General features: G+C 43.0%; 1 protein-coding gene and 1 non-coding gene across 2 annotated transcripts; both read left to right on the top strand.

The window, feature by feature from the left end:
- Positions 1-29,899: 29,899 nt before the first annotated feature.
- Positions 29,900-30,005, top strand: LOC119799651. Its single transcript, XR_005282927.1, has one exon. It is a non-coding gene; the product is annotated as a U6 spliceosomal RNA (small nuclear RNA).
- A 14,910-nt stretch (positions 30,006-44,915) lies between these two features.
- Efcab2 (EF-hand calcium binding domain 2) lies at positions 44,916-133,963 on the top strand. Its single transcript, XM_038349826.1, has 7 exons — positions 44,916-45,139; positions 77,292-77,376; positions 102,252-102,324; positions 126,573-126,652; positions 127,384-127,426; positions 127,519-127,585; positions 133,648-133,963. Exons 1-7 carry the CDS (start codon positions 44,968-44,970, stop codon positions 133,761-133,763), a joined length of 636 nt encoding a protein of 211 aa, XP_038205754.1. The 5' UTR covers positions 44,916-44,967; the 3' UTR covers positions 133,764-133,963.
- Positions 133,964-144,179: the final 10,216 nt, after the last annotated feature.

Raw genomic sequence — 144,179 nt, 5'->3', positions numbered from 1 at the left:
TTGTAATTCTGGCACTTAGGAGGTGAAGGCAGGGGGATCAAGAGTTTGAGGCCATCTGGGTGGTGGCTCATATCTTTAATCCCAGAACTTGAGAAGCAGGGCTGGGTGGATCACTGAGTTTGAGGTCAACCTGGTCTAGTGAGTTCCTGTACAGCCAAGGCTATACAGAGAGACCTTGTCTCAAAACAAAACAAAACAAAACCCAAAAGAGTTTGAGGCCAGCCTAAGTCACAGGAGACCCTGTTTAAAAAAAAAAAACACTCCCTAAAACCAATCAAATATATAAACAAATAAGCAAGCAAACAAACAAAAGACACCCATACAAAAAACTATCATTGGGCTGAGGATGTGGCTCAGCCAGGACTACCTATCTAGATCCAGTCTCCAAAACGACAAAAAGATTCTCAACATCATTGGTCAGGGAAACACAAATCAAAAGCACCATGTGATACCCACTGCACACCCACTGGAATGGGTAGAAGTAAAGGGGATAAGGTAAAAATAAGGAGCATTGGCAAGGATGTGGGGTAATCAGAACCGTGTGCTTCTGGGAACGCAAAACAATGCAGCTGCTGTGGAAACAGCTTGGCAGCTCTTCAGAAGCTGAACCTTAAGTTGCCATAGGTTGCAGGCAGTCAACCGGAGGAGGTCTTGAGTCAAAAGCATATACAAAACTTCTGCACAAATGTTCATAGCCTCCATAGTAAAGGAAAGCTTTGTTGCTTTTCTTGCCATGGTTGACAAACTACCTGACCGAAACCACTTAAGGGAGGAGGGTTTTATTTTGGCTCACAGCTTCAACGTACTCCAGCAGGATAAGCATGGCATAGTTCATGGCAGTCAGAGCATTGTGGAATGTGCTCCTTACACCCTGTCGGATCAGGAACCAGAGAAGCCATCCAGCCTCAGAAGTGTAAATAATGTCCAAGGCCCAGCCTCAGTGACCCACCTCTGCCAGGTAGAGGTTCTGGTTTCACTTTGTTCTGTGACAGAATGCAATAGGGGGACAGTTACCACTCCAAGTTAAGGGCAGTCAAGAGCAAAGATGAATGCATGAATCCTTGCTTGTTTTATCTTTACACTCAGCTAGCCTTCTCATACAGTCCAGGGCCCTGAACCAGGGAATGGTGCCACCACAATGGGCAGTTACTACTTGCATCAACTAACGACCATGACAGTGTAGTCCGAAGTTTTTGCCCTGCAAGGTACTCCCAAATAACCACACAGAAGCTTAATATTAATTACAAATATTCAGCCAATAGCTCAGACTTATTACTAGCTCTTTCATTTAAATTAATCCATATTTCTTATCTATGCTTTGCCACGTGGCTTGGTATCTTTTCTCCTGCCCATCTTGCTTCTCTGTGTCTGCTCACAACTCCCCAGATGCTGCCCTTTCTCTTCCCAGCATTCTCAGTTTGGTTCTACCGCCTAACCTTATCCTGTTCAGCTATTGGTCAGTCAGCTTCTTTATTAAACCAATCACAGCGACATATATTCACACAGTGTAAAGGACTATTTCACATGACAACCTCCCACAGGTCAACCTGATCTAGATAATTCTTCTGCTGAGGCTTCCTTCTCAGATAATTTTTTTCAGATAATTTTTGACTATGGCAAGTTGATATTTAAAACTAACCAGCACAGTAGGCCACATGTCCCAAAGGCTTCACCTCCCAAAAAGCATCACAGCCGAGGACCAAGTGTTCAAACACATGAGCCAGCAGAAGACACTTCAGACAAAACCATAACACAGCCAGTCATCACAATACTAACTTTGTGCTTGAATCAGGAGCTGTCCATGGAGAATAAGATTGTTTACTCTTCCATCCTTCCAGGCACCCATCCATACGGGAAAACATGACTGAGCTGCAATGACATAGGATACATACACAGCATCTTTCTGAAACTCGGGGAAATGCCTAGGCTGGTGGTTGGTGTCTCAATTAGGATTTCTGTTGCTGCAATGAAAGACCATGATCAAAGAGCAAGTTGGGAGGAAAGGGTTTATTTGGCTTATACTTCCACATTGCTGTTCATCACTGAAGAAAGTCAGGACAGAAACTCAAACAGGGCAGGAACCTGGAGGCAGGAGTGGATGTAGAAGCCATGGAGAAGTGCTGTTTACTGGCTTTCTCCCCATGGTTTGTTGCTGTGGAATATTTGTTTAACTATGTAAAGATGTGCTGTATTTGCGTTAATTAAATAAAATTAACCTGGGCTAGAGAGGCAGGATTAGCAACTAGTTTGTGTTAAGTTGACACATAAAACCAGGCAGTATAGTTGGAATATATAGTATAGAAGAAGTATATAGTATAGAAATAGAGAAGAATCATGGCAGTAACATCTATGTGAAATCAAAACCAGGCCCAGGTAGGAAGACTTTCAAAGTCAACTGGGTGTGCTGTGGGTATGGCTCAGTGGTAGAGCTACCTGCCCAGTATGTGTTGGCCTGGGTTTCATATCTAGCACATAAAAGAGCAGAGGGAAAGGAAGGAGCTGAATATGGGAGAGAGGAAGAGGGGGAGGGGGAGGAGTTGGCACCAGCCTCATAGCCTATTGGGTTCGCAGCTTCTTCAGTGTGAAGATGAACATTGATAGATTATGTAAGGCTGTATCTGTGATCTTATGTGTTGTCCCCCTTTCATCTAGATTCATTCTATTGGTTCTCTTCATTAGAGAATCCTGACTAATATAGTAGGTGACCTCTGCCCACATAATGCAGATATATACATTTCAAACAGAGTACGATACCATGGGTAAGAAACACGTCCGAAGGAACTCCACAACTTGCGACTTGCTGCTTTGAGCATGCACAGCAGTAACACGCATGCCAAGAGAAAGGCTCATCCCTGCTCCATCACTTAGCAATTGCTCTATCCCAGTTGTTCTGGTGGGTTTGCTTGCTCGCATTGTAAGCAGGTTGCTTTTGTCTCCCCATTCCTGCATTTGTAGTGTGAGGATGCCACTAAGGACTGAGGACTGGAATTGCTGATGTTATCGAAGTCACTGTTCGCAGAATACTAGGAGAGCAGGGCTGGTGCATGGGGAACAGTTGACAAGCCTGTCTTCTGCTATTCTTATCATTAATGCACATGCCAACTGACAACTGGAGTCTTTCAAGAACATTCAGTGCTTTCAGTAACATACTGTTTTAATGCCCACATACTCTTCTGGTGGGGATTGAACCCAGGGCCCCGTGAGCACATACCAGGCAAACATCATACCACCGAGCCACATCCTACCTCCAGTTATTTTCAGAATTCTCATGTTATGATAGATCATTGTTCCTGATCACTGCCAAAGTCTTTGAGGGACGAAGAGTACTTTGGATATTCCAAGGAGTTAGATTTTTTACACTTAGAGGGTGAGGCAAGAGTATTGTTGCAAGTTCGAGGACAACCTGGGATACATAATGTCTTGTTTGTTTTTCTGTTGTTGTGTGGTAGCTTGAATGTAATTGGCTCCCATAATCCCATAATTTCATAGGGAGTGGTACTATAAGGAGGTGTGGCTTTGTTAGAGCAGCTATGGCCTTGTTGGAGGAAGTGTGTCACTATGAGGGTGGGTTTTGAGGTTTTATATACTCAGGATAGCACCAGTATGTCAATTAACTTCCTGTTGCCTGCAAGATGTACAACATTTGGCTATTTCTCTAGCATCAGGCCTGACTGCATGCCACCATGCTCCCTGCCAGATGGTAGAATTAATTAGTAATTAACAGAGGCTCTGCCTCCATAGAAGGAGGCCCAACGAATGAGGCCTGAGCGTCATGTTTGGGTACTCTGGGTCTCTGTTCCTTCCTTAGTAAATGGAGGGTATTGGAGTCACGGATTTCCTTGGGCTCCATCTCTAAAAACTGGCATTTTGCATAAGAAAGAACCTAACGTGGATGTGTGCAAGTGCAAAGGGCAGTATTGCAGGCTCACACTCGGAGTCATGAAAAATTGCTGGTTAATTATCAGCATAGAACAATGCTGTGGACTGGTATAAGTTCAGGTTAATTTCTTCTGAGACTGATTCAACATGAAAAGTACCTACATATGTGTAACTAAAAGTAAATAATAATAATAATAATAGTTACTATTTTTATTATTAGAGATGGTCAAAATATGTAGCCCTGGCAGTCCTGGGACTCACTCTCTAGACCAGGCTAGCTTCAAACTCGGGATCCACTTGGGTGCTGGGACTAAAGGCAGGCACCACCAACTTTCTTGATCCTCCTGCTGCAGTGTCCTTGGTGCTGGAATTATAGATGTAGACCTACATGCTAGGCAAAACCAAATTATATTAAGGGAAATAAAGCAAATTATTATAGATAGATTCTTTTTTTTCCTTCCTTTCTTTTTCCAGCGATTCCAGGCATGAAACCCATAACTTCAAACCTGCCAGGCAAGCACTCTACCACTGGGTTATGTTATGTCCCCAACCCTGGTTATGCTTTTTCTTCTGAGACAAGATCCAAAGTGTGTAGCCTGGCCTTGTAACTTGCCATCCTGTTGCTTCAATCTCCCAAGTAGTTAAGATTATAGGCCTGTGCCTGGGCTTTGCTTTTTTTTTTTTTTTTTTTTTTTTTGAGACAGGGTGTGAGTCTCTGAGGGTGACCTTGACCTTCTGATCCTCCTGCCTCCTCCACTTCCTCCAGCTAGGGCTTACAAACGCACCGGACTGTATTGGCTTTGTTTTGGAACTTGAGTACGAAAAATTAAGATAAATTAACTCCCTGCGCTGGGGAATACAGTTCATTGACAGAGTTTACCAACTGCACACGAGGCTCTGAGATCCACAAGGGTTTCAGGCTGGGATGGGAAAAAGGAAAAAAGATAAAAGGTAACTGACTCATTGTAAATAAGGATGGTACACAGGTCAAATGAAGCGATGTTTCCCCATCCTGGGCCTTAATTCTTGGTTGTTTTGTAGACAAAGTCTTGAGTCTTTAAGCTGACTTAAAATTCTCTATGCAGCTGAAGCTGTCTTGGAACCATTGCCCCTCCTGCCTCTTTGCCTCCCAAGTGCTGCGTTTACAGACTTATATCCCATGTCTGTCTTACGTTGCTTTCTAAGGGAAGCAGGGAAACTCTTCTACTTTCTACTAGGCCTCTCCTCCAACCTCCACAACACAGCTAGGATCTTAACGTTGTTTTCACGGTGTTGCTCTGTAATTTCTCACCTTGCTGTCTGCGTCTAACAAGAACGAACAAAGTTGACTCATAAACCTTTCTCTGTTCAGCAAATAATCCCTGAGCACTTCTTGTAACCGTACCATTGGCGTCAAAGAAGGAGAGGGTGGGTCTTGGTTTCCTCATTGCACCAGAGAAAGTGAAGTGGGATTGTATGCAGCACACTGTCACGATAGGGACAGTATTTAATGGACAATTTGGATGTTCATTTAAGATGTTTTATTTGTAGGAGGGTATGTGTGGGGTTGCGCTCATCTGTATTGTGCATGTAGAGGCTACGCGTCTTCCTCTGGCTTTCCATCTTTCTTTCTTTGAAATAGGTTCTCACTGTGTGGCAATGGCTAGTTTGGAACTCACTATGTAGGCCAGCCTGGTCTTGAACCCAGAGATCTACTGCCCCTGCCTTCTGAGTGCTGGGATTAAAAATGAACAAAGCCACAGCTGGTTCCATCTTATTTTTTGCAATGGGACTCTAGCTAAAGCCGGAGTGCACTGTTGGCAGGCTGGCTGGCCCCAAGGAGCCCACTCCCCGGTGTGGTTACAGACATGCTGGCTTTAACATGGGTGCTGGAGATCTGAACTCAATCCTCAAGCTTGAACAGCTTGCCATCTCTCCAACCCCAAAATTAAATGAAAATTTTTGTATGGGGGAAACATCTTAGCAACAGTTGTTTATAAACTAAAACTTGAAATTTCGAGAATCGTATTAGTTTGAAGCAGAGCCTGAGTAATACCCCACAGTGGTCGTCAAAACAAGCTTTTCTGTTTGTTTTTTTTGAGACAGGGTGTAACAGTCCTAGCTGTCGTGAAACTCACTCTGTAGACCAGGCTGGTCTTGAACTCACAGAGATCCAGCTGCCTCTGTCTCCCAAGTGGTGGGTTGCGTGTGCAACCACCATCTGCTGTCAAAACGGGTTTTGAAAAACAAGATAGTGGGCCTTTTGAAGTCATTAGTATCTTGGGCATAAGAACCACTTACAGAGCAGCACACGCAGGCTATCTTCTAAAAGAGAGCTCCAGGGGCACCACAGGGGCGCAGCGACATATAGAGAAATAATTTGCCGATGCAACGTAACAAAAGGAATTCTGGCTTTTCACTTCATCCTGTCTGTTCTTTGCTTAGAGACTGCAACATAGAAACCATTCCCAGGAGGTTAGATTCCACAGGGCTGGGTAAAGTAGTGTATGTAAGGACAATTGTTCACAGCTAGCCTCTTGTATTTGGATGTCCCACGCCCCCATGAGCTCATACTTACTGGATACACATGGTTCTCTTTGCTTTTCTGGTCCGGTAGTCTCTCTCCCCCCCCCCCACCTCCAGCACGCCTGTGTTCAAAAGATTTATTGAACGTAGGGATCATTTATTTACCCACACTTCCCAGCTTTGCCCCTCATTTGGGACTTAAAGTTAGACGCCGCTGTTTGTACTTTGTTGGGGAAGCTTTTGGTGGCAGTATCAGTGACCACTGGTTGGTATTAAATGTCAGGTGTCAAATAATTATTCTCCAGCGAGCTGAAGGTAAACCAGGAGACTGATCTGTCACCTTTCATCCGGCACAACCAAGTGCCCCTTTGGATTTATCTCATAAAGCTGAGAAATAGGAGACTGTCCCCAGTGTCTCCCACGCCACCTCCCTAAAAGAGAAAACAGAAAGGAGCCAATCCAGGGGACTCCAGAATTTTGTAGTCATCCCACCACTCAGAGGGAGCAGTGTTTTCCGTATTTCCATGAGAATGGCAAAGGCCAGAATACCGGGCGGATCCATCTTTTCCTAACAATTTGTCAGGTTGTGTTAGAAATCCGAAGAGCAGAAAACGATATGAATTCTATTCTTTGGGAACAAATAATGTTTTTCTCCCTAAAATTATGTTTAAAGCACTATCTGGTTACTCCTTTCATGCACTGAAAAACAAAACAAGAAAATGAAAGACCCCACCATACTTTGAAATCTTCCTCAGGGCTGGTAACTCAGATGGCAAAGATGCTTGTGACCAAGCCTGAGTTCAGTCCCTAGGAGATTGAAGAAGGAAAGAAGGGACTCAGAAGTTTTCTCTGACCTCCATACTGCTGCTATGGCTTGCACTCTTTTTTCTCTAATATGCTCCCGCGCGCGCGCGCGCGCGCGTATGTATGCGTGTGTGTGTGTGTGTGTGTGTGCGCGCGCGCGCGCTTGCACTAGTATTCTTAAGTAAAGCATCAATACTGAGCGACTCCAAAATGTTCAGTATGTTAGGTAGGCCCTGTGTACGGGGCGTGTAATCTCCGAGATGGGCATTTAGGAGTGCATGTAATTATCTGTTATAGTGCTATGAGGATCTGTGTGGCCTTTTATGGGGACACGGAGCTGTATCCTGGAGGGAAGACAGGAGCAAGCCTAGGAGGCCTAGGCGTTCAGGGATAAGACTATAAATATGCACGAGCCCCAGGGAATCTTGAGGCAGGCGGGTGCGCACCTTGCACTTCCTGGGAACCGCGAGCCTAGGGCGGCAGGCGGGGCCAGGCACCAGCCCACTTGACAACTGTGTTGGGCCCAGCGTGTGGCTGCTCCGGGCGCGAGTCCACACCGTGTCACGTGCGCGCGGGGGCCTGGCACAGTCACCTCCTCCCTGCTTGCCTCACGGGAGGGACTCGTGACGCCTGCTTCCGGGACAGATGCTTGCCGCCTTGGAAAGCCAGGTCATGCGCGGAAGACAGGTTCACCTTCCAGATGAGGACAGAAAAAGAGCTACACCCATCCGAGGCTGAGGGTATATAGCTAGCTACACCCATCCGAGGCTGAGGGTATATAGCTAGCTCAGGGATCCCCGGCAGGCGGATCTCTGTGAGTTCGAGGCCAGCCTGGTCTACAAGAGCTAGTTCCAGAACAGGCTCCAAAGCCACAGAGAAACCCTGTCTCGAAAACAAAAAACAAAAGAAAAAAAAAAAAAAAAAAACAGAGAAAGGGGGGGGGTACAGGGCTGGGGGTGTGAAGCTCAATGATAGAGAGCTTGCCTAAGCAGGCTATGCTATGCTGGCGCTCAGTGCCCTGCATCCTGACGGACAGGGTGGAAGGTCTGGAAGGGAGATAACCCTGGCTCGTCCCAAGATCCACAGCCCACTCTGCACTGCAGTTGCTGCTTCTTACACAGAGGACTTTTCATCCCTCCTCCTCGATTTAACAAAGTGAGGGTAAAAGCTTGGGTTTACTTAGTGGGATCTTGTGCCATACCCACCATTAAGAAGTGACTAGTTTGAGAAATGCCTGGTTTTCTTTCTTTCTTTTCTTTCTTTTTTTTCTTTTTCCTTTTTTGTTTTTTGTTTTTCAAGACAGGGTTCCAGGGTTTCTCTGTAGCTTTGGAGCCTGTCCTGGTACTCACTCTGTAGACCAGACTGGCCTCGAACTCATAGAGATCTGCCTGCCTCTGCCTCCCAAGAGCTGGGATTAAAGATGTGTGCCACCACTGCCCTATTGGTTTTTAATGGCTTTTTTTAAAAAAAAAAATTTCAATCATTTGAGAGAGCAGTGCAAACTACTTTGAAGCTGGTACTTCTACATGGAAGCTTAGATTCTGAGTTTAGGTTTAAAGCTTTTGTTCCGTTTTCTTATGGGGCGTGGGTGCACCCGTGGAAGTCAGCGGACAGCGTGCAGAAGTGTGCTCACTCTTCCCATCACTCGCGTCTCAGGAACTGAACTCAGATTGTCTTACTGGGTGGCGGGCACTTTTACCAGCTGAGCCATCCCCCGGCTCGGGATTCTGATTTACTAGTTCAGCCACTTCACAGGCTGCAGACTTCCTAAAGCAGCGAAGGAAGTGGCTGTATTACCTGCCCTCCTGTGGTACCAGGATGATCAGTGGCTCAGGTGCTGCCCACCTATATAGTTCTTTCTTTTAATTTGTGTTTTATTTATTTTACATTCCAACTGCAGTTCTCCCCCTCCCGCCACACCTGTATGGTTCTTTATGAGGTCATCTGTCAGCTTCGCAGTCATCGACAGTCACTGCTTAGGGATTTTATTTCACTAGGCGTTGAATGGCAAAACTGTAGGTTTATCCTTTCTTCTTTAATGAGCGGGATCTTTCCCTGTCAGTTTTTGGTGACCCTGAGCTACGGAGCATCCAGGACACATCGAAGAGGTGCTCCCCTCTTTATTTTTGGAATAAAGAGTTGCACCCCCAGCATTCTCCCAAGGTGGCCAAGGGACTTATTTCCAGAGGCTTATTAGCATCATCATGCTTGATGTGTCTCAGTAGGCTGCAGTTAGTATTTTGTTCATTCATTTGAGGCTCGGGATGCTCCCCCCACACATACACACACATGTGCACATGTATACACACATATACACTAAATAAATAAGTAAAGTGTAATAAAAAGCTAACGTGAAAAATCAAGGAAATTTGACAACCTTGTCAATGATATTAAACAACCACAATCTTATTCTATAGATGTTAATGTGATGTGATAATATTTTAAAAAATATTCCTGGAGCTGAGAGATGGCTCAGCTGTTTAGAGCACTGGCTGCTTTTCCAAAGAACCCAGTTCCAGCACCCACATGGCAGCTCACAACCATCTGTCACCCCAGTTCTAGGGGATCCAACACACTCCTCTGACTCCTGAGGGCCCCAGCCACAAATGTGGTACACATCATACCATCAGGACGATCACTTGCAAAATAAAGACATCAAAAAAATAAAGAAATAGCCAGACGGTGGTGGCGCACACCTTTAATCCCAGCACTCAGGAGGCAGAGGCCGGTGGATCTCTGTGAGTTTGAGGCCAGCCTGATCTACAGAGTGAGTCCCAGGTCAGGCTCCAAAGCTACACAGAGAAACCCAGTCTTTAAAAACAAAAACTAAAAATAAATAAATAAATAAAAAATAAAAACCTCAAGAGGTTAGGGTGTATAGCTCAGTAGTAGGGTCCTATCATGCTGTATTGGACCTCCAATAATACATATGCTTGCAAGCTTTTTTCTTTTGTGTTTTAAAGGACAGAATGCAGAATGTAGCCCAGGATATCCTTGAACTCCTAATTCTGGGATTACTGGCATGTTCCACTCTACCAGGCCTACACAGTTCTGATAAGTTAAAGATAAAAGCTGAAATATCATAGATGATGAAATTATATCTGAGTTCTTTTCAAAATAACCTAGTTAGGGTGGGAGCAAAAAACAGGTACCACATGGTGGAATTCCACCTGCTTCAAGCTGACAATTATTGAAGCCGAAAGACAAGCCCGGGGAAGGGAGGCACTCGGATCGCTTCTCTGATTTTATATTGCTTGGAAATTGCAAAAAGAGTATAACATTTATTTTAAAGTGCAGAACGCCTTAGAAGGAAGCCAGAGAGGAACTGACTGTGGCAGAACTACACCGGGTCCATAAATATCGTCTTGCCTAATTCAGAAGTGTGTTAGCCACCTGCCAGCTGCAGCAGCATCGTGAGAGGAAGAGCCCCGTGACTGAGCAAACGGCACAGTCTGATTTCATATTGTCGGGCTCAGCACAGCCTGTGCTGGGGGCTTTGCACCCAGTCAGCGCACTTTATCCTTTCAGGGGCCTGTGGAATTGGGGCTGTCGTTAGGACACCCGCTTTACAAACGGGAGACCTGAGGCCTCGTTTGATAAACAGCAGAATTATGGCTCTGGAGTCCATATGCTTTTTTTTCCTTGCTCAATTTGTGTGTGTGTGTGGTGTGCGCATGTGTGTGTGCATATATACGTGAGGGCTTGAGCACGCTTGCATGCACACACGTGTGCTCAAGTATACTGAGGCTCGAGCCCAGGGCCTCCCAGAAACTAGACAAGTGTTCTAATGTTGAGCTCCAGCCCCACCCACAGAATTTCTAATTATTATTATTATTATTATTATTATTATTATTATTGGTTTTTCAAGACAGGATTTCTCTGTGTAACAGCCCTAGCTGTCCTAGAACTAGCTCTGTAGACCATGTTGGCCTTGAACTCACAGATCTGCCTGAGTGCTGAGATTAAGGGCATGCACCACCATAACCTGGCATGAAATTTAACAATTCTATGTTAGTGTCTCTTATATCCTAGGCTGACCTTAAACTCAGTGTTACCTAATTCTGGAATAGTTTAATTGCAGTTAATTGATCATTGCTGTATGTATAATGTGTGTGTGCATCCACGCAATGGTTTGTGTGGAGGCTGGAGGACAATTTTGAGGCGTTACTTCTCTCCTTCCATCCTTGCATGCGTCACAGGGATTGAACTCAGGCCATCTGCTTGTGTACAGCTTCACTCCCTGAGCCACCTTGCTGGCCCTGAGTTTTAAAGGATTATTTCTCTCTCTCTCTCTCTCTCTCTCTCTCTCTCTCTCTCTCTCTCTCTCTGTGTGTGTGTGTGTGTGTGTGTGTGTGTGTATGTGTGTGTTTGCATACTCACGTATGTTTGCGTGCCAATATAAGTCAGAGGGCAACTTGTGGGAGCTTGTTCTCTCTTTCCACCATGGAGGGCTCTGAGCTCAAACTCAGGTTGTCAAGTATAGTGGTAGCCTCCTTGACCTACTCGGCCTTGCTGACCCTGGTTCCAGGATGCTTTAATCATCCCCAGACAAATTTGATACCCATGAGCTGTCAACTCTCATTCACCTCTCCCTCAAACCCTTAGCAGCTACTAGTCCACTTTCTGTCTCTACGGCTTTGCCTCTTGTACACATTTCGTAATAATGGATCATCTGCCATCTATGAACTCTTCCTGCCTGGCTTATCAAGCCTACAGCTCAGCAATGACCGCTTTCATCCCTTGTACTTCTTAACATGTCCTCAGAGGACAACCTTCACTAAGTGCTTTTTGTCATCATCCCGCAGTGGGCTTTTATTATGGAAGATGAAGGGAATAGTTCTTCACATTCTGTGTACCACACATCTGCAGTGCCCAAGGAGGCCAGAAGAAGGCATTGTATCCCCTGGGACTGAAGTTACAGACGGTGTGAGCCGTCACGTAGGTGCTAGGGATCAAACTCCAGTCCTCTGAAAAGGTAGCCAGCGCTCTTACCCACTGAGCTGCCTCTCCAGCCCAGAAATAGTTCTTAGCTGGGACCAAGAGTACAGATAGAAACAAATCAAAGATTAAATGGACAAGTTAGACATGTATTTTACTTTTGTAATCCCAGCACACAGGAGATTGTGAGTTTGCAGCCAGCCTGGAGTACGTATCAAGCACCAGACCAGGCAGAACTCCACAGCAAAGTTCTTGTCTAAAGAAAGAAAGAAGCCAGGCCATGGTGACGCAAGCCTTTAATCCCAGCACTCAGGAGGCAGAGGCAAGTAGCTATCTGTGAGTTTGAGACCAGCCTGGTCTACAAAGTAAATTCCAGGGCAGAATTGTTACACAGAGAAATCCTATGGAGAGAGGGGGGGGAGAGGGAAGGGAAGGGGAGAGGGAGAGGGAGAGGGAGGGAGAGGGGGAGGGGAAAGGGGAGAGGGAGAGGGAGAGGAAGAGGAAAAAAGAGAGCACAAATGTCACTCAGCATCTGTCAAGGCTTTGCCTGGCATATGCGCCAGTGCCCTAGGTTTATCTCCAGTGCTGCCACAGGAGGAACAAGGAATTTGATGGGAAGGGAGGAGAAAGGTTGTGGGGAAACTGTATGGTCACCCTGAAGAATTGTACTTGACACAGTTACTTGATACTGGAAAAGTCAAGAAGTTGTTTACATAAGTTATGTTAATATAAAATAGTTTTGGTTTATTTTAGTGTGTGTATGTCTCTGTGTGTGTGTGTGTGTGTGTGCACACGTATGCATGCATGCATCCACACATGCCTTGGCAAGGGTGTAGCGGTCAGAGGACCACTTTTGGTGGTTGACTCCCCCTCTGTGGGTGCTGGAGATTGAACTTGAGTTTTAGGCTTTTGAAGCAAGGGCCTTTACCCGCTGAACCCTCCTCCCATTGGCCCCAAGCTATGATAATTTTGAAATTTAAGTTTTATACAATGAAGATGCAAACTTTCCGAGCTGGCCATGAATTTGCAATCTAACTGCCTCAGCTTCTGGAATAGATAAATTACAGGTATAAACCACCAGGTTCAGTAAAAAGGAGCTTTTTAACTGGAAACAGATGGCAACCTCAGTGTGGGATATGGCTGTGCATCTGCCTCTTAGCCAGTCAGGAGGCTGAAGCAGGAGGATCTCTTGGTTTGAAGAGTTTAGGCTCATGCATTGGCAAAGTGGATCAGCAGACAAAGATGCTTTCCAAAAAGCCTTATAACCTGAGTTTGATTCCTGGGAACCACATGGAGAAGGTGAGAACTGACCTCTGACCTCCACAGGAAAGCACATATTGTTTTGTGCATGCTTGCGTACCATGCAGCACACACACATGCGTGCACACACACATGTAGTATTTAATAAAATTTAAGATTTCAGGTCCAGCCTGAACAATAAGACTCCATATTTTATAAACAGAAAAAAAATCAAAAACTTTCAACAACAGCACTCTATAACACTTTATGGTGTATTCTTCATGTATAAAATGTTTGAAATTTCCATTTATTTACTTATATTTATCGCGTGTGTACGTGTACTGTGGTGGCATGTGGAGGTCAGAAGACAGCGTGAGGGAGTCAGTTCCCTCTGTCCATCATGTGGGTCCTGAATATCAAGCTCTGGTCATCGGGCTTTCCCTCCTCGCCCAGCTCACCAGCTCTCTGTAGTATTTTCATGGCAGTTTTCTTCTTCTAAGACTGAGAAAATAAAAGATATAATGTTAGGGATATTGACCAGGGTGAAGCCTCAGCTAATTAAGTTGGCAAACCAGGAAGGAATGAGCAGGGACTTGTTGAAAGCAGATGAATTCTATTGTCTGCCCACTAGTTAATTCTAACTGTAAATTCAGCTCTCCCAAGACTTATTTGCTGCTCTGTTGTGTGAGGAGACACCATGACCAAGGCTTATATAGAAGACAGCATTTCACTGGGGGCTTGTTTTCAGTTTTAGACTGTACCCATCGTGTTGGGGAGTGGCAGTAGGCAGGAAGCCGTGGTGCTGTAGCAGTAACTGAGCGCTCACATCTTACCTGCAATTGGAGACAGAGGACAGAGAGCTAACTAGGTGCGGGCTTTTGGACTACAAAACCCTCTCCCAGTGACACACTTTCTCCAGTAAAGCCACATCTCCTAATCCTTTCCAAACAGTTCCACCAACTAGGGACCAAGCATTCAAACATATGAGCCTATGAGCCTATGGGGGCCATTCTCGTTCAAACCACCACAGCCTTGTATAAAACTTTTTTCCTTCATATTTCATTATCCACCCCAGGTACAAGGGAAACTGGGGAAACTGGAAATATATTCTTTTTTTTTTTTTTTTTTTTTTTTTTTTTTTTTTTTTTTTTTTTTTTGGTTTTTCGAGACAGGGTTTCTCTGTAGCAAATATATTCTTTTAACTGGGATCCTTGCTGGCCAGATTAGAAGACAAGTTACATTATAGGGAAAAGGGATTTAATGTGTATTGTGGATGGACGCTCATGAAATTTATTACCATTTTACAAATCAAACATTTTCATAATAAATCTGAATTTTCAGATACTTGGATAAAAAACAGAAGATGGAATTGGGATTTTGATTTGGGAAAAGTGAATGAATGCCCTTCTCAGCTGGCTGAAAGGGGGAGCTAGAGAAAGTGGAGGAACTCAAGGAGGTGGAGCTGAGGGAGAAGCCGAATGTGATGAGGTTCTAGGACTGGGGGAGTGACCTGGGAGTGTGCATTCTAGTTTGGCAAAGCTAGCATCTTGAGAAGAGAACCTGTGGTGGATGGCAGACCAAAGAAAGACACCTAGAACAAACAGGGAGCCATCACAGGCCTGGGGCATGAAGTGACAAGTATTCAGGACTGAGATGAACCACATGGGACCCTTCTGTTTGTCACTTTTCTTTTGGGTGTGTGTGTGGGGGGGCAATTCCAAGACAGTTTCTGTGTGTAGCTCTTGTTGTCCTGGAATTTGCTTTGTAGGCAAGGCTAGTCCCAAACTCACAGAGATCCTCCTGCCTTTGCCTCCAAGTGCTGGGATTAAAGGTATGTGCCACCACCATCTGACTTGGTTGAGTGTGTCACAATTAAAAAGGGAAAAGCCCACAGGGGGAACAAACATTAGGAATACTTAATTAGGGCTAGAGAAATGGTTCGGTTGCTCTAAACGAGGGAGCCATCTCTCTAGCCCAACTAAATGCATCTTAAGAATTCCACAGCCTCCATATTGGACAGCATATATCACACAGGCAATAGGAACAGAAGGATCCAGTTTAAGACATATGGCTTATCAAAGATGAACATTTCCAACAAGATCCATGCTATCTCCGTCTGACAAAAGTGTGACCTAACTGTTCCCACAGTGGGTCCCTTTCCAGCTCCTTTCCCTTCTCTTGGCACCTGGAAAGCTACAGTTTATCTAGAAGAGTCTCTGCTCAGATACTATCTCTGGGAAATCCAGCACAGAGCTCAGAGAAAAGTAGCCTTGCACTCATTTTGCTTCTGTTTCAAGTTTTCATAGATATGTAATTTGCTCGAGATCAAGGACTTTTAATTATGTCCGAGTCCCTGGCACGAGGCATGCTGTCTTCTAGGGTCTCAATGGAGGTAAACTGGAGAAGATGTCTTGTGTGGCCAGGACCCCACCTCTCTGCTGACACTTTAGTTGGCTGTACTTTATTTCATTTTATTTAATTGATGAATGTGTGTGTGTTGGGTATGTGCTGAGGTGCACAGATGTGTATGTGAGAGTATGTGTACCTGTGCGGCCTTTCTCCTTTGCTGTCACTTGGTGCTGGGGTGTCCCTGCAAGAATAACAGCCAGTGGGAAACAAACCGTGACAAGGCAAGAATGAAAACTCCATCAGACTGGATCAAAACTATGGGATCTGGGGCTGGAGAGATGGCTCAGCGGTTAAGAGCATTGCCTGTTCTTCCAGAGGTCCTGAGTTCAATTCCCAGCAACCACATGGTGGCTCACAACCATCTGTAATGAGGTCTGGTGCCCTCTTCTGGCCTGCAGGCATACATGAGCACAGAATATTATATATATATAATAAATGAATAAATATAAAAACTATGGGATCTGATCCTATGGTTTAGTTTTCTTACACATTTAAACACAGTAAAACTGTCATGTCTCTACGTGACAGTTTTCATAACAAAGCTTCAGGGATAGCTACAGCAAAATTCCCTTGCAAAATACCCACTATAGAAAGTACCTGAGACTTTTATCATGATAATGAGTTCTATTAACTGGTAAACAATGCTCAGGCCAATGACACAGAGAGGAATGATTGGTAATAAGCATAAGATTGATTCTTTCTGTTGATGGAGGATGCAAAGTACATGGGGCTTCTTTCATAAGGATGAAATTTTTGTTGTTGTTGTTTGTTTGTTTGTTTGTTTTTTGGTTGGTTTTTTTCAAGAAGGGGTTTCTCTGTGTAGCCCTGGCTGTCCTGGAACTCACTCTGTAGACCAGGCTGGCCTTGAACTCACAGAGATCTGCCTGCCTCTGCCTCCCTAGTGCTAGCATTAAAGGCGTTCGCCACCACCGCCAGGCACAAGGATGATTTTTACTCACTGAGAGACAAAGCCCAGTATTAGGGCCTAAACAGTTCTCAGGATTTTGGGGAAATTCAGGTGGAGGCTGGCTCCTGACAGAAGAGCGGAGGACCCGCAGGTAGTTTGACAGCCACTCCAGCATTCTGTGTGACCGGGTGTCATTCTTGCTTCCCTTGAAGAGAGCACATTTGCATGCGTGACAGTTCTGGTTTCTCCAGTGCTTACTCTAGGCTGTGCTTCCTACAACTGTGATATTTTTAAGTTGTTAAAATTTTTTTTTTTTATCAAAGTCTATTTTGTGTGTGTGGGTGTGTGCTTGTCGTGCGTGCGGTGTAGGCAGAGATCAGAGGGCAGCTTGCTGGAGTCAGTTCCCGCCTACGGGGTTCTGAATTCAGGGACCTTTGCCTGCGGAGCCATTTCGCTGTTCCCACACTGTCTTAGTTAGGGTTGCTCTTGTTGTGATGAAACACCATGACCTAAAACAACCTGGAGGGGAAAAGATTTCTTTCGCTTCCACTTCCGTGTCATCACTGAAGGCGATCAGAACAGGAACTGAAGTACGGCAGCAACCTGGAGGCAGGAGCTGGAGGTCATGGAAGGGTGCTGCTTACTGGCTTGTTCATCATGTCTGTCTGCTTTTTATAGAATCAGGGCCACCAGTGGGCTGGCCCCACCCACAGTGGGTTGGGCCCTTCCCCATCAATCACTAATTAAGCAAATGCCTTACCCACTTGTCTGCTTACAGCCCCATCTTCTGAAGGCATTTTCTCAATTGAGGGTCCCTCCTCTCAGATAACTATAGGTTGTGTCAAGTTGACATAAAAAATAGCCAGCACACCCACCTTGGTTTTTGAGGCAAAATTTCTCATTGAGATTTAGGGTCCACTAATTTGACTAGTGAGCAAGCCTGAAGGATTTTCCTGGCTCTACCTCCTGGCGCTGGGGTTATAAGCATATAGAGTAAGTACTTTATGAAGTGGGCTATCTCCCCATCCCTGCTACATTAATTAACTCACTCTGACAGGTTTCAAACCTGCCTTGAATTTACCATGTAGCCAAGGATGACCTTGAACTCCTGATTTTCCTGCCTCTATTCTTTAAACCCTGAGATTAGGATTGGGTAATGCCAGACCAATTGATCTGTTATGTCTTTAAAAGTTTTGCTCTTTGTCTGAATTCCATTTTCATTCCAAACTTAAAAGTCCCGCCCGCCAGACACAATCCCTCCTGGGAGCAGTTCAAGGGCAGTGTCTAACGATGGCTTCAGACATAAACTGTCTGATGCAAGCTTAGCTTTGATATCAGTGCTCAAAATTAATGTGTGTCTTTTACCGTTGCCTTTCAGGAGGACAGATAACAGCAGGTAACGATTCTTTTATTTTTTTTTTTAAGATTTATTTTATGTGTATTAGTGTTTTACCTGTGTGCATGTAAATTATCAGTGCCCTACATGTGTGTCTGATGCTGGAGGAGGCCAGAAGTGAGCGTCAGACCCCCTGGAACTGTAGTCATGGATGGCAGTGAGCCAACAGGTGGGTGCTGGGAACTGAACGCAGGTCCTCTACGAGAACGAGTACCCTTAACAAGTGAGCCCACTCTCCAGCCTCATATAGCCATTCTTGAATGACAACCAAGAGAACGTCCCTAATTATATGAGGGTGACTCACCTGAGCCAGCGTGTTTCAGCTCACTCTTCTCTGTCTGTTCACTAGCCACGAGGTAAGAGATCTTGTGTGTCCCATTCCCAACTACCCCGCAATGTGCTGCCAAGGCCCACAAGCAATGATGCCAACAGATCGTGGCTGTCATCTTCTAGACCTGTGGGCAATAATAACTCTTCCCCCACCCTATCTGAAAGAAAGAGTCTCTCTGCATAGCCCAGGCCAATTTGACCTGTGTCTCTGCTTTTACCTGCTGAGTGCTGGGATCACAGGTGTGCGCCATCATGCCTGGCAGCCTTTTGCCTTCAGGAGGGATAATATCAGTGGTTTATTATAGTAATTGAAAGCTAATTTAGCAGCTCTTCACCATTTACTCTGGGCTTTTCCTGTTGTGCGTGATTCTTACCCTAGACTACCTAATGGACCTATCTTTTATAGCTCTCTTCTCCTTCTTCATTTTTTTTGTTTTTTTGAGACAGGGTTTCTTTGTAGCTTTGGAGCCTGTCCTGGCACTCACTCTGTAGCCCAGGCTATCCTTGAACTCAAAGAGATTTGCCTGTCTCTGCCTTCTAAGAGCTGGGATTAAACGTATGAGCCACCACCACCGGGCTATAGCTCACTTCTAGGGCAAGCTGGTTTGTTCTACAGACACCCCTCTTCCCCGCATTTTCTCCATGCCTGTTTAAGATCAACACAGTAGATTCTAGAAGCAGTTTTTCCATATTATTTGAGGTTTTAAAATATTTATGTTTATTTTATTTATGTGTATGTATATATATGTGTTTTAATAGGAGCTGCGGGCTGCTTCCTGCCGGCTAGCTTTACCCAAAATAATTACACAGAGATCTGTATTAATTAAATTGCTGCCTGGCCCATTGTCTCCAGCCCCTTATTGGCTAGCTCTCACATATTGATCTAACCCATTTCTAATAATCTGTATTGCCACTTGACTGTGGTTTACTGGCATGAGTCTAACTAGCGTCCATCTAGGAGAGGAGCACCATGGTGTCTGCCTGACTCTGCTTCTTTCTCCCAGTATTCTGTTTGGTCTACTCTGCCTACCTAATTTTCTGCCCTATCAAAAAGCCAAAGCAGTTTCTTTATTTAACCAATGAAATCAACACGAAACAGAAGACCCTCCTACATCATATATGTCTGCTTGAGTGTATGCCATTTGTGTGTGGATGCCAGTGGAGGCCGGAGGAGGGCGTCAGGTCCCCCAGAGCTGGAGCTACAGCTTGTGAGCCTCATGATGTGAGTTCTAGGAACTGAGCTCTGGTCTTCTCTCTCTCTGTCTCTCTCTCTCTCTCCCCTCTCTCTCTCTCTGTCTCTCTCTCTGTCTCTCTCTCTCTCTCTCTCTCTCTCTGTGTGTGTGTGTGTGTGTGTGAGAGAGAGAGAGAGAGAGAGAGAGAGAGAGAGAGAGAGAGAGAGAGAGAGACATGGAGTGTCTTCTTGAGTTGTTCTTCTCTTTGTTTTTTGGAATCTCTCAGTGGATCTCTATCTCACTGATTAGGCAAGGCTGACTGACCGGTGAGTTCCTGGGATCTGCCTGTCCCCATTTTTCCAGTAGGAGCCCAGCTTTTTATGTGATTGCTGGGGCTCTCAAGTGCTCAGCAAGCACTTTACAGACTGAGCCATCTACCCAGGCCTAATGATGCCTCTTACAATCAATTAAATACACTGAAGATCAACGAAAGTCATGCAAGGATGAGGAAAGATGGTAGAGAGGGGCTTCCTCCCCCATCTTTTTAAAATGGCATTAAGGGTTGATGCTAGAGCCTAGTATATACTAAGCAAGGCTCTACCACCAAGCTATACCCCAACCTTGACATCTTATTTTGAAACAGCATCTCAGTAAATCACTCAGACTGAACTCACTCTGTAGCCTGGTCTGGCTTTGAATTTACATCTCCTTGCTTGGGCCTCTCAAGTAGCAAGGATAACAGGCCTGTGCACCCAGTCCAGCTGGGAGGAGGTGATTGACTTGAGTCCCTATGAAGAATATAAATAGCAGTTTGGCAGTGGAATAACAATGTCTTATGGTGGAAGGCATTCCCTCAAAACTTCAGAGTCAAGATCTGAGTTCTAACTTCAGACCCTCAGGGCTGTTTGTTGCTTACCGGTGGGCATGTCCCCAAAACAACAGCTGACAGAAATAAACTTCATGTGAAATAACACAAGGTGTGTGTCTGACAATAATCTAAAAGCTATAAATCTCAAAAATACAACCCTGGGAAATAAGTTGCTACCATTACCCTCATTTTAAAGATAAGGATCCTTTAGCAGAGGTTAAATTAATTGCCCATGGTGCCATAGCAAATTAGTGGCAAACCAGAACCCAGGAGCCTGGCTACAGGTTTTAACCGTGGCCAGAAAGCCATCCAAGTGCCTGTTTACAAGGAAGCCTTTCTCTCTGAATTGCTCTGCCTGCCACAAATGGCAGGGACAATCTGATACACAGAAGAGGGTGTGGGGCTGAGGGGACAGTCTGAGAAAAGCCAGGCAGTGTAAAAGCTTTCAGGATTTCCTCTTCGCTAGTCTTAGGAGAGGAAGGGCTGAGGCAGGACAGAAATGTCATTGGACAGGAAGCTGGAAAAGTTGTCTCTATACCAGGTTTTAAAAATGTATGAGTGGCCAGTGGGATGGCTCAGCAGATAAAGAGGCTTGCTGCCAAGCCTGATGACCTGAGTTCCATCCCTGGTCCCATGTGGTGGAAAGCGAGAAACGATTTGCTATGAATTCTGTTGTAAGTGTGTGTAGCCACCGGCTCATACCTCCTAAAATAAATACGTTTAAAAAAATAAAATCAAAGAAGAGACTGTGTGGGGCTGATTGATTCTGACATGTTTGGTTTTGTGCTTTTATTTGGGAATCATTATGTTAACCAGAGTCAGAGATATCCACCTCCTGAGTGCTGGGACTAAAGGCATGCACCACCATGCCTGGACCACCCTCTTACAGAGCAAATAAACGTGTTTGATCTGATGTCTTTATGAATCCCATTTGCTATTACAACATAAAATTTAATGGGTAAAAATATTCTTAAATCTTAAAAAACAAATATGCTAAAGGTAGATACTGTATATGCAACTAACTAATAATACCAGGGTGGGCAGTCCTGAAGAGGTGGCTCAAGAGCTAAGATTCAGTTCTTAGGTCTTGCGGAGGATCTGAGTTCAGTTCCCAGCACCCACATCTGGTGACTTACAACTGCCTAAAACTACAGTTACAGGAGATCTGACTCATTCTTCCAGCCTCTGAGGTCACCCGAACACACACACACACACACACACACAAAACAATAAAATAAAACAAATTTTAAGAAAAAAAACCACGCAAGGGAATATAAAATAATTAGTTGCCTATGAGAAAATAACAAAACAAAGAGTTGACAAAAATGCACAAATAAAGATGTTCTGTTTTTTTCTTTACTTCTTTTTATTTTATTTTAAAGTTTAATTTAACTTTTTGTTTTGTTTGATTTTGAGACAAGGTCTTACTGTATAGGCCTGGCTGGCTTTGAACTCAGAGATCCGCCTGCCTCTGCCTTCTGCGTGTTTCCCTGGAACTGTAAGTCAAAATCAACAAAACAAAACAAAACAAAAGCCAGCATTCTTTCTTTCATACGTCATGTTGGGTCATTGTGTTTTATCACAGCAACAGAAAAGTGACTTGATACACAAGATAGCCAAGCTTTTAGGCTCTAGGACAGTGATGGCGCACGCCTTTAATCCCAGCACTCAGGAGGCAGAGGCAGGCGGATCTGTGAGTTTGAGGCCAGCCTGGTCTACAGAATGAGTTCCAGGATAGCTAGAGTTATATAGAGAAACCCTGTGTTGAAAAAACAAAAAACTACTGTGTAATAATCCTTCTGTTCACTGTGTGAATATATGTCACTATGATTGGTTTAATAAATATGCTGACTGGCCAATAGCTGAACAGGATAAAGTTAGGCGGGAAAGCCAAACTGAGAATGATGGGATGAGGAAGGGCAGAGTCAGAGGAGTCATCAGCCAGACAGAGAATGAGTCAGACACACAAAATGGGATAGAAATAAAGGCTACGAGCCTCAGAGCAGCACATAGATTAATAGCAATAGGTTAATTTGTAAGAGCTAGTAGTAATAAGCCTGAACTATTGGCTGAAACATTTTTGTAATTTATATTAATTTTCTGAGTCAATTATTTGTTGAAGCACGATTCATAAAAACTCAGCAGAGACAGATATTGGGGTTCAACCTGAAGATCTGAAAAGCAAAACAGTCAGTCACTGGCTCTCACCTCTACCTCCATCTGAAATAGTGATCCTGCCTCTAAGAATCTCAAAACTGAGACTGTGACTGAGAGCTGTCTCCTCCCATTTTGTTTTGTTTTGTTTTTTTGAGACAAGGTTTCTCTGTGTGATAGCCCTAACTGTCCTGGAACTCACTTTGTAGATCAGGCTGGCCTCGAACTCACAGAGATCTGTCTGCCTCTGCCTCCTGAGTTCTGTCTGGGATTAAAGGTGTGCACCACCACCACCCGGCATCTCCTCCTGTTTTATAATCCTCTCTAGGCTGGGATTAAAGGCATGCACCAGCCAGTTTCTATGGCAACGAGTGTGGCTGCCGGGATTAAAGGTGTGTGTTACCACTGCCTGGTCTGTAAGGCTGACCAGTGGGGCTGTTTTACTCTCTGATCTTCAGGCAAACTTTATTTATTAAAATACAAATGAAATGCCACTACAGTTTGGGAAGTGGCTGCCTGGCATTTGGGAATAGGTGTTTGGGAATGGAAAACTCTGCCTACAAAAAACAAACACAGACAACAGCAACAAAAGTTCTTAGACTCTCACTGGAACTTACTATGTAGACCAGGCTAGCCTCCCACTCACTGAGATCTGACTGCCTCTGCCCCCAAGTGCTGGGATTAAAGGCATGTACCATCACCCAGCTCTTTCCTCCCTTCCTTCCTTCCTTCCTTCCTTCCTTCCTTCCTTCCCTCCCTCCCTCCCTCCCTCCCTCCCTCCCTCCCTCCTTCCTTCCTTCCCTTTCCTTTCCTTTTTCTTTCTTTTTTTGTTTTTGTTTTTTTTTTTGGTTTTAGGAAAAGGGTTTCTCTGTGGCTTTGGAGTCTGTCCTGGAACTCTCAATATAGACCAGGCTGGCCTTGAACTCACAGAGATCATCTTGCCTCTGCCTTCTGAGTGCTGGGATTAAAGTTGTGCACCACCACTCCCTGGCTTGAACATTTCTTAGATCACTTAGTTTATGCTGCAAATCAAAAGTTCTCCAGTTTGTAAAATTTCATGCAAATAGTTATTTGGGGGAGCAGTTCCAGTTTTGACATGCTAGACAACTTTGCTGTGATTGCTGTTGCCCCAGCAACCGCTCTGATGCATTCACTGAGACAGAGACTGTGTGAGGTGGTTTCTAAAATGCCAGAGGATGAAAGCCTAACCTGGGTTAGCTCAGTGCTAGAGCATTTGCTCGGCATGTAAGAGGACCTGATTCTGTCTCCTGCATCAGAAGTGAAAACCGAAAGCCCAAATCCTTGCTTTGAGGAGTGAATAAACACTGAACAATATAGTAACTGCTTGAGAAAGCCCATTGGCTTCTGAGAGCAACAGGGCCAGAAAGCTGAACACCGTTCTGCAAACATTCCTTGCTGAGTAAATCGTATTGTAAAGGCATGGACTACATCGGCACCTGATGGAAGCAGACTCATACATCTTTCAGGGTGTTTGGATAACCAAAAGAAAATTGCTTATTTAATTGTCATATAAAATTATTTGTTTTATGGTTTTTGTGTTGGGGTGGAGGTACAGGTACGTGCACCCTAGCAAATGCATGTAGATGCCAGAGGAGAATGTCAGATGTCTTCCTCCATCCCTCAATGCCTTCTTTCTTTCAAGACATGATCTCTTCTTGAAACTCGCCTGAGGCTAGGGGCTGTGTGGTCAGCAAGTTCTTGGGATCCACCTGACACCGCTCCAATTTCAGTGTTGCAGGCAAGTGCAGCCATGCCTGGCATTCAATTAGCTTTTAGACCACATGCATTATTTTCTGGGAAACAAACCCAGTAGGAGGGGAAAACACTTCTGGCTCTCCCTTGGGAAGTTTCTGAGATAAAGTAGTTCTCAGTGTGCGTAAGACTTTTTGCCTCCTTTCTCACCTTTTTCTACACTGTGAAGATGTGTCTTTGCCAAGGTGCCTTCTGATTGATTTAATAAAAGACTGACTGGCCAATAGCCAGGCAGGAAGAGGTTAGGCAGGAGACCCAAACCGAGAGGACACTGGGAAGAAGGGAGGAAGTAGAGGGTCATCAGGGAAACACAGAGGAAGCAGAAGATGAATATGTCATGTTGAACAAAGATACCATCAAGTGGGAGAGCATAGATAAGAAATATGGGTAGCCAGGAGGTGGTGGCTCACACCTTTAATCACAGCACTTGGGTAGAGGCAGGTGAATCTCTGTGAGTTCAAGGGCATCCTGGTCCACAGGGCAAGTTCCAGGACAGCCAGGGCTGTTACACAGAGAAACCATGTCTTAAAAAACAAAACAAAACAAAAAACCCACAAAAAACAACAAACAAATCAAATAAAGAAAACAAAACCAAAAAACAAAGAAAAGAAAGAAAATAAATTGAATTAATTTAAGATGTACGTGCTAGTTACTAACAAGCCTAAGCTATTGACCAATCATTTATAATTAATATTTATAATTAATAATAAGTCTCAGTGTGGTTATTTGGGAACCAGCTGGTGGGACAGAGCTGAATGGTGGGATGGTGGGACAGAAAAACTCTGTCTACAAACCTAAATCAACTTAACTTCTGCCTTGAAATGGAAAAAAAAAAACCCTACCAACATCCAATATAGATATCCAATAGCAAACAGGAGAAGTTTACAAGTAGGGGGATGATTGAGCACAAAGTCGACGGAATCTGTTTCCTCTGTGTGTATTCAAGGATAAACTTGGGGTCACCAGGAAAAGCTTCAGACTGCCCGGCAGAGCTCTGGGCTCTAGATGCATAAAGCAGCCAGCCAAGTCTCTCGGGGAGAGTAGCAGGCTGGGTGCTAGCCCTCATGGGTTAACCAGGCACAGACAGATGGAGCCAGGAGAGATTTCCTCACAGGTTGGCTCGGAGTTGCTGCTTTATAAACTGTGTCCAGGCCAGCAGGAGAAGCCACACCTGTTCTGTGAAATGACACTCTGGCAGCTGTCTCAGGTCCCTCTGGGGCAAACAGGACCCACTAGAAGCCCTGACAATTGTTCAAATGCCAGCCTGGGTTACTGGAGCAATCTCCTGCACGCAAATTGAAATTACCCAGGTTGGAGCTCAAGGAGCTACAAGTGATCCTTAATCTAGCATTTGGATTTTTTTTTCCAGGATGTAAAAAAAAAAATCATCAATAAAGCCTCAGCATTTTCTTCTCTCTCTTTGTTTAGAGACAGGGTCTGAACTTGTCTGGCACTTTATCTTCAGACCAGGCTGGTCTCAAACTCACAGAGGTGTGCCTGCTGCTGCCTCTGAAGGCTGAGATTAAAGGTATGCCCCACCACACCCTGTTGCCCCCACAGAGGCCGGAAGAGGGCATCAAAGCCTCTAGAACTGGAGTTACAGATGGTTGTGAGCCAGCACATGGGTGCTGGGAACTGAATCCAGGACCGCTACATGAGCGCCAAGTGCTTTTACCACTGAACCATCTTGCCAGCCCCATTAATTACTATATGTGTGTGTGAGTGTGTGTGTGTGTGTGTGTGTTACCTAAAATGGGCTCTGCCCCTCTCCTGGGCAGCAGAATAGAGCTGACCCTCTTGGTGCAGATGGGGTAAGCCAGCCCCCAGAGTGTGATAGTAGGGATAGCTAGCCACACCCTGCCTCATCTGCTGTGTGGTGGTGAGGGCAAGAGAAAGATGCCCTCCTCACTCCCTCCTGACACCTGTGGTGGGCAAGAGAGCTGACCCTCTCCCTTACCATCTGCAGCACTCTAGAAAACAGGTCCCGCACCTCACCCGGACAGCACAATAGAGCTGACCCCCATTGACAGGAGTACGGGTGAGGTAGACCTAGAACACGAGCACGGGAGATCTCGCCCCACCCCTCATCTGTTGTAGGGTGGAGTGGGCCTGGGAGAGATGCCCTCCCCAACCCTAGCTGCCTGTGGCGGGTGGGCGAGCTGGCCCTGAGGTCGTTTGAGCGGCAGAGCTGTCCTGCCCCTCACCAGCTCCAGCAGTCAGGAGAGTGGACCCTGTACCTCACCTGGGCAGCACAGCAAGAGTAGCCCTACTGGTGTGGGTGTGGGAAAACTGACCTGAGGGCATGAAAGCAGGAGAACCAGGCCCACCATGCTCATTGCTGCAAGGCGTGAAATACTTGGGGCAATGCTGGAGAGCTCGCCATGGGGGTGAGGACGGGAGAGCTGATGGACTGACCAGCCCTGCAACTACCCAGGTTCAGAACCAGGATTATGAACATCCTTCCCAAACATCCACCCCATCTATGATCCGCTGGAGCACATGAAGGTGCCCGTCCTGCAGACCCAAAGGTGAAGGTCTCCGTGACATAGGGCAACAACAGGATATCCAAGAGGAGGCCCAGTGAGGGCCCAGCCTCCATAGTGTAGCATAAACCAGAGGCCTCTAACCAGAGCAATGACTTTTTGCAATGAACAATTGCTAGTAGAGTCGAATGCACCAAAGGGTTTGCTGTGTGACTCACTGTCTCACACTACAGCTTCCATGCCAAGATTTTTTTTCCTTTTTTCTCTTAATTTTATTTTTTTGGTAGGGTGAGAGGTTGGGGCAGAGGGCAGAAACAAAGGGACGGGGAGATGAATGGGATTGAGACACATGATGTGAAAGACACAAAGAATAAATAAAAAGAAAGTTAAAATAATACCTGGGGTAAGACTTGGTGGAACACACCTTTAGTTCCTGCACTGAGGAGACCGAGGCAGGTAGAGTTTGAGGCCAGCCTATTCCACATAGTTAAGTTCTAAGCCAGAAGGAGGATGCATAATGGGGCTTTGTCTCAAAAACAAAAACAAAACATACATCCATTTATTTATTTATTTGCTCGATCATTCACTTATTTGTCTATTCATTTATTTGTTTGTTTGTTTGTTTATGGGGCACATATGTGGAGCTCAGAGGACTTTCAGCAGTCACTTCTTTCCATTCCCCTGTGGTTGCAGGGACTGGCCCTGAACTCAGGTCATCATGCTTGGCTCCTGAGCTTTTTTATCTGCTGAGTCATCTCCCATAGCAACTACTTTCATCTTGTGACTGCTTGCCCCAGACCCCGTAGAAGGGCTTGGCTTACTGTACACAGTGAATATCCCCGCCTACAAGAAGCACCGCCCACATTTTAAAGGCTGAAGAAGCTGAGTGAGACTTGGAGGACTTAGGTGGTTTGCCCAAGTTCACCTAGCCAACAAGTGGCAAGGATAGGATTCGAACTCAGGGCTGACTGCCATGCGTGCCCTCTGAGCTGTAATTTGTTATTTGCAGGGTTTTAGTGTGTATGTGAGGCAAGAAATCTATGCCAACACAGAATTATTTGTGAGGATTAGCTGAGAAAATATACACAAGTACATAGCCCAGCCACACAGCGGGGTTCAGCAAGTATTTTTTATTTTTGAGATGATCTCACTATGAAGTTCACTCTGGCCTGAAACTCAGGCTTGCCCACAGCTCATAGAATCTCACTTACCTCTGTCTCCTTACCGCTGGAGTTAAAGGCATGAACTACCGTGCCTGCCTAGTGCTTATTTTTTATAATTATTAGTTTATAATGTGTGTAGTAAATCCCTAGCTTAGAGCAGGGTGGAGGTGTGAGGGTCAGAAGAAGTTCAAGCTGTCTTTAGCTACAGAGTAAGTTCCAGGACAGCTGGGAGTACAAGAGACCCTATCTCAAAAACAAGCAAGCAAACAAACAAGCAGTTTACACTCTGGGCCGTGTGCAGGAGAGTTGGACACGCTTTCCTGATAGTGTGTTTCAGGGACAATTATTGTTTATTTAAAAATAGCAGCACTCACACGGCTCCCTGGTAAGTCAGTTGGCCAAGTTAAAAATAGATGCTAAACACAGCAAGAAGAGAAATTCAATCTTCGCTATCAAGCCATGGGGAGCAGTGACCGTGGCTGCCACTGAAAGAGAAGCCGAGTGAACTGGCTGTGCGTTTGCATGGAATTAACCCATCTCTGATTCAGTTTCATCTGTCCCATTCCCGCAGCAGAAAGAGCATGCATATGCATACATATGCAAATTAGCAGACTAAGATAATAAATTCTTATTATCTTCAATAGTATGTACCAATTTCTTAATGTTGAAGGTTGATACTGACATAGATATAGTACAGCAATATTCAGGTCCTTGGAAAATCTTTAAGTGGAGGAGAAAGGACTTATTTCCTTATGTAATTAGAAAAGAAAAAAGGGCTAAGTCTCACCATTTGGCCTGGAACTTGATATGTACACCAGGCTGACTTTAAGCGCACAGCAATGCTCCTGCCTCAGCCTTCCAAGTGCTAAGATTACAGATGTGTGCCGACACACTCAACAACAGGAATAATTAATGTTTCAAGTGCTTGAGGTACAGATGCCCACATGGCTAGTTGGTAAGTAGCTAAAAGAGGAGGGTGACTATTCCCTCTGTGCTCCGTCAGTTCGCAGTGCTGGATTAGAGAGCTGGGCTAATACTGTTGTTCTGTCATCTGAAACCCTGAGTTGAGAGTTGGCATGGCAGATAACTCTGTTCACTGTGCCAGGCACTCACTCCCCAGAACCTTGGCTGACTCTCAAAAACTGCTAGTGGTGCATGCCTTTAATCCCAGCTCTCAGGAGGCAGAGGCAGATGAATCTCTGTGAGTTCAAAGCCAGCCTGGTCTACATAGTGAGTTCCAGGACCTTGTCTCAAAAAAGAAAAAAAGAAAAAAAGAAAAAAAGAAAAAAAAAACACAAAGAGAAAAAAACAAAAACAGAAAGAAAGAAAGGAAGAAAAAAAAGAAAAGTTGTTTGAAGTGCTTGGTTCTTTTTTCTCAGTTTTTAGGGTACCTCAGCTGTGGACACAATTATTAAATGAGAATATCAAAATAAATAAATACCCTTAAACCACATTATCATATTCTATGGCCATCAAAATGACAATGGCAACATCCAATATGGTGGCACATGCCTATAATCCCGTCACTTGGAAAGTTGAGGGAGAATTGCTGTGCACCCAGGCCCAGCTTGGTCTACAGAGTGAGAGCCTATCCTAAAACAACCCCCCCCACACACACAAGAATATGACAGATGGGTGTGTATTATAACTTAAAGTAATAGCAATTAAGAAAAATTGCTCTGAGCCAAGCATGGTGGCAGGTGGATCTCTATGAATTGGAGGCCAGCCTGATCTACACAGTGAGTTCCAGGACAGCCAGGGCTGCACAGTGAGACCCTGTCTGAAAAAAAAGTTCTCCCATCAAAATACAGATAAAAGCAGGTACATTTAAAGAATAATTTGTTGGGTGCCATAAAAAGAATAAGAAAAAAGTGATAGAGTGCTCTCTTTGATAGCACATATTCTAAAATTAGAACAATACAGAGAAGATTAGCCTGTCCCTGTGCAAGGCTGACAAACAAATTCATGAAGTATTCCATATTTTAAAAGAAAAGAAAATCCTACAAAAGGACTAGGGCAGAATTGATTTACAAATTTATGACTGTTATTTTGTCCTAAAAAGGAATGTGGACGAGGCTTACACTTACAAAATGCTGCGGCAGTTAAGAAAACTAGGGACATAAACACAGGAGAGGGGAGTGGCTAGTAGCATCAAATCTGGAGTCAAGTTGCCTGCGTTTGGTCAATACAAACTGGTCTTTGGAGGAGCGACCTCACTTCTGGGCACAATTTTCTAGAATGGTGAGTGGTGGGGGGTAGGGGACTAACCAGAGTAGTTGTGAATTTTCCTATATGTTATATATGGACTGAGCACACAGGACCCTTAATATTAGATCTTATGACCTTCTGAAAGTAATAGAGACTGTAAGTATTATTGGATACTTGAGATAGAGAGAAGAGAGGAGGTGGCCAAGGGTGAATTTTCCTTCTCTGCCTCCTGGCCCACAGTGATGTGAACTGCTCTCTCTGCTCTACCATGTCGTCCCCATCTGAACCGACTGAACCCTCTGAAACCATGAACCCCAAATCTTTGGTCCTTAAGGTGTTTTTGTTGGATGTTCTGTTACAGAGACAAGGAAAGTAACTAATGTGGGGTATGGACTTGAAGGGGAGGATGGGTACAAAACAGGAAGCTCTCAGCTAGTCACGTGGGAGCGTTGGCAGTGTCTTGGATGTCAGCATCGAACGCCACAAAAACAGTGGCTTAACTGGGATGCCTTTGCTTCCCTCCCTGCGAGAGTTGAGTGGGTAGGACATTGGGTGTCTTGCTTTTCAGATATGTTTTTAAAATTTTTCTTTTATGTTTATGGGTGTTGTGCCTGCGTGTATGTCTGTATACTGTGTGTGTGTGTGTGTGTGTGTGTGTGTGTGTAGGGGGTGGTGGCAGAGGCCAGAGAGGGCGTCAGATCCCCTGGAGCTGGAGTTACAACCAGTTGTGAGCTGCCATTGTAGGTGTTGTGAATTGAACACAGGTCCTTTGGAAGAGCAGCCAGTGATCTTAAAGACAGAGCTCCATGGTTAGTTTTGTCAACTTGGCACAACCTAGGGGGAAGAGAGTCTCACTGTGGGTAAGTCTAGGCCTATAGGCATGTCTGTGGGGGGTTTACTTGATTGCTTAACGGAGCTGGAAGACCACCCACTGAGGGCAGCATCATTCCCTAGGTTTGGGTCCTGGGTAAGTAGATGTGGATCTGAGCAGGCATGCTCTTACTCTTTCTACTCTTGACTTTGGCTGTGATGGATTGCCTCTGGTTCCCTTCCCCTTGACTTGCCCTCAGTGTTTGTTAGACTGCATCCACTGTAAGTGGAGTAAACCTTTTCTTCCTTAGAATTCTGTGGGCTGGGTATTTTATCACAGCGACAGAAATGAGAGTAAAGCTTGCAGTGCATACTCGTGAATTCAAACTCAGGAGGCTGAGGCAGGCCAACCGCTGCAAGTTTGAGGCCACCCTCAGCTGTATAGCAAGTGCTGAGACAGTTAGAGGTACATGGCAAAGCTTTGACTCAGGGAAACAAAAGAGCTATTTTAAGAGGGTCTTAGCTGGGCAGTGGTGGCAGCAGGGAGGCAGTAGTGTACACCTTTAGTCCCAGCACCTGAGAGGGAGGCAAACCGATCTCATTGAGTTCAAGATCAGCCTGGCCTACAAAGTGAGTTCCAGGGCAGCCACGACTATTACACAGAGAAACCCTGTCTCAAAAAACAAACAAACAAACAAAAGTGTCTTGAACAGCATGATACAGATACATTCATACAGAGATCATTCATTTAAAATTAAGGAACACGGGCTGGAGAGATGGCTCAGTGGTTAAGAGCACTTGCTGTTCTTGCAGAGGACCCAGGTTTGGTCCCCAGCACCCACATGGCAACTAATAACCATCTGTAACTACAGTTCAAGGAGATATGAGCCTTCTTCTTGGTCTTTGTGGGCACTGTACACACATGGACATACAGATTAAACATTGCTATACATTACATTTTTTTTTTGGTTTGTTTTTTTGAGACAGGCTTTCTCTGTGACTTTTGAGACTGTCCTGGGAACTCTTTCTGTAGACCAGGCTGTTTTTAAACTCACAGAGATCCTCCTGTCTCTACCTCCTGAGTGCTGGGATTAAAGGCATGTACCACCACCACCCGACTTCTATACATTAAATTAAAATAATATTTCTTTACAAATAATGAGCACAAAGAAAGACAGGGTCATAATCTTTTTCAAATGGAAAAAAAATTTAAAAGAAGCTATTTATGCTGGGGGGTGGTGGCCATGTCTTTAACGCCAGCACTTGGGAGGCAGAGGCAGACAGATCTCTGTGAGCTGGAGGCCAGCCTGGTCTACGGAGTGGGTGCCAGGACAGGCTCCAAGCTACAAAGAGAAATTCTGTGTTTTTTTAAAGCTATTTATGATTATTCATTCTAAGTAGGCATTTGAAATCATGTAGGAAAGACTTTCTATTTACAGAGAAGTTAGCTTCTAAACCATGGGATGTTAGCCTCAACTGATTCCTATTTGCTAAGTGACCATGATGATAGGTTGGGCTTACACAGTCAGGGTAAAGTACAGTATTCAGTACTTTTTTGGCTCAAGTTTGAATCAAAAAATGATACCAGGTTATCTCTGTAACAAATAACTTTGTTGCATGTGAGAGAGTCTCAGTCTATAATCCAGGCTGCCCTCAAATGTATGATTCTGCCCAAGTGGGGTTATATGTTTTTAGTCCCAGAACCCTGAAGGCAGAGGTAGGTTGATCTCTGATTGGTCAACATACCAGGTTCCATGTCAGTCTGGGCTACATAGTAAGACAGTCTCAACAAACACAAACAATTTATGATCTTCCTGCCCTTTATACCCACCTTGCCACCTGCCCCTCACCCACCACCTGGGATTACAGGTAAGTGCCAAGATGTCTGGCAGAAATTCCCTTTTTAGCCAGGCGGTGGTGGCGCACGCCTTTAATCCCAGCACTCGGGAGGCAGAGGCAGGCGGATCTCTTAGTTCGAGGCCAGCCTGGTCTACAAGAGCTAGTTCCAGGACAGGCTCTAGAAACTACAGGGAAACCCTGTCTCGAAAAAAAAAAAAAAGAAATTCCCTTTTTAGTACCCGGCTGTTTATTATACATAACGAATAAACAATTCAGTGTATGTGGGATGGAATACTCCTGTAATCCCAGCACCTGAGATGTGGAGGCAGAAGGAGTTTTGGCTACATATCAAACTGACGGCCAGTCTGGGCTATAGGAAGCCCTGTGTCTAAACAACAGCAACAACAAAAATTCATATGCCTTTGGGTATGGGGTGAGGTAGACCTGGAGTTCATTACTCATGTATCTGTCTGTTACTACAGATGAATTACTTAATGACATGGACACAAATCCCTCCACGTGGTATCTTGATGCAATCAAGAAATCTGGTAAGGTGTGATGACTGAATTTTCATAGCATTGCGTGCAATGTGCCTTCTTCAGACCTTGTTATGACATTGCTGTATTGCTTTTTTGTGGTAAGATGACAGAGGAGGAGAGAGAGTAAACTCAAGAGGTATGCCACTTCTATTGCCAGAACCCCTATTAGTTACTTTTCTGTTGTGATAAACACCATTGTGGTTTGAAAGAAAAAGCCCCCAAAGAGAGAGGCACTATTAGGAGGTATGGCCTTCTTGAAGTAGGTGTGGCCTTGTTGGAGGAAATGTGTCATTGTGGGGGCAGGCTTTGGGGTCTCTTTTGCTTAAGCTTTGGTTAGTGTTACACTTAGTTCACTTTCTGTTGCCTGCAGGATGTAAAACTCTCCAGCACCATATCTGCCTGCATGCTGCCATATCCCACCATGATAATGGACTGAACCTCTGAAACAGTAAGCCACAACCTCAATTAAATGTTTTTCTTTATAAGAGTTGCCGTGATCATGGTGTCTCTTCACAGCAATAGAAACCCTAACCAAGGCAACTATGACCAAAAGCAACTTAAGGAAGGAGGGACAGAACACATGACAGGAGAGTCATGGCTTCAGACCAGGCTGGACAAGGCAGTGGCAGCTGGTAGCTGGTGGGTCCTGTTTTCATTCTCACACAGGAAGTAGAGATAAGAGGACATGGGACCAGGCTAAAAACTCCCAAAGCTGACACCTAGTGTCCTACTGTCTCCAGCAAGGCTCCACCTCCTGAAGGTTCCATAGCATCCCCAAACAGCACTACCACCTGGGAACCAAATGTTCAGATGCATGAGCCTGTGTGTTGCAAGGAACCGCTTGTTTGTCCAGGCTGCCCAGAACTGAAATAATCACAAAGAAACTGTATTAATTAAATCACTGCTTGGCCCATTAGCTCTAAGTTCTTATTGGCTAATTCTTACATCTTAATTTAACCCATTTCTGTTAACCTGTGTATCACCATGTGGTTGTGGCCTACCAGCAAAGTTTTGGCACATCTGTCTCCAGTGGTGGCAGCTTCATGGCGTCTCTCTGACTCTGCCCTTCTTCCTCCCAGCATTCAGTTCAGTCCTCTCTGCCTACCTAAGTTCTGCCCTATCAACAGGCCAAGGCAGTTTCTTTATTCATTAATGGTAATCACAGCACACAGAGGGGACTCCCACATCACCTGTGGAGGACATTTCTCATTCAGAGTACCATGTAACCTGTACTGTCTCACAGTAAACTTATTTATAAGTTGGAGTCCACTGTAAAATAACAGTAAATACACAAACGATGTTATCATCAAGTGTTAGGTCCTGTGCATAACTGTATCGCTACACCTTTGCCCTGCTGGCACACTATAGACTTGTTTACACCAGCATTACCATGTCCTCACACTCATGGTGTGTTGTATCATGATACAGGTCCCTGGGTGACAAGAGATTTCCAGCTCTGCATTAGGCAGACCTCTTACTGATGTGACCAAGCTTCCCACACATAAGCCTTTTGGGGAACACTTCATATCCAAATCATAACAAAGTCCACCATAATCTTATAGGATCACCATGACATAAGGACTTTTTCCTTATACAACACACACCTGTATTTTTTCATTATCCAAAGTATGTTCTCTTTGTCCTTCAAGAGTCTCATAACACTTCCATTATTTGTTTCACAAGCTTAGGGTAGAAAAATTAACCATAGCCCTGTCGAGCCTGAGACAGCAGAGTAAAGAACTATCGCCAGGATGCCTTCTTTATCATCAGAGTCGAGAACCTTATGAACCAGAGGCCATGCCTGGAAAGGTTTTCTGAGATTCTAGAACTTTTATAACATCTGCAAATCTTATCACAACAGCCCTTTCCCTGTATACCAGAAACACCTTCAAATATTAAAAACAAATATTTAGTTGCCATTAAGGGCAGCAAGGAGAGAGGAAGCTAGGAGGCTGGGATAACTAGACCCGTCAGATTGCCTCGCCTTATACTGTGGGGTGAACAATGGCTCCTCCTTCAGAGGGAGCAAGTTAAGTCCCCAGGCTTGAAACAGCGGTGGTGGTGGGGGTATATATTCCAGAGTAAGATTTTGAGCAGAATTTCAGGAGAGGCTATTGGGGGTGGTGCTGCTGAGTGGTAAATAGAGACGATTTTCCTCTTGAAGAAGTTACTTTGTGTTCTCTTGCGTGGTTTCCTCATCTTTAACTTAGGAGCCACTTTGGAATGCCTCATAAGCCCATGGAGAAGATGAAGCAAGGCCATCCATGTGAACCGCTGGCATGGTTCCTGGAGCACTGCAGATGCTCCTGATATTAGAATTACCGGCCCTGGAGTCATGTGAGGGTCATGTGGACATAGTCCAAAGACATTAAACCCAGCACTATGTCAAAGGAGAACTGTAGGTTGTATCCATATCTGAAACTGAAGTTATAGGCTACAAAAAGTTATACATCCAAATGTTTATAGCTGGGCTGGGGGCATAGCTTAGGGGTAAAACACTTGCTTAGCATTCTCCAGGCCCTAGGCTGGGTTCCCACCATCACTACAGAACAAATGAGTAAGCAAATAAAGCCAAAGCAAAGTGATGGAGCTAATAAGCAGTGTATTGGGATCCACTCCTGGATTTCTTTGCCCCACAAGATAAATCTCTTAGTTTTCCTTGGAGTGTTTGCTATCCCTTAATACAAATGTTAGCATAAATAAAATAATTTTAGAGATCTGTTTGAAGCTTGTCTTAGTTACTTGTTCTATTGCTGTGAGGTGACAGCATGACCAAGACTTACAGGAAAAAAAGCATTTAATGGGGGGCTTGTTTACAGTTTCAGAGGGTGAGTTCATGACCATCATGTTGGGGAGCATGACAGCAGTAGCTGAGAGCTTACATATGATCCATAAGTTGGAGGCAGAGAAAGAGAGATTGGGCCTGGCCTGGGCTTTTGAAACCTCAAAGTTCACCCCTAGTGACACACCTCCTCCAACAATGTCACACCTTCTAATGCTTCCTAAACAGTTCCACCAACTGGGGACCAGGCATTCAAATATATGAACCTATGGAGCCATTCTCATTCACACCACCATGGAGCTGCAATCAACAAAACAATCCCCAGTCAATTAGCAGTGTGTGTTAGGATTCAGGCTGGCCTGCACTCCCCCTCCCCAGTTACCTGGCAGGATGCACCAGGCAATACCCTGGCTAGCCCAGGACCCTATGACTGCTATGTCACTACATAGTCTGTGTGCCACAACCCCTTTAAGAGACAAGCTCCGTCCATTCCCACAGCTCCTCTGAAGAGGTCTTTATGCCCTCTCTCTTTCTCTCTCTCTGTGCCTGTCTGCCCCCCTTCTCTCTCTCTCTGTCTCTCTCTCTGTCTCTCTGTGTCTGTCTGCCTCTCTCTCTCTCTCTCTCTCTCTCTCTCTCTCTCTGTCTTGCCTCAAGGCTGCTCTGTGCTCCCCTTCTCTCCCTTTGCTCTCTTCCCCCCAATAAATCCCTCCACATGAGTGAGGTCTGTATGGCATGTCTGTCTTTCACCCATCGCCTGTCTCTCACCTGCTGTGGGACTCCTTGAACCCACCAAGATCCCTCTTGCACTGTATCATAACATTGGTAGTGTAACTCCTATCCCTTTAAAAGGCGAAACTCCTTCTACTTCTACCTCTTTTTCTCTACCTCTTTCTCTCTCTGCATTTCTCTTTGTCTCTCATCTCTCTTTCCCTCTCTTCTTCTCTCTCTCTCTTCTCTCTTCCCTTCTCCTTCTCCCTTCCCTTCCACCAATAAAACTCTCCATGTAAGTTCTGTCTGCATGTTGTGTCTGTCTCTCACCTGCCATGGACTCTTGTATATGGAATCATAACAGTGTGCTTTTACTGTCCTCCCACTTTTACACTAGAGGGGGATGCTATCGTGTAGGCAATCATAAACATTTGTTCAATCTTCAGGTCAGTCACCACTCTTCATTTTTAAAGTCTGCTAACTACTATACTTTTTAAGGTAAAAAAATGTAGTTTATGTATGTGGTTATGTGTCGTGTATGTGTGTGTGTGTGTGTGTGTGTGTGTGTGTGTGTGTATGTGTGTGTGCCATATGTGTATGGGTGACTACGGAAGCCAGAAGAGGGTATTTCATTACTTGGAGCTGGAGTTATAGGTGGTTGTAAGCTTCCTGCTGTGGCTGTCTGGGATCACACTCAGGTCCTCTGGAAGAGCCATAAGGGCACTTAACTGCTGAGTCATCTCTCCAGCCCAGAGGTCTTCTTATTCTTCCTCTTTTACTTTTTCTTTCTTCTTTTTATCCTTTTGCTCCCCCTCTTCTTCCTTTTATCCTTTTTTTTTCCATGCTGAGGATCAAACCCAAAACCTCACAACAATAGGCAAGCACTTTACTGCTGAGTCACACTCCCAGACTCATTGTTACTATTTAAAAGAGTTATATTTTTTATTGTGTGTGTGGGGTGATGTGTGTGCATGCGTCCATGGTTTACTCCTGAAATGTCAGAGAACAGCTTGCAGCCATCGTTTCTCTGCTTCCACTACCTGAGCTATAGGGAATGAATACAGTTCATCAGACTTGGGAGTGTGTGCCTCTGCCTTCGGACCCATCTTTCAGCCCCACTGTTACTGCTGTATAGTGTCTTGGTGTTTTTTTTTAAGATTTATTTATTTATTTATTGTGTATACACCATTCTGCCTCCGTATATGCCCACATGCTAGAAGAGGGCATCAGATCTCATTACAGATGGCTGTGAGCCACCATGTGGTTGCTGGGAATTGAACTCATGACCTCTGAAAGAGCAGCCAGTGCTCTTAACCACTGAGCCATCTCTCCAGCCCCGTGTCTTGGTGTTTTTATTGAAGGTAGTGGGAAGCCATGGTGACTTTGTGAAACATTACTCTAATTATTCTTTATCAATGAAAATGTAGGAGCCAAATATTGGGGTAAGAGCCTGAAGGATCAGAGAAACGGAGGAGCCACCAGTCCTTCCTATCTGCTCTGTTCCTTCCTCCATAAGGGCAGGACAGATCCCTCTCCCCCCCACTTACTACTTCCTCTCTTATCTGTCCTCTGTCTTCCAAAACCTCTGTGGTTAATTTTAGTCAGCTAGTGGCTAACTCCTCCCTCTAACTCTTAGATCAGAGGGTCGCATTGTCAGGGCATGAAGCACAGAGACTTAGCTCAGAGTCCTTGGAAGGGGTTGCTTAGGGACCAGAGCTATGCAAGCAATGGATTAAACAGTCATTTTCTATGTCATTCTGTGTTTTTAAGAGGAGCAGAAAGAGCCTTGCTTTGGGAGAAAGGCTAGGGGTGGTAGCTGCTCCTGTAGACTGAGGTTCCTTCAAGGCTTTCTTTGGAACTGCACACAGCCTGGCTTCCTGGGTCCAACGTCTCTGAACACTGAAACTACCTCTGGCTCTGAAAATGATCTTGTCCAAGGCTACAACTTTCAATCATGACAGAGGCCTGAAATCTCAGTCTGTAGCAATGTGGGAAGGAGAAACGAGCCAGCGTCTGGCCAGGCCTTTAGTTTAAATCATCGTCTGTCCAGGAAGGACAAGGAGCACACCCCGTCTGCTTCCTTTAGTGTCTCAGAGAGATTCTACCAGATGTTTTGCTTCATGTTTTGAAGCACATTTAAAAAAAAAAAAGAAAGAAAAAAAAAGAAGAAGAAAAGCCACAAGGAGAGGTGACTAATTCTGTGGAGAATTTTTGCCTTTAAGATTCTTCTCTAAGTGTTCTGGTCACTAAGTAGGATTTCCCCATGACACAATCATGAAAGAGAAATAGAGCCCAGATGCGCTGTAATCTATACTAGACACTTAACTACCTACAATATTGCAAAGCATATCATTTATATAAAGATATCTTTCACTTGTAAAACAGTAGTGTGAACAACCTCACAAAGATTAAAAGACATACTGTAACCAAAGTATTTCACATAGCTTAATTAAGAATCTTGACAGGAGCTGGGCGGTGGTGGTGCATACCCTTAATCCTAGCACTTGGGGGGCAGAGGCGGGTGAATCTCTGTGAATTTGAGGTCATTCTGGTCTACAGAACTAGTTCCAGAACAGCAAGGGCTGTTACACAGAGAAACCCTGTCTTGAAAGACAAGCAAACAAAAAACCCAAGAAACAAAAACATAAACAAAAAATGTTGACAGAGTCTCTTATAGCTGTGGCTGACCTTGAATTTCAAGGATGGTCTTGGACTCCTGCTCCCCACCCCCGCCTCTACGTTCCTAGTGCTCACACACTACCAACTCTGCTTTACAGGATGTTAGAGAGTGAATTCAGAGCTTTGCCCATGCTAGGTAGGCACTGTATCAATTTGGGTACATCTCCAGCCGGAAAAGAACTATTGTAACTTACAGCTCTGTCATGAATCCAATCCCTAATGTGTTGACTTGAGTACATGGTTCTGGGTGCACAGCCAGTGTTCCTGCATGTTCACCATTTGATACCCTTCTGAGTGATACTCCTAGCCTTCTAAGTCTTCTAAGTCTATACTTCCTAGTCTGATAAGACTTTTCTTTTGAGATTATGGGGTCAGACTACTGACCTATTGGTAGGGGTGACATGGGCATTCTTGATATTCGTCATCCAGGGAAGGTATGTGCCCACAATTCAGAAGCTGGAATCAGACCATAGTAGGAGGTGCTCCTATCTCAGTGTCCTGTGTTTGGAGCTCCAGCAATATGTGGAGGTCACATTTGCTCAGTAAGGCTTAGGTGGGAACCCAGAAGGGCCAGCTGAAAGACGGTCAACTGCATCAAATACAATAGGCTGCATGTCATACAGGCAGAAGGTTGTGGCAGTGGTGAGCACCATGGGGTCAGCCCATTCCTCATGTGCCTGTGAAACACTCGGAAAGCAGACTCTCCACGTAGAAGAAGCATCTCAGGGCAAGGATCGGGTTTATCTTCCCATGTTTCTTCTTATATGAAATCCATGCCTTTGTCCACGTTCTACTGTGAAGGGACACCATGACAACTCTTACAAAGGAAAACATTTAACTGGGGCTGACTTACAGTTTTGGGGGTTTAGTCCATTATGTTTGTGGCAGGAATCATGGTGACACACAGGCAGACATGGTGCTGGAGAAGCAGCTGAGAGTTCTACGTCTGGATTGGCAGGCAGTAAGAAGAGACACTGGGCTTGGCTTGAACGTTTGAAACCCCAAACCTACCCCCAGTGACATAGTTCCTTCAACAAGGCCACACCTACTCCCAAAAGGCCATAGGCCATAACTCCTCTTTTTTTTTTTTTGTTTTTTGTTTTTTGTTTCTCAAAACAGGGTTTCTCTGTATAGCTTTGGAGCCTGTCCTGGAGTTTGCTCTGTAGACCATGCTGGCCTCAAACTCACAGAGATCCACCTGCCTCTGCCTCCCAAGTCCTGGGATTAAAGGCATGCACCTCCATTGCCCAGCTACAGCTCCTATCTTAATCAGGGTTTCTACTGCTGTGAAGAGACACCATGACCACCACTACTCTTATAAAGGAAAACATTTAATTGGGGCTGGCTTATAGTTTCAGAGGATTAGTCCATTATCATCATGGCGGTATGCAGGCAGACATGTTGCTGAAGAGGTAGCTGAGAGTTCTCCATTTTGATCCACAGGCAACAGGAAGTGAATTGTCACTTTGAGCATATATGAGACCTCAAAGCTCACCCCACCGTGACATGCTTTCTCCAATAAGGCCACACCTACTTCAATAAGGCCATGCCTCCTAATATTGGCATTTCCTATGGGCCAAGCATTCAAACACATGAGTCTATGAGGGCCATTCCTGTTGTGGTTTTGGTCCCTGGTCCCTTTAAGAGACAAGCCGTGCCCACTCTCTCCCCTATCCGCTGAGGCAGGCTGAGCTTCAGCTTCCGGCCTGAGCTTGCTCTCTTTTCCATCTTCCTCTTGGAGAGGCAGCTTTGCTTCTGCCTCTCTTCCCACTTCTCCTCTTCCCCCCCTACTCTCTCCTCTTCTCCTCTCTGTCTCTCTCTCTCTCTCTCTCTCTCTCTCTTTCTCCCCCCTTCACCCTTCCCCTTTCATAGCCACCTGAATAAATCTTCAACCTCACTCTGCATTTCATGTCTATCCATGTCTCTGTCTCCTGCCCACCCGCCATGTGTCTCCCTGCCTGGGACCAGCCACCATTAAGGGACCGGCAGCCCAGCCATCTCTGCCTGGGACTGGCTGCTCCCAGGGCCTGCTGTCTGCCGCCACATGGCCTGCCCGCTACCACCATTTGGGACCTACAGCATTTCTGCTGCCTACTGCCGCTGGGGATCTTGCAGCATTTTTTTAAAAAATTATAAAAATTCCTATTCAAAATACCGTACCTCCTAATCCCTGTCTAGCGGCAGCATTCCCTGATGACTAAGCATCTAAGTGACCATTCTTATTCAAACCACGACAGTTCTCCAAGATCTATGACTTCACTAGCTCTGGGTAGTTGGCTAGGATTCCAGTACCAAGCATGATTTCCCTCTTGTTGAGCTGGTCTTAAGTCCAGTTAGAGAACAGTTGGTTACCGCCGAGGTACGCATGCCAATACTTTACTCTTAGGGTTATTGTGCCATGCCGGTCCTTGCTGTGGTTCATAGTCATCACAGTTGGATAGGCCAGTTGGCTGTTCCCCTCCTTAGGAAGCACGTACGGCCCCTTCTGGTACCATGAAAGCTGGTCCTCAGGGTATAAACCCATATTTTATTTGGAAAATAATCTTCACCTGCGGGAAGTTTTCCAGAATAATTTGACATTATGTCAAACCTTTAATTAGCCAGTTGGAAAATTGTATTAAGCACCTAAAATGTGCTCTAATGAGGCTAGCTACTGTGGTTATGGGTAAGATCTGTCTTTAAACTCAGAGGGGGAGTGTTAGCTAACATACTTTTTTTTTTTTTTTTTTTGGCTTTTTGATCTAGTGAAGCACACATAATAAAAACCCAGAGACAGATATTGGGGTTCAAGCTGAAGATCAGAAAAGCAAAGCAGCCAAGCCACTAGAGAGATCTGACCTCTACCAAGGCTCAGACAAACAAAGGGGTGATACTGCAAAGAACTCCACCAACCTCAGACTCCACACTCCACTGAGCTCCTGTCTCCTCCCCCTGTATATTCCTCTCTCCACACAGCCATATCACTCCTGTCTCCACCTCCCTAGTGCTAAGATTAAAGGTGTGGGATCTTAGTGCTGGGATCTGTTTCTCTTTTAGAGAAATTCAATCTTGTTTAGCCCAGGGTAGCCTTGAACTCAGAGATTCACGTGCCTCTGTCTCCTGAGTCCTGGGAGTAAAGGTGTGTGCCACTACTCCCTGGCCTGTATGGCTAACTAGTATGACTGCTTTGCCCTCTGATCTGTAAGCAAGCTTTATTTATTAAAATACAAATAATATACCACTATAATCTAGGGGCCCAGGTTGACCTTAAGTTTGCAGGAATCTTGTCCCAGCTTCCCTAGTGCTGTGACTATTGATGCCAATTGCCAAACCTAGCTCAATAGTTTATTAGTTAATTATTTAAGGGCTTTTGAGACAGGGTCTCATGCAGCCCATTCAATCCTTTTTGTTGTTGTTGTTGTGGTCTCTACTGGTGTTGGGCTTATGAATGTCAAGCATTCACCTTTTACTGCTGAGAAGCCTTTCCAGCCACATGCTGGCCTTGAACTCACTGCCAGAGGAGGAGGGAGAGGAGAAGGAGGAGAACCTTGAATTCCTGAGCCCTCTGCTTCTATCTCCTGAGACTACAAGTGCGGTCTTCCACAGCTGATCTGACGATGGTATTTTAAATATTTGAGGGGAATTCAAAAAAGTATAGATTGATATGATTTCGAATAACTGAGATAAAATACTTTATTGAATAGTGGACTGTACAAAATATTGGGAGGGGGGTTTTGGAGAAATCTGTTCAGCTTTTAAAAAATGTTAACTGGGTATGGGTACAAATGCTCATAGAAGGATCCCAGTTTATTTACCATGGACTGCTAATACTTTTCCTGACGCAAACATATGCAAAAGGAAAGTGCATCTTACAGGAAGTTGACTGACGCGACCCTCTAGGGAAAGTCTTGGAAAACAATAACTTGTCTTTATTTTTAAGACCTGTATTACTTCAAATTGGACGTGGGCATGTGCAGCTGGGGTGCCAAATTTATTCATCAAGGCTGAAACAGGAGGATCAGCGGAGCCCAGGAATTCAAGATTAGCCTGGGTTTAAGAGAGAATCTTTCCTCTTACGAAATACTAAAGATAACAAACTACACACATACACATTCTCCCCCCCACCCCCCACACACACAATTTCCGGACAGAATGTCCCAGTGTATAGTACAACTTTACTGGTTGGAAATTTCTGTGGCAGAAACAAGTAAGTAAAAGCACTATAAACCATTTGAGAAGCTCAGGGACTATGGGACCACTGAGGAAGAGATACTTAGGGAGCAGGAGACATTTAGGATCCTCTGCAGTCAGCAATGGTCAGGTCTCTTCCTCACCACACTTGCTTATCTCCAAGGAGAGAAAGGGGAACACATGAAATGCAAATAGTAATATAAATGAGTACTGATTACTCTTCCATATTTGGGGTATCAAGTTTATTGTGTATACTCTAGTTTATCCCACGAGTATTTCCTAACATGCACCATTCTGGGACTATTCAAGTTTGTAATTATTTTCGGTGTAATGCCAGACACTGCATCAAATTTTAAAGGAAAAAATATTTTAATGAAGAATACAGTTGGCCTGTTTTAAGAGTTCATTCATTGCAATTTCAAAAGTTCAGTTAAGAAAAAACAGTAATAAAAAATTAAATACTAATACCTTGCATTTTAAAGGCCTCAACATTTAGTTGTTACTTTTATAATAAATTTTTAAACGAGTACATACATGCCCCTGAATGTCATTAAGGATTAAAACTAGATATTCATTTGAGTCACATTGTTAGGCATTTTGAAACTGTTTTTTTTTTTAAATACATTCAAGTATATTGAGCGTATCTGTAAAATAACAAAACGTCATAGCCAAGCTTCTCAGAAACATAGGATTCAAAATTCTCATTGGCAGGTCACGCCAAGTTGCCCCATCAACATATCAATGTGTGTAATGCTGAGAACAGACCGGCAATTTATTTGTTGCCATGAGAACACTATTTTGTATCAGAAATTGCAGCCTTGACGACGCAGTGTTTTGCGCCTATTTTGACATTTTTTTTCCCCTACAGCGAGTCCTCTCCCGCGATCCCGGTGAGAGGCCTGGCTTCCTCCCGCAGCCGGCCCACGTCCCTTTTCGCTCCAGTTCCCTGGGCTGCGCAATGGCTCCGTTTAGAGGGGACGCGGGGGACCCAGGGGCGGGCGTGCGGCCTTTCGGCTGTGAATGGGACGGGAGCCATGCTGCGTTGCGCAAAAAAAACAAAACAAAACAAAACAATAAAACCTTAAAACCAAATTAATAAACAAACAAGTCGGCAAGCCAGCGAGGCACGGCCTCCGAGGGGCAGCGCGGTGTGCGTTAGCTCTCAGGACGGTCACCGAGAAGCCCAGGCGGGCTCCGGAACCGTACGAATAAATGACGCCCCTCGGCCTAAAGAACGCGGGCCTCGGTTCCCGGGCGGAACTTGTGAGGACCCCCGCGTGCCGAGGGGCTCCCCGCTCGCGCGCCCCGCGGGGTTGTCATGGATATCTCCCAGGCGACGAGCTCCGCACCAAGATGGCGGAGGAAAAGGACCGGGAAGGAGCAGGTAGGAAGGCTGACGGGGTGCCACCGAGGCGGGCCTCCATCTTGCGCCCCTCGGCGCGCAGACGGTGGGCCGAGGAGCCGCGCCAGCCCGCGTCCCCGCCGTCGGCTCCGCCCTCGGCCGCCCCGCCCTCCCGCCCTTTCCCCGCTGAGGTCTGCGCGGGCTGCGGCTGCCGCCCCCACAGGGGACGTTCATAATGGCGTCCTTGTTCCCGGGCCCTCCACGCCCTCTGAGGGCGCCAGCCGCGGCCTGCGCTGTGCGGACCCGGAGGGAGGGAGGGAGGGAGGGCGGCCCTGCCGGAGGACGCGAGCTGGCGCTGGAACCCGGCGGATCCTCCGCGCTCGCGCCGTCACCCCCACCCCGCCCTAGGCCCCGACCGCCTCCATCTTGTCTCCTCCGCCAGGCGGCAGAGCAGGGCCTCGAGGTCACCCTGCGCCGTGCCCGCTCGGGTCTCGCTTAAAGGAGGAGGTACCCTAATCACCAGTTTAATCAGGACGGAAAGAAAACCCAGCGGGGACCCATCGGGGCCGCCCAGATTGGCCGGGTTCACCGAGGGTGCCGGGAACCGAGACTGCAGTGACCCGCGAGCCCTCAGGGGACCCGAAAAACGGATCATCTGCCTTGAACTGCCAAGACCTTTTTGAATTGTTTCTAACCCAGCAGAATGCCTTAAAATCGGATCCGTGGTTAGCAGCTAGTGACCAAACAGCAATTACATGATAATCGTCGAAATCTCCGCTAAATAAATAAATAAATAGATAAGCAAGCAAGCCCTAAAATAGAAAGGGGCAAACGTAGAAGTAACGCTCCATCTTTGTTCGGCTTTTGAGTTTTCACAACACACCCTGTGGACCCTAGCCCCTCCCGTCTCAGGAACACTAAGTGGTTAACTAATATTTACATGAGATGTTTAGTCCATCGTCATGGTGATCACAGAAAATCGGCAGGGAAACAGGAGACTGTGTCAGAGATCTGTTTATTGATAACTAGGAATTGAGATTTATACATGAGAAAATCTCAGAAGCCGGGATGGTAGTATAGACTTTTTTAAAACCTCTACTTAAAGGTATTAAGATTTTGTGCTTTAGATGTGAAAGGCACATTCTAAGGAAAGTATCCACTTTTTTTTTCTTTTATGAAAGAAAGACCATGAAGTTGGTGAGTAGGGAGGTGGGGAGGATCAGAAAGGCTTTGGGGGTAGGGGAGAGAATATTATCAAAATAATATTGTATGGCTGGGGCAGTGGTTGGTGGCACAGGCTTTTAATCCCAGCACTCGGGAGGCAGAGGCAGCCCAGTTGAGTTCCAGGACAGGCTCCAAAGCTACAGAGAAACCCTGCCTCGAAAAAAGAAAAAAAATTTCAGATAAAAAACTTCCCCAGAAAGTTTGTTTTTAGTTAGATTCTTGTTTATTTACCCTCCTCCACCAAAAAGAAAAAAAGAGAAAAGGAAAAAAAGAAACTAAAAGGGAAAAAAGCCATTAAGGAGATATTTAGGGTAGTACTGGAGTATACTGGTTTTTGCAATTAATACATTTATTTAGAGACAGGGTCTCACCTTGTAGCACTGATTGGTCCTGGAACGCACAGAGATTCACGTGACTCTGCATTTGAGTGTTGTGATTAAAGAAGTATACCTCCACGCCCAGCCTGATTTTTACAATTTTTATCCCTACAGAGAGAGAGAGAAAGAGAGAGAGAGAGAGAGAGAGAGAGAGAGAGAGAGAGAGAGAGAGAGAGAGTTAGTTCCTGATTCTTTAGTTAACAAAACATAGTTTTCTGTTAAAATGAGTTTAGAGGAAGAACTGTCTAAGTAGTGGCTGTTGAGAGCTGGATTTCATATTTCATATATTCAAGTTCTTGTATATTTAATTCTTGTTTGATGGAAAGTAATCTGGTGAGCATTAAACCTAAGAATCGTGGGAAGAAAGGCCTAATCCACGATTGTCCAACTGACCAGGAAGGTTCATATCCAGGATTCCCAGAGAAATGGTGCTGAATGACTTCAGTCCCATGCCTCTATAAGGGCAGACCCACAGGCCACTGTGCTTGCTTTCCACCTTTGCCCAATGGGGACAAGCATACATCCTGACGTTCTTCCTGCCTACGGATCTCCAGCCTCCGCCTTGGACTGATCAAGCACATCCTGGGGCAAACACCCTTGTTTATTGAAGTGAAAACATGTGACTTGTCACAATATTCCAGGAAGTTTTCTGTCTTTGGACAAGTGGGGCTTATAGGTTAACTGTAGCCCTTAGGTGAAGTCAGAAGTTAGTGAACAGGAAGATGAGGAAGGCATTGCCCCCCAAAGTGACGTCAGTGGGAAACAAGAAGTAAAGTGGAGCAATAGGAAGTAGCCAGGGCCAACACAAGACCCCAAGGAACACCCCCCAGCATCCTCCTTTATCCGTGAGCCCTCACCTTTTTCAGTTCTGTTCAAATTTTTTAATCTATCAATGGATTAAAGTAGATTAGGTTAGTGCCCTCAAGATCCAGTTGTCCCTGGGAAAAGCCCTGCAGCATCTGCAGAGGTGTGCTGTATCTCTGTCCAACCTAGTGGATCAAGTGGGAGTCTCACTTAGAAACCCTTTCTATGTGGTTTTATATATATATACATGCACATATATACATATATGTTGTTATGCTTCTCTATTGCTTATTTTGTGTTTGAACAGTATAATTTACTTTTTCCTAGATTACATTTTTTCACTAGCTAAAAAGCAAATGATTTTAAAATTTTAAAACCAAGTTAATTTGTGTGTAGGTGGAGACTGTCCATTAGTTTCCTTCACAGAAACTATATTAATTACAACACTGCTGGGCCAATAGCTTAGACTTATTTCTGGCTAATTCATATCTTAAATTAACCCATTTCTATTATTCTGTGTATCACCATGAGGCTATGGCTTACTGGGTAAGGTTCTCTGGTGTCTGTCTCCTTTGGCAGCTACATGGAGACTCTCTGACTCCTCTTATTCTCTATCTATATCTCTGTTCATATTTCTTACCTGGCTTTATTCTGCTAAGCCATTGGCCTAAACAGATTTATCCATCAACCAATAAAAGCAACACATATACAGGAGGACTTCCCACATCATTTCCCCTTTTCTGTCTAATTAAAAATGAAGGTTTTAACTTTATTATAGTAAAATTACATATACAAAACAATTATCAAGCAAGAATTATAGTTATAATATTTAGTCCATTTACATTTGGCAAATTAAGGAAAATACTCTATCATTTATCCCATCTCTGTGAGTCTAAAGTTTTATATCTAATTTATCTTTTATCATAACTAAGGAAAACTATAATTATAACTGTCTTCAACTCTTTAAAGACCCCCCAAAGGATATAATATTACCTAAGTAAACAGGAAGTGCATTGTAAGCAACTTCCAAAGTTCTAGAAGAATTGACAGAGACATCTCGCTGCCTGGACAGTCACTCGCCATGGCGACTTGTCAGTTTCCCACCTGGCTTTACTCTGCTCATCCATTGGCCAAACAGGTTTATTCATCAACTAATAAAAGCAACACATATACAGAAGAACTTCCACGTCAATTGTTTTTTTTTGTACTGAAAAAAATGTTTGAAATGTGATGAAAAAATTCCCTTTGAAGTTTTATAATTTCTTTGAAGTTTCCTCAGCATTTTTGTTTGAATTTTCCCCTTCCAGTTAGTTTTGTTTGTTTAAATGGGCAATTGATGCAGTTGTCAATTTATTGGATATTTTAATCCCGTTGTTCATGTCTCCTGGAGAGTTTACACAGTACTAGGAGAATCTTCTGTTTACAATTAGAACCATGTCCAGGAAAGCAACTGCTTAGGTGTAGAGTTCCGTTGGCAGACCAGTGATCTTTAAGAGTATCAATTTTCCTAATAAATTCCCTTTCAAATTTATTATTTTTGTCTGTACTAAATTATTACTTGATATTTTGCACCCTCTGAAAACATGTCAGCAATTACTCTAATTCAATTATTGAGGGGAGGAGGTTTTACATATTTTGTGTGTGTGTGTGTGTGTGTGTGTGTGTTTTAATTTTTATGGTAGCACTCTGAAACCAAAACATTTATAGATCTGAGTTGAGATGCTGGAGAGATAGCTGCATGAATAAAGAGTTCTTGCTGCACAAGCAGGAGGACCTGGGTTTGCATCCCAGGACCCATGTGAAAAGCCAGCCATTGCTGCAGGTGCACGTAAAACTGGGGGGCAGGGTCAGGAGGATTCCTGGGGCTTGCTGGCTACATTGCCTAGTCCCAGGCTCAGTGAGAGACCGTGACCTGTCTGTAAAGGTTAAGGCAGGATAATTCAGAACACCAGTGTCCTCTTCTGGTCTCCACACACACACACATAGTTGCATAGATACAATACACATACACACACATACAAGCACCATGCACACACACACACAGACACACCCTGAAAAGAAGAAATCTAGATTGAAATAGAGGAAATGGAGAAATTGAAAGTGAACTTATATGTATGTGTATATTTTTTTATTAGTAACTGTTGATTATATGCTAAAGGCTTTGGGACAGTGCAGTTAACCTAGATGAGATTTGGAGGGAGACCTGTATTTGTATGTTGTCTTTCCCAACCCAGGGACTAAACCTAAGGAGCCACAGATTCCTCAAATATAAAGAGAATTTTATGTTGTGATGAGGATGGTGACTCTGCCTCCTTATTTTTGAGGCTGGGTCTCCCTGTGTAGTCCTGCCTGTCCTAGAGCTCATTATGTAGACCAGGCTAGCCGTGATTACTTTACAGAGCTCTGCCTGCCTACCTCTGCCTCCCCAGTGCAGGGATTAAAGGGATGCACCATCACGCCTTGTGGATGCTATCTTCTCATTCCTCATTATGTCCGCAGCACCCACAGTGCCTGGCACGAGAATACTGTGGAAAGCACCTTGCATTTTAGGGCCTAGTAATTACTAGTATGTGCTTGACATGACATCTGAGGGTAAGAAAAACAAACCTAAGTCCTGTTGTTGATCAAATGTAAAGCATTTATGCACATTTTAGAGGCCATTTAATAACTGTTCTTCCTCTTTTCGGTTACTAAACAAAGAATAGTTATCTATCTATCTATCTATCTATCTATCTATCTATCTATCCATCCATCCATCTGTCCATCCATCCATCCATCCATCCATCCATCCATCCATCCATCTATTTATTTATTTATTTTACCCTTCCATACCTGTAACACCCGATTCTGTGTTACCCCCTCGGTACAGTTTGCACGAGTGGGGCAAGGGCCTGGAGATTGAAAGAACACACAAAGACACCTGGGTCATTTGAAAGGAGATCAGCGGAATGCCATTTATTTAACCTTGGGGAAATCCTTTTACACCCCGCAGCTGCACAAGGATTTCCACCCAGGCAGGTGGGAAATTACCACACCAAAGGTAGAGTAAACAATGCCCTACAGCTAATCACCAGGAGGGGTAGAGGGAGCACAGGAACAAACAGAATATTTTAGCTGGCTGACCAGAAACTGTCCTCAAGATGAACCCCAGGAGGAGGAGTAGACTCGGGCCCTACACATCCCCTTTAAATCTCTTTTATTTAAACATAGGACTTGAAGATTGCTGGCATAGCTGATGGTGGGGGATGGTGTGCCATAGGAAGATTATCATCTTTCATATAGTAGATGGCACATTTATGTCTTTAATTTTGTCAGTTGTCAATAATGCCTGTCACTGCGTTTCTTCCAGTATAGGTTTCATCCAAGAATTCCACACTGGATATAGTTGACTGACCTCTTTGGTTTCATTTGATCTGAGTAGTACCTTTGGGTTTCTTTGTTATATTGTCAATATTGATATTGATTGGTTCAGAAAGGGTTCCCATCATTAGAAATTTATAGTTTCCTTATACCTCTACTGTTCTCTCCTTGGAGTCAGTTTTTTTTTTTCTTTGAGACAGATCTGCCTACCTCTGCCTCCTGAGTGTTGGGATTAAAGGCGTGAGCTACCACCGCCCGGCTTATTTGTTAGTCTTATCAGCACATATTATGTTTTTCATCCTACACTTAGTAAATAGTACTCGTTAGTAGCTCAGAACATAGACTCTGTAGTAAAATTTCTGATTTGCCCCCAGCATTCTGATTTCTTCACGTGCTGAATGAGTGTAGCGGAATTGTGCCATTCAGTGAGGGAACATGTAGCAAGCACTTCATGTGTAGTAAATAATGTCTGTAAGTGTGCTTACTGTGTTAACAGTCTGCTCGTGAGGAATAGATAGATGTGGGCCTTGTCCTTTTGAGATTACTTACTGTTGAGAGAACCATTACAGAATTATGTAATTATTTAATTACATATGCAATAAATTGTTCAAAACCTTCAAGGCAGCAGCAGAAGAACAAGGATGTCATTTTTCTTTACTTCAGGGGCTTTCAGTGTGACATTTTCCTCTGCTGGAAAGCAGTTGGCTAAAATTCAAAAGCTTGAAGCAAAACAAAAAACAAAACTCATAAAAGCCCTAAGCAGAAAGGAAACTGGATTTTTAGAGGAACTAAACGGGAGTGTGGCTGGGCTGGGAAGGTGCAGGTGAGAGGGTGTGAAATGAGCTAGAGGCAGAGGCCGCTCTCCTTGAAATCAGGCCAGGGGAGGTAGTGTCTGTTTCCATCAAGAGGAAACGGTTGGAGCGTTCAGAACGGGGGCAGTGCAGTGTGGCTCTTGCCTCAGAGGTCAGCTGTGTCTGTCTCCTGGTCCATTCATTGCAGTGACTTTAAGCTCCTTCCTCTCAGCTGTTTGGAATATTCAGTTCATGCCGTAGTCACTGTGCTGTGTGGTGGCACACAAGAGCTCGTGCCTTTGTAATGGTAGCTTAGTGCCCACCAGTCATTCCTTCTCATAGCTTTCCCATTATCCCTGAGAAAATTTGATTATTTCACAGAGTAAAATTTAAATGTGGATTTGATGAGATACACAAAGTATGGGATGAGTTTTGGGTGTCCGGGGTTCAAATGTTATTAGTAAATAATCCATTTATATGCTGCATGCAAATTATCTTGACCCTTGAATTTTTTTATTATATAAATTTTTAGAGAAGATCAAGGTCTTTTCTGTATACCTTTAAGTATGTTATAGCTGTCAGTTTTTTATGTTAATTTGACGCAGGCTAGCATCATTTAGGAAGAGGGAACTTAATTGAGAAAATGGCCCCATCAGACTTGCCTGTGGTTCATTTTCTTCATTGATGTCGGAGGACCCCGCTCACTGTGGGCAGTGCACTGAGCAAACCCCGCGGAGCAAGCCGGTAAGCAGTGTCCTCTATGGCTTCTGCTTCATTCAGTTCCTGCCTCTGCAGTCCTTCCCTGCCTTGGCTTCTCTCAATGAACTGTGACCCCAGATATGTAATCCAAATAAACTCTTTCCTCTCCAAGTTCCTTTTGGTCATGATTTTTATCACAGCAACAGAAACCACACTAGGATAGGTGGTAACAATCGACGGGAGAGGAGATTTTAGTCTAGTAATCTAGATTTCTTGGGATTGGATTTGACTGCTTGGAGGCGAGCTGGGGTTAACACCTCTCTAGTATGAGTCAGACCGAGTTTCTAGGGCCTATCCTCAGGGCTGAGGTGGAGGCTGCTGGTATTTCTACAGAATCATTTGTTCCCTGCTGAGTTTTAGCATTGGTCTGTTATGATTTATTGTAGCCGATGTGTTTTCCTTTTCAATTAGGTTGGCTCTACAATAAGTGGATGATTAATCCTTTGTGTATGTGTGCGAGCGCTAAGGATTGAACTCAGGGCCTCCAGCATGCTAGGCTAGTGCTCTTCCACTGAACCTTAGCCAACCCTCAGTAAACATCTCCTATAAAAGCACAATGTATAAAGCTAGACGATGATTGACTTGTGATAGTTTTGGCTGGGTGTTTGGTGATATGTTCTCTTTGGATAAAATTATTCATAAAATATGAATCACTGAGAACTTCTGCCTCCACACAGACAAGAATCGGTTCCTTGGCTGGCTGTTTTTAAACACTGTGTCTGGAATAGATGCTGGCATTACTTGAGTCAAGCAGGACAGTAACACACATTCCAGTTAATTAACCTTGAGGGCAATTCTTTACCTTCTCTGTTGTATACTTTAAACAGTTCTCATGGCAAATGCTTCTCTTGGGACTTATTATCTTGTCTTCATTTCTGCAGGTTAAGGTTTTGAGCACCCAGTTAAGTGTGTGAATATGTACACAGATACCTCAGTATCAGAAAAATCTCAGCCGCATTCTTATTTCAAAATTTTCTCTACCCTTTGGTGTTTGAACTCTATTTGGTTATGACTGCTCTCTGTGTAGACTGTCATTAATTTCTTTCTTTAAAGTTAAGCTTAACATTTCCCCCCTCTGGTTGGATTTTAACCTGTTATCACACATACTTTAATCTTGGTCCCCCCCCCCCCCAATTTCTATTCCCAGCCCCTTTGAGGTGAAGTGTGTGGGTTTTCTTTACCAAACACCCTTCTAGTTCTTTGTGGACACTAGTGCTTGTTTATGACACACTCAATTCTGACACTACTGGAAAGAGTGCTGACTGCATCAGTTAAGTGTTAGACCCCACAAAGCTGTTCATGAAAACATGCCAGGTGTAGACAGTGGCGGCCTGTACCTCTCACTGACGTGGCTACAAGCTGGCCATTCCTACTACCCCCTTCTCAGTCTGATATTTGCTCTAACCAGTCACAGAACTGATGGGAGCACGGATAGAGTTTACTAGACTGTTATAAAAGGTGTCAAAGGACACTAAGAGGAGGCCTCCAAAGCTCTTACTCAGGATCCGCAGTCCCTGTAGGATTGTGGTGCATCATCTTTTGTCTAGAAGTTCTCCAGACCCTTCTATTAGCATTTTTATGGTAACTCCATTGATTCCATTTTATGGTGGTTGATTATATTATTGCTTATTTGTGATTGGCCCTCTTCCCCAGTCCTTCATCTCTCATTGGAGATCATGGAATGGAGCTGAGTTTTTTTTTTTTTTAGCAGGTTTTTGTTTCGGTATTAATTAGTCTTTCTGATCATTACTTTGGTTATATTCGCCAAGGACTTGTTTACTATGAGCAACTTTTATGTTAATTAGTTCATGTACTTAATTTATTTCATCTTTATACAGCCGTATGAGATGCTATTTTATTGTACAGGTGAAGAAGTGGTCTATTTAAAGGACTTGTTGTTTAATATATAGTTATTGCTGGGGGAGTAGTTCAGTGGCAGAGTACTAGTCTCCAAGGCATGGTAGTTCAAATTTGTGTTCCCAGTAGTTGGAAAACTAAGGCAGGAGGACACTAAGTTTGAGGCAAGCCTGGACTACACAGAGAATTCTAGGTGGGCCAGATCTACATAGCAAGACTGTTTCAATGAACAATATATGTGTGTGTTAAGTATTAGTTAATTAGAAAAGGGCTTGTTTGGCAGCATTTTACTATTTCCTGTTTATTTAGTTCTATCTTTATTGTTTGGGATACAAGTTCTCCCTAAATAGGTTGAGCTGGACTGGAATTTAAGGGCTGGGTTGCTCTCAGACTCATGAGCGTCCCGTTTCAGTCTCCCAAGTGCTGACGACAGGCATGTGTGTGCCACTATGCCTGAGTTTGTTTGCTGCTTCAAATTTTTATATTATTGATACAGAAATTCTGGAAACCCATCAAAATCTTGACATTTATTCGGTCTGTAAACAAATATTCATAATGAAACCATGCTTTTCTTTCTTTCTTCCTTTCTTTATAGATTTATTTATTTCGGTTTTTTGATTTTTTTTTTTTTGGTTTTTCGAGACAGGGTTTCTCTGCAGCTTTAGAGCCTGTCCTGGAGCTAGCTCTTGTAGACCAGGCTGGTCTCGAACTCACAGAGATCCGCCTGCCTCTGCCTCCCAAGTGCTGGGATTAAAGGCGTGCACCACCACCGCCCGGCTTATTTCGGTTTTTTGAGACAGGGTTTCTCTATGTAGCCCTGGATGTCATGGAACTCACTGTATGGACCAGGCTGTCCTCAAACTCAGAGAGATCCACCTGCCTCTGCCTCCCAAGTGCTGGAATGAAAGGTTTGTGTTACCACTGTCCGGCTGTATGCCTTTTCTTGACATTCAGTACTTTTCAAATTAGCGTCACATAGTTTTAGCCTTTAAAGGAAGGTGTTGCTGTATTTCATAGTACAGAATGTAAAGAGAGCTGTTAGCTTACTTTCTGAAGAGATCAGTTGTAGACCTTTAACATGTTGTGACTGTGTTTTTACACCATACTAAAAGATTTCCCATGGAAATAGCCGCCAGTGAGCTGAAAACTGCAACAAGCTTTCTTCTAAAGCAGAAGATACAGTTGACAGACATCTTTTTATAGACATGTCTGTGGCTGCGTACTGTTTTTAGGCTTGATAAATTTTTTCAGAAATGGAGATTCTCCTTTCAAATTGATGAAAGCTGTTTACAGTAGAGCAGCACACATGACAAGAGGGGAGCCAGACCTGTTTATCTCGGGCTCGTCTGGACCGCGTCTCTTAAGGTGGGGACAACAGCAACAGTAGAACACAGTGTGTTTTTCAATGAGGAGAGCCTTTTTAAAACTACCTACAAATAATTTTTCAAACTTCAAATTATTTATAAAATTAACAACATGAAAAATTTAGATGAAAATGGTAATGGAAAGGAAAACTAATCAAACTTTATAAGAATTTAAGTAGTGAATATCAGAAGCAAATAAATTAGACAGTCTTTGTACTAGTTACCTGGTAATGTGCACCTGGTTACCTCACATGAACAGGCTCCAGTCTATAAACATTTTCCTCACACAGCTTCTGGACATGGTTTGCTAAGTGTTTCTGGAATAATCTGGAGTTCACTATATAGTTATTGGCAGGAGGCCTTAGGCCTCCCCCCTTTTCTTTCTTTCTTTCTTCTCTTTTCCTTTGAAGGAGATAGACACAGATGAAAGCAGAGATGGCAGGCTTTCATTGTTATCTGGTGACCCAATGAGTTGTCAGCGCTGCATAAACACAGCTTCCCAGTACCTGTCTCGTGCCTTGTAGTCCCTTGAGCATCTGCTCAAAAGTCAAGACTGTTATATCCAAATCAAGTAAGGTGTGAGATTTATGCAGTGGTTACGTAACAGCTCCTTGAGAACAGCTGCTCTTAAGTCTGCAGTCCTATAATGTTAAGACACCAGTTCTTTATTCCTTCCCACCCAGTATTTGTTGTCAAAGATTAACACCCATGGAGACATCACACCAACTCAAGATGGGGAAGGGAAGAGACACCAAGAGGCAGCAGTAGTTCATAAAAGTGAGCTGGGCAAATGTTGGGGATGTTTAAAGACCTAGGATTCAAAGGGAAAGAGCAAGATGCTTAACTTCCATTTTATTCTTGGCTGTCTCTGGTCCACTGTTTTTTCTTCTCTCCCATTCTCTGCATGGCCGGCATTCATCACTGTTTTTGTACCCACCCTGAACACTTGCCATGAAATTTTTGGCCCCTCAGAGTGTTTTCTAATACCAATAAACTTCTATACAAATACTTGTTTTATAAAAATGTCCATCTCATTTTTTCTTTTTTTTAATTTTATGCTCATTGGCGATTCATCTGCATGTATGTCTGTGTGAGGGTGTTGGATCCCCTGGAACTGTTACAGACAGTTGTGAGCTGCCATGTGGGTTGCTGGGAATTGAACCCTGGTCTTCTGGAAGAGCAGCCAGTGAGTGCTCTTAACTGCTGACCCTACCTCTTCAGCCCCTCATTTCTGAATTTTGAGTTAGTATTCTCTTGTGGGGACCACTGTTGGGCATCTTGAAGAAAGGTGTTCATCCTCCTCTGTCTCCTTTAATTCAAGAACACAAGTTAGTCATTTTACTTTCAATAAAAACATTTTAAATATTGTTTTTGAGCCAGGCTTTTTACTCTGTAATATAGGCTAATGTGGAACAGTTCTGGGATTACATTTATGTAGTACAATTCATAGTACAATTCAATTCAAAATTATTGCTCATCATTGTCATAGAAATTCTTTCTTTTGTACTTTCATTTTAAAATTTTAATTTTAAAATTTCAGCTAGTTTACAAATCATGGGTTTTCTTGTGTTTACCTTTTTCTATGTATACCTTTGAATTTTGCTCATATTTGCTCTTCTATTTTCTTGCCATTTACCTTACCCCAGTAGTCCCCTTTCTGTTTTCCTATTACACATGTATGTATATATGTAAATGTGTGTTCAAATCTAGAGTATGATATGATAGAAAACGTTGCTGTTTACACCACCTCAGTGCCTTCTGTCACTCCTTGTCCCTTTTCACTGTCTCTCTCCAGCTTATTCCTCTGCGCAAAGACTTTGTTATTTCTTTATTAATTTTTCTGCTCACTCTAAATCCCTTCATCCCTTTGGGTGACTTCATTAGTCATTCCAGTGGCCATGTAAGCTTTGCCCAGAAAGCTCATGTCATAGACTCTTTAACTTGTGACTTTCACTTCCCCTCCGCTCCCTTTCAGCGTTTCTGTTTTCTTTTTGAGATAGGGTCTCTCTAGGTGGATCAGGCTGTCCTAGAACTCTCTATGTTGACCAGGATGGGCTCAAACTCACAGATATCCTCCTGTATCTGCCTCCTGATTGATGAGATTAAAGGTGTGCACAAACATGCCTGACTTCCATTTCAGCATTTTGTAGAAACTTTTTAGTTTTTTGTGTTTGGTTTCCTGGGAGGTAGTGCAAGGGCAAAGAAATGTGCTGAGTTTTTGTTCATCCTTATGGTGGGTTGAAAGAAAATGTCTCCCATAGGGAGCGGCACTATTAGGAGGTATGGCTTTTTTGGACTAGGTATGGCCTTGTTGGAGGAAGTGTGTCATTGTACAGATGGGCTTTGAGGTCTCCTATGTTCAGTCTATGCCCAGTGACACAGTTTACTTCCTGTTGCCTATGGATCAAGATGTAGAACTCTCAGTTCCTTCTCTAGCACCATGTCTGCCTGCAGGCTGCCATGTCCTACCATAATGATAATGGACTAAATCTCAACTGTAAGCCAGTCTCAGTGAAATGTTTCCTTGGTAAGAGGTGCCATGGTCATGATGTCTTTTCACAGCAATAGGAATCCTAACTAAGATAACCCTTTTCAGCATTTTACCTTCATGTTAAACTCTGTGAGCCACTTTGAAATCTTGATTCCCGGGGCTGGAGAGATGGCTCAGTGGTTAAGAGCATTGCCTGCTCTTCCAAAGGTCCTGAGTTCAATTCCCAGCAACCATTTGTAATGAGGTCTGGTGCCCTATTCTGGCCTGCAGACATACACACAGACAGAGCATTGTATACATAACAAACAAACAAATAAATAAATATAAAAAAGAAATCTTGACTCCCTCATTGTATTGACCAATCCAGATTCCCAGTGGTGCTCTGCTCCCTTACACACTCCAGTCTGCATTGGCTCTATCAAGAGTTCTAGCTTCCCTGAGTCCACAGTTGATCAGTCAGACAAGAGTGATTCTGGTTAATGTGGAAGGAAAGGAGTTTATGGAAAGGTAGCAAAGAGCTCACAAAACCAGCAGCCACACAGAACCATCTTGGATGAGAACAGAGGAGGCTTGGCATGTACCACAGCTGATGGTATGCTGCTGGGACAGTACCTCTGTCCCTGGACCACTGCCAGAAATCATCCCCACAAATAATCTCGTCTCTACATTTTAAAATTCTCTCTCTCTTTCTCTCTCTGTCTCTTTGAGACAAGGTCTCAATCTGTAGCCCTGGCTGGCCTGGAACTCATTATGTAGATAAACAAGATTGGTACTGAAGTCAGAGATCCTTCTGCCTCTGCCCTCCAAGTGCTGGGATTAAAGATATGGGCCACCACACCTGGCTAGAATTATCTTTTTTTTTTTTTTTTTTGGTTTTTCGAGACAGGGTTTCTCTGCAGCTTTAGAGCCTGTCCTGGAGCTAGCTCTTGTAGACCAGGCTGGTCTCGAACTCACAGAGATCCGCCTGCCTCTGCCTCCCGAGTGCTGGGATTAAAGGCGTGTGCCACCACCGCCCGGCTCTAGAATTATCTTATTAAGACTCAGAACCCCGCACAAAACGTCTAAGCTCCCAGCCTAGATCACATGCCTACTCTGTTTCCACCAGAACCCTGGGAGAAGGCCTTATCTGTTTTATCTGGTAAGAGGCAGTCACCACTTGCTGACAGAGTTTTACACAATGGGGTGATCCTGGATGTCCAAAAAGAATGAAGAAGAAAGAAAAAGGAGGGGGAAGAAAAAAAGAAGGGGGGGGGGGGCAGAAGGTGTCCATGGCTCTGGAAGGTGTTCATGCTAGCTCTCTTTTGTTTTGTGAATGGAAGAAAAGTCTGCCTTTGAGCCTTCTGCTCCAGCTTCAGTATCAAAGACTCTAGGGCTGGTGTTGCTTTGTGGTAGCTGTTAGGCTTGGATGAGCCTTTGTTGCCTTGAGACCTACCTTATGACTGCTTTTCTTTCCTGTGTCCCTTAAAGTAGGAAGTCCCTTTATTTTTGTTTTTGTAGTCATGGGGATGGAGCCCGGAATCTTGACTGTGCTAGGCCAGCGCTGTAGCACAGAGCCATACCTCTACCCCTATCCTCCCTTAGCCATCTTGGTAGAAGATCAGTTCCTTCTGTTGTTTACAGTTAACTTCCCCATTCGTATTAGGACCCCATCCATCTAGTCTTCTCCAGGACTTCCTTCATTAAATAAGCATCTTTCTTAGATGATTTATTAATTCTTCCTCTTATGTCAGATACTACTAAATACAGATAAACTACTAAATACAATAAAGATGAACTTTTAATGGCATTGAAGGACTTAATGTATAGTGGAGGGAAAACACTTGGTTGCAGTGTAAGGATTGGATCACGTTCAATTCTTTATGTAATTTGCCTAGTGTCTTTTTTTCCGAGAGAATGGCAACACAAGTCTTTCTACTTTATTCTCCACTATCTTTAGTGTTTAGTGCCTAATAAGTACTCACTTGAGTTAATGAATTCCAGAGGACAGGTAGTTAGCCTGGCCTTGAGAATGAGGGAAGGCAGAAGTGTGGAGTAAGTGGAGGCTTGCTGAAGACACTCTATTGTGTTAGGAGCCAGCAGGTGGGGAAAATGAAAGGAAATTAATGCAGAATTCTTTGAATGCAGAATTATTTCCATTTAGGAGAAGGATTTTAGGATGAGTGTGAAGGTTAGTGGTAGAGCATTTGCCTAGCACGCACAAGGCCCTGACTCTGACTTCTACCATGGGGGAGAAGGCAAAATGTCTGCAGTCCTTAGGGGAAATAACTTCCTCGAGTTGCCTTAGTCTATGTTAGCTCACTGACTGACTGTGGGGTCCTTCTGGTTGCAGTCTAACATTCTTCATAAATGCATGTTATATTAATGAATGGTTCCCCAAACTAGGCCACTCATCAGAATCCCCTAAAGAAGCTTCTGGAAAGAGATTCCTGGATCTCTCTCACACCCACAGAACCAGAACTTTGTCCCAGGAGCAGAGCTGCTAGATAGCTGAAATTAGCTCCTGGGTTGAGAATTGTTGCAGATGGTGGCAAGGCAAGAGCCTCTTTAAGGCTAGCTTTCACAAAATAAATATTTCTTTTTAGAAGTTATTTGCAAGCAGAATTCTTTCTCGGATTTTGATTTAAGATGAAGAAACCTGGAGTCTCTTAGTTTTTCAACACTTAACCATTCATACCATAAACTTCATGGAGCTCTAAGTAGCCACCCTGTCCCTTTGTGCTGGGACCAGGGAGACAGCTTAGATGAGCTGGTGAGGCTTTGGCTTTAACTGACCTTGCAGTCTAAAGGGAGCAGGGGTGGGAGACAGGTTCATAGTTACATGCACAGGGATACAGTGCACAGTAGGGGTGCATTCATCACCTCTCCCTTCATGGTCCTCAGCCTTGCCCCTTCCAATCGCGTTACTTCAGAGCAGCAGCGGTTATCTTGAGCAGTTACGTGCTCTAGAAATAGTTCGTTTTGTTTTTTTTGTTCTTTGTTTTTTGCTTGTTTGTTTTCTGAGACAAGGTTCCTTTTCTGAGACAGTGTAACCTTGACTGTCCTGGAGCTCACTCTGTAGACCAGGCTGGCATGGGACTCACAGAGATCCACCTGCCTCTGCCTTCCGAGTGCTGGGTTAAAGGTATGTGCCACCACCACCAAGCAAAAGTATTGTTTTTTTAAATTTAATTTTATGTGCATTGGTATTTTGCCTGCATGTATGTCTGTGTGAGGGTGTTGGGTCCCCTGGAACTGGAGTTATAGACTATTGTGAGCTGCCATGTTGGTGCCGGGAATTGAACCTGGGTCCTTTGGAAGAGCAGTCAGTGCTCTTACTGTTGAACCATTTTTCCAGCCCCAGATCAATAATTATTTTTTTATATTATATGTATATTGGACTGGAGAGATGGCTCAGTCATTAAAAGTGCATACTGCTTTTGCAGCAGACAGGAGTTCAGTTCCCAGCACCAATGTTGGGCAACTCACAACTGTTTGTAACTCCAGCTCCAGGGAGCTCCAACTCCTCTGGCTCCCACTAGCACACATACACACACATAAATAAAGATAATGAAACAAAATTTTAAATACACATGCTAGACCTGTTGGCACACATCTTTAATCCTTGTACTTGGGAGGCAGAGGCAGGCAGATCTCTGTGAATTCAAGTCCAGCTTGTCTACATAGTGAATTCCAGGCCAGTCAGAGCTACATAGTAAGACTCTGTCTCAAAAAGCAACTAAGCAAGCAAGCAAGCAAACAAAAAGCCCCAAATAATATGCATATGCACACTAAAACTGATGATGATTGTGTATGCGTGCATGAATGCTACACAAGTGCAGGTGTCCATGGTGGCCAGAAGAGGGTGTCAGTCCCTTGGAGCTGCAGTTGCAGGCAGTTGAGCACTACTTGTGGGAGTTGGAAACTGAACTCAGCTCTTAGCTGCTGAGCCATCATCTCTCCAGCCCCTCAGTGAGTCTTTGTATTTTAATGTCCATATATGAGCTCCACAGGTATTCATTTATAAACTCTTCAGTCGTCTTGTTGCTCTTAGATAAACTCCAGCCTCCTTTAATGTGGCTAGCTAAAAGTTCAAGCTTGTCTGAATGTTGCTGGAATTCTCTCTTCTAGCTACATCTTATTAGAGGGACATTAAAGAGCAAAACACATAACTGTTCCTCGTGCTTTTTGGTTCTTTTCTGAGATTGTATTATGTGCTTTTCAATTCTTCTGCTGTGGTTTCATTCCTTTTCTCTCTCCCTTCCTGTTTTCTTTCTTAGTGGTGCTGGGGAACAAATCCAAAGCCTTGCTGTACTAGACAAGTATTTTACCACTGAGCCACCTCCCTTGGCTGGCATCCTTAAAAAAATACTTTGAGAAGAGTATAAAAATGTTTAAGTTAATACAAAGGAGAATCATTCTAAAATGCAAATGTAAGAATTAATAGATGATAAATACCCAGAAGAATGCATGGGGAATGGAGAGTAGCAGGAACTGAACAGTGTTTCTGTCTGTTAATATTTAAAAATACTAAGATTCTTTTTAAAAAAAATATTTATTTATTTATCATGTATACAATATTCTGTCTGTGTGTATATCTGCAGGCCAGAAGAGGGCACCAGATCTCATTACAGATGGTTGTGAGCCACCATGTGGTTGCTGGGAATTGAACTCAGGACCTTTGGAAGGGCAGGCAATGCTCTTAACCACTGAGCCATCTCTCCAGCCCCCTAAGATTCTTATTTTACCAAAATAGATAAGCCTTCTGGCAGTAAGCAGTATACTAAGATGCATAAGACAGTCGGAAATGGAGTACACTATGCTGCAGTGGTTGTGTTTGTTAATTGGTGGTTCTGGTATTAGCATCTGACCATCATATGTTCACATGTGGTTCAGTTCTCTGTTTTTATTTTGGAAATGGGTATTGTATATAAAGTAGCATTTACTAAAACATTTGTTGAACATGCCATTTGTTCAAAAAATAAATACATAATTCTTAATATCGTCCTTCAAGCTCAGCAAAACTGCATAGAGTTTATTGAAAACTCAAGCACTACAGTTTTACTATTTAATTTTATATAACTTATTTAATATTTCTGGCATTAAATTAGATATAATAGTGATTAAATAGGTGTACTTCCATTATCAACCAATCATGTTTTCATATATGGTAAAGTTATACTTTAAACATTTTCTGTAGCAAGAAGTTGGTTATTTCTAGAGCAAACGTATGAATTATGGCATTGTTTATTGACATGACTAAAGAATCAAGTTAAAATAAGACTTTGTGGGCTGGGGAGATAGCTGTCAGTAAAGTGTTTGAAGGGACCAGAGTGTGGTTCCCAGGAACCACATTTTAAAAAAAGCTGTGCATCTTGGCACAGGCTTGTCATCCTAGCCCTGTGGGGGAGGCAAAGAGAGGCGGATCCCTGGGGCTCACTGGCCAGCCAGCCTAGCCAGCTTCTTGAATTCCAGGACTGTTAGAGACTGTTCTAGAAAAAAGGGATTGTGCTTTAGGAATGACAGCTGAGGTTGCCCTCTGGGCTCCATGTGTGTGCAACCACAGAGAGAGAGAGAGAGAGAGAGAGAGAGAGAGAGAGAGAGAGAGAGAGAGAGAGAGGGAGGGAGGGAGGGAGGGAGGGAGGGAGGGAGGGAGGGAGGAAGGGAGGAAGGGAGGAAGGGAGGAGAGAGAGATGAGAGAGAGAGAGAGAGAAAAGCAATAACACAGACTGCCTTATGAAGGGGTCTTAAATGTAGGTCTTCTCTTAGGGTCTTGCACTGAATTTGGAGCCAGCAAGCCCAGTGATCCTCCTCTCTCGGCCCTTCACAGTACTGGGGTTACAGTTGTGAGCATAGTCATACCTGGACTTTTAATGTAGGTGTTGAGATTTGAATTTAGGTATTCAAGCTTTTTGAAACAAGTGTTTTTTTTCCCCACCAAGGCATCCTCTTAGCCTAAAAAGAGCTGTTTGACTGGTGTGTGTGTGTGTGTGTGTGTGTGTGTGTGTGTGTGTGTGTATGTGTGTGTATGTGTGTGTATGTGTGTGTGATCTGTGTGTTTCCCCCTTCTCTGTGGTACTTGGGGACCAAATCCAGAGTCTGGTACACATGAGCCAAACATTTAACATTTAACTAATGATCTGCTTGCTCCCTAGCCAAAGAGAAGCATGATGATTATCCATTTTTTTGTAAATTGGTGATGACATATGGATTATATTCTTTCATATGACTTGTTACATTTTCTTTGTGTACCTTTGACTGTGTTAGAACTCAGTCCATAAACCAGGCTGTTCTCGAACTCACAAAGATCCTCCTGCCTCTGCCTCCTGAGTGCTGGGATTAAAGCCATGTACCCCTACTGCCTGGATTACAATTCTTTTCCAGAACATCACTAAATAAGTATACAGAAAAAAAGCTAGAAAATTATAAAGCAAAAAGAATATCAGCAAGAGGAGAGAAGCCCAGAAATATTAGTAATAGGCTTGGGGTGCTATAAAAGCATTGTGCTGTCACTTGCCTGTGAGACTCAGCTACTCAGTTCACTGAGCTGGGGGCTACTTGATGGGCAGCCTGCACAGTATAGTGAGAAAATAAACAGAAAGTAAAAAGATATTCTGATCTCAGGCTGTTTCTTCAGTATTCCCCAATCTGTTTGCTTTTGGCTTCTGTACTGTAAACTTGGATCAGAGTAAGCTTAGAAAGAAACTTATAAACTTGTGCGCCAGGTTGACACTCAGTAGATAGTTCTGTCCATACTAATTCTGGGGAATGTGGAATACTTTGACTGGAAAGTCTGATTTCAGTTCTAGAGTTTTCATAAGGCCCCTATTGTGCTCGAGAACACTAAGATACACCTAATTTTCTTTTTTAAATCATAAAAAGGCGTTGAATATTGTCAGGTAGTTTTTAATGTAATTGAGATGATCATGTGTTTTTTTTCCTGTTTTTCTACTTTATTATTATTATTTTAATAATTTTAAGGAGCTGGAGAGATTGGCTCAGCAGTTAGAAACCCTGGTTCCTCTTCCAGAGTCCTGGGTTCAATTCCCAGCACCCACATGGCAGCTCACAACTGTCTGTAACTCCAGTTCCAGGGGATCTGGCACTCTGACACAGACATGCATGCAAGTAAAACACCAGTACACATAAAATAATTAATTAATTAATATGAATGGATATTTTACCTGCTTGTATGTCAGTGTGCCATGTGTGTGTTTGATGTCTGTAGAGGCCAGAGAGGGAGATAGATCCCCTGGAATTGGAGTTTCAAATGGTTGTGAGCCACTGTGTTGGTTCTAGAACCTAGTTCTTCTGCAAGAGCAACTGCTCTTAATTACTGAGCCACTGTTCCAGGCCCTTGTTAGTGGTTTTGAAGGATTTTGTGTCTTGAAAACATACTGGTCTGTAGCTTTCCTTTTCCTGTTTTTTGTTTGTTTGTTTGTTTGTTTGTGTGTGTGTGTGTCTTTTATCATGTTTAGGCTGTGGTTATGTGGCTTGTATGCTCATACTTGGAGGAGGGGATAGGAGCATCACTTGAGCGTAAGTGTTTGTGACCAACGTGGACCAGATGGGGTATTCACACTTAAGAAAAGGGAAAGAATGAAAAAGAAAAATGCTTATATCAAGTTTAACACTCAGAGAGAGTGGGGAGGAGTTTTATTCGGTTCAGATTTTGGAAAAGTTTGTGAAGGTGTGGTGTTCACTCTTATTCATTCCTTTTTATTATTGCATTACATATATTTGCACGCCCTCCCCCAACACATTGGGTCTTTCCATGTTGCCTAGGCTAGCTTCTAACATTTGGACCTAAGCAATTCTTCTGTCTCCAGCTGGGATAGCATGCATGCACCGTTATATGTAGATGTGTTTGTATCTTAAATAAAAGTCTTGGGTATATGACAAAAGTATATTCACATAGTAAGTACACAATAAGTATACAGTGGGGACATAACTTCAGTGCGGTGTGTGTCTTGCCTCCGTGTTAGAAAAATCCTCTTCTTTTCATCTACTGCTTACTTATGGAGTAGATAAGAACCCGCTCTTAGGCTGTTGCATTATTTACTTACTGACTTATTTTTAAGTGATTTATTTTTATTTGTGTGTATATGTCTTCTCAAGCATATGCCACACTTGTGTGAGTGCTTTTGGAAGCCAACTGGAGTTACAGGAAGTTGTTAGTTACCTGACATGGGTGCTGAGAACTGAACTCAGGTCCTTTGGTGGAACAGCAAACGTTCTTAACCCTTGGTTGTCTCTTCAGCCCCTACTTCCTTATTCTTAATTAATTAACTAATGTGTGAGTGTGGGTGTGAGTGTGGGTGTGCATGTGTGTGCGCGCGTGTGTGCATGTATGTGTATGTGGTGTGAATGAAAGTGCCAGAGAAGCTGAAGTTAAAGGTGGTTGTGAGCCACCTGATGTGGGTACTAGGAACTGAACTCAGGTCTGCTGTAAAAGCCGTGCATTTCCTCAACCACTGAACCTCTCTCCAGCCCCCTGTTAGGCTGTTCTATACAAGACTTTTTACCCATGGTTAATATTCTTAGCTTCATGGAAATTGCTAACAGATAGAAGGGCATGAGATAATGGCAGCATGTTTAGGCTAGTTATTAGAATACTTAACTCTATCCTATACTAATGCGTTTTTGCATTTATTTATTTATTTATTTGGGGAGTGGGGCACATAGAGGTTAAAGGACAACTTTCTGGAGTTACTTCTTTTTTCAAATAACTGATTTCATTTTATTTTATGTACTTTGGTATGAATGTATCAGATTCCCTGAAACTGGAGTTACAGACAGTTGTGAGCTGTCACGTGAGTGCTGGGAATTGAACCCAGGTCCTCTGGAAGAGCAGCCAGTGTTCTTAACCTCTGAATCATCCCTCAAGCCCCTAGAGTTGGTTCTTTCATGAGGGTTCTGTGAACAGGTTGTCAAACTTGGTCAGAAGTATCTTTATATTAATGTTTCTGAAAATGAATTCTACCATTAAATTAGTCATGCATACAGACCTTCTGATCAATCATTAATTAACTATGGAGAAAGGAACTTATCCTAGAGTTGGGAAGCTTTGGGCCAGTACTAATTTTTTAAAATAAACATTATTTCACTTCAGAATTTTAAGCAAACAATTTTATATTGGAATCATTTGGAGGGGAAATAAATGTCCGAAAATTTACCCTTGAACTGTTATAATGTTGCCATAGAAAATGCTTTTTTCAAGGATACATGAATTTAATGCTTGCCAGTATGTATATTGCCACAATAAAATGGATTGCTTTCATTTAAATGTGAATGTATTACTGGGATTTTTCTAGAAGAAAATTTGCATTAAGTACTTAGCATTTCTATTCTTAATCATTCAGTTTTTTTGTCTGTATAAAGCATACTCTATTTATTAGAATAATAGAAATGCTTTCTTATATATTTGTATTCTCTGTGAATCAAAGAATTTATGAGGTATCTTCCCATCTCCTTTAAATAACACTTTTACTAAGGTGTAGTCTTTTATTCAGTTCACCTCTTGAAGTGCTTAATTCAGATTTTTTTGTATATTCACAAGTATATACAACCGTAGGACCTTTAGAAAACCACAATGGTTAATTCTTTTAAGCCTTTATTTAAATTAGGCCCTTCTCAAGCTGCCTCACCCATTCCTCAGTGTACAGTTCAGTGGTTTTAAATGCATTCATAATGCGTCATCCCCCACTGTCCATTCCAGAACCGTTTTCTCATCCCACACTGAATCCCCATTTCTTCCTCTTCCAGCTCTTGGCAATTCCTGTTATGCCTTCTGTCTTCAGCAGGCTGACAGACCTCATGCAAGTCAAGTCATACAGTATTGTCCTTTTGTGTCTAACTTATCACTAAGTGTAAAGGTCTTTAAGGTTCAAAGTTCCCTTCTTTTTAACACTAAGTAATATCTTATTGTATATGTATACCACATTTTGCTATCCATTTGACTATGAGTACTTAGATTGCTGCTGTCTAATTTTGAGTCAGAATTGTTGGAGCAATAGAAATGAAATGTTTAAATTTTTGAGGAGTTGCCATATTGTTTTTTAAAATAGCATCTGTGCCATTTTATAGTCCCAGAGGCAATTCACAAGGTTTCTTCATTCTCTGCATTGTTTGTCTGAGCTCCTATAACAAATATTGGTGACATTGTAGAGAACTGGAGTTTATTTCCTGAAAGTTCTAGGGATTGGGAATTTAAGATCAAATTGCCAGCACGCAACAAGAACCTTCTTGCTGTGCAGTCCATGATGGACAGCCAGAGGGAAGGAGGAGGAAGAGAGAAGCTAAGAGAAGGAGGCTGTCCTAGGGTCACTACTGCTGTGATTGAAGACCATGATCAAAAGCAACTTGGGGAGGAAAGATTTCATTTCACCTTACTTACCCCAGTCACAGTCCATCACGAAGGGAAGTCAGGGCAGGAACTCAAACAGGCCAGGAACCTGGAGGCGGGAGATGATGCAGAGGCCATGGAGGGGTGCTGCTTACAGGTTTGCTCACCATGGCTTGCTCAGCCTGCTTTCTTATAGAATCTAGGACCACTAGCCCAGGGATGGCCCCACCTATAGTAGTCTGGGCCCTCTTTCTTTAACTATCAAACAAGAAAATGCCCCACAAGCCTGCCCACAGACTAGTATGGTGGTGGGCATTTTCTCAGTTGAAGTTCCTACTTCACAAATAACTCAGTTTGTGTCAAGTTGACATAAAACTAGCCAACACAATTGACCCTTTGGTCACTTGACAAAACAACCATCCCCTTTCAATATTTCCTTTCCCATTTGTCCTTAACTCCACTGTGATTGGGATTCCACCTCACCAGTGGCACCTTCTTCATGTCTTTTTTTTTTTGAGACAAGGTTTCTATGCATAGCCCTGGTGGTCCTGGTTCTCACTTTATAGACCAGGCTGGCCTTGAACTCAGAGATCAACCTGCCTCTGCCTCCCAAATGCTGGGATTAAAAGTGTGAGCCACCACTGCCTGACAACTTCATGCATTTAAAAACTAGAAACCATTTGAAAGACTCTTACACATTGATAAGTTTGGCTACCAACAAAGGTAGAGCCTTGACCTACCTGCTCTGGACCACAGCATCTGTGTGCTGGTCCTGTAGAAAGACTTCCCAGACTTTGTCTCAGAGATGATGGTTTCCTTGTACCACAGCTAATTTCTTAGCCCCAGCTAACCAGTATCAATTGTCCTAGAAAAGCAAAGATTTCACTTTAGTGGTTCTTAATTCAAAATATAAAATGGCCCAAACATGGATTTTGTTTCGTTTTTCAAGACAGCGTTCTCTGTAAACCAGGCTGGCCTCAAATTTACAGAGATCCACCTGTCTCTGCCTTCCGAGTGCTGGGATTAGAGGTGTGCACGATCGTTACTGCCCCCCCCCGCCCCCAAAAAAAACATTTTTAAGGGACTCTTAAAACTTCCCTTTGAATTGAGTGTGTAGTGGCACATGGCTTTAATCCCAGCACTCAGGAGGCAGAGGCTAACCTGGTCTACAGAGCCATCTAGGACAGTGAGGGCTACACAGAAACCCTGTTTCAAAAAACAAACAAAACAAACTAAAAAACAACAAAAACCAAGCAAACAACAACAGAACCTCACTCTGGAGCTTCTCAAAGACAGGCCTCCATTGTTCTCGCTGCTCTCAGCATTGCCTCCCAAATTCCTACAGAGCAGCTACTGGATTCTGGGGACTCAATGGCTTTCCAGCACAAACTCCCAGTGCCACCCCAGTCCTCCCCGGAACACCATGGGGTCAGGCCTGTCACAGCAATACGGCCTGACTGTATCCCCGGTACTAATTCTGTCTTAGGGTTTCTAGTGCTATGATACAGCACCATCACCAAAAGCAGCTTGGGGAGGAAAGGGTTTATTTCGGCTGACATGACTCGATCACATCCATCATGAGGGAAAGTCAGGGAAGGAACTCAAGGCAGAAGCCAGAGGGCAATTCCGTTTGTTCCTCATGGCTCCTGAGCTTGCTTCCTTACAGCATCTAGAATCACCAGCCCAGATGTGGCACTGCCCACCACCTGTCAGTCTGGTGGGGGTATTTTCTCAACTGAAGTTTTGTCTTCTCAAATGGCTTTTTGTGTCAGGTGACATAAAACAAGCCACTCTGGAGGCTGACTTCACTCAGTTTCTGTTTCTGTAGTAAGTACATTAAATGAGAGAGCACAGGCCAGGTGGCTTGGTCACCTCTTAAAGGTCCTGACTCTTAGTACTGTTCCAGTAGCAGTTAAATCCCAACCTGAGTTTTAGAGGAGACAGGCACTCAGACATAGTGACCTGGTATTTCCATTTTTTTTGACAATAGGCATCCTAATGCATGTGAGGTACTATCTCATTATGCCTCTGATTAGCATTTCCCTCATGACTAACAGTTAGAGCAGCTCTTGTGTTCTGATTAGTTATTTGTATTTTTTTAAAGAAATATTTAATTAAGTCCATTCCCCATTTTAAAATCAGGATGTTTTCATGTTGAATTGTAAGAGTTTTAAAAATATATTTGGAAATGTAGGCACGGTGGCACATATGTGTAATCCCAGCATGTGGGAAACTGAAACAGGAGGCTATCCTGGGTTGCATAATGACTCTGAGGGCAGCCTGGGCTTCATAGAGATTTTGTCTCAAATTTAAAAAAAATAAAAATAAACATATTTGCTGGAGACAGGCTGGGGCCTAGTTCATAAAGGTCTTCATGTGTCCAACTAAGAAGGCTTGCGGTTACTTGGAGTGGCCTGTGGGGACTACTGAAGGATTGGAGAGCTCAAAGTCACAGAATTAAACTTGCGTTTCAGAAGGATCATCCTAGCCTTGGGCTATAACTCAGTGGAAGAATGCTTACCTAGCTTGCTTAAGGTCCAGATTCTAGTTCCCTTACCACATAAACAAATAAAGAAAAAAATTAATAGAAAAGAAAAAAAACACCCAAGCAAAATGTGAGTATTGTTTGAGGATTGGAATGGGAAAGGAGGTGTTCAGAGGTGGTGGGCCCCTAAACCTAGATGGGGGCAGTACAGATGGAAGGGCAGGGGACCATTTCAAAGACGGTTAGTAAATAGATTAAGAATCCGTTCATTGTGAAATAGAACTTTGCACATGCCCTGTAAACTGATGAGTCTGAATGGTGAATTTTGAGGGGAGAGGAGGAGGAGAGAGAGAAAGATCACTCGATCAGGAATCTGACCACAAAGAGACTTGGTAGGTGGCATTCCCTGAAGGCATGGACTTTAATGGGTCAGTAATTGAAAGGGAAGCTATCAGTCAAGTCCAGGTTATAGGGAACTTTTACATAAACTAGTGTATAGCAAGTCTCGCCAATAAGCTCGTTTCATAGGTGTGGCGGGGAGTAGGGAACAATAGGGACTGTTGAAAATAATACACACATGTTAAATGGAGTACATAAACTTTATACAATTTTAGATTGAAGAAAGTAGCAAAGATATTTGGGACAGATGGAGATGTTTGAATATGATTTTAATGAATTTGGTTATTTTTTAAGGATATTAAAATAGCATTGAGATTATGTAGGAGATTGTCCTTATTTTTAGGAGATGCATGTTGAAGTTTTCGGGTATAAAGTATCACTGTGCCTGCAATTACTTGGAGATGGAGGGAGGACAGGAAAGAATGGCAGTCTTAACAACGTTTCAACCTAGGTGGTGGGCACAGGGCAACTACTAAGCTTTCAACTTTTCTGTATGTTTGAAAGTTTCTTGATTAAAGAAATTGGAAAAGACAAGCTATGAGTAGGAGGCTATGAGTAGCATTGGGGAGCGGAATATAGCTAGTGATTATTTGAGTAGGATGGGAAGGCAAAAGGCAGGAGGTGAGTCTTGAGTCCCTAAGATAGCTGAGCCATAGGAGAATGAAAAAGTTTAAGGTGATGACTTTTGGGCCGTGAATGGTTTGTCACTCAGAGCTAAGCATGGAAAATAATATTGTGTAATATGCTAGAATAATAACTAGAAGAGCTTTTGGACATTAATAATCAGCTTGATAACCTTCTTTTGTTGTGAGTGCTGGAGATAGACTTTTGTTTACCTCACCTTGCATATGCTAGGCAAGCCTGTTTCTACTGAGCAACATCCCCTTGTTTTTAATTCATTATCATCCTCATCCTCCTTGTTGTGGGAGGTGTGTGGTGTGTAGAGGGGCCAGAGGACAACGCCAGGGAGACAGTTCTCTCCTTCCACCCTTCACGTGGGTCCCAGGGACTGAACTCGGGCTGTCAGACTTGCATCTTTACTCATGTGCCAGCCTTCCTTGGTTTTTGAAACAGGGTTTCACAGTATAGTTGAGACTGGCTTTGAATTCAGAATTAACCCTACTGGCTACAACATCTAAAATATTAAAAAGAATTTTGCTCTTTTTTTTCCAATTTACTTTCTGGTCTGGAAAGATCGCTCAGTAATAAAGAGCATTTGTTGCTCTTTCAGAGAACCCAATTTGATTCTCAGCATCCACCTTAGATAGTTCATAGCTACCTGTAAATCTAGCTCCAGGGGATTAGAGACCCTTTTCTGTACCTGTGATCACCTGTACTCAGAAGTGCATATGCCCACACACTTAATAAAAAGAAACTTGTTATTATTATTACTATTTTTGGGGGGGGAGGTTTTTCGATACAGGGTTTCTCTGTAACTTTGGAGCCTCTCCTGGAACTTGCCCTGTAAACCAGACTGGCCTTGAACTCAGAGATCCATCTGCCTGCCTCTGCTTTCCGAGTACTGGGATTATAGACATGAGCTACCACCGCCCAGCTATGAGTGTTTGTTACAGTCTTGTAGAGCCACCAGCCCCTCAGTCCCCACTGGTTGCATATTAAAATGAATGCCAGCTTTGGGCTTCTGGAATATCAATCCATTTCCCCAAGAGTTCCCTGAATTCCTTTCCAGAGTGGGTAACTGTGGGCTCTCTGATTTCTTATGGTTCTGACTAATATGAACTTCCATGGGGTTAGGGATGTAGGTCAGTTGGTACTTTACTAGCTTTTGTGAAGTGGTGACTTAGATCCTTGATACCTATACTGCATAAACCAGGCGTGGTGGCACTTGCACATACTCCCTGTACCAGAAGAGGACCAGAAGTTCAAGGTCATCCACTGCTGTATAGTCAGTTTGAGGTCAGCCTGGGATATGTTGAGACTTTGTTTCAAGAACAACACCTTTCTTATATTCTGTATAACGTCAACCATCTTCTTTCTGTGCATGTGCACACACATTTGTGATTATGTGTATACTCATATATGTGTTTGAATGTATGTGTGTGTGTGTGTGTGTGTGTGTGTTTGTGTGTAGAAGCCAACATCAGATGTCTTCCTCAATTGCTGTCCATTTTATACTTTTGAGCTTGGAGCTTACTGATTTGGCTAGACTGCTTGTGAGCAAGCCCTACAGACCCTTGAGATTACAAGCATTGCTGTCACGCTGAGGTTTTTGATGCTGATTTGAATATTTATTTATTTATTATGTATACAATATTCTGTCTGTGTGTATGTCTGCAGGCCAGAAGAGGGCGCCAGACCCCATTACAGATGGTTGTGAGCCACCATGTGGTTGCTGGGAATTGAACTCAGGACCTTTGGAAGAGCAGGCAATGAATGCTCTTAACCTCTGAGCCATCTCTCCAGCCCCTGAGTTTTTATGTGGGTGTTGGGGATTGAACTCAGGTCCTTGTGCTTTTCAGTGAGCACTTTACTACTGAGCCACCTCCCCAGTCTCCTCCACCATTGAATTACAATGAGATAGATGACATTGCACAAAAATGAACTGGATAAGATTGTTCACTGATGAAAATAATCTAAATGTTCATAATCACAGAGCTGGTTGAATTAATTTTGGTAAAGATCTCTAATTAAATACCAAGCAGTCACAAAGATGTAAAATGCAATATCTTTTGAGAAGGAAGAATACTTACATGTTATCTTTGAGTGAAAGATCACGGGACAATATCAAGTAACTAATTCTGGGTGGAGAAGGTAAAGATTTTTAGGTGATTTCAGCTAATTTAAGCTCCCCGGTATCCTTTGCCCTGGTGCGGGTATTGGATGGTTTTGATGGCCAGCAAGAGCTTCTGCTCTTATTTTACAAAACCAATTGAAAGAAGTGACCTTGACAATTGTATGCAGTGCTTTTGGCAGGCGCTAAGTCTTTGCTTTCCGAGGAGCTCACACAAATGGTTAAGTGATAGTAGAAGACCCTGGTAGGGTTGGGTAGAGAACAGGAGCTGACAAGTCGTAACTGAAAACAGGTGGCAAACAAACACATGCACTATTACTGAGATTCACATGTAATCAGAGAAGTGTAAATCTAAGTAATGAAGCTTTTCATTGCTATGCTATAGTAAAATTTAATTATGTCAATAAATTCTGTTATGTTCCTGTGGTGCTGCTAAAGATGGAAGATTATGCTGCACTCTGGAAAAGAACATTTAAAGGAAGGAACTACAGGTTATAGTTCTTATGTTGTGAATACTAATAGATAAAGAGATTTAGGGAAGAACAGGATTCAGTGGGGCAGATCTGGATTTCATCCGATTATGCCTCTTAATAAACCCTTGGGAGAGTTGCTGAGCCTCAGTGAATCTTGGTTTCTTCAGGTCTATGAACAAGGTATTTGACTCTATGGCTCTGTGTGTTTAAAACACCCAACCTGGAACCAGACACCTCGTCCTCACCCAGTAGGTACTTCATGAGTGAATGAATGGCAGTGCTGAAATGGCCTGTATAAAGGATACATATAAAAGAAGGTTGGAGGGAAATATGGAAAATGATTAGTGGCTGTATTAGAACAGACAATGAGTGATAAAATTTTCCCAGTTTTTCTTTTGACTTTTATTATTTCTTCCTGTGGCCTCTACCTAAGTTGGGGGCAGGTGTGAGGTCTCTTTCTGTATTTGGTGGTTTTATATTTGTGGTGAACTATGCTCATACTTTATCTTTCTTTTCCTTTCTGGGAATCTTCTTGTAAATATTTCTTCACAAACTTTGAGACTTGATTACATGGCTGTATCAGTGTAAAAATTTGAGATAATGACCCCCTTTTATGGCGAGACTGGTAGCCTCTCATTTGTACTCCATCACTAAGCTGTATCTCTAGTTACCCCTTCTTTTACTCATTTAAGCACTTTGAAGTCAGTCTTGCCCCCCTACCCCCAAATCTGTCAGCACATCTTAGTGATCGTAACCAGAATCCTATCATTTCTTTCTATGTCTGTGGTTCCCTCAGCCACTGTGGTGGTTTGAATGGGCATGGCCCCCATTGACTTGTGTATTTGAAGGCTTGGCCTATAAGGAGCGGCACTACTAGGAGGTGTAGATTTGTTGGAGGAAGTGTGTCACTGTGGAGGTGGGCTTTGAAGTCTTACATGCTCAAGGTAGGCCTAGTGTGACCAACTCCTTCTGCTGCCTGTGGATCAGGTATAGGACTCTCAGCTCCTTCTCCAGCACCATGTCTGCCTGCATGCTGCCGTGCTTCTTGCCATGATGACAATGGATGGAACCTCTGAAACTGTAAGCTGGCCCCATCTAAATGTTTTCCTTTGTAAGAGTCTCCATTGTCCTGGTGTCTCCTCACAGCAGTAAAAACCCCGACTAAGACAACCATTGACCATATCTGAAGAGATCCTGAATCAGCATCTGCCCTGGTCTCTGTGACCTTTCCAGTGTTTTCTCAATGCAGTGACAAAGGTGTAAAGAGGATTGATCAGGTCACCTTAGTGCCTAGAACCTTCCAGTGATTTCTCGTTGCATTCGGAGGAAAGTTCAAAATCCTTGGTGGATTCAGCTTCCCACACAACAGCTCACACCATCTGATCTTTAGGCTGCTGTTCTGCACTTTCTATTCCCTCTGTCTGACATCTTTCTGGAGATGTTTACAGATGGGCTCCTCCTGCCTGACAGTTGTGCCCCTGTCACCTTTTTTCTAAGGTGGGACTCTTTACATCTCTTACTCTTTTTTTTCTCTGTTCAAGGTCATGCAACCTATCAGCAAATATGTAGGCATTTATATATCTTTCTGATAAAAGTAGCTGTGAGGCAGAACCTTTGTCTGTGTGGATTCTCGTTTTGACCTTGTTAGTGTCTGCAATATAACACATTGTCAGTAATGCTTGTTGACTACTTCACTGTTTCTTGAAAGTGAGCTTCAATCCCACACTTGTTTAAAGGGCTTTGAAGGATGCACAGGTGGGTTTATATGCCTTTTATCCACCTTCAACCTTTTCAAGAACAGAACAAAGGTGATGAGCAGACCTAACAAGTAGATGGTGTTTGTTGTCTTGAGAGTTGAACTAGGATGGCACCCAAACTACATTAGATAGAGGGTAGGCTGGAAGGTCTACCATTGAGATCTGGGTGGTGGCTCTTAGGAGTATATACTCTGTGTATCTAAGAACAAAATTCGGGCCTGCAGAGATTGCTCAGTAGGGACATGGCTCAGTCACTGAACTGGCAAGAGATAGTACAAACAAGAGCACCTGGATTTGAATCCCCAGGAAACACATAAAAGCCAGGGGAAGCAGGGCACATCTGTAACTCCAGAAGTGGGGCGGGACTGTAGAGACAGGCAGGTTCTGGGGTATGGCTAGCTAATCTATCTGAAACAATAAGCTCTACATCTGGCGTGGGCATGTGAACACATATGCACATGCATGCATGCGTACATACACACATGCACACGCACACACACCACACCACACACACACACACACACACACATACACACACACACACACAAGATGAAAATTGAAGTAATTTTACTATTATACCTTAGAAAAAAGTTTGGTGCCATGACTAACCCAGCATGAGGCAGTGCACCAGAGTACCCTTCCTTCTTTAACTCGCTTTTGTCAGAGCTATTCTTTGGCATTTCCAGAGGGAGTTAACATGGCATATAATTTATAGAGGAGACCAAGAATGGCTCTTCAGGTTCCTCCTTAGTTAGCTTTCTACTTTAACCAGGCATGATAGCACATGTCTGAAGTCTCAGCATTGAGGAAGTTGAAAGACAGCTTGATCCACGTATTGCGATAGTGAGAACTTGTCTAAAAACAGATGGATGGTCACACAAAACAAACAAAGAAAAACCGCAAAAAATTTCTAGTTAGGTTACCAAGATTTTGTTTTGAATTAATAATTAAGGAAATTTTGTTTACTTTTTATTTTGCAGAGGCAATAGTGGCAGAATTTCATAAGAAGATCAAAGATGCCTTTGAAGTGTTTGACCATGAAACGAATAATACAGTAGACGTGAGGTTTGGAAATATTTATTGTTCTTACAATTCTAAATTATGGACACAATTCATAGAAAAACAGAAAGGGACTGTTTCTCTCTTTCTCTTTATACTATATTTTGCATTTATTGTACTATTAAAGCATTTATTTTCTTGTGCTCTGCGTTTCTGTTAATTACCACTTCAAGGTAAATTATTTCCTATTTTTTGTAGTCTAGTTGGTGGACTATGTTATCATTATCTATTCCAACTTACAGACTGTGAGCCAAGAAAGATGAACTTCATTACAGCTTTAGTGATGGCACATGTTTGGTACTCAGTAAATCTCTGTTTGGTGTACAAATGGAATTTGCATTTTAGAATAGACAAATATGGGATGGGGAGATGGCTCAGTCTGTGCAAGCATGAGAACCCAAGTTTGGATCCATAGTGCTGATGTAAAAGCTAGGTGTGGCCACACATGCCCTAGTATTGGAGGGCAGAGACAAGCAGATCCCAGGAGTTCAGTGGTCAGTCTAGCTGAACAGCAGGCTTCAGGATCAGGGAGAGACTCTTTCTCAAGGGAATAAAGAAATCAATAGAAGAAAACACCTGATGTCCTCTCCTGACCCCCCCCATACATTCTACACACACAATAGTAGTGGTTCTCAACCTCGCTTACACGCAACACTAATACAGTTCCTCAAGTTGTGATGACCCCAATCATAAAATTCTTTTTGTTGCTATTTCATAACCTTGATTTTGGTACTGTTATGAGTCATAATGTAAATATCTGTGTTTTTGATAGTCTTCAGCAACCCCTGTGAAGGATCATTTGACCCCAAAGGGGTCGTAACCCACAGGTTGAGAAACTGCTGTAGTATATTATATATAATAATATAGTATATATATTGAACTGTATTATATATAGTATATATAATTTTAAAAATATTATAAAAAGTACATAGATATGTGTTATCAAGCTACCATTACAAAGAATGTTTAGAGAATGATATACTCCTCATGTAAAATAATACCTGGGCTAAACAGAGCATGAAAAATTGAAAGACATGATGAATATAGGTAGATATAGCAGAATACAGGTGTGGTAGTCCATTCCTGTAATTGCAGCATTTAGGAGCTAGGTCAAGAGGATTATGAATTTGAAGCCAGCCTTAGCTAGGTAGGGAGACTCTATGTTAGGGGGTGAAAGTGAAGGAAATCACACAGGATTCTAATAGAAACTGTAGGATTTGTACCACATACAGCAAGGGAAAGCCATGAATCCATTCTTCTAGGGGGTCAGGAAAAGTGAGGATTATCTGATGAATTCATAGTCTAAGAGCTTCTAGTACTCAGGCCAGCAAAGTGGGGAGCCATCTAAGGTGGAATTGCTTATACACCAGGGCCACCCATCACTTCCTATTCTAGCCAGGCCCAGTGTTAAAGAGATCGTTCCACCTCCAGTATCCTTCACAGACATGCCCAGAAGCTGACCTAATCTTATCCCACAGGCATGCTGAAAGGCTTGTCTCTTAGTTGAGTCTAAGTCCTGTCAAAATGATAATCTAGGTTAACCATCATGGGCATTGTGAGTCTGGTTCAGCTATTACAGTGGAAATGTGATGGGAACTTAAGGTTAGCATGACAGGACTGTGCAGCTCCCAGAAGCTCTGGTCACATCTCGTTCTATGGGAACAGCTCTTCAAAGAGTGCTGAGTCTGTGTGTTCTTGCAGGAAAACAGCAGGAAGGGATGGTGCTGGTTGCAGGGTTTTCTGGTAACTCGGAGCGTGTAGCAGTATCTTGCAACCAGATGGACTAGATAGATGATGGACAAGTTCTTGTCCTCTAACCTCTCCTTGAACCCGAATTGTTCCCTTTCTGGGCCAGGGGAGAAGTACTGTTGGGCAAGTATAACTTTAGATGTGTCTGTTTGGTTGGTATCTCTGGGGATGGCTCCAAGGCCTTGTATGTGCCAGGCAAGCATTCTTCTGCTGTGCTACATATTCCCAGCCCTGCCCCAGCTTTGTGAGAGAGAGAGAGGAAAGGAGAAAAGGTGTCCACAGTCTAGCTGACAGTCTAGCTGTCCTGTCACTGTCATCTAGGAGCTTTGTGTCATCACCTCGTTGTAATGTTTTTATTTGTGTGAGAGGGGTAGCACCTCCGGTTTTGGAGACAAATGACAAGTATATGCTTTGCTTAGTGTCACCCCAGGGCTTTTCCAGTTCTAAGTGTCAGACTGTGCCTGGGAGCATGGCCTCCTGCCCTCATCCTCCCAGCCCAGCCCTTCTCGGATTCCTGGGCTTGTTTCTTGCCTTTAGTTTCCTTGACAGTAGCAGTGAAAGGGGAATTTCCCATCTCTCATAGGGCGGGGTGCCAGCCAGGCCTTTTTTGGTAAAAGGGGCCAATTCAGGAAAAAAATGTGTTTATGGGCTTCAACTTTTCCCTATTCCTAAATAAAGCAATTTTGCTGAGGCCCCAAGGGATAGTGTATGTGCTTATAACTTAGTCTACTTTATTAAATAGATGGTTACTAAGAGAGCTGGCATTGTTCTTAGCACTAAAAGATAAATATTTGAAGAGTAGTAACGCGAATGACTGCAGCTTTCTAATTTTGATTACTTATGCTATTTTTTGTTTGTTTGCTTTGTTTTCCTTTGAGACAGAGTTTTACTCTGTAGTATAGGCTGGCCTCAAACTCGTGGCAGTCCTCTTGCCTCAGCCTCCAGGTGCGGGACTTCCACAGTATATGCTGCTGTGCTGGACTCCTTAGACTGATTTAAACGGAACTTTGTTCTCATGGTTTTGGTAATACCCTTTATAAACTGGATGTGAAGGACAGAGACACAAAAACACTGGCCCATAGTTGTGCAATAGTGAGCAGCAGAGTGGGAAGTCGAGTTAGTTTTCTTTTGTTCAGCAGCATTTTCCAAGTTGGCTGTACCACAGCCCCAAGGGAGGCCCTGGGAGTGCTGTGATGATCAGGGTCAACTCTCTCCATTTATAAAAGCAGTTGCTCTGTTTGGAATTTATTATGGCTTATGATTAAAAGTGAAAGTCTAAATAGATGTTTATTTTTAACTTACTAAACAGTTTATATTTGCTATTTAAATTGTTAGGCCTTCTGTATAACATGCTACCCTTTGTACAATTGGATCCAGTTTCAACTGGCTTCTGATCTGTTGTGTTATCTTCAATAAGTTCAACACTCCAGTAAGAGCTATCAATTTATAAAACGCTTTAACATCTGATAAAGAGTTTATTACTCTTCAAACATTGAAGGGTTGGAGGCAGTATTCTGTGTAGACTGATTGGTACAGAGGACTGTCTTTGAGTCAGATATATTGGATCTTGTGCATAATCCCAGCACTTGGGAGGCTGAAGCAGGAGGAAAACCACAAGTTCAAAGCCAGCCTGAGCAACAAAATAAGAATTTTTTAAAATGTCCCTCAAAACTCAAAAGAATGTTTTTGTATGTAGCAAGAGTGCTTAGGGATATATAGTGCCTGCATTGGGCAGCAAGAGCTGCTTTGTGAGAGGAGACCAGGACATTGGCCTCGGGGAGGTATGGAGTTGCTTCCCTTGGTGTAGACCTAGGCTGCATTGAATAGTTTATTCCTTTCCCCTTCTCTCTGCTGTGCATAAATGGAAAGATTTTTATTTGAATTTTTATTGTAATGGATAGAAAAGAGGCCTGGTATTGGGAGTGCCAAGCGAGCAGTAGGTTTCTTACTACTATATGAAACATTATGAAATGTCTCCTCTGCTTCTTCAGACATGGGAATAAACACGCTTTCTGGGTCCCAACCCAATTTCTTGATGCTAAGGAACTTATGTTCTCTGTTACGCTCCTTTCACTTTTGCCGCACAGGACTGGAAGGACAGGAAATTCTCCAGGTGGTTAAGAGACATCCCTGTACATCTTCAGTGTCCCACATGTGACTGAGAAGTTAAAACTATTTGCATTAATAAAACAGAGGATGCATTAGGTATATTTTTAGAGATTTATTTTGTTTAGTGTGTATGTTTATACACAATTATGCACCATGTATATACAAATGTGTGTAGGTCCCTGTAGAGACTAGCAGAAGGTGCCATGTTCCCTGCAAGTCAGAAGCAATTGTGAGCCTGTTCCCCCTTGACGGTGCTTTGGAACTGAACCCAAGATCTCTGAAAGAGCAGCCAATGCTCTTAACCACTGAGCCATCTTCCTATCCTCCAGAATTAAATAATTTCACTCTTAGCTTTGTCATGAGGATTTTAAAGGATACATGATGTGTAATATTTTCCACAATATTTTATTTATATAAATGTACAATAGATTCATTTCTAAATGAATTAATAGGGCTAGTGAGATGGCTCTGTGGGTAAAAGTGCTTACCTGGTGACCCGTGTTTGATTCCTGGGATTCACAGAATGGAAAGAGAGCCAGCTTCCCAAAGTTGTCCCTTGACCGGCTCGTGCACACATGCAGACACACACACACACACACACACACACACACACACTCACACACTCACACACTGGTCACTGGTGAACATTTTTATAGCTCTTAGAAAATTATTAACCAGAAGCAATTAACTCTGAATAATATTAACTATTATTGCTGTTGTTCCACTTTATATTCTTTAAGTAAATAATTTATAAACTTTTTCTTCTGTTTAATATGGTATAGGCAATGTTGTGGTATATGTAATAATATCTTAAATGAAAATTTAATTTATTTCTGTGTTGTTTTATGCTTTGAGTTATAAAGCATTTAATTTTCCTTTCCATTTTTAAATTAGGTTTTGAAACCTAGCTCCTTGAAAAATACTGGACAGGTTTTTAATATCATTAGCTAGAGGCATTTTGATTTTGCTTAATATAAAACAGGTCATAATATATTTTCATTATTACTTATATGTAGTTTCTTAGTCTGTGTTTAGAAATTAATAAGATTAAAAGTTAAATATTTGGATAGATGAAATATGTTCATGGACAAAAATCCTAAAGGTACAGAGACTATTTCATCAGTGAGTCTCTTTACTTCTAGCTCCTGAGTATACAAGTGTCTATGATTCCCCTAGAGAGTGTATGTGTGTGTGTGTGAAGGTGTGGGTGTGTATGTACACCACATGTGCATGTGGAGGGCAGAGGCAGCTTTCGGGAGTTGGCTCTTCCTCCTCACTCCTTGGAGGCAGGGTCCCTTGCTGTGCCCGCAGTGCTGCATCCTCCATGCTAGCTGGCCCGTGAGCTTTCTGTGATGCTCTCCCATCACAGTGTAGGGGCGATAGGATTGCAGATAAACATCAGTTCATCTTGCCTCTTAGCTGGACTCCAGGGATTTAACCTAGTTTGGTCAGGCTTTAGTAGCAAGCAGCTTCACCTGCTGAGCTATGTCGCTGGCCTTCTTTCCCTGCTATCATGTAAAGTAGTTTGGTGGTTTGCATGATGTGTACTTTTTTTTTTTTTGGTCGGTTTTTCAAGACAGGGTTTCTCTGTGTAGCCCTGGCTGTCCTGGAACTCACTCTGTAGACCAGGCTGGCCTTGAACTCATAGAGATCCACCTGCCTCTATCTCCTAAGTGCTGGAATTAAAAGTATGTGCCACCACTGCCTGGCAATGTGTATGCATTTTTTTTTTTTTTTGGTTTTTCGAGACAGGGTTTCTCTGCAGCTTTAGGGCCTGTCCTGGAGCTAGCTCTTGTAGACCAGGCTGGTCTCGAACTCACAGAGATCCGCCTGCCTCTGCCTCCCGAGTGCTGGGATTAAAGGCGTGCGCCACCACCGCCCGGCTTATGTGTATGCATTTTTAACACAAGTGAATAAAGTATTATATAAACAATCTGTATCGAGCTGTTTTGCTTATCAGCTATCAATATGTCTTTTACTATTTTTTTAATTAAAAAATTATTTTTGAGACAATGTCTCACTTTGTGGCCTTCTAGGCAGGAGCTCACTTAGTAGACTGGGCTGGCCTCAAATTCATAGAGATCTGCCTGACTTTACTGGGATTAATATATCCTGTCCTACTTATCAATATATTCTGATCATTATTCTTTTGTATTGTTTTCGGCTCTTCACTTTATTGTGTCAATATTCACTTCAATATGCTGAAGTACTTCCTTTAATTGGTAATTTAAATTGCTTATAGGATTTTGCTTTTAATAATTCAAGCTGTAGAAACTCTTGGTGTGTGTGATATTTTGCAACTGTGAGAATTTTTCTGTAGGATAAATTCTTAGAAATAGGTCAAAATGCATGGATATTTTTGATACATATTGTTACCCTGAGAAGATGGTCTCCCATCTTGCCATGTGATATGGCCTGTTTTTTCTCTTTCTGAAAGTTCATCAAACTGTTAATTTTTATTTTCTCAATTATGAACACCTTTCTTTTTTGCTTTTTGCATTTATTTATGTGGGAGGTGCATTTGCCATGGGATTCATGTGGAGGGCAGGGCATCCTTTGGGAGACACTTCTTTTCTTCCACTGTGTGAGTTCCAGGGATCCAGCTTAGGCCTCCAGCTTTGGAGGGAATCAGCGTTACCTACTGACTCATCTTGCCAGACCACGAATGTCTTTTCTAGCTCTAAAAATTATTCGTATCTCCTTTTATTTGCAAGCATAGTTTATGACCTTTGCTCATTTTCTTATGTAATTATTTCTGGGTCTATAAATTAAAGATCTTGGTGTGTGATTAATATCACCTGTCTTCTTCCTTTGATTTTATTTGCTGGCATTTAGAAATTTAAAATATTTATATTACCAACCTTCTGGGTATGAATAATTTTTGGAGACAAAAAAACCATTGCTGGCTTGGTGTGGTGGCAAATACCTTTAATCTCAGCACTCTGGAGGCATGCGGATGTCTATGAGTTTGAGTCTAGCCTGCTCTGCACGGTAAATTTCAGGCCAGAAAATGTTATATAGTGAGACCTTGTCTCAAAAAAAGTCATTACATTAGGTTGTTTGTTATTGTTAGTTTTCCTGCCCAGGCCCAGGGACCTCCACATGTTAAGCAAGTACTTTATTTACCATTGAGCTATCTCATAATCTGGAGAGTTGTCACAATAGAATAACTTTGATTACCCTAAGCAGAATTAATTTATTAGAAGTAAATAATAAAAAAATAGAAACATAGTCTTCTTTTTTTGTTTTTGTTTTTTGTTTTTCGAGACAGAGTTTCCCTGTGAAACCTGGACCTCACTCTGTAGACCAGGCTGGCCTGAAACTCACAAAGATCTGGCTGCCTCTGCCTCCTGAGTGCTGGGATTAAGGTGTGTGCCACCACCTCCTGGCCCAGAAACATTTTCTTTAAGGAATTCTTGAAAGGTCAAGACAGTATTTTTTTCTATATGGCTTGTTTTCAAATTCAATTTGAAAGGAACTATAATCTTACCAAGAAATCTCACTTTTTATAATCTGTTCTTTTTTAATTTAATAGGATAAAAGTATTCTAGATGTCACTATAGTTAGTTTCAGGCTCTGCCATTGATTTTCAGAATTGCACCCTTATTGATTAAATATTTTTTCTTATCTATTAAGTTGATATAATGATTTCTGCACACTTAAACAAAAGACCATTGCTGTCAAGTAGAAAACAGGAGTGCAGTTTTGATAGGTATTCTAAGATTGCATCAGATTGCAACATTTTAAACAGACTTTGTTAAACCAATTTCAGAACAACTGATGCTTAGGAATTTGGGAGCCAAGCGAGAATAGGCTCCCACCCTGGCACCCAGTGCCTCTGCCACAGACTGGCTAGTACAGTTATATCAGCTGGTATTACAGTTACCTATGTCAACTCTTCTAGGAGAGGTTTGAAGGAGGGAGCAGGTCATGAGACCCCCTCCAACAAGTTGTATGTGGTTCTGCCCTAATTGCACATGACCTTAGGGTCTCTGGGTTGTTGGGGGTGGGGGGACTCCATCTACACAGCTGTGTGGGAGTCATCATCATGCTGGGTGCAGACCTTCCAGTGTGACTGCTTTAAGGTCACTCGTGCCCCTGCCTGTCACCCCTCACCTATTGCTCTGTAAGTAAGTCTGGAAAACTCATTTGTCCCCAAAGTGAACTTTGGTAGACCTGCACCTTATTTTGTCACTGGGACATAGGATGAGTAGTGGGCTGTAGATACATGATCATAATTGCATGGTTTTTAAAAATAAAAAGAATTGGCTTGAGTGTGATATGGTGGCTCACAACTGTCATCATAGCACTTGGAAGCTAAAGGCAGGAGGGACAAGAATTCAAAGTTATCCTCAGTTTGTAACTTCTAGGCTAGTCTGACTGCATGAGACTCTGTCCAAAAAAATTGAATTAACATAAGAAAAAAAATTAACTTCCATTGAAGAAATTATGAAGTCTTAAATGGTGTCATATAAGACATCATTTAAGTTCAGAAAAGAAGATTTTAGGAGATTATAGGCACATGAATATGTATGCATGGGTGTGTGTTTTCAAATAATCGACTTCAATGTAGAAAGTATCATTTAGCTTTTTGCTGTAAAAAGAAACCAATACTTTAAAAATTTCTTGTATTCTGAGATGGATGATGGTGCACACCTTTAATCCCAGCACTTAGGAGGCAGAGGCAGGTGGATCTCTGGGAATTCTAGGCCAGCCTGGTTTACAGAGTGGACTGTTTCATGCAGAAACCCTGTCTTGAAAAACAAAGCAAACAAACAAACAATTCCTTGTATTTCTCCAAGTTACTTTATGAATTGTTTTTACTTACAAGATAGCCTAATCCTCTCTCTCTCTCTCTCTCTCTCTCTCTCTCTCTCTCTCTCTCTCACACACACACACACACACACACACACACACACGAACACACATGGAAGAAAGAAAAAGGGAAAGCCATTGCAGTGGATTGAGCTGCCCAGGTTCTGGGTTTGTGTTTGTTGACGTTGAGAGGCTTTAGGGGCACTCTCTTTCTATTTCGTGTCACGGTGGTGGCTGCACATTAGCTCTGCTCAGCTAACGTGCTGGTGACCGTTCTTCCAGGTCCTTCCCTGCTACTTCTGCTGCTGCCTCTTCACCCTGTGTCTACTCACTCAGGGCTTCTGCAGTCTTAGGGTATTGCTCACCGCCTTCTCTGCTGCTTCCCTCCTAGGTTTACCACCCTGTATGTCTCACTTCAAAACTTCCGGGGAAGAACAGGAAAGGTCTGCTTTGATTACTTATTAATATTTGGCAGAGGGCACCCTTCTTGGGCAGAACTTATGCTAGACTTCAGAGGCCTCTCTTGAAGGCTGTTATAGAGATGTGACTTTGGGGTTAAGTAGCCACCTCTGGTTCAAGCAGTTGTAGCTGGGAAGACATATCAAACAGCACAAAATGTACCAATATGTTCAGGAAGAAACCCTTATCCCAGTGAGGTAGTTAAGCCTAATAGGAATTCTGACCTCATCTCTAGACCGGCAGTTAGAACTCTGTGGTGAACTCACTGGTTTCTTATGATGCTTTGATGGTTGTGCTAGCGATTAATGTCCTAGTGGGCACTGTGGTAGAACGTGGGGATCTTATGTTTTCTCTTCTGAGCTGTAGCCCCACTCTAACTTCCAGGTTCCCCAGAGATAGAAGGGGACTTGGGATTGTGGTCTAGTAGGCCATGTAGTTGAGTCAGTGTCGTGGAATGTGGGGCACATATCAAGATGGGTAGAGTGATTAGCAAATCTTTCTTTTCCTCTTCATCCCCTCCCCTTCATTTTCTCTCTCTCTCCCTATGCCTCCCTCCCGCTTCTCCTGCATCTCTTTCTTAGGCTAGGAATTTGATGAAGGACCTTGTGAATGGTAGGCAGACATTGTACTGTTGAGCTATAGCCCCAGTCCCCACCACCCTTTCCCCTGAGCTGACAAATTGTTTCTAAAATTTATATTTCAAAATATTTCTGAAGAGAACAAGGGGGCATATGGAGGGTTTGGAGGGAGGAAACAGAAGAAATTATGTAATTATATTATAATCTCAAAAAGTATTTAAAAAAATCAACTGGCTGGGCAGTGGTGGTACACCCCAGACAGGTGATTCTCCGAGTTCGAGGACAGCCAGGGCTATGCAGAGAAACCCGGTCTTGAAAAAAAATTTTTTTGTAGCAACAAAATCTAGTAGCAAACTATGTTTTTTTCTAGGAATGTAAAAGTATCACTATATTAGACATTTATTAATTTAGCACATTGTGTAAATATACCTGAGAAGAAAAGTCACGGATCATCCCCGTAGGTAGTTCACAGAGGCCTTGCCAGAACTTAGCACATGGTTCTAAGTTTAAAGCCTCAATAAAGTAGGTGTTAGGGAATGCTTCTTTAGCCCCAAACAGGCTCTTACTCCATGAGGAGGTGTGTGCAGTGTTTCGGTTAAAATTAGGAACAAGATAAGATATCTACATTTGCCGTTGTAAATTGATATTAATACGAGGCATGAGACAACACAATCAGTCAAGTGGTAACATTGATATAGCTACTGGACGTGAAATGGTAGGAGGGAGAAAAACTATGTGCAGATGTATGGCTGAATGTTTAGGAAATCTAGGAGAGTTGGTAAGGAAACTATTGCAAAGAAAAGTAAAACATTGTGAAGTAGTAAGAAGCAAGCATAATCCACAGAAAGCTGGTGACAGGGTTTGCAGGGAGAGGCACTGTGTGCACCCTGACAGCCTGAGAGAAATCCCTGGCTCCCACCCAGTGGCAGGGGAGCCCAGCCTCCCGAGAGTTGACCTCTGACCTCCACCTTCTCTCGGTGGCATCGGTGTTACTGTACTCACCACCACACCCATTACAAGGGGAATGAATAAATATTTCAAAATAAATTAATATATAGACATCAGGAGCCTTACGATCCTATAAAGAGAGCCCAGGTAGATGATACAATGGAGGTAAGATCATTTATAATAGCAAAAATATAGTTTAGAGAGAACTGCAACAAGAAATACATAAACCATACCACAGGAAAACCCATGTGACATAAAAATAGAACACATGGAAGGAAACCATGTTTGAGGGATAGAAAATCTGAAACAAAGGTGTCTGTCAAAACATCCTAAATTGACCTAAGTTCAGCACAAATGGGAATGAACATTTTCTGTAACTTGACAAGAGAATTTTAATGGATATATGAAAAAGTAAGCTAGAACAGCCAAGGTAACTGACAGAGAAGAGCAAGGAGGCTGGTGCAGCTTTATTTGATATCAGAGCATATTGCAGGAGCTGGAGGGATGGCTCAGTGGTTAAGAGCATTTGCTGTTTTCACAGAGGCTCCTTGGAGAGGAGGGGACACAACCACTCTTTCTGTCCCTGAGGCCACTCATGCACGTGTATATTCACGAGAGAGAGAGAGAGAGAGAGAGAGAGAGAGAGAGAGAGAGAGAGAGAGAGAGAGAGAGAGAGAGAGAGAGAGAGAGAGAGAGAGAGAGAGAGAGAGAGAAGGGAAAGAGGAAAGGAAGAGAAGACTAGAAACAGTTATATTTAGAATTAGTGCGAAGCAAATACAAAGGAGGTCCAATGAAGGGACACAGCCTTAGCATGTTCTGGAAAAGCAGAGGAGGGAGTAGTGGGCATGCGTTTCAGAGTGCAGTACAGATAGAGCCGAGAAGGCTGATAGGCCCCCAGTGAGGAGTGCCCACCATGCTGGTGGACACCGTGGAAGGCCCCCAGTGAGGAGCGCCCCCCATGCTGGTGGACGCCGTGGAAGGCCCCCAGTGAGGAGCGCCCACCATGCTGGTGGACGCCGTGGAAGGCCCCCAGTGAGGAGCGCCCCCCATGCTGGTGGACACCGTGGAAGGCCCCCAGTGAGGAGCGCCCCCCATGCTGGTGGACACCGTGGAAGGCCCCCAGTGAGGAGCGCCCCCCATCCTGTTGGACGCCGTGGAGGGCCCCCAGTGAGGAGCGCCCCCCATGCTGGTGGACGCTGTGGAGGGCCCCCAGTGAGGAGCGCCCACCATGCTGGTGGACGCCGTGGAAGCCCCCCCGTGAGGAGCGCCCCCCATGCTGGTGGACGCCGTGGAGGGTGTTGAGTGAGGGGAGTGACACAATGTCTTGTAAGTTTGCTGTGCTGCTGTAAGGACAGTGGGAAGGGTGGCTGGGACAGTGGAAGCAGAGCGCGACATGCAGGCTAGTGGAGTGGCCCAGGCAGGAGGGGGTAAAAACCATGTTATTGTCGTCCTCAAAATTAATGTTTTGAAATGTTTTTCTTTTAAATTGACGCATGATAATTTGTATATTTATGAGGCACTCATGATATAATTGCAAACATGTACACAATGATCAACTTGGGTAATTAACATTTCCATCTTTACGTTTATCTTTGGGTTTTTTAAATTCCTTTCTTCCAGATCTTCATAGAGTACATAAAGGTCTGGTGAGCCCTGGCCACTGTTCTGTGCTGGAGGGCAGAACTCACTCCTGGCTTCTGTTTGCTAGGATTTCCAGGCCTCCTGCCACCATCACCACCACCATCACCACCACTACCACCAACAAAAAAATCATCGCCTATACCTGTCTTAAGTGTTTCTCGTTTGTGTTTTGAAATCTTAATCTGATAGCTCAAAATGTGAGCTTATGTGTAGATGTTTTACAGAGGTGATCAGATTTAAAACGATGCTATAAAAGAGGCCTAGTCAGACTCACTGCCAGGAATATGGCTTGCCACTGGCTTACACCGGGCAGACACCAGGGGGTCTGTGTTTAGTGGGATACCCATGAGAACACAGCAAGTTAAGCCGGGAGGCCTTAAGTGAAACCACAGTCCAGACCTCCCTTCAGAGAGGTGAGGAAAGAAGTTGCTGACATTGTGTACGCCCCACCCCTCTCCCACATTGTGTGACACTTTGTCACGGTAGCTTCAGCAAGCTGACACAGGGACAGAAACAATGATGGTGCGATTTCTTCACAGTGCTTATCACTGACTAAAATTAGCTCTACTTACTTACGTTTATGCTCTGTCCCTCCTGGTTGCAAGCTCCAAGGCTAGAGCTTGGATTTGCCTTTCTCGTTCCCCACGGTAGTCACAGCCCTGAGCCAAAGTCGCTGTGTCATTAAGTTACTGATTTTGTCTGCTATGTCTGCTGTTTTACAGAGCCCAGAGTTCTTTGTAGAAATTAAGAACCAGAATTTTTGTTCCATTCTTCTAAAGGCTCTTCAGTTGATTAGAAAGAGCCTAGAGGGCCACCTTTTTGGAACAGGATAGTTCTTGGCCCTAGAGATTTTGCCCTTGGTTTAGCTTTATTTTATTATTTAGCATCAAAATAGCGTGGATGTATGAAAAATACTCTTCTCAGGGAAGAAGGCCAGGCCCTCGTTTTGTCCTCTCTCCTGTGACTAGTTCCCAGCGTAGCAGTCTTCAGTAAATGTTTGTTGAATAAATGGAACCCCTTTTCCAAAATTCTGCTTTGTTGCTAGACATTTCCAAAGTGTGTTACAGTTACTGAAACTGAGTGCAGCACCACTGCTGTGGTGCAGCTGTATCGTAGAGGGTGAATGGTTTGCCGCCTTTGCACCCTAGAATTGCGTCAGATGCCCTCGGTCTGTCTTCACTGGGGTTGTTTTTGACCTTGACTGCCCTAATGGACGACTCACATTGTAGCTCAATAGCACTGGTGCCACCGTGTGTCCACAACATGGTACTACACCTATTGAGTGTCAGCATGTCAAGAACCAATCCGATGCCTCCCTTGGGGTGTTTATTATGACTTGTTTGACTATATTAATGCAGAAACAAATTCTTCTATTTAGAAGGCTTTGGAGCTGATTTGTATGTATCTATATAAGACATCTCTGTACTTTGATAGAGTAAAGTTTCCACATTTTAGAACATTTATATCAAAATGTTTCATTTTGTCAGTTTATTGGAAATTCCATAAAACAGATTTATAAAGAATACAATAATATTTCAAAAGAAAATTTTAAAAAATGAAGCAACTGTTGTACTGACTCTGCGTTCGGTGCATGATAGATTACTGTGTGAGTTGGTCCTAGTAGCGACAGCTATGGAGGAGCTGCTGGCCTTTGCACGGACAGCCGTGTCAGCTGTCTGAAGTGACGGTGCTCCTCAGCATCAGAGATGTATGTGCTGCAGAAGCCAAAGAAGAGCTGTCAGGTTTTCAAGCGTTCCGAAGCCATTGTAAAAGACTAGTTGATATTAAAAAGCACTTAAACTCAGTTTAATTACTGTAGAGATGGCTCAGCAGTAAGAGCACTTTTGCAGAGGACCTGGGTTTGGTTCCCATGTTGGGCAGCTCACAACCACCTGGAACTCCAGCTCCATGGGATCTGATTCCCTCTCCTGGCCTTTTGTGTACCCAGATGCATGTGGTACACATAAAAAGACACATAGTCATACATGGCTATACACAAAACAAGCAAATAAATGTGATGAGATTTAAATAAAAAAACAAAATAATTTTCAGTCAGTTCACTTGATCTAAAAATCTCACTTGCTAGAAGTTGGTTAACCGAGTTTAACATTTTATATCATTCTAGCTGTTGTTTTCTTCTTTTTTAAATATTTATTTATTATGTATACAATATTCTGTCTGTGTGTATGCCTGCAGGCCAGAGGAGGGCAGCAGACCCCATTACAGATGGTTGTGAGCCACCATGTGGTTGCTGGGAATTGAACTCAGGACCTTTGGAAGAGCAGGCAATGCTCTTAACCTCTGAGCCATCTCTCCAGCCCCTGTTGTTTTCTTCTTATAATTGTTATTTATCCTTACCACATATTTTATCATATTATTTACCATCTCCCAACCCCTCCCAGCTTTTTCTCTGCTCTCTACCCACCCATCTTTGTGTTATCTCTCTTAAAAATAAGAGAAAAAAAGTCATAAAAACCATAGAGTATCATTGTGTTAGCCATCCACTCTTGAGCATGGGGCCTAGATTGTGGTTGATATATACCCAGTATCGCTCCATCCAAGAAAACTGACTTTCCTCTCCCAGAAGCTATTAATTTTGAGTAGCTTTTTTTTTTTTTTTTTTTTTTTTTTTTTTTTTTTTTTTTTGCTAGAAGTGGGCTCCTGTGCCCGCTCCCCCTCTTTTGTGTTGAGATTTTTGCCAGCCTTGTGCTTGTGCAAGTCTTGGACCTGCTGCCACCATCTATGTGAGCTCATACACGCTCTTTCCCCTGCTGTCTGGAAAATGCTATTTCATAAAATTGTCCACCTCTGGCTATTTGAATTTTTCTTTCCCCCTTTCCACATAGATCCATGAACCTTCATGGAGGGGTGTGACAAAGACATCCCATTTAGGGCTGAGCATCTCCCGCTCTGCATGTTGTCCACCTGTGTGTCTCTGTGCTAATTACTGCCTACTGCAAGAAGCTTCCCTGCTGAAGGCTGAGCAGTGTACTGATCTATGGTGTGGTGCTTTAAATGAAAATGCCCCCCTCATGGGCTCACCGGGAGTGGCACTATTAGGAGGTGTGGCCTTCTTGGAGGAAGTGTGGCCTTGGAGAAAGTGTCAGTGGGCCTTCAGAAGCTCAAGCCAGGCACTCTCTTTTCCTGCTGCCTGCTGATCTGGATGTAGAGCTCTCAGCTCCTCTCCAGCACCATGTCTGCCGGTGTGCTGCCTCGCTTCCCGCCATGCTGATAATGAGCCAAATCTCTGAACTGTAGCCAGGCCCAGTTAATTGTTTTCCTTTATAAGAGTTGCCATGGTCACTGTGTCTCCTCACAGCAATAAAACCCTAACTTAGATATATGGGTATAGCAATATGTCATTAGGAATAATTTCAGTTCTATGATCATTTAGCAAAATAATAGTAGTAGGTTTTTCCCAGGGCCCATGACCTATTTAGTCTTAGGTGTAGGTTCCATCTCAGGTAGTGGGCCTTAAACCTCATTTTGAAAAAAGGTTGGCTACTTCCCTGACATTCATGCCTCTATTATATTGGTGAGCATATATTGCAGGTAGGTCATTACTAAAGCTCACAGGGTTTGTAGCTGGATGAGATTTAATGATTAGTTTTCTCTTCAGGTACTGTGTATAGAATCTTCTAGCAGTATGAACACTAGCTAGTGGGGGTGAATCTGAGTACCACTTAGATTTCTCCATGTTCTATGCCATAAGTATGTAGTATTTTCAGCAATAGGGTCTTTTTTTGTTTGTTTGCTTGTTTTTCAAGACAGAATTTCTCTGTGTAGCAGTTCTGACTGTCCTGGGACTCCCTTTGTAGACTAGACTGGCTTTGAACTTACTGAGATTCGCCTGCCTCTGCCTCTCAAGTGCTGGGATTAAAGGCGTGTGCCACCACCACCCAGCAGCAATAGGGTCTTACCATCAAGTTGGCAATAACTTACAGTGTTTTGGGGAAACTTATGGGACCCTCCTTTGGCCAATGACTCAAAAAGATGTAGCCCATTCTTGTTACTAGGGGTTTAATTTGGCAGCATCTGCTCTCTGCTTGGGGTATTCTCTCCCCCATTGTATAGTGACTCCATTTAAGTTCCTTTATACATGTATATAATTTAGGATGCTTCTGCAGTAGTAGGTTCTCATGTGGCTCTTTAAAAGGCATTTAGTGTTAGAGTGTTAGTTGTTCCCCCACCCCCCAAATTCCGTCTTTTTCTCTGCCCTCCCTTCCCCCACTCCACGTAATCCTTGTAATTTCCTCATTATACCTTTATAGTACTATATTCTATTTCTCCTTCCTTGGAAGACCTTCTGACTATGGTTTTCTTATTTTATATTTTTGTTTCATTTCTAATTCCTGACTCACATTTTTATTTTTTCCTTTGTTGTTGGAATTTCTGTTTTGTATTTCCTGAAATTATATTTTTATCATTTTTTTTTTGTTTTTGTGATAGAGTCTCAAGTAGCCTAGGCTGGCTTTGAACTTGCTATGTAGGAGAGGGTTTGAGCTCCTGATTCTCTTGCCTCCATTTCCCAAATGCTGGGATTACAAATGTGTACCACCATGTTTGGCATTTTTCATCTCTTCTGGTGTTTTCCTACGTTTCTCTTTCAAGTTTTCTCCCTTCCTACTCCCCCCCCTTTCATCACAAAGGCCTAGTCTTTTTTCTTGCCTGTGTTCTTTTTTCTCTGTCTCCCACCCCAGGAGCATCACTGATCCTAAGGCTGCAGCATCAGCAGCCCAGTTCTCTCACCAAGGCCAGCATAGCATCCCAGCTCATCTATAAGCCATCTGGAGCTCTGCAGTGCCCACCTGGCCCTTCTGCTGTGTTCCCATGTTCCTGGCACCAGTGCCGTGTGAGAGTAGCTTAGAGGATTGCTTAGTCTTTTGTGTCTCCAGCCTTGGGTTTTATTCAGGCCACAGGAAACAGGGGAAGCTCTGAGTCATCCAGGTGTCTGCTGTGATTGCCCTTTCCTCCCACCTCACAGACTTGGGGGACTTTCTATCCCTGCTGGTGTTTAGGATTGAACCCAGGGCCTCACACATGGAGACCTACTGGAATCGCTTCATCTCACTTCATTGCCATCTAAAGAACTACGTAGAAGTAGTGGCATTTAAATGCCACCTTCCTATCCCTTCCTCATTTCCCCTTCTATTATCTCCTCATCTATGCTCTGCATTGCCTTCCCTGGATTGCCACTGAAGGTAACTCCTCATGAGCTGTTTTCTTTGGCTATATGTCCATCTGCCATTTATCAGGGAAGTGCTACTCAGTCGTCAGAGAGCCAGCCACACCTGCTTCTCGTGACACAAGCCCAGTCTCAACCAGGTGACAGACCAGGCCAGCAGATCATAACATTCCCATCTCTTTCTTATAATAAAAAGGTGAGAAATTAAGCACAACAGGTTAAAGGAATTGGGATGGAGGATTCTCAAGACTGCTTCCTGCTTATTTGTGGGTGTCATCTTGGGGGGGGGGGGGGCTGAGAAAGCTGGGTACTAGCTACACCCTGGGGTAGCTGATCACTTTACTCCTGTCCAGGGTTTATGGTATGGAACTGTCTGGTGTCTCTTGGACCTGGCAAGGTTTGGCAGAGCAGAGGACAAAGTTAAGTTTAGGAAGAGAAAAAAAAATTCAGGACCAGGGAATTGAGAAGGGTGTCTCTGACCTATTTAAGGTGGATTCTTCAATTCAGCTCACTGGAACTCATAAAAATTCTTTGGGTTTGTGAAAACATAAGTTTTAGACATATACATTGTATAAACAACATATTTATGTCAGAATGACTGTGACAGATTTTTTGCACAATGAAAAGTGTTTTTAAGACTATGAAAGGCAGCATGAGAGAAAAGTTTGATAGTGTGCACTTGTCCTCACACCTTTATAACTTGTATTTGTATTTTACTGTAATTTGTTTGGTGAGGTTGTCCTTTTAAACTGACAAAACCTCTGTTTTGTTTTGTTTTGTTTCTGATGCTGTAAAACTGCATCAGAGATCTCTGAGAAAGATAAAATTTTACTTGAGGAGTTATTGATTAAAAAACGACAGAGAACTTACTTGGTTTCTACCTAGAGCCCTTCCTCAGGGTCCTCCATGGTCGTTGAGGGTCATATTTGCCTTTTGCTGTTTAGCACAGGGCCTGTCAGGTTTTAGGAGATCCTGTGGGCTAAGAAATCTGTAGGAAGACAAACTTACCTTGTCCTGAGCAGCTAGACTGTTAATTCCAGTGATTCTGTCCATTGTGTGGAGATCTTCAGTTTAGATTTTTGCCCAGTGGTCAGCGCTTGGCAGTTGAAGTGAATTGCAGATGGACGTTGTTCTGTGCCCATCTGTCTTCTGTCTTCATTGGAGGAAGTAGAGTGCTGCTGCTAGCAGCCAACCTGTCTCCTTTTGTTATGAAAAGTTTTAAATAATTAAACATTTAAATGCCATATTCACCACATCTCTGAGCAGCTGAGGGCTGTTTACTGGGTATAGATGAGCTATAACTACAGTATAGAATCTGCCCGGAGAGCTGGGTCTGAGCTGGACTGTACTGGCTCTCAACAGGTAAAGCAGGTTTGGATTAAGAGACTTAAAAGTACAAACCAATTTAAAACATGAGACTTACTATTTTTATAGTCTGAAATGAGATACAATGAACAGACAATCATAACATTTAACAGTAAACATAGGTGCATTTAAGTTACATGTATGCACACACACAGTGAACAGGAATTGGGTGAAGTGGATGCTCTTTGGGGGCCCTACAATGGCATGCCACTGCACAAAACACACATGCAACAGAGTCAACACTGGGGGACCAGACAGGGAATACCTCAGTAAAGATGGTGGGTCATGGTCACCTGACCTGGCTCTCAGTTAAGATGGCAGTGAAGTCACTTGACCTCAGGTAAGATTGCTATAAGGTCACTTGATGTCAGTCAAAATGGTGGCAGTCACATGTTGTATGGAGAAGCCATGTTTTTTGAGCCACAGGAGTTTTAAACATAATAACAAGAGAGACCTAGAGGCATGATCTACCCTGTTGCTGAGTCACCATACCACAAGCTGTGGCAGGGAGCAAAGGCTGGAATTCTGGAATTGAAAATAGCTGCCTCGTGGATTTGACTGATCTTGTCTGTTTCCACCGGACCAGCAGTAGCAGTGGCATGGAAAAGCAGAGCTGGCAGGACACTGGCAGAGCATTCACAGGCGGGTGGCTGATAGTTTGAGGGTTTATACCATAGCTGAAAACATGAAAACCCACAAAACACCACAGGGCCTGTATGAGGATGTCTCTTCTCTACAGGCGGGTGTTGAAGCCTGAGTGGTCTGGGCGACTCAGAAGCCAGAGAGGCTAGAGGCTGCTACAAGTGGTCTCTCATGGCAGGGACCATTTATGAGTGGTCCAAAAGAAAAGAAAAAGAAAGAAAGAAAAATCTGAAGGACCCCAGGCCCCAAATTGAATGCACCGCAGTGCTAGCGTTGGAGGGCTAACCCCTTTAGTTTGGTCATGTTTTTAGCTATGGGAAGCAACCAGAAATGAATGTCAGCAAAGGGCTCAACTGTAGCCATGAAGGCTTTGGTTGGCTGACTGGAAGGGGAGCACTCACCACTGAAGCTGCTGGTATGCATAGAGGTCGGTGTTCAGGCAGATAGAACACAGAGCTATTGTAAAGAAATCTAGTTCCCGAGCCCAGGGTTTCATGTGTCCTCAGCTGGCCTGCCTGAAGGCAGGAGGGAACGTGGAGAGAGCCTGGTCGAGTCATGAGCACCAAATGGTATGGTAAAAATAAAACACCACAGATCCCCGGGTGGTGATAGTGGCCACGAAGGCAGCTGGTCCCGGCCAGGGAGCCGCACAGAGGGTGAGAGACAGAGATGTGCCATGCAGAGAAAGTGGGTATATATTTAGTGTTATGGAGGGGAAAAACAAAGGGGGGGATGGGAGAAGGGGGAAGAGGTGGGGAGAGGGAGAGAGACAGAGAGAGAGAGAGAGACAGAGAGAGAGAGGAGAGACAGAATGAGAATCAGAGACAGGGAGTGGAGAAGGGGAGAAGGGAGAGAGAGAAAAGAGAAAGAGCACAGGATGGAGGAGGGATTGGGAGAGGGTGGGGCTTGTCTCTTAAAGGGACAGGGTACCCAGGTGATGGACCAGGCCAGCAGATCATAACACAGGGTCCTCATATATACTGGATCTGCAGTTATAGGTGATTGTGAGCTGCCTGCTATGGGTTCTGGGAACTGAACTTGAATCCTCTGGAAGAACAGCAAATGCTCTTAACTATTGCTTCATCTCTTGAGTTCCTGGTGTGTTCTTCTTAGAGGAGCTCCTAGGCCCTGGGGCTCCCATACCTGATGTGCATCTCCAGCTCAGATCTTCTCCTGTAACTCAATGCTCGTAAAGTTCCATCTCTGGTTGTCTCCCCTCAGTTGTGAACTCAGAGGTTAGCCTGCTCTTGTTTCATGGATAATGACGTGAGATTCCTTGGTTAGTAACAAAGGCCTTCCTTACGTCACAGTCAGCATGAGCAATGACTTTGCCCTCCAAGTTCTATTGCAGCAATCTAGATGACTGCCTCGACTAGCAGGGCCATCACAGAAAAGTGGCATTGGCATGGGGAGTGTTCTGCTCTTCTGACCAACAGTGGACAAGCAGGGATCACTTCATCCCCTGAGATGGCCCACCATTGAATGCATCTCTAAAAAATGACCAGAATCTTGCATTCCTGACATAACTAGCAGGAATATTCATGCTGGAAATTCAATATGAACTCTTTGTTTCCATATATCCTAAACTCATTTCTTCTATATTTCCTTCTTTCCTTCCTTTCCCTCCCTCCCTCCCTCCCTCCCTCCCTCCCTCCCTCCCTCCCTCCCTCCCTCCCTCCTTCCTTCCTTCCCTCCTCCTCCTTATTCTTTCTTTGAGACAGGATCTTAGAAATCTGATACCAGCCTGAGCAATACTGTCAGGAGACTTGTCTCAAAAATGAAAATAAAATCAGTTTTAGAAATGCACACGTGTACTCATTTGTGAAATCCAGTGTGGTATTTAAATACATAAATACAGTGTCTAGTTGGCCACATTGAAGTAATTAAAACCAACTTTAAAGATTTGCTATATATATCATGTGTATATTTGCATGTCTTTGTGTGTAGGTAGTTGTATAGACCCTGTGTTAGATACCTGAAGCTTCAGTTACAGTCCTTTGTGGTCCACCCAAACTGGGTCTCCTGGGAAGTGAACTCAGGTCCTCTGTAAGAGCAGTATGAACCCTTGAGCCATGTCTCCATCCCCCTAAAATTAATTCTAATAATGTACTACACATGTATTTCTAAAATGTTTCAATATTTAACATATCTTAAATTTATGGTTAATATTAAATAAAAGTGAGATATTTGATATTCTATTTATACTGCTTTTGAAATCTTTGTGTATTTATTCTGCCACATTTCAAATATTTAAGAGCCAGATATAGTGACTATGGTATTAGACAATAGGCGCTTCTAATTTCTTCAAATTCCCTATGCGAGAGCTGTCAGTTTTTTGTCTTTGTATTATCCTTGCTTTATGAAACATTTGCTCTCATGTGCTCAGTAAGTAGCTAATCTGTTGTTTCAATAGCATGTTTATTATAGTATATGTAGTAGGACGGCTGTTTATTTGTTCCTGGCTGCCCAGACCCAAAATAATCACAAAGAAACTATATTATTTACAACACTGCTTGGACTATTAGCTTATACATATTTCTAGCTCACTCATATCTTAAATTAACCCATTTCTATTATTTTATATTTTACCATGAGACTTGTGGCCTACCGGAAAGGTTCCACCTGGTGGTTTGTGCTTTCTCCTCTGGTAGATCCATGGCTTCTCCTTGATTCTGCCTACTCTCTCTCTATATATATCTCTTCCAGCCTAGCTATATTCTGTTAAGCCATTGGCTGAAAGCAGCTTCTTTATTCATTAACCAATAAAAACAACACATATACAGAAGGACTTCCCACACCAACTGGTGTTACCCAGTTTCATGTTGCTACTAGAGGCTTCATAAGAGAAAGTAAAATCTTATAAAATATTTCTAATGGCCGTTATGTTCGGATCTGCCTAGATAAACCTTATGATTAAAAAAAATAGTACAGAGGGTTGAAATGAGAGGGAACAAAGGAAGGGTCAAAGGAAACCACAGGAGGGCTCTGTATCAGTTTGACTTCTGTTGATGTGAGAGACACTGTGACCAAAGGGAGGAAGGGTTTATTTGGTTTACACTTCGGTGCCGCAGTCCATCATGGAGGGAAGCCAGGGCTGGAACTCAGGCAGGAATCTGGAGCCTGCCTAAACATGATACCCCAAACAAGAGTAGAAACATACCTACAGTCTAATAAAGTTAACTTTAAATTTGTATCAATATACACAAATCCATACCAATGTAAAATGTTTAAGACTAGTAGTTGCTTTTTTAGTTTAAAAGTAGATTCCATAATCTACCCTTTTATTCTATCATTTCTATGTAGTGATATTTCATTTGTATTTTAAAAAACAAAGCTAACCTGTAGGTCAGAAAAGCAAAATAGTCAGCCTCTACCTCAGCCCGAAATGGTGATCCTGCCTCTTGGAATCTCAGAATGAGACTGTGTGAGAGCTGTCTCCTCCTGTCTTATATTCCTCTCTAGTGCTGGGATTAAAGGTGTGCACCACTACTGTTCAGTTTCTATGACAACTAGTGTGGCTACTGGGATTAAAGGTGTGTGTCACCACTGCCTGGTCTGTAAGGCTGATCAGTTCGGCTCTTTTACTCTCTGAATTTCAGGCAAGCTTTATTTATTAAAATACAAATGAAATATCACTACATATCTGTATCCCCCTTTTGCATTTTAGAATGAGATCCCTGAATCTAATCTCCTTTGTTCAGCTTTATATTGATAATGTCAGGAATATCACACAACACAAAGACTCTGAAGGAGATGGTTCTTCAGTTGAGGTTCCCTCTTTCTAGATGACTCCAGTTTGTGCCAGGTTGACAAAACCATGCAGTACACCTTGCATGGTGTGGTGGTGGTGATCATTTGTCATGAGATGTGTGAGCAACAAAGGTAGAGCCCTGTCTCCCTGCTGCTGCTCTGGCATCTCGTGTCAGCTCACACCACAGCTGCTAAGCTAAGAATTTAATAATTCTTACATAAAGTATTTGTTTTTTTCTTACTAAAATACACAGCAAATAAAATTCTTCTAAAATTATCCAAAATGGTAAGGAAATTAAAGTGTTGAGTGAATGTATGTGAAATTTTATTTACATTCAAATATGACTTTAATTTTAATGGGAATGTATAATAATCTACTACAAATCCCATCATTATTTGCAGAGAATATTGAGTTGGATACTTTTTTTTAGGTTCTTTGGTGGATTGAATTTCGTTGTTATGGGGAAGGATAGAGAAAGTGGCTTTATTGTCCTCAGCTGAGCTTTCTATTACACTAGTACTTGACTCTCTCTGTGTCTCCAGATCCATTTGTGTGTTTAGAGGAAGGTACTGGCTGTTTTGCCTTTAGGAGTATTTAGGAAGGGAACTCGTCCAGTCTAGCCAGTTGTGGCATCATCGTTTGATCCTATGTAGTTTGGTGCTGGAGACCATGATTTAAGTTCTTTGTCACTAATGGAGCCTCTATGGCAAACATCTGGGATAGACAACAGCATCCTCATTCTACAGATGTGGAATCTGAGGCTCTAGTGTTATGGAAATCCATCTTTCAAACCAAGCAGCACCCAGAGTGCTGTGCAGCAAAGCTTTATTTAAGTCCAGTAGGCATGGACCAAAGCGAGTGTTTTGCAAAGTCTGGTCCCATCCTGCAGTTTCTTATAACTTATATAGATTGAGCAACAGTGTGAAGATTCCTATCTGCATGGACCATATGAGGGTGCTCTCTGGATCTCATGACCACTGAAGGGATGTTTCCATTACAGTTTCCGTGTGGTTTGCCAAAGCAGATGCTGTGGGAGCCATTGGGTCTTTCTCACTTTAGCAAATATGGCCAACTCTTTCTGCAGATAGCTTTGTAAGCATTTGCCTTTTCAAGATAAGAGGACAAGATTCAACTGAAATAAGCAGGAGTACAGCAAGCAGAGAGAAGTAAATTTAACCCAGCCTGTCTCTCCTTAGTCCTATAGCTAGAACTTATGAGGCTCCCACAGTACAAGGCTAGCATTAGATTTGCTAGGTGCATGTTAGCATACTAAATGTTTAACATATATTCTCTTTCCTTCTCCATGAGAGTTAAGCAACAGTTGAAATCAGACATCAGGTGGCTGCCATTCTTTCTTTCTCCTGTCTTCCCGTCCTGACCCCTTCTCTGGAGCTTTGAGATTTTGAACTAGTCAGGGTTTGCATTTGCCAGTCAGTGAAAACGTTGGTTGTCTTGGTTCACTTGTGTGCCTTTTACTTTTTCCAGGAAGTTTCTTGTACAGTTGTGAGCCAATACTTGAGTGAGGTGATTTGTAATATTACCAGTAATCTGAAATAATTTAGATAATTATTTGATAATTTATACTTGCCTTTCCAGAATTTATATTCTGAAACTGTTTACAACTTTGCTTTTTTCCTAGAGAGATTGGGACAATTATCAGGTCACTGGGATGCTGCCCTACTGAAGGAGAGCTACATGATTTCATTGCAGAGGTAGGTAGGTGGCTGAGGAAGTGTCACTTGGCTGAGTCTAGAACTCCTTGTAGTTAAAAAAAAAATCTTACAAAAAACTAAAAACTCCCTACACTACTCAGCGTGCTGTTTGAGAACGTTAGGGTAGCTATGCACGTAAGTCAGCAATGGGACCTGAAAGCATTTTGATCAAGCCTTGAAGAAATGACAACTATTGATATATAGTTTTTAAATTAGTTCAAGATAGGCCAATGAAGACAAGGAAGTCTGACCACATAGGGAAAGACCAATAATAGATATATTTAGTAATAATGTATGCAGAGAGACTGCAATTTTTATTTATTTAAGGAAATAAAACTAAGTTTCAGGGCACATATAATAATAAATTGACTAAAATAGAGAGCACTAACCAGTCTAAAAATCTAAAAAAATTATTATTTATAATAACAAAAAGTTAACCTCTATTAGTTAAAAGATCTTGATTGGCTTTCTTCTGTGGTTATAGATTCCTTGCAATGGTCAGCATTACTGACCAGAGGAGGCTGGTGTTTATGCTTTCCTCAGCCTCTAGGGAACAAAGGACAAAAAGATCTGATTGGCTGTTTTGGAGTTACTTTCCTTATAAGGCAGGTTAACATCAAGTTACTCCAAGCAACATTTTTTGCCAAAGATTAAAACAGAAAGACTTTATTATCATGCCCATTGAAGCTGGCTTTCCTGGGAAATTTATGTTTGGCAGTGTTTGACTTTATCATGGGTGACTCCATTTTGGTTTTAAGTCTATTCTTTGGGACCTAGTGTAAGAGTTGAATCCAAAACAAAAGTCACTAGTAATCATTGCTGGCAGTGTAAGCCGAGGCTGGGAGAAAGAAAGTGGACAAGCAGTCCGTGCCCAGGGAGCTTCATACTCCATCTTGCTTTCAGAAAGATCTCTGTTTGTTAAGTGAAGGTTTTAGTTCAACAAAGAGAGACCTTAAGAGGAAAAAGATGCCTGGGCCACAGAGCTGCTTTTCTTTGCCAGGCGGGTTTGGTTGGAGGATTAACAAGGGATAAGAGAGAAAAGCAAAGAAGTGGAATTTGACCTATTCCCTTAATCCCTCTACTGGTAGAGCCCTTGTCTGTTCTATTACCAACAGATTTTTCTTTGGGCTGCCAGTTCACAAAAAACAACATGGAGACTTATTATTAATTATGAAAGATTGACCTATAGCTTTGGCTTGTCCCACTAACTTTTATAGCTTAAATAAACACATTTATATTAATCTATGTTTTGCCTTGTGACTTTTTACCTTTTCCATCTTGTACCCCATTTCCTCTCCTCTTGTGTCACGCTCACGCCTTGATTCATTTCCTCTTCCTCTTCCCCCACCCTCTCTCTCTCTCTGCCCAGAAGTCCCACCTATCCTCTTCCTGCCTAGTCATTGGTCATTCAGCTCTTTCAGCTCTTTAGTAAACCAATCAGAAGGCACCTTGACTGTTGTCTGAGGTTTCTGTCAGAGAGGCAAAGAGGTGCTATGAGGAAGGTAGAGACTGGGAAATGAATTCATGGTGAAATAAGAATCAGTGTGTAGCAGGCATGGTGGCACATGTCATTAATCCCAGCACTTGTCAGAGAGAGGCAGGTGGATCTCCGAGTTCCAGGTCAGCCTGATCTACAGAGTGAGTTCCAGGACAGCCAGGGCTACACAGAGGAACCCTGTCTCTAGAAGAACAAAACCAACAACAAATAAAAGAGAATCAGTGTGTGTTCAGTAAACAGAACAAGACTAAGAACTGAAGACCAGGGAAGAAGAATGGCTTGTGTATGTGTGTTTTAATATATACCAGGAATCTGAAAAAAACAAACCCTGCCTATACCATCCAAATACCACAACCCCCACTTATGTAAATATTATCTGTAGTTTGCTTTCTTTTTATTTTTTGGAGACAGACTCACTATGTAGCCCTGGATGGCCTTGAACTCACAGAAATAAGTTTACCTCTGCTTCCTGAGTGCTGGCTGGCATATTAAAGGCATGCACCACCTGTCCAGTGACCCCAATCAGACCATAACTATTATAAATATAAGTAACTGAAAAAAGTTTTGAAGATTAGGAGAAAGACTTGTTTTTCCTGAAAATTACATACAGAATAGTTGTGGTTCAACTGGGTTGCCAGCCTATATAAGTTCTGTAAAAGTTTATTGGTGTGCCAACACAATTTATTCCAGTTAACTCTAGCAATAGAGTTGCAACAGCTTTGACCACCCTTCTTGAATTTTACCAGATAAATGAGAAGAATACACACATATTCGTATTTATCAAATGCATTTAGGACATTGAAAATCCACAACGGTAAATATCTAAAGGTGAATATCATATTGCTAAATGTTCTATAATGACTTCAGAGAGCAAACAATCTAAATGTATTTTTATGTATGCTTTAAAATTATTCTGGGGCTGGCAGATGGCTGAGCAGGAAAAGGACCTTGCTGCTATGCCTGGCAACCTGAGTTTCATTCCTGGAACTCACATAATGGAAGAAGCAAACTGATTCCCACAGCTGTTCTCTGACCTCTACACACACACACACACACACACACACACACACACACACACACACACATTATTATATATACAGTAATATATAATATATATTTAATAATTCTGTTAAAATTTTGAAGCTTTTATCTGGAAATTGAATTCTCTAGCTATCATGTTCTTAAATTTTAGGACAGAGACATCTCTAACATAACTTTTTAAATCCTCATCTCTTTGCTTCCTGAAGATCAGAAATCTCTTAAAATAGATCAGTTTTAAAATTCCTCAACATTAATTCATCTGTTTAGTATTCTAAAAGTAGCAACTTGCTCCAAGTTACCCTGTCTGTATAGGATGTTATAAAAGCCTGCAGGTATGAGAAGGAAGGCTAGTGCAAATCTTACCTGCACGCAGGTTACCCAGCAGCCCTGCCTCTGATATTAAGTCAGAGCTATCTAGGATCTTCAGAGCGTGGGAGCTGGGAGGAGAGAAATACTATTTAAAGGTCTATGTCCTTTGAAATTCAAACTTACATAGAATTAAAGAGAATTGTATTACAGAGGAAAGCTAAAAGATGTCTCAAAAAAAAAATAAGACCCGTGTTGATAGGATTATTGATCTAGGCTTCAGAACTAAACTCGGATTGTGCCTTTTATTGGGGAGACATTGTCAGCCACCTGCTCCTCCATACTTGCCTGTAGTGGGTAGCAAGCAGTGTCCCTGTTGGGGCACCTCTGTTTTGCTACTAATGTGCTGTGTTCCCGAGAAGGTATCTTGGGATCTCCTTGTGTATTAGTCAGAATTCTCTGGAGTAACAGAATTTACAGAATGAATCACTCTGTAGATAGAAAGGGGATTTATTAGAATGATGTTGAGGTCTAGCTAATCCAACAATGGCTGCCTATGAACAGAAGGTCCAAGAATCCACTAGTTGTCAGTCCATGAGTCTGGGTATATCAGCTGGTCCTCAGTATATACCAGCATCCCAAAGAAGTGGGTTCTAATGCCAGTGAAGGAATGGACTTGCTCAAGCAGGCAAAGAGAGAGCTTCCTTCTTCCTTATCCCTTATATAGGCTGCTAGTAGACCCTGTGGTCCAGATTAAAGGTGGATCTTCCCACCTCGAAAGATCTGAATTAAAGTGTTATCTCCCTGTAGTGATGAGGCAGGCAGGCCTGCTTTTCGTCCTGCCTGGCTTCCACACAGCTAGCTTAAAACCCGAAATAACAACACACAAATTGTATTCTTTTAAACACTGCTTGGCCCATTAGCTCTAGCCTCTTACTGGCTAACTCTCACATCTTGATTAACCCATATTTAGTAATCTGTGTAGCACCAAGAGGGGTGGCTTACCGGGAAAATTCTAGCCTGCATCCATCTTGGAGAGGAGAGTCATGGGGACTGCTTGAGGCATTTGCCTCCTTCCCTTCTTCCCAGCATTCTGTTCTGTCTACTCCACCCACCTATGTTCTGACCTATCAGGCCAAGCAGTTTCTTTATTAATTAACCAATGAAACAACAGATAGATAGAAACACTCCTACATCCCCACTGTAAAGATCAGATTAGAAGTGTATTCCCACTTCAGATAATTAAGGAAAAGCCCCTCACACATGTGCCCAGCCGTCTGGGATCTGCTTGTTCCAGCTGTAGCCGCCTTGATGGCCAGAGTCGCTGGCACACCTTGGCTCTCTGTTTGTCCTGAGCAGTCAGTGCTGTGAGGCCTCAAGCTTCTGTAGTCAAACAACTTCACCTTGCCATGGCCTACAGGGAGCTGGCTGGCAGATTACCCCACAGATGCTAACCAGCCCAGGTTTGTGTATACAGGTATACAGGGGTCTAGTGAACCCTACAGGGGCCTAGTGAACTCAGGCTTGACGAGGCAACTATCTGAGGCTACCATCTTGGGCCCGAGTGCTGCTTAGGCTGCTTTCACCAACATGTCCCTGATGCCCTCAGTGAGCAGGGCACTGTTCCTTCCACCATCTTCCATGGAACATAATCTCTGGTGGTTTTCTGACTCATGAATGCTGTATCTGTCCCAGTCAGTCCGTGCGGAGGAGAAAGCTGGCCTTTCTGTTTCACTTGCTGGTTAGTTATCTCTTAGTTATCCCAGGCCCTAAGAGCCTTCCTGGCAGCAAGTCTTCCTTACCAGAGGAAGGTTCTTGCCAGAGGGGTGGCCCTGTGTCCTGGGAAGTACCTGACAGTTTTTGCTTCCCTGTCTTGTGTTTTAGTCCTCTGATCAGCAAGGCTTGCCTCCTGTTCACCCTAGCTAGTTTCATTCCTTCCTTCAGTATGCATTTTCCTTCCTTCCTGATAGGCCCAGTGCTTCCCCAGCTATGTTTATGCTGCCATTTAACTCAAATTGCCAGTCTACCTTATAGGAGAGATGTGACAGTTCCTAAAGGGTGCCTGTTACCTGAGGTGAGAGTCTTCTGCGGCACAACACTGCCACCTCCTGTTAGAAAGTGGGGATGCAAGCCTAGTGCCTCCACGGGATTTGCCTAGCCAGTGTCTGTAGAGGGACCTGCAGTTTGATTTCTCCATCCCACACATCAGCGTGCCAGGCCTTGTAGCCAGTACTCTGGCCTTAAGTATCTGCTTCGCCTGAGCATGTCAGCACCTTTGGATGTCTTTACTGTTTCATTTCTGTAATTAGGCTGCTTTCACCAACATGTCCCTGATGCCCTCAGTGAGCAGGGCACTGTTCCTTCCACCATCTTCCATGGAACATAATCTTTGGTGGTTTTCTGACTCATGAATGCTGTATCTGTTTCAGGGATGTCACACTAGAGTGTACGTGCCTCCCCACAGCCTATTGTTTGAAGCCCCATCTAAGGATGGTATATATGTTACTTTTCTTATTGTTGTGACAAAGTACCTTCAGAAACAACCCCAGGAGGGGAAGAGATGTGTGATTTAGCACATAGTTTAAGTCTGTCATGGTAGGGAATGGATGGTGGCAGGAACACGGGACAGTTGGTCACACTACGCCTGCTGTTAGCAGGCAGAGATGGAGCTGGTGCTCAGCTCCTCTTCTCCATATGATTCAGCCCAGGACCCCAACCCATGGAGCGATGCTGCCCACACTGAAGGTCTCCCTTCTTCAACTGACCCTTTCTGGGAACATTCTGACAGACGCACGCGCAGGTGAATTTCCAAGGTGACTCTTGATATTTGGTTATGAGCCGTCATCAGCTGAGTGTCTCTGCAGTCTTCCAAGGTGATCTTAACAGACTCAGATCCCCAGTGAAGACCGAGCATCAGTGACGGTTTAACAACTTTTTAAATATCATAAAAGTAAAGAAAAATCTACATCAAAAATCTTGTATATCCAGCAATCCCTCAAATATTTATTACCCTCTCTTTCGTGGAGTTGTAGCACTCGTGTTTAGTTGATGTGTAATCGAGTCTGCCTTTCCCTGTAGGAGACAAGCGCTTCTTGATGGACAGCTAGCAGCCGCCTAACAAAGCTCTCAGTGCTCATCCTGGGCCTCAGTACAGCTCACAGCTGTTGCTCTGCTTTTGGCACTGTTCGCGCTTGCTGTTGCCACGCTTGCTGTTGCCACGCTTGCTGTTGCCACGCTTGCTGTTGCCACGCTTGCTGTTGCCACGCTTGCGCTGGTTAGGTCCCTGTAGGGACGGCCTACAAAGTGACAAGCCAGCCTGACTTAGAAGTCCCTCTCACTGCCTGTGTTCTTTGTATCACTTCTGATGTCACATGTTGTCCTGTGGACACTCTAAGAAGCTGAACCCGAGCCGTAGACTGGAGAGACTTGGTGGGGAGGAGCTGGAGGAGGTGGAGGAGTGTCAGAATACAGTGCAAGCTTGACACGTGGGTAGGAGAGACAGAAGAAAGGAACGTAATGAAGGAAGACTTAGCCATCTGGCGGATGACAAGCCCTCAGTCCTAACTTGCTCATGGGAGCTTGTTTTGTTCTTAAATGTTCCTTTGCAAACGGCATTCATGTTCTCCCTCCCTACCTCCTGAAGCTCTGTTTGAATGGTCCTTTTCCTTCATGTTGATCTCTGCCTCTGTTTTGGCTACTCATTTTGTAAGAAGGTTTCCTTGGATGTTAATGAACTAATGAGCCCATAGCTCATGTACAGAGCTAGTGAATTTTTAAAATTGAAAATAGATTCTTTTCATAATATATATTCTGATTATGGTTTCCCCTCTGCCAACTCCTCCCAGATCCCTATCCAACTTCCCTCCCATCCAAAATCCACATCCTTTTTCTCCTTAGAAAACACCTAAAAAGGTAAATCAAATAAGATAAAAACAAGCAAGCCAGGAAAGGATAAAACAAACAAACAAGAAAACAGAAGAAAAAGAGCCAAAGAAACAGCACAAGAAGCACCTATAGTAGAGACACACATACTTGCACCTATAGTAGAGACACACACACTTGCACTGATAGTAGAGACACACACACTTGCACACACAGGAGTCCCATAAAACACAAAACCGATAGCCATAATATATACACAAAACTCTGTAAGGTGAAAAAAGAAAGGAGCTGGGCGGTGGTGGTGCACACCTTAGTCCCAGCATGGGGCGGGGGCAGCCTGGTTTAGAGTGAGTTCCAGGATAGGGAGGGATACACAGAGAAACCTTGTCTCTAAAAATCCCTAAAAACAAAAACAAAAACAAAAAAGAAAGAAAAGGCCCTAACAGAGAATTATGAGACCAAGAATCTCCAAAGATAATACTGAATTCATTTTGTGTTTTCCTGCTGGGCATGGGGCCTGGCCTTAAGAGTGGTTTGTTTCCCTAGACTCCATTAGAGAAAACTAGTATTTTATCTGTGAGTGGTTATTAATTGAAGATAGTGGCTGGGTTAGGGATTTGGGCTTTTGTCCATTCCCCCTTCCCACAACCAGCACTGGGACCTCATCTGGCCCAGACCCATGTAGGCCCTGTGCGTGCTGCCGCAGTCTCTGTGAGTTCTTCTGTGCACTGGTCCTGCTGTGCTTAGAGGCCTCACCTCCTTGGTGTCCTCCATCCCTTGCAGCTCTTACAATCTTTCTGTTTCCTTTTCAGCAGAGGTCCCTGAGCCCTGAGGGGAAGGACTGATGGAGAGATCCTATTTAGAATGGAGTGTTCAAGGGTCTCTCAATCTCTACACATTGTCCAGTTGTGGGTCTCCGTGTTTGTTCCCATCTACCGCAGGAGACAGCCTCTCTAATGATGGCTGAGCCAGGCGCTGGTCTATGAGTATAGCAGCATGTTGTTAGGAGTTATTTTATTGCTGTGTTCCCTTAGTAGACTTAAGTATCTGGTTTTCCTCTAGGCCCCTAGGCTGTCTAGTCTTCTGTTCTTGGCCACCTAAGCATGCTGGAGTTGGGCTCCATCTTATGGAGTGAGCCTTAAATCCAGTCAGATATTGATTGGTACCCCACAAGCTTCGTGCCACCATTGCACTGCAGAGCTTGTCAATTTCAAATCTCACCTTAGGTGATGTGAGAGTCCCCAGCAATGAAGTCTGTAAGAATTTTCTCTTTTGCAGTTTGGATTAGCTAGACTAGTCCTCTGGTCCTGCCAAAGAGATAAAAGCACCCAGCTGCCAGTTAAATATAAAACAGTCAGGCCAGGAGGGGCAGTTACCCCTCGGTGGGAGGAGCCAAGGAGGATGGACATTTAGGGCAGTTGCAGCACTTGAGCCACCCTAAGGAGGGCAGGTGGGGAAACTGGTGGCAGCTCAGGCTCTTGTTCAACCTTTGCTCTGTGACTTTAAATTGGGGACATCCGGAATTAGAAGGTTCCTTGCTCACTAACATGATTTAGCTACCACTTATTTAAGAAGTCAACAGTTAGTCAACAAAAGGATATCTCAGTCTATTTTAAATATTCTTTCAGTAATAGAAAAAGAACTTACAGCCTAGAATGTCCTAAATTTTGTCAAACAGCCTGTAAAATAAATAAAAATGTAAAATCATTACATTTATTTCTCTCTCTCTCTCTTTCTCTCTCTCTCTCTCTGTGTGTGTGTGTGCGCACATGCGCACACGCATGCATGGCATGGCTCATATGTGGAGTTCAGAGGACAACTTGCAGGCGTTGGTTCTCTCTTTCATGTCCTAGGGATTGTCTCAGGTTGAGGCTTGGTGACAATCACTGTTACCCACGGAGCCATTTTCCCACTCAGAGTTAATAATTTTTTTAAAGGCAGTGGCTTAAAGCTTTTCCATTTATGGGATAGGGATTTAGCTTAGTGGAGTACTTATATGCAGGGCATGGCATTTGATAAATAAATAAGTAAACATTTAAAAATCATTTGCAAAGGAAACACTTCTGGAAAATATTGGTCAATTTTAAAAATATTTTATTCAATCCAACATTAAAATATTTTCTATGTTTATGTTGCTTTGAAGAATGGTCTGTCTAAAAATGTATGTGTTGGATGGTATTTAGAGTCTAACTTGAAATATCTCACTTTTTTTTGCTGCAAAAAGTTTTAAGAATCCATTATGTATTTCTTGCTTGCTGATCCGAAGCAGTGCTTTATAAGCCGTTTTAGCTGCTGATATTATCCTATGTTTTTGTGAAGCATAAAATAGTTCATCTTATTGGCTCATTGTTATACTGCTAGGTGGAGAATTTTCACTTTGTATTTGTTGTTCTAGTTCAGTGAGATTGGTATTAAAATAAATAATGCTGCAATGGGAAGATAGGGCCTTATGATTTCACATGCTGCTTGAAAAAGTCTAGACATGCTCCCATCAAACACCTGACAGACTGAGGCCCTCTGTTAGACTTAATCTCCCAATGCCTGTGTCTCCTCAGAAGCAAAATAGGTCAAGAAAACGGACTTAACACTAAAGTAAAATGAAAAAAAATGTTGTTTTCTGCATGCATTGAGTTTTAAGCATTGGCATTTGAGAAAACACTGTAGTGTTTCTATATTTCTTGAGTCAGCTCCATGTTACAGGGCCCCTGGAGCATCTGAGGACCCCATGACAGCCGTAGAGAGGGGATCTCTGGTGGCAGGAAGGCTTCTTTCTCCATTGGAGGATAAGCAGACAGGCTTATCAGCCAGAACACTATTCGGAAAAATGGTACTTGAAAGTGTACTTGGGACTTTGCAAAGGGATTTTGTGACTTTCGCTGTGACGGATGCTTGGGTTACTCTGCATTGTGTGGGTCCTCCTTATAGACCAACTGGACAGCTGTGTTTTGTTTCTTAATTTATTTGTTTTGTTGTTTTGCTTTGGATTCAGGGTCTCATATATTATTCCAGATTGGTCTCAAAGTTCTGAGGATGACCTTGTGACTGAGGATGACCTTGTGACTGAGGATGATCATGTGACTGAGGATGACCTTGTGACTGAGGATGACCTTGTGACTGAGGATGACCTTGCCTCCTGTTCTCATACCTTCCAGTGCAGGATTACAGACGTGAACCATCATGTCTACTCTATGCTGTGCGGGAGATCTAACCCAGGGCTTCTTTCATTGCAGGCAAATGCTGACAGCTGAGCTGTGTCTGCCCACTCCTAGCCTTGACTTTTGAATAGTAGGGCCCCACAGTTTGGATATGTGCTAGCCTGTGTCTTCATGCAGTCCAAAGACACTTATGGGAATTAATGTGTATGTGAGTGTGTGGTGGTGTCAGGTCACTCCAGTACACATACCTTGTCCTCTAGGGCAAGGGACAACGAACGTATCAATATACCTAGCTTTTTTCCCCCCTGCAATAGACTTGCTGGAATTAAAGGCATGTGCCACCACTGCCTGGCTTATACATAGCATCTTAGTGCATTATATTTTTAGTTGCTGCATTCCACATGGCATTTTATAGACAGGAGTCATGGTGCTGAATATATAGCCCGGTTGTAGAATGCCTGCCTAGCATTTGTGAGGCCATGGGTTCAATGTCCAGCACCATGAAAACAAAACAAAACAACAGCCAACAGATAAGAGACAATGCCAAACTTCTGAAGAAACAGGACCATATGGTTAGTGAGGTGTGCCTATGCCTAGAGTTTCTGCATATCTTTAAGAAAAAGTATCATTGTACCACATAGAAGCAGAAGGGTTTACAGTATGGGTAATGTCATTATCATCAACTCTTGGGGTTTATAAAGTGGTCATATCCTACCTCATAAAAATTTCACACAGCTCCATCGGGTAGACGTTATTATTCTCCTTGTGTCATAAATGACACACAGGATCTAGAAGGGTTTTGTTTATTTTGCAGTGCTAGAGACTGAACCATTGCCACATGCTAGGCAAGCGCTCTGCCACAGGACTGCAGCCCTTGATTAGAGGATGGATTTTGTTTTGCATTGTTTTTTTGAGACAGTGTTTTTTTTTGTGTGTGTGTGTTTGGGTGTGTGTGTGTTGTGTGGCTCTGGCTGTCCTAGAACTCACCTTGTAGACCAGGCTGACCTTGAACTCAGAGCTCCTCCTGCCTCTGCCTCCTGAGTGCTGGAATTAAAGAAGTATATCATACCACACCCTGCTTTGAGGATGGAGTTTTAATAAGACTATGCTCATCTTTGGTCAAACATGGTAAATAAATTATTTATTTATTTAGTGCTAAAGGTTGAACCCAGAGCTCATGCTAAACAAACACTCTACCACTGAGCTACATCTATAGCCCTGATTATGATTTGATGAAAAAGGCAGTGTCCATTTTATAAACAGACCCTAACCAATACAGGAAGAAGCCAGTGGGCATTCCCAATATGAGGCTCTTGAATTGGTTTCACTCTATCTTGGTAACAGTTGAGCTTCTTCATGGAAAGTATAATACATCTCAGCTGTCATGTATGTTTTAAAGAAGTTGCATTTTCTTTTTTATTAAATTAATTTAAAAATGTTGCGTGTCTGTTTTGCCTGTCTTTATGTGTACTACATGCATGCAGTGCCCTTAGAAGTCAGAAGAAGGTTTAAGTTACAGTTAAAATGGCCACGAGCTGCTGTGTGGGTGCTGGACTGAACTGAGTCCTCTACGAGAGCAGCCAGTGCTCTTACCCCTGAGCCATCGCTCCAGCCCCATCTGGTGTTTTTCCTACATTAGCTCTATAAAATAACTCTTCTAAATTGTGAATAAATTTTGCAAATTGCCAGTTGGTACATGTTGGCATTTCTGCTTGAGTAATAAACCAACCCCTTTGGATAAAAATATGCCATAGGTATTTTAACATATATAAACAAGTCTTACATGTATTTGCTTCAGATTCTGAACTGTTAGACTGAGTACATTAAACTTTAGCTATAACTGGAGGTTTGTCTCCTGCCTGCCAGTTCCCAAATAGCCACTCTGAAGCTTAATATTAATTACAGACTGTTTGGCCTATTAACTCAAGCTTATTATTAACTAGCTGTATAACTTAAAATAACCCATTTCTGTTATTCTATATTTTACCATGAGGCTCATGGCTAGTCACCTCACATTTTCCTTCCCTGGCGGCTGCTCTAGTCTCCCTGCCTCCGCTCTTTTTCTCCATGTATTTCTGTTTGGATTTCCTGCCTGGTTCTATTCTGCCTGGCTATTGGCCAGATCAGCTTCTTTAGTAATCAATGGTAAGAAAACATGTTCACAGCATACAGAGACCTCCTACATCATTTCCCCCTTCTGTCTAATCAAAAAGGAAGGTTTTAACTTCAGCATAGTAAAATTAAATATAAATTATCAGTCAAGAATAACAGTTACAATATTTAGTCTATTTGTATTTGGCAAAATTAAAGAAAATACTATCCTATCTTTGTGAATCTGAAATTTAATATCTAATTTATCTTGTATCATAACTAAGGAGAACTATAATTATAACTATCTGTCTCCTAGCAGAGCTCTGTTTCAGGCTTTCTGCTCTCTCCCACTCTCCTCTGGTCCCTTCCCAATGCTGGGGTTGAAGTCAGGGCCCTGAGAGATCACTAGGTAAGTTCTCTGCCAGGGAGTTCTACTCCTCCCCCGCTTTTTTGAAATCTTGGTAGCCATTTTCCTGTTTAGTGGTATGCTCCCAGTTAACATGTTTGTGCCCAAATTTCCCATTTGTATGTGTGCAGGTGCATACATGTGGAAGCCAGAGGCTAACACTGGTGTTCTCCTTGATTTCTTTTGTTCTTATACATTGAGGTCAGTCTCTTACTTGAACACAGAACTTGCCTGTTGGCTAGTCTAGCTATTATGTGGGCTCTGGGGATCTGAACTCTGGTCCTCATGCTTGTTGGGCCAGTGCTTTATCCACTGAGTCACCTCCCCTGCCCAAATTTCCCCTTTTAGAAGACTCTTGTCCTTTCTTTTGCATTTTTATTAATTCCTTGAGAATTTCTTGAAGTGTATTCTGATCATATTTACTCCCAGTCTTCTCCTAGTACCACTCCCACATCTTGCCCTGCCAAATTCGTGTGTGTGTGTGTGTGTGTGTGTGTGTGTTTGACAAGGCCTTATTCTGCTGTTCAGGCTGGCCTGGAACTTACTATGTAGACCAAGTTGTTCTTGAATTCATGTCAATCCATCTGCCTCAGCCTCCCAAATGCTGGGGTTGCAAATGCCGTCCCTGGCAGTTTCCCCTTTGTGGTGGGAACATCATGGCTTATTTATCTTTGTTTACCAGACCACGATAGTGAGCACAGTTAAATATATACTGTGGAAAAACATTTGCAGTATCCCTGAAAATGACAACTTAAAGCATAATCTGAATCATCTGCCCCACAGAAAGTAGCCACAGTGAACTTAAGTGGTCTTGTTATATAGTCAGGAAGTTAATGAGGTGACAGATGTTAATTGCCTTAGTTGTTATAATAATTTCACTATATATGTATATCAAAGCATCTTGCTGTATCCTTTTAATATATACAATTTTAATTTGTCAATCTTCAATAAAACACCTAAAGAATTTAAAACAACATAAGTATGATGAGAATTCTTTTATTATCTTTGCAACTTTCTGTTAAAACTATCCCAAAGGAAACTAATTGTTTGAATATAAAACCATTTATAATAGAGTTTGCCACCTATTAAATGTTCCATGAATGTCATTTAGAGTAGTCATGTTTAAATGCCTTTGCTTATGCATGTATAGAGAGCATACTAGATATGGCCTCTAGAGGGCAGTGTTAAGTCATGGAAAGAATTTTACAATTTCAAAATGGACTTCTAAAAACCATTCAAAATGGACTTCAACAATTGTGTGTGTGCACATGTATGTGTATGTATGGTGTGTGTGGCCACACACATTCATGCCCCAGCGGATATGTGAAGGTCAGAGAACAACTTTGTGGAATCTGTTCTTTCTCTCTACCTTCCCTTGGGTTCTGGGACTGAATACAGTTATCAGGCTGGTGCAGCAAGTGCTTTTGCCCTTGGGGCCATCTTACCATCTGTTTTCCTAATTTTAAATCACAAGAGTCTGTTTATTCATTATCCTTTTTCTCTCTTTTTTTTAAAACTGAAGAAAATTTATGCTAGACATAATGACAAATACTTATAATCCTAACTCTGGAGATGCTGGGGACACAAAGGTTAAGAGTTTTAAGGCCAACCTAGGTAACATAGCAAGACCCTGTCTCAAAGGGAAAAAAAAGGAAGAAAGAAAAGAAAAAGAAAACTTTATACAGTTTTTGCTATTCTGATTCATTGGAGGTCTTCTTTAACATACATTAACGTGGTTGTTTGAATAGGAATAGCCCACATAGGCTCATATATATGAGTGCTTAGTCACTGGGGAGTGGAACTGTTTGATGTTAATAGAGGTTTCTGTCCCACCAGGTCCTACAGCCATTTAGTTCCAAATAAATCACACAGAGGTCTACATCAATTATAAACTGATTGGCCTACTATCTCAGGCTCTTCTTATTAACTCTTTCTTACATCGTACATTAACCCATTATTCTAGTCTGTGCTAGCCATGTGGCTCGATACCTTTTTTGGTGAGGCAGTCACATCTTGCTTCCTCTGTGTCTGGGTCACGACTGCAGACTGCAGAATCCTCTCTTCCCAGAATTCTCCTGTTCTCATTGCCCCACCTCTACTTCCTACCTGGTCACCCCACCTATATTTCCTGCTGGCTACTGGCCAATCAGCATTTTATTAAAAATAATACATGTGACAGGATAAAAGACCATTGTCCCACAGCAGTTTGAAAGGATTAGGAGATTTGGTCTTGTTAGAGGAAATGTGCCACTGGGGGTGGACTTTGAAATTTCGAAAGTTCATGCCAAGCCCAGAGTTCCTCTTTCTCTGCCTGGGGTTCTCAGCTACTGCTCCAGCACCTGCCTGCATGCCACTGTGCTCCCAACCTTGATGACTTGAGGTTAGTTAATGGACTAACCTCCTAAACTGTAAGCAAGTTCACAACTAAATGCTTTCTTTCAAAAGATTTGCCATTGTCGTGGTCTCTTCACAGCAATAGAACACTAATTAAGGCAAGTATAAAACTTCCTCAAAATTATCTGTGAATCAAAAACCATCTGTAGAGGTTCAATGCTACTCTTCTCATTACTGAGGCCTTGTGAGGATGAGGGCACTGGGAGGAAGCATAAGGCACATACTGTGTGTCATTTGTTAGTTCTCACGTGATTGAAGTGGAGTTAGAGAGCTGAACTTTGGAATACTAAAATCAGTAGGTTGAAGATCATTATAGGATAGAAGAGACTGGCTTTGTAAAGGTAGATATTGCCTGCTCTATAGCTGTTTAGGGAACAAACAAGTATTACAGGACGTGAAGGATGGTTGTCCTACTCTGGACCTGGGAGGAGAAACTGAGGTTGGAATGTAATATATGAGAGAAAAATAAATTTAAAAATCTGTTTTCAGTTATATATATAGTATGCACATACATGCATAATACATACACAGGTAACTAAGAATTGCTGAGAACTGGAGACATAGTCTTCCCTAGAGCACCACCCAATACCAAATGGTCAGCCCTGAAATATACATACAAGTAACACTATATGCACTGGTCAGGTTGTGTTTATATATTTAGGAATATATATATATATATACACATATATATACATATATATGTATGTGTGTATATAACAAAGAGGTTATAAATGTAAAAGAGAATAAGGTGTTGGGTACATGGGGGGTTATATTCTAAATTCTAAAGAGAGGAAAGGGAAGGGAAAATGATGTAATTATATTATGATCTCAACAAATAAAAAAGAATCAATGTCATGAGATAATTTATAGAGCAGTAATCTTTTTGTATTGATTGACTGATTGATTGATTAATATGTGTGTCAGTGTGGGTTACATGTGCCACTGTGGATGTGTGGAGGTCAGAGGACAGTTTGCAGGAGTCAGTTCTCGTCTTCCACCGTGTGGGTTCCTTGGATAGAACTCAGCTTAGCAGTGGGCACCTTTACCACTGAGCCATTTCACTTCCCCACAGTGAAAATATTAAGATTAAAAGATTGGACTTCCATCTTTATTCCTTCATAAATGCCAGTCATGTTTGATTCTATCCTAGATCTCTGGGCTATCCAGTCTCTGGTTCCTGACCTTCCAGCCAGTGTCAGGCGTGGGCTCCCTCTTATGGTGTGCGTCTCAAGTTGGATCAGTCATTGGTTGGCCACTCCCACAAGATCTGTGCCACCTTTACCCCAAGACGTCTTGCAGGCAGGACAAACTGTAGGTTGAAGGTTTTGTGGTTGGGTTGGTGCTCCAACCCCTCCACTGGAAGTCTTGCCTGGTTACAGAAGATGGCTGGTTCAGCTCTGTATCTCCATTACTAGGAGTCTTTGCTAAGGTCACCCTTGTAGGATTCCAGGGAGTTTTCATTGCACTAGGTTTCTACCTCACCCCTAAAAGGTCCCCCAATTCCAGTTGCCTCTCCCAGTACTCTTCCCTCACCTGATGCCTCCTGTTCTTATTGCCACCTGCCCCCAGTCCACCCACAAAATTTATGCTGTATCCCTTCCCAGGGAGATTCATGCCCCCTCCCCTAAGCCCTCCTTATTACTTAACCTTACTTAGCCCCTCTGTGCATCTATGGACTGTAGCATGACTATCCTTCCATTTACAGCTAATATCCACTTGTGAGTGAGAACATACCATGTTTGTCTTCTGGGTCTGAGTTACCTCACTCAGGATGTTTTTTTTTTTCTAGTTCCATCCATTTGCCTGCGAATTTCATGATGTCATTTTTTTTAAAGATTTATTTATTTATTATGTATACAACATTCTGCCTCGATGTATGCCTGCACGCCAGAGGAGGGCGCCAGATCTCAGTGTAGATGGTTGTGAGCCACCATGTGGTTGCTGGGACTTGAACTCAGGACCTCTGGAAGAGCAGTCAGTGCTCTTAACCTCTGAGCCATCTCTCCAGCCCCATGATGTCATTTTTTTAAACAACCAATTAATATTCTGTTGTGTAAATGTACTGCATTTTCTTTATCCATTCTTAAGTTTAGGAACATCTAGGTTGTTTCCAGTTTCTGGCTATTATGAATAATGCTGCTGTGAGCATAGTTGAGCAAGTGTTCTTGAAGAATAGAGTGTCCTTTGGGTATATGCCCAGGAGTGGCATAGCTGGGTCTTGAGGTAGATCAATTTCAATTTTCTGAGAAACTATAATATTGATTTCCAAAGTGACTGTACAGTTTGCACTTCCACCAGCAATGGAAGAGTGTTCCCATTGTTCCACATCCTTGCCAGCATGAATTGTCAATTGTGTTTTTAATTTTAGCCATTCTGACAGGTGTAAAATGGAATCTCAAAGTCATTTTGATTTGCATTTCCCTGATGGCTAAGTTATGTTGAACATTTTTTAAAGGGTTTCTCAGCCATTTGAGATTCCTCTGTTGAGAATTCTGTTAGATCGGTATCCCATTTTTTAATTCGATTATTTGGTTTGTTGATGTCTAGTTTCTTGAGTTCTTTATATATTTTGGGTTTTACCCCTCTGTCACATTTGGAGTTGGTGAAAATCTTTTCCATTTGGTAGGCTACTGTTTTGTTCTATTAATTATTTGCCTTACAGAAACTTTTGTCAGTCTTAGTGCCTACACTATTGATATTCTGTTCAGGAAGTTGTCTGAGTTTCTCTCCATTTAATTTGATGTTGGCTATTGACTTGCTATAAATTGCCTTTATTATGTTTAGGTATGTCCTTTGTATTTCTGATCTCTCTAAGACCTTTATCATGAAGGGGTGTTGGTGTTGGATTTTCTTAAAAGGCTTTTTCAGTATCTAATGAGATGATTATGAGGTATTTTTCTTTCAGTTTGTTTTATATGGTAGATTACATTGACAGATTTTCTTATGATGAACCATTCCTGATCAAATAGATGATAATCTTTTTGATGTGTCCTTGGATTCAGTTTGCAAGTAATTTATCAAGTATTTTTGCTTCAATGTTCAGGAGAGAAATTGGTCTGTAATTCTCTTTCTTTTTTGAATCTTTATGTGGTTTGGGTGTTAGGGTGACTGTGGCCTCATACAATGATGTACAGTTCCTTCTGTTTCTGTTTTGTGAACGATGTGAGGAGTATTGGTATTGATTCTTCTTTGAAAGTCTGGTGTGTTTTTTGTGGGGGGGACTTTTAATGACAGTGTCTATTTCCATAGTGGTTATAGGTCTGTTTTAATTATTTATCTGGTCTTGATTTAACTTTGGTAAGAGCTATCTATCAAGAAAATTGTCCATTTCTTTAATGGAAATTTTATGGAGAACAGGTTTTTGAAATATGACCCAATGATTCTTTGGCTTTCTTTACTGTCTATCCTTATGCCCCCCTTTTTATTTCTGATTTTGTTAATTTGAATATTCTGTCTTTTAGTTAGTTTGGGCAAGGATTTGTCTATCCTGTTGATTTTTCTCAACCAACTCTTTGTTTCATTGATTCTTTGTATTGTTCTCTTTGTTTCTATTTTATTGATTTTAGTTCTCAGTATGATTGATTCCTGCTTTCTACTCCTCTTGGGTATTTGCTTCTTTTTGTCCTAGAGCTTTCAAGTGTGGTATTAAATTACTAGTATGAGAGCTCCACATTTTTTTATGAAGTCACTGAGTGCTTTGAACTTTCTTCTTAGCACCACTTTTATTGTGTCCCATAGGTTTGAGTATGTTGTGTATTCATTTCATTGAGTCCTAGGAAGTCTTTAATTTCTCTCTTTATTTTTGCTTTAACCCAGCAGTCATTCAATATGCAGTTGTTCATTTTCCACAAGTTTGTAGGTTTTCTGCTGTTGTTGAAATACAGTTTTAATCCATGGGTGGTCAAATAGGATTCAGGCGGTTACTTCAATTTTCTTGTATTTGTTGAGACTTGCTTTGTGACCTAGTATGTGGTCAGTTTTGGAGAAGGTTCTATTAGGTGCTGAGAAGAAGGTCTATTCTTTTGTGTTTGGGTGACATGTTCTGTAGATACCTGTTAGGTCCATTTGTTTTATAACGTGTTAGCTCCATTATTTCTCTGTTTAGTTTTTGTCTAGATGACCTGTCCATTGGTGAGAATGGTGCACTGAAGTCTCCTGCTATTAATGTGTGAGGTTCAATGAGTGATTTAAGCTTTAGTAATATTTCTTTTACAAATGCCCTTGCATTTGGGACATAGATGTTAAGAATCAAAACATCATCTTAATAGATTTTTTCTTTGATGAGTATAAAGTGTACTTCCCCATCACTTTTGCTTAATTTTGGTTTGATGTCTATTTTGTTAGATATTAAAATAGGTATTCCAGCTTGCTTCTTGGGTCTATTTGCTAGGACAATCTTTTTCTATCATTTTAATCTGAGGTAATGTCTGTCTTTGAGGTTGAAATGTGTTTCTTGTATGTAGCAGTGGGATGGATCCTGTTTTTGCATCCATTCTTTTAGCCTCTGTCTTTTTTATTATGGAATTGGGTCCAGCGATATTGACAAATATTAATGATTGCTAATTCCTGTTATTTTGTTGTTGATGATGGTGTTTTGTACATTGTGCTTTCCTTCTTTTGATTTTGCTGATGTGAGGTTATTTTCTGTATTTTCATTTTCATGGGTGTAGTGAACTTTCTTGTGTTGGGATTTTCCTACCTCTGTAGGACTAGATTTATGAATAGATATTGTTTAAATTGGATTTTGTCATAGGATATCTTGTTTTCTCCATCTGTGGTAATTGAAAGTTTTGTTTGGTATTGTAGTCTGGACTGTCATCCGTGGTCTCTTAGAGTCTGCAGGACATCTGTTCAGACCCTTCTGGCCTTTAGAGTCTCCATTGAGAAGTCAGGTGTAATTCTAATAGGTCTGCCTTTATATGTTACTTTGTCTTTTCCTCTTGCAACTTTTAATATTATTTCTTGGTTCTATATGTTTAGTGTTTTGATTATTATGTGGTGTAGGGACTTTATTTTCTGGTCCATTCTATTTGTTGTTCTGTAATCTTCTTGTACCTTTATAGGCATGTCCTTCTTTAGGTTAGGAAAATTTTCTTCTATAATTTTTGTTAAAAATATTTACTGGGACTTTAGCTGGGAGTTTTCTTCTATTCCCATTATTCTTAGATTTGGTCTTTTCATAGTGTCCCAGATTTCCTGGGTGTTTTGTGTCAGAAAATTTTTTTTAGATGTAAAGTTTTTTTTGTATCTATTTTTCTATCATGTCTTCAATGCCTGAGATTCTCCCTTTCATCTCTTGCATTCTGTTGGTGATACTTGCTTCTGTAGTTCTTGTTTACTTACCTAGATTTTTCATTTCCAGAATTCCATCAGTTTGTGTTTTCTTTATTGCTTCTATTTCTATTTTCAGGTCTTGAACAGTTTTGTTTCCTTCACCTGTTTGTTTTTTCTTGATTTTAAAGGATTTATTAATTTCCTCCAATCGTTTGTGTTTTCCTGGATTTAAGAAACTTATTCATTTCCTCTTTAAGAACCTCTATCTTCTTCATAAGGCTGGTTTTAAGATCGTTTTCTTGTGCTTCAAGAATTTCTTGTGTTGGAATTTTTAGGTCTTGCTGTTGTAGAATAGCTGGGCTCTGGTGGAGACGTATTGCCCTGGCTGTTATTGATTGTGTTCTTACACTGATGTTTAGGCTTCTGGGTTTGGGATGATTATAGGTCCAGGTGCTGATTTCCGAGTTTGTCTTTGTTGGATGGGTGCTTTGTTCCTTCATTTCTGTTTCCTCTTTGGTTTACTGGTCTTTGTGACCTGGGTTTCTGGCTGCCTGTGTGACCTCCGGTCCAAGTTGGGGGCTGGACTTTGGTCCAGCATGGGATCAGAATTGGGGGTGGGACATGATGAAGGGAGGGGCATTGGGGATAATGTTGAGGTGGTCACCAAGAGAGTATAGGAGGTGGGTAGACTGCTATGGTTGGCGTGGTCTGGGGTTCAGCAGTGAGTGTCTGCCTGAGTTTGCCTATCTATTTTTCTGGCTGGCATGGCTTACACCAGTTCTTCTAACTGGTGTGGCCTGTACCTGAGCAATGGGTATCCTGAAGGGGGAGGGGGCATGGCAGCAGGGGTGGGTGGTGGGATGGGAAGGGGGTGGCAGCAGGTTGGATCTTTGGGATCCAATCTGAGAGTGTGGGAGGGCTCCAGGGGCAGGTGGGCCTCTTACCTATTCTTTTGTTTACTGTGGCCTGCACCTGAGCAGCAGATATCCCTAGACTGTCTTCTTACAATATATTTTGATTATGGTTTCCCCTTCTCCACCTCCTCCCAGATCCTCCCCACTTCCTCTCTCACCTAAATTCACATTTTCTTTTTTCTCCTTAGAAAACAAATGGGCATCTAAAGTAATAATAATAAAAACACAAAAATAGAAACCATAATATATATGCAAAAGACCTGTAAGGTTAAAAAAAAGAAAAGACCCTCCAAAAGTGCCCTTGATTTTGTCTTGTGTTGGCCATCTACTGCTGAGCATGGTGCCTGCCCTTAAGAGTGGTTTGTATCTCCAGTGAGATGTTGGACAAAACTAATTGTTCATTTGTGAGTGGTTGTCAATTGGAGATAGTGACTGGGTTAGGGATGGGGGCTTGTGTGCACTTCCCTCTCAACACAAGGCCCCCTCTGGCCCAGACCCATGCAGGCCCTGTTCATGCTGCCTCAGTCTTTGAGGGTGCTTACGTGTGTCAAGCCTGCTGCATTCAGAGGCCCTTGTTTTCTTGGTGTCATCAATCACGTGGCTCTTAAAATCTTTCTGTCTCCTCTCCAGCAGGGTTCCCTGAGCTCTGGGGGAGGGATTTGGTGGAGGCATCCCATTTAGAACTGCGTATTCCAAGGTCTCTCTCTCTGCACGTCGTCCAGTTGTGGTTTTCCGTGTTCATTCCCATCTGCTGCAGGAGGAAGCTTCTCTGATGATTACTGAGCGAGGCACTGGTCTATGAGTAGAGTAGAATGTTGTTAGGTACCTGCAGTTCTTTGTCAAGGGTTGAGGCTGCCTGCGATTTGCCATTCCATGTTAGCATGTGTATTGGTGTTGACCTTATTCAGGTCATGTTTAGGCAGCCATGTTGACGGACTTCATGAGTATAGATTCTCTGAAGTTTTCAGGAGATACTGAGATTGACTTTTTAAATTTATTTATTATGTATACAATATTCTGTCTGTGTGTATGTCTGCAGGCCAGAAGAGGGCGCTAGACCTCATTACAGATGGTTGTGAGCCACCATGTGGTTGCCGAGGATTGAACTCAGGACCTTTGGAAGAGCAGGCAATGCTCTTAACCACTGAGCTATCTCTCCAGCCCTGAGGTTTAAACCCCAGAGTCCATAAACACTCTACCATGAGCTGCACCTGCGTCCAGATAGCTAACTTTTAAGTCTCTGTGTTCTGGGAGTTTCAGACTACTGCCCAAGTACAACAGAGCTGTATTAACATGATGTCAAAATGCTCAACTCAGACCTCAGAAGAAGCTGCAGAAATTGTTCACATACCAATGGGTACAGAAATTCTGAAACATGATATCCCTAGATGGGTTTAATTTTCTCTGATAATGGAGTCTGAAGACTCTACTCACACTAGGTATGAATCTCATATGAACATTAAAAATAGTTGTCATTTGAATGGCAGCGCATTGTACTTAATAGCCACCTATAAATTTATTTTTTGTTGAAACAATAAATCTCTTAAAAACTCATCTGTTGAATTGGGATCTATGAGCCTTCTAATAAGAAATTTGAAAGAGAGTGCAGAATTTATAGCTCCGTATACATTGCCTGACATGGAAGTTAAGGAGAGTAGAGCTCTGCTCAGTCAGTCTATGACTAGCTGAACTATGACTAGCTGAAACCGGAGGCAAAAAAGACTCGTTTCATTCTTATCTTATAGTGCTAGGCACTAAAAGTTCTTATTCTGAGAATAGTATTCTCTTAACTTAGGATAGCAGAACAGAGTTCTGTTACTCAGGAAGTATTTCATAAGTCCAAGGCTGATTTGAGATGCAGGTCGATGCTTGAGATGTTGACTGGCCATAGCCTGATCTCATTCAGTATTCTTCGTTTCAAGGGAAGACAATGAATTTGTACAAGTCAGAATCTGGGAATCATCTCAGATGCCTGCTCTTTGTTATCTGTAATGGGTGAATGCAGTCACTCTGTCAAGTCTTCTTAAAGGTGTCCTGTCACACATCCACTCTCTTCATGGCCACCACTCCAGCAGGCACCATCATTCTTTGTCTGAAGAAGCCACCTCACCCACAATAGAGTAACCTGTCACACACGCACCTATGAGACCAATTTGGTTTCACACCCTTCTCAGGATAACAGATATCATCCTGTGGATGGTAAGGTCTCTCTTCAGCCCCACCTTGAACTGCCTATTGACAGAGGTTTTCTGTCCCACCAGGTCCCACATCCGTTTAGTCCCAAATAAACACACAGAGGCCCACATTAATTATAAACTGATTGGCCTATTATCCCAGGCTTCTTATTCCAACTCTCATAACTTATATTAGCCATAATTCTTATCTGTGTTAGCCACGTGGTTTGGTACCTTTTTTGGTGAGGCAGTCACATCTTGCTTCCTCTGTGTCTGGATGACGACTGCAGACTGACCCTTTGTTCTTCCCCGAATTCTCCTGTTCTCCTTGCCCTGCCTCTACTTCCTGCCTGGTTGCCCCCCCCCCCCCCCGTACTTCCTGCCTGGCTACTGGCCAATCGGCGTTTATTTAAAATAGTGATGGAGTATAGACCATTGTCCCTCAGCAACTGCCCTTGTTGGGATCTGTGCTCTAGCCTCACAGCCGCTTCTTACACTTGAGAAACCAGCCCAAACACTATTGTTTGCCAGTGACTTCCCTGATACTCGGATCAGAGACATTTCCTGTGCTCTCTGCTCCTCTAGACCTGCACTCCTTTACTTATGGTGTTCGCATAGGTCTAGAACTAGACATTCAAGTCAGGCATGGTGGTTCATGTCAGACATACCACCATATGGGAGGCTGAGGCAGGAGGATCATTGCAAGTTTGAGGTTACTCTATATAGTAAAAACAAGTTGGATATGTGGTATTGTGATATGTGTGTGTGTGTGTGTGTGTGTGTGTGTGTGAGTGTACATGCCAGAGGTTAACTTTGAGTGACAATCCACTGTGATGCAACTACACACATTGCTTTTGATGTGAGGGCTAGGAGTTGAGTTTAGGTCCTCATGATTTTCTGGCAACCACTGTTTTAACAGTTGTCTCCCCAACTATCAGCATTGTGTGGTATTTTGAACTATATGTGTCTCTCCTATAGAAAACAAGTGCCACAAGCTGCATTTATGCCCATATTCTCATAATCAAGTTCTAATACTGGGTTCAGTGTTTGAAAAAAGAATTAGTTGTTCAATATATTTGTTGAATGAATAAATGACTGTTTTTAATTGTTTAGGTAGAGGAAGAGGAACCAACTGGATACATTCGATTTGAAAAATTTCTTCCAGTGATGACCAGAGTACTTCTGGAAAGAAAGTAAGGAAGCAAATCCTTTTTTTTTATTTTAAGGCACAATAACTAGAATTACATCAGTTTCAAAACCTTTGACTTTCCCAACTGTGATGCTTTATGCCTGTAATTCTAGCACTTGAGGCTGAGGCAGGAGAATTGCCACAGGTTTGAGGCTAGCCTTAGTTGCATAGTTCCAGGCCATCCTGAGCTACAGAGTTTTGCCTCAAAACAAAACCAAACCACTCGACTTTTTATGTTTTATTTACCCAGGCTATATCTTAGGCTGGTTCCCCTTCCAGTGTGCTTCAGGCTGTGCTTACAAATACGAGCCAGGCTAGTATTTATCAATCTAAGCAAGGTACAATGAAAAGGCAAAGGAGCTACAGAAAAGAACAACATTGTAGTTATATTTAATTGTGAGTTATCATTTTAATAATTTTAAAATAAAAATTAACACTAGTTACTTTTCTAGTATAAGTACAGCATTAACATACCACAGTTGATTGATTATAGACGTTTTGGTCCTAGATAAATTTATTTTCATATCAATGAGAAATGCTAATAGGTAATACCAAACATTCCTATGGGGTAGGTACTATCGACATTCATATTCAGAAACCCAAAGAAATTTCATCCAGGGAAGTACCATTAGCCTAGTATATTAGTGACTTTTATGTTGTTTAGTGCAGTCATTTATCATGTAGAGACTGAGATAAATATGCTGGCATTAAGTCACTTTATTGTATAAATTACAGATATAGACCAATTGCTGAAGATGTCCTTCTTAGAGCTTTTGAGGTGGGTAAGCTCCAGATTATTCATGTACATGTGAAAAATTAATTCATCATATAGAATTTATTCAACAAAGAAAATCTACCTGCTTCCTCCAGGTTTTGGATCCAGCTAAACGAGGATTTCTGACTAAGGAAGAGCTGGTCAAGTACATGACCGAGGAAGGTCAGAGGGCTTTATTTCTTATAAGAGTAATTTGTGTAAAGATTTAGGCCTAAAGATGCTTATTTTATTAAAAAAAAAAGTGTGTGTGTGCCTATGTGTGTGAGTGCAAGACCCACAGAGGTCAGAAGCATCGTGTCCCCTGGAGCTGGAGTTACAGGGGCTTGCCAGCCACCTGATGCGGGTACCGGAACTGAACTCAGGTTCTCTGCAAGAATAGTACATGGTCTTAACCGCTGAGCCATCGCTCCAGTGCCAATTAATAAGTTTTAAACAATTATGCAAAAGTTATAAGAGATGATACTTTAAAAGCAATTGTTTGGTTAGGTACTTATTTATTATTCCTATTATTTTGGTTTGGTTTGGTATTTGATTTTGATTTGATTTACTTTAGTCACTTAAAATATTTCCTGAATAAAAGACATGCCACTTAAAGAACATGAACTGTCAATCATAAGCCAGTGCCTCTTTAGACAGAAGATTTGAATTATAGTATATAAAAATTTCTTTTAAAAGATCTTCTTAGGGGGTAAAGTTGCAAGCAATATAGCCTAAATTGAATGTGAATTCACATAAAACTATATTTTTTTATGATAATGGGACCTCCTCTCACAAATACCTATATATTTCCTTCAAATGTTCTCTTTTTTAAAAATATTTATTTATTTATTATGTATACAATATTCTGTCTGTGTGTATGTCTGCAGGCCAGAAGAGGGCACCAGACCTCATTACAGATGGTTGTAAGCCACCATGTGGTTGCCGGGAATTGAACTCAGGACCTTTGGAAGAGCAGGCAATGCTCTTAACCACTGAGCCATCTCTCCAGCCCCCAAATGTTCTGTTTTTATGTCAGTATATACATGTGTTTTCCCTGAAAGCAGCTTGGTGGACAAGTCATTATTGCTGTTGTCCCCCACACACACAGACACACAGACAGACAGACAGACAGACAGACACACACACACACACACACACACACACACACACACTGTACTAAGGGAGGCGTTCTGCTTCCTCTGCTCAGCTCCCAGGTGCGCAGGCCAAGTCCTGAGTGATGCAGCAGTCCATACATCAGTTGAGCCCATGGGCATGGGTATCATTTTGAGCAAGTGTTGGAGGCTCTGTGCACTCCTGGTTTGGCCATTTTGACTCAGTTCACCATCAGGAAATAGGAAGTGAGAGAAGGAATATGTGAAAGTCATAGCTGCCACCCAGGTTCACTTACCATGTTAAAATCATCTGAGTGGTTAACTTTAATAATTAACCAAGGATGAAAGGAAGTAAACCCTAAAGTATATTAGGCCACATGAAATTAATAAAAACTGCCAAAGAGGTTCAGCAACTCCTACTGTGTACCCATTGTTTGTTTATTGATAAAACACAGTGGGTGGATACTGGAATCTGATCCCTTTCTTGAGCATATTATAGTCTTACTGGGGAAGCAAAGCTAACTTGTGAACTAGATCAATGAGAGACATTAGAAACATAACTATCAGAGGATCAATGCCAGCTGAAACTAGCCTGGAAAGTGGGGGCTGGGAAGGAGGACAGAGAAAATAGCTTCCTTGAGAAGGTAGATTTATTTGTTTGCTTTTGTTTTGAGACAGGGTTGTGCTCTGTAACCCAGGTGAATCGGGTGTTTACTATGTATCCCAGGCTGGCATTAAATTCCAGGCAATTCTCTTGCTTCAGCCTCCCAGATGGGATTACAGATGGGAGCCAGCTTACTTTGCTTTAGAAGATAGGGTGAGCCATTGATGGCAGATATAAGGAGATTGAATGAAGACAGATGAAACTGGCTTGTGGGAAATGGGTAAAGCAATAGGAATGAAATCTGGAAGATAGGCATCCAGGCACATGGAAGAAGGTGAGCTCAGCCAGCCTGCAAGTCTTGTTGACTAGCAACAGGGAAGGAATGGAGGGATTGGTGCTACTGTGGAGGCCTGCTCTTGAGTTCGGGTCATCCCTGGGCGGTGGAGAGTTGGACTCAGTCACCCTATGCAGCAGTACTGTCTGAAAGTGATTCTGGTGCTGGCCGGTTTGTAGGCTTAGAATAAGAAAGGTTCAGCCAGCAAGATAAGCTGTGGGGCACCTTCAGCATCCCCAGGGTTCCCTAACACAGGCCTGGCCTGGCATAGGGACTAGAGAAAGGGGATCAATGCAGTATGACTCTATCATAGGACCCTGGGCCATAGTGACCAACAAGAGGGCAGGGGACAAAAATGCTGTCAGCTGAAACAGTGAAGTCAGGCTCTGGCTGTGTTGTGTAGGGACAACATAGGCATGTGGGCCACAGGAGTCTGATTTATGAGAATTTCCAGGAAGGCATACTTACAGAATTCTTGGACTTCCAGGGCAACTGTTGGATATCCTAATAGACAGAGCCTGCACCAGTTCTTTTCAGAAAAGAATAGAAATAGAAATATTCAATTTCTTCCATGCTGTATGAACCATTCTATTTGATCTGTACATATAAGATGAACCATGTTATCTTAATGTATCATTATTATTGGATGTAATGTGCCCTTCCTCTAGATGCAGCTGCAGCTGCCTAATTCAGTAAAATGGTTGCTTAAGAAGTGATTTTTTTAAAAGACAAGGTTTCTCTGTGTATCACTCACTGTTTGTCCTGGAACTCACTCTGTAGATCAGACTGGCCTTGAACTCAGAGATCTGCCTGCCTCTGCCTTCTGAGTGCTGGGATTAAAGGTGTGCACCACCAGGGATGGCTAATAAGTGACATTTTGATTCTCAAAATTCCAATTTTTTAAAGCATATTCAAGCTTTAGGACTATAAAGGTATTTCCACAATCTTTTCATAATATCTACAGAGCAGCCAACACATCTTTAAGTTTGAGAATGTACATTCTAAATGCCCAGGAGATCATTAGATAGACACCGTAAACTGTGTGTGTTCAGGGTGTACATTGCATCAGATGGTGTTTAGCATCAGGGAAGATCTCAAATCTTTTAAAAACAAATACATGTTGCTATGTGTCAGATGTTTGTGGAAGTGCTATTTGAGTAATAACACATTTGTTCCTTATGCCAAGCCCATGATAATATCACATCTGTGTTGTGTAGACTGGGAAGAGAGGTTAAGCAACCTGCCCAAGATCATAAAGCTAGTAAGAGGGCCAGAGCTTGAGTCTGTGAGGCTTGTCCTTCAAGCTAGTGCCTTTCAGTGTTGATCAATTTTCCTGCTATATTAAATCAAATACTGTACAGCTCTTTCCTTGTCCAGTGTGGCAGACAGACTACTATGAGCAAGACTTAGTCTAAGCAGTGCAGTGGAGTGCTTTGACCGAGGTTGGTAATCTGGCCTTCTGGCCTTCAGACTCAGTCCCCACTCACTTGCAGGGTAGGCTGCATTGCTTATGTGCTGTAAATGGAGATGGTAGTTTAAAGTGGTATATTATTTGTGTTTTAATAAATAAAGCCTACAGGCCAGGGTGTGGTGGCACATACCTTTAATCCCAGGACTCAGGAGACAGAGGCAGATGGATCTCTGTGAGTTCAAGGCCACCTGGGCTACACAAGATTGAGTCTGTTTAAATGAGAAACAGAGCTCACACAAAGGTGATCCCAACACTTGGGATGCACACCTTTAATCCCAGCATTAGGGAGGTGGAGACAGGAGTGATAGGGCTGGGTGGAGAGAGGGATATAAGGTGATATAAAGTGGGAGGAGACAGCAACTCAGTGGAGTGTGAAATCTGAGGATTCATGGTCTGAAGATTTGGTAGAGGTAAAAGGTCTCTCTAGTGGCTTGACTGCTTTGCTTTTCTGATCTTTAGGTTGAACCCCAATATCTGTCTCTGGGTTTTTACTATTCATGTTCCAGTAGTTCTCCCATCTTGTGAGGTGTTGGTTAACTTAGTACACGTGAGACACTTGAATCAGTGCCAGTCCCACAGCGGTGGTCAGTGAACAAGGAAAGATACAAAATGTACAATACGAAGAGAAGGAACACCAGGAAGTAGAATGGAGTTTAATTTCTGTGTTCAAGGAGATAAACAGATTAAGAAATGGAATAAAGGTAGCCTCAGGTAAGAGTGGTAACCTCAGGGCAAGATCCAACCCTGCAAATTTCCAAATTATGAAAAGCAATTAAAGAAAAGGTTAAAGCTGGGTGTAGTGGTACATGCCTTTAATCCCAGCACTGGGAAGGCAGAGACTGGTGGATCACTGACTTTGAGGCCAGCCTGATCTAAAATCAAGTTTCAGGACAGCCAGACTTATTCAGTGAAGGAAACCATGGAAAACAGAAAGTTGGTAAAGATATAATTGAACAAGGGGGCATGTTCCAGCTGCAGAAAGCAGCAGAACTTGGCAGCTTTGGCCATCTGGTTCTGGAATTAAGGATAGAAGGAAGGGGCTATGGACTTTGCCTCTGCAACTAAGGAAAGCCACCGAGGCCAGGCATGTATCAGTGGGGTCCCTTAATGGAGGCCTAAAGAGGCCATTGAGTGAAGCTATGAGGTTGAAACCTGAATTACCTTGGAGACCCCAAGATGTTGGAGATGCCAGAGCCCTGGGATACCTGCCAAGGAGAGCTGCTAACAGGGAGTAGAACCAGCCCAAGAGAGAGAAGTGTGTTGTAGTCAACAAAGATGAGAGGCGTTAGAGGGCTGAAGAGAAATGTAACATCAAACACAGAGATGCAGAGTTTGGAGTGTGCCCAGCTGGTTTTTGGTCTTGCTTTGGTCCAGTATTTTCTCACTATACTCCTTTCCCTACATTTTGGAACAGTATTGTATATCCTGTGCCTTATATCTTAGAAGTATGTGGTCTGTTTTTTTTTTACAATTAAGAGATTGCATGAATCTCAGAAGAGACTTTGAACTTTAAAACATTGTTGAGACTATGATAGACTATGGGGATTTTTGAAGTTGGACTAAATGCATTTTGCGTTTTGATATCATTACAAGTTTATGGGGGTCAGGGAGTGGAATGTGAAAGTTTGAATGTAATTGGCCCTCATAAGCACATAGGAAGTGGCACTATCAGGAGGTGTGGCTTGTTGGAGTAGGTGTGACCTTGGGAGAGAGTTTATCACTGTGGAGATGGGCTTTGAGGTCTCAAAAATGCTCAAGCCATACCCAGTCTCAGTTCTCAGTTCACTTCCCATTGCCTGTGGGTCAAAGATGTAGAATTCTCGACTCCTTCTCAGCATCATGTCTGCCTGTATGCTGCCATGTCCCATCATGATGCTAATGGACTGAACCTTTGAACTATAAGCCAACCCCAGTTTAATGTTTTCCTTTATAAGAGTTGCCATGGTCATGGTGTCTCTGCACAGTGGTAGAAACCTAAACTAAGACAGTAACCCTCAAACCTTGGTTTGCATTACACTTTTCCCTTAAAGACCTAGCATGATGACTTGGATGCCCTGTATTTTTCTTTAGCATTGGGACATAGTTCTGTCTTAAATAGTCAGCTTTTTCTACATTCTTCTGGAGTTTGTGTCCTACCCTGGTGAAGCCAGTTTCCAAGATGGCTCTCAGTTGTTACCTGAGTCCAACTAAAGCTCACAGATTTTTCTCTCCAACTTTTGATTTCATCTGACATCAATACTAGCCCAGACTCAAACAAGGGAGAGTTTTAGGATGATTGATGAGTGGTATTGATTAAGCCAGTGTGAGTGAGACAGACCTGCTGTAGTCAAGTGTCTGGTCTCTCTCCAGCAATAGCTACCATCTAGTCATCTCTGTATAGCCTCACTAAACATAGTAATTAGATTCTCTTATGAGACTTTAACTTCAAGCAAATACTTTTGCAATTTCAATAATTTTAATTTAAGTGAATAAACAATTTTGTTCATGGTGTTCTGACTGAAATACGTATTCTATAGGTCCCAGCAGGGTAATAAGTCTGCAGCCTTGCAGGGTGTATGGAAGCATGCCTTTTGAACTTCTGGGTTCTCATATGTTGACTGTACAGCCCCAGTGGAGAAAAGACTAGACACATCTGGGGGCCTGTGGGCTCCATGGCAAGGAAGCTGACTAGTGGAAAGAGAAAAAACTCCTGACCATAAATGATGATCTTTCTTGTCTCTCCAGGTGAGCCTTTTTCTCAAGAGGAAATGGAAGAAATGTTATCTGCTGCAATTGATCCTGAGTCAAACTCCATCAATTACAGAGACTACATAACAATGATGGTGATAGATGAAAATTAAATGCTCCAAAGACTTAATTTCTTTTATCTTCTTTTAAGACAACTGTAAACTAATTGAAAAGATAGTTTGAAAAATTGCTTGTTCTAATTAATTTCACATTTTGGCTTGTAATTTTTATATTTAGTGCCTTGTGCCATAATTGTTTCAAGGTATTCTAGAGATGACCAATCTAAAATATAAATTTGTTTAATATGACCAGATTCATGGAATGACAAGTTGATTATTTAAAAGAAATTATAAAAGTATTATTGCTTATTTTCCACAACTAGGCCAATGTTACCTTGAAATTAAACAAAAAATGAAGATTGATCCTAGCACCCTAAGATTGGCATAGAAGGAAAGCTCTTGTGGAGCAGAATGGTCCCAGCCTGGACATGGACGGCACTGTGGTGCTGGCTGCTTTTTAGAGCTGCGTAAACACTTGAGCAGGCTGAGTGTGGAGGGAGAGCGACTGGAGTAACCACTAATAATTGATTTCTTGTGAATGCCAATTACAAATCTCATTTGGGAGTCTAATAACTTTGTGTAAAACTGAAATTTGCTCATCCAGCATGTTGCCATTTATGGACTAGCTAAAGGAGGTGAGATAATTGAGTCCAGAGAAAGGAAGACTGAATGAGAGCTGATAATGGCAATTCCTCTTTAGAATCCTCAGCCATTCAGAATATCTGTCACGGGAATATTGTCCTGAGGACTGAGTGTATTGAGCCTGCTGTTACCAGAATGTAGTACCTGAAATGGACTGACTCCATAAGAAAGAGGTTCATTTAGCTCACATTATAGATGGTCAAGGTCCAGACAGCGTTGTGCACCCCGAGCTAGGGCCGCTCTTGCATGTATCTCGCCAAAGTGCAGCTAGCCAGACAGGAACACATGGTTGAGCAAGCAGGAGCAGAGAGGCTGGGAGGGAGTCAGCTTTGCTCATTTACAATGGTCCTCTCACAAGAATTACTCTCTAGGCTGCGGAGATGGCTCAGTGGGTAAAAGCATTTGCTGAGTATCATTAGATAGCATGCTGGAAGCTGGAGGTGGACGGTGGAGAAATTCTAATTAATCAAGGTCACATTTTAGGGAGGGAGACTTGCAAATCAATCAGCAATCACATCAGGGGACTGAATATTGGACAAGAGAAGCAGATGGCTAAGCCTGGTGGGCTGAGGGTGCTTTCTAGAGGGCAGACTAAGACAGGTAGCACATGACTTAATAGTTCTTAAGTTTGGAAAAACAGTCATTCTCTGAGTAGTTACTTCAGGGCACAGAGCACAGCAGCAGAAGGACAGCAGATCAAAACCCCAGAGGTGTCATGAAACACAAGAATCTGGGAATTGAAAGTCTGGTTTATAGATATTTGGGACCTGATGAGAGATGACAGGGTTGGAGCAGGGAACCGTGTCCTAAGAGATAATGGGCTAATTGGGGTTCAGGTTTCAGTGTTTGAGTGTGGGTTTTATTCTGCACATGCGGAGAAAGGAGTTGGAGAGGCAGATAGCCTGAGAAACAACTTGAATGCGGCGAGGAGACCAGCTGGCAGGCTGTTCGGTTGGCACGACTGATGGACTAGGGAAAGTCAAGCACAAAGCTGGGTTTCTGGCTTGAGCACTTGGTAAATAATGATACCAGCCATTCAGATCAGACACCCACGGAGCAGACTGATGAGCCTGACTGTGGTCATCTCCAGCTTAAGGAGCTTGTAGGACATAGAAAATCAATAGATAAATAAAGGAACATCTGCTAGAGACATGGGCTTTGGAGTTGTCAGCACACGGTGTCCTGAAGGAAAATACAATGATCAAGGGCAGAACTGGGGGAGATAGTTGAGTTTGTGGGGGGCAGAAGAGGAGCCTGCAGAGCATGGGAAGAAGCCTGGCAGGAGGGAAAGCCAGAGGGAAGCCATGGGAGGAGAGACTCTTGAGGAGGCAGGAACCAAGCCAGATGTGGGGAGATGTGAAGTAATTGATGATGGAGAAACATCCTTCAGTTTCAGCACCAACACATTCACTGGGAAACTCCCTTGGGGCAGACTTTCCAAGTGGCAGGTAGTAGAGTCTGGTGACTTCAGGAGTAAACAGATGTGAGAAAGAGCCTGAGGACAGGCTACTGGGCAGTATAGAGAGGTGGAGGGAGGGAGTGTGCTCTGTGTTTGTATTTAAAGGGTTGAGACATGGCAGAGAACACAGGGCACTCACAGGGGCCAGGATCCAGGGCTACAAAGGTCTTGACCTTGGTTATGGACGTGAACTTAAGTGCGTAGTCTCTTATAGTGGCCCCTAGTTTTACTGTCTTTTGTTATTGTTAAGATAGGATTTTGTAGCCAGGTGATAATGGTGCACGCTTTTAATCCCAGCACTCAGGAGGCAGAGGCCAGGTGGATCTCTGTGAGTTCGAGGCCAGCCTGGTCTACAGAGTGAGTTCCAAGGCTATATAGAGAAAACCTGTCTCGGAGGGAAAAGGGTCTTGCTTACAACTTGTGACCTCTCTGCTTCTCCTCCCTAGTGCTAGGATCCAGCCCGAGCCTCTCCGTCTGGCTGTGCTGTCTCTGTGAAGGAGGAGGAGGATGGTAGGGTGTAAGGCTAGAGGAGATGGTGCAGATCTGCAGTGTATTGTGGGCAATGAGAGAGCTGGGGAATAGTCTACTAAAGAGTTTTCAAGAGACCCTGGAAGATTTGTTCTAATAGCCCAGGCCCAGCAGCAAACTGTGGAAAGTGTTGAGTCACGGTGGGAAAGGGAAGGACAGAGGTCGAGATTGGTGAGGAGTCAGAGAGAAGAGTGACAGCGAAGGTCTGTAGGCTCAGGTGGGAGGGGACGCCGGCTAGGAGCAGGCTTGCACCGAGGATAGTCAGACTCCAAAGGCACACACTGCTATGTGTGCTCAGATGGCTTGCCGTTCCTGGGAACAATGTGCTCTGCTTGCCGTTTGCCTTCATTCTATTGCTACAGGGCATGTCTTTATTCTATGCTATTACTAATTAATAATAGTAGACAGTGCTTATTCATCTCTCACTGTGTGCCAGGCACTGTTCTAAGTGCTTTCCTTAAATATACTCATTTAACCCTCTTGATGACCCAATCAAATAGGTACCTTTATTCCAAGGGAGTGAAAAAGGTGCATAGCTGTGCGGGACTGTGTTGATCAGTCTTCATGGGTTATGCTGTGACGTCAAACCTTCAAGCAAAAGTCATTTTTTTGTTCAGTTTTGTGCCAGCTGGGGCTCTGCTCTGTGTGGCTTGTCTTCCTTCACTTCTTTCCCAAGTGGAATGACTTTATGTCCCATTTGCCCTGGGTGGCCCCAGCCTGCCTGTGCTTCCTGAGATGATGATGAAGATCACTCCTGGGGGCTGGGCAGATGGCTCAGTGGTAAGGGTGCTTGATGAACAAGCGTGAGGACCTGGCTTCAGGCCCCAGCACCCACATGAAAAGCTGGGCACTTCTGGATCCTCTGGCTTCCTGCATGGCCCTGCCTGCCTGTGGAGAGCTAGCTATGTTCTCACACTTCTCGGCAGGCAAAACTGCATAAGTCTGCGAGTCTGGGGACCATACTCTGATCCCACTGCGCCTGTGACTCACTTGGAGCTCTGCACCACACCCTGGAAGTCAGAGAGTCCAGTCTGGGCCTTGTCGTTTGCAGGCACCAATGTTCACATGCTGGGTGCCTACGAGAGACAAAAGGATTGTCTGAATAGGCAGGTTAACTGGGAATGTGACTGGTTGTCAAGGACAGGCCTATTTCCTGTGGACCAGAATATGTTTGGCTCTTTCTCTCCTGTCTTTTCTCCTTTCCTTTCTTTTCCTAACTTCCACATAAGAAAGCACCACTTATACAGGCATTTCTTTAGAGGTTGCCATCACGCTACAGTGTAGATAAAACAGCCTCCAGGTTATGCACACTTAACTCAAACAGCCTCCGGGTTATGCACACTTAACTCAGCTGTCTAGTGTTTCTAAAAACACTGCTGCCACTCACTTGCTTCAGAAGCCCCCTGGGGGATGGGTGGTTTTTAAGAAAGTAACCGTGTAGCCAAGAATGATCATATAGCTCCTCAGAAGAATCTCTGGAGGTGGAGCCCCCAAATCTTCCTCTGTAATGGATGTTGGATTTGGGGGAGAGGCTTAGGCACACTTAAATGCCCACTAAACCTCTGCCCTGGGAAGTATCACATGGTGCAGAGACGGGATTTGGGGTTGGATACTGCCCTTATAGAGCATGTAACTGGCACTGGTACTACTGAGCTTCTGCATCTTCGCGTGGGAAGTGGAAAGAATTGCTGTATAGGGCTGGTGTGATGATGGATAGCATAAAGCTATAATGGATGGAGGCAGATGTTATTTATAGAAAACCAGCTAGGCAGGCAGGCAGGCAGGCAGGCAGGGGGTGGGGTGGAGATGGAGACCTGCTGCCTGGATATGGACAGGCAGAGTGTGGGAAAGTAGGGAGCTGAAAAAAACTTCATTCGTTAGGTGAGGGTGGTGCTGATGGAGAGATACCAAAAGGTTTGCTGTCGCTGCACCATGAATGGTCAGCTGTGATGTTTGTGTTAAGGACTTGAAAGTGGGGGGTTTAGGAGGCTCACCCTCCCTTTCTCTCTCCCTCCCTCCCTCCCTCCCTCCCTCCCTTTGTTCCTCCCTCCCTGTCTCTCCTTCCCTCCATTTTAGAATTGCTATCAATCACAGCACATTTATAGCAACATGAGTCATTCACCTGATCTAGTGAGAAAAGACATGCATTTGGGACTGTGGTTGGGGTGTAGCGCAGTTGCCTGAGTGCTTTCCGAGCATACAAAGTCCTGGACTCCACCATCCCTAGCACTGCATAAATCAGGCATGGAGGAACATGCTTCCAATCCCAGTTCTTGGGGTCAGGGATGCTTGAAAGTCAGAAGTTCATGGACATCTTGGGCTATGTAGTAAGTTCTAGGTCAGCCTGAACTCAGCCTGATTCATGAGACCCTCCTAACTCAAGAGAAAAAAAAGCACATAAAATCAGGACATTATATGATTGGTCCAAATATCAAATCTGTCATGTTGCTTGTTAGGTTTTCAACCAATCAGTGTTAAATATCATGTCACTATCATGTGATGTGGGATGTTCTTCTCTATATGTGTTGTTTTATTGGTTGATGAATAAAGCTGCTTTGGCCTATGGCAGGGCAGAATAAAGCCAAGTGAGAAATAGAACAGAGATATATAGAGAGAGTGGGTGGAGTCAGGGAGACACCATGTAGCTGCCAAAGGAGAAGGACACGCCAGAACCTTAGGAACCTTACTGGAACCTTTCCAGAACCACAACCTCATGGCAATATACAGATTGATAGAAATGGGTTAATTTAAGATGAAAGCTAGCTAGAAATATGCTGGAATAATTGGCCAATCAGTGTTGTAATTAATATAGTTTCTGTGTGATTATTCAGGTCTGGGTGGCTGGGAAATGAACAAGCAGTCTCCGTCTACAATTATGGAGCTTTACAGCATGTTGAAGTTTGTTTTGTGTTCCGAATGCTTAGGATTTAAATGTCTTGCTAGTTGTCATAGGTACATTCCAGCTCTGGTTACCTGCTCAGGGCATGATCCTCACTTAAGCAAATCTGTCTCTGACAGTCTTCTTGATCCACGACCTTTTCATTTCTTTAGCTCCTTACCAAATCCGACTATACCGTCGCTGTTTAACCTCGTATCATGGTTGGCAAAGAGCTCGCAGGAGTAGATTTCTTAGCTTTGACCTGAACCCTGGGCCACATTCCCAGCACATGGCTTTCTTGAAGCTCCTTGTGCTCACCGCTGCGGTTTTCCTGCCATTCATGGAAATGCCCATGAGAACGGATTCTGACGTGTGTGGTATATAAATGGGGTCCAGTGTTTTCACTCGTGTCCCCGCAGGTTGGCTCATGTCACTGGAAAGTCCAAGCTAAGACTTTCGAGGGGAATGGGTCTCTGAAGTTTCAACTGCTCTGTAAATTAACACTTGGCCTTATCTCTTCTGAAACTTTCTCCCAAATGTGTGCATGTCTCTAATGTCCTCAGAATATCACTGTGGACCTGACAGGGTTTTTCTCAGACATGCAGAAAGCAAGGTGGCCTCGTAGAAGCAAAGAGGGACCTGATGGAGGACACAAGAGCAGAGAAAAGGCTGTGCACTGAGCTCCAAACTTGCAGTGGACTAGGTGGGGCAGGCTGGGGCAGACTGGAGTCACGGGGCTTTGGAGGACAAAGCCACAGGGTGCAAGAGCATATCAGTCATCATTTGGGTGGAGCTGCCTGTGCAGACTGCTGCTGCTGGCCCGTGCACCTGCTAAGGACAGCTTTGCTTCTCAGCATCCTTCACAGATGATGGATCTTACCTGAGGATATCATCGCCAACAACCGCACTCAACTGAGGGAAGAATACTCTGGTAAGAAATCAGAGTCTTTGTGGGGAAGAGAAATAATAAACACAACTGTTTACTGCAATCTCAAACCACAATGTTATGTAATCTGCTAGTACTTAATACATTGTGTCTTTCCATGTTAATGTACACACACCTAGAACGTACTGTTTTTTTTTCTTCTTTAAGACAGGGTCTCTCTGTGTAACCCAGACTAGCCTGGGACTTATAATTCTCCTGCCTCAGCTTTCCGAGAGCGCAGATAATAAGTGTGCACACCATACCTAGTCGCCTCCCCCTCCCCACTGCCTTCAATACTTAACCCTACCATTACTGGAGCTTTTTAAAGGCCCGTGGCATTATACTAAAGCATCAAGTTGAATTGTTCCAGGAGGCACCAAACTTACACCTCATTGGCTCTTGCCTCAGACAAGGACCTCTCTGATCACTGGAAAATAGGATCCCACGAGGCATAATATTTTGAGCAGATTCTGAATTCATCAAAAGAGACATTTTCTTTCTGAACAGTTACTACCAGAAGGAATGCAAATTAGCCCCTGTGGCACAGAAATATTGCAAAAGCTCATGGAAGGAAATAGGAAGTGCAGAAATGTGCATGCAGATATGCAGCGAAGAAGCGTCCTGAAAGGTTGACAGAGCAGGAGGCCAGCTGGCCATCTGCTCCATCAGCAGCATGCTGCATGGAAGTCTCCTCATGGAATCAGTTTGCTCTCTCACTGAACATTCGCTGAATTCCCACTGCATGGCAGATGCTGTGTTAGGCTCCAGAGACAGGCAAGCCTTGTCTTTGAGAGACTGCAGACTTAGGGAGAGGCAGCAGGACAAAGACACCAAGCAGCATTTAGTTAGTTGTTCAGCACCATTAACAAAGGGCTTTGGGGTTGGAGCAGCCAGCAGCCAGCTTTGCCTGTGGCACAAAGGGCCTCACAAGGGAAGCGAGAGATGAGCCTCAAGTGTTTCCTGTGCTCATGTTGGCAGTTCTGATGCCAATGCTGGGGGCAGGGGGTGGTGGAGGAAACGTTCCAGAATGAGAAGGCTTGAGGCTAAAGCTAAAAGAGCTATTGTGTGGCTTAGGGTAAGGAACCCATCTGCCTTTGAGTCCCAGCTGTTCCAGATGTAGGTGACATGCCTGGGGAGGTCACTCTGAACACTGGAAGCTGTCTTCACATGGGACTCAGTAAGAGGTGTCAGTCATCGCAGGTTGCTCAGTACAAATCTGCTAATGTAAACATTTTCTATGCTTGGTGTGGTTATCTCTCAACTGCATGAGGTTGGCTACAGGTATAGTATTTCTAGGAATGAATGAAGTTCTTTTCCTAAACTTCATAAACTTGAAACTTCATGAAAAAGCCATCTTGGTCATTTTTCACTTCATTGATTCATTAATTCATAGTATTTCTTTAATAATACTTCGTGCTAACAACTGTTCTGGTAAACAATGTCCTTGCCCTTATGGAACTTAAATTCTGGTCAGGAGTCAGATAAAATGTAAATCAATATACGTCATATGAGGACAAATAATATGGAATAAAGCAAGATGAGGGGTAAGAAGTGAAAAGGTATTTTATAGCTATGATGAGATCAGAAATCCTATCTAAGGAGTTGAGCAATGACCTTAAGGGAGTGAAGGTGCATTGGGAAAAAGCATCCCCTGTGGAGATGACATCAAGAGCCTGAAGGAACAGCACAGAGGCCACCTTGGCCACCAGAGTAGAGGAAGGAATGAAAGGTTAAGATGGGAGATGGGCAGAGCCCAGAGCACAAAGGGTCAGGTAGCCAGAGAAAGAACTTTGTATGTGTGATACAGGAAGGGAAACTGCTGGATAGTACTCAGCCAGCTCTTGAGTCAACACAACAGGATGGCGTCGTAATATTGGTGGGTGTGATGAGAAGTGATAGGATTCGGAATTCATTTGGAAAGTGAAGTGAAAGGGATTTCCTAGTGTGGGGGACCTTAATGGAGGAAAGGGAGACAATTGAAGGAAGGATACTGCAGTATTTGGCAGAGCAACTAAGGTTTGGGGAGAAATCATGAGTGTGGTTTGGGTGAGTTAATGTGGAAAGGCTAACTGAATACCCAGGCTGGTGACTGGTCAGTATGCAGATGACAGACACCCTGGGCAAGGGGCAGGACGCAGTGATCGAAGAAGAACTTCAATCCAGAAAGGATAATAGGACCCAAAATGCCTCCATCAGCTGTTAATCCGTGGCTAAGTGCCCTTCATCTTGTCTCTCTTCACCTTCAGCCTCACCTTGCAGGTTATTTTGAAACAAATTCTAGACATTACATCATTTTGTCTGTAAGAACTTAGATATGTCTTGGCTATGTAAGGAGCTCCTTCCCCTTTCCTTAGTAGACTAGAAGCTGTCAGACCCAAGAGAAATCTCCATTGTCCCAATACACATTGTTCCAGGGCCCACCACCGTCTTCCCAGGATGCTTTAGTCCAGTTAGATCTGAACACGGTTTGTGTGTCTTCACTCCAGGACAGCCCTCTCCAGTATCGAACTGTTTTTCTCCTAGTCGTTGATCCGAAGAATTTTGTGTTTTGGGAATGATTTGGTTGCACTTTGTGGTATTAAGATAGCTACTTCCTACATTTATATTGACCAACTTCTATATCTTGGGGTTTGATCAACTCAAAGTCAGTTTTATTTTTGTTCTGGTCGTTTCTTTACTAAATCAACTCCTTTGACTCATTTCAATTGTTTTCCTCCTGGAGGCTCAGTGTGTCTGGACCATTTCTTTGTCAGTATTCAGCCCCAGGTGTGGCAAGCTTGATCTGATGGACGCAACATCTCCATTGGCTGCCACCTATGCTTTCTGTAACAGAGGTGCCCCACCTTTTGACATCAGGACACAATGTTGTGATCTACAAATGTGTTTGTAGCTAGCGAGCCATGAACTGGGCATGCCAGTTGGCACAGAAGACATTTTATTAGGAGCTTCATTGATAATTTTAAGAAGAGCTTATCACACCCAATGAAATTCAAGTAAAATAATTTCCCGGTCTCAACTATTAGATTTTGTTTGTTTGAGACAAGACCTCATTATGCACCTCTGAATGGCCTGGACCTCTCTATGTAGACAGGCTGGCTTGTGTGCTACCACACCCAATTTTTAACTTAAAATAAAAAACAAATGTTTCTTGATTTCTTTTAAAATATGCATTTTCACTTGACAGTTGTATGCCGATGTCATCTGTGGACATTGACATTGACAGTATCAATGTCCCTTATAAATTCCCATTTGGTCATATGCCACCAAAGCCACTCTTGGTAACCTCCTTACTCGCTGTGTTGTGAATCGCAGTGTTTGAATTAACAGTTACATGGCTATTTTTGTCACAGTACCTCTGTATTCTTAATGTGTGGAAACCAAGTGTTTGCATTTGATTTAATGAAATGCTTGAAAATTTATAAAACAGGTTTCAAACCTCATGGGGATATGAGAAAACAAGGATTTAGGATAACCTGGCAAGACACAGTACACCAAGAGTTTATAATCCAGAATGATTCTTCCCTAAGCAAGTTTTAAATAATAAACCAATAAATATATATTCTGATATCACATGTCTTTTAATTATATGTAACGTACCTATACTGTACAATATTTTGATATTATATATTTTACTTTCATGTTAGAATGTGTATCTAAAAATAAAACTGATCAGCTGGGTGATAGTGACAAATGCCTTTAGTCCCAGCACTCAGAAGGAAGAGGCAGGTGGATCTCCATGAGTTCAAGGCCAGCCTGGTCTACAAAGTGAGTTCCAGGACTGCCAGGGCTACACAGAAAAACCCTGTCTTGAAAAACAAAAATAAACAACAAAAAAAAAACCCACAAAACCCTAAAACCAACCAAAGAAACAAAAAACTGCAGGTGAATTTGAGTTTCAGGCCAGTCTGGCCTACAGAATGAGTACCAGGAGGAGAGCCAGGGTTACACAGAGAAACCCTGTCTCCAATACTAAAAACCAAAACTGAATATAAACAAACAAACAAATATATGCAAACAAATAAAGTGTCCACGCAAATG

Source organism: Arvicola amphibius, chromosome 12 (genome assembly GCF_903992535.2).
Source record: "Arvicola amphibius chromosome 12, mArvAmp1.2, whole genome shotgun sequence".
In the NCBI taxonomy this organism is placed as follows: Eukaryota; Metazoa; Chordata; class Mammalia; order Rodentia; family Cricetidae; genus Arvicola; species Arvicola amphibius.
Note: the sequence above shows the minus strand (reverse complement) of the source record. Positions and strands in the feature narration are given on the sequence as shown.

Bases quoted from the DNA above. Each gene is read 5' to 3' on its own strand.
- Efcab2 (XM_038349826.1), top strand. From the start codon at position 44,968: ATGACGCCCCTCGGCCTAAAGAACGCGGGCCTCGGTTCCCGGGCGGAA. The intron at 45,140-77,291 runs GTAGGAAGGCTG...TTTATTTTGCAG, and splicing joins AAAGGACCGGGAAGGAGCAG to AGGCAATAGTGGCAGAATTT. The intron at 126,653-127,383 runs GTAAGGAAGCAA...TATAAATTACAG, and splicing joins AGAGTACTTCTGGAAAGAAA to ATATAGACCAATTGCTGAAG.